The 144,179-nt window shown below is 41.0% G+C and overlaps 1 protein-coding gene and 1 non-coding gene across 3 annotated transcripts; both read right to left on the bottom strand.

The window, feature by feature from the left end:
* Positions 1-43,153: 43,153 nt before the first annotated feature.
* Positions 43,154-43,259, bottom strand: LOC118710131. The gene has a single exon (XR_004985313.1). It is a non-coding gene; the product is annotated as a U6 spliceosomal RNA (small nuclear RNA).
* A 35,305-nt stretch (positions 43,260-78,564) lies between these two features.
* On the bottom strand, positions 78,565-123,616 carry KDR (kinase insert domain receptor). Of its 2 annotated transcripts, XM_036416051.2 has the most exons (30): positions 123,278-123,616; positions 119,147-119,240; positions 116,770-116,966; positions 113,786-113,916; positions 113,380-113,548; positions 112,639-112,778; positions 111,830-112,010; positions 109,214-109,328; positions 108,956-109,119; positions 107,531-107,687; positions 106,487-106,610; positions 105,865-105,973; positions 104,871-105,191; positions 102,593-102,739; positions 102,103-102,234; positions 99,223-99,329; positions 98,678-98,813; positions 98,202-98,306; positions 96,304-96,417; positions 95,671-95,759; positions 94,907-95,060; positions 92,924-93,021; positions 90,545-90,667; positions 90,276-90,387; positions 89,923-90,022; positions 89,392-89,497; positions 87,907-88,058; positions 82,552-82,651; positions 81,963-82,048; positions 78,565-80,295 (listed from the first exon to the last, which is right to left on the bottom strand). In XM_036416051.2, the coding sequence occupies exons 1-30, from the start codon at positions 123,342-123,344 to the stop codon at positions 80,073-80,075; spliced, it is 4,053 nt and encodes a 1,350-aa protein (XP_036271944.1). In that variant the 5' UTR covers positions 123,345-123,616; the 3' UTR covers positions 78,565-80,072. The 2 variants fall into 2 exon arrangements, with proteins under 2 accessions (XP_036271944.1, XP_036271935.1); XM_036416042.2 differs by lacking the exon at positions 81,963-82,048 and having other exon boundaries at positions 80,111-80,295; positions 123,278-123,475.
* Between the last annotated feature and the right edge of the window lie 20,563 nt (positions 123,617-144,179).

Here is a 144,179-nt window from a genome sequence, read left to right as displayed (position 1 = left end):
AGTCATCCAAGCTCTCTGTTCCTCAGCTCCCTCGCCCATACAATGGGTATAACAACATCAACTTCAAGATGTAAAGTGCACATGCTTCAGAGCCGCACTGCCTGGCTTCAAGTCCTGGTGTTTCTGCTCACTGTGTGACTTCAGGCCAGTGGCTTAACCTCTCCGTGCCCCAAACAGTACTGACCTTGCAGGGCTGTTTTGAAGGTCATATGATTCAATATATATAAAACACTTAACACTGGCATCACACATGAATTTGTCATCATTACTACTGCTTAAGTGCCTTGCACATGGTAAACACACAGTAAATGTTAGCTTTATTGTTGACTATAAAACATCATGAACAATTTACTTAGTGTTTTTCTACCTGCTTCCTTTTCTATTAAGCAGAGTCATTTGAGATTGTCACTTTTGTTGTCAAAATACCTGAATGCAGCAATTTCTTGGTTTAATCTAACATACACCAATGCTTGTCACCAGGTCCCTTTAAGGGTTATTGGCAAGAGCCTAGAGCTAAGGGAGGAAATAGAGTTTCTGCCCATGTTCCTGCCACTGAGCCCAGGAGTCCCTTTCCCACCTGCGATGACAGGTCCCTTGAGTGGTTTTAGTCCCTCCTCCCTCCTGGGCTAGACCCAGGGAAGTGGGGGCAGATAAAGACTGGATCATTGGTGCCAATTAGAGCCAGATCAGGAAAACAAAATCCATTCCATGTGGTGCCATTCAGAGAATTTATTTTAAAAAATGAGCTACAGCTGAAACCGGTTTGGCTCAGTGGTAGAGCATCGGTCTGCGGACTGAAAGGTCCCAGGTTCGATTCCGGTCAGGGGCATGTACAACAGTTGCGGGCACATCCCCGGTAGTGGGTGTGCAAGAGGCAGCTGGTCGATGTTTCTCTCTCATCAACGTTTCTAGCTCTCTATCTCTCTCCCTTCCTCTCTGTAAAAAAAATCAATAAAATATAGTTTTAAAAAATAAAATAAAAAATGAGCTATAGCCGAAACCGGTTTGGCTCAGTGGATAGAGCGTCGGCCTGTGGACTGGAAGGTCCCAGGTTCGATTCCGGTCAAGGGCATGCACCTTGGTTGCAGGCACATCCCCAGTAGAGGGTGTGCAGGAGGCAACTGTCATCGATGTTTCTAGCTCTCTATCTCTCTATCCCTCTCTCTCCCTCTATGTGAAAAATCAATAAAACATTTAAAAAGTAAGTAAGTAAATAAATAAATAAATAAATAAATAAATAACGAGCTACAAAGGGGATACTGAAGCTACCCAGAGATTAGCCACAGTAGGAAGTAGCTTCAGTCTGGACTGTGAGAGTGAGAAAGGGCAGAGGGGGCATCGCCAGAGCCAGGGCCCCCAGCAGGAGGAGAGACCCTGTGGGCTGCCCAGCCACTCCCAGGGCTGCCCTTCACCCTGCACAGAGAGGAAAGAAGACATCTCCCTCCTTTCTGTGTTCCTGTCCCCTGCCAGTGCCTGCCAGTGGCTAAAGCTAATGGCACTGCAGTCAGCAAAGGGGCCTAGGCATGTAGTCTCAGAGACTGGCTCCTTGTATACAGAGCAGAGCAGGAGGAAAGAGAAGAACCAATTTGAGAGCTCAGAGGCAAGTGCCTTCCTAGAGAAGTGGGAGCTGGGAGCAAAGGAGAGGGGGAAGAATGAGAGGTGGCTGCTGGGCCCCTGAATCTCCAGAATCCAGTGGAGGTGGGATCCTGGCCCTGGTGCATTAGCAAGGCCCCTCCAGATGAAAACAGAGGGACCAATTGTCTATCTTTGGTGGCTTCATGAGCTGGAGAAGGGTGCCAGCAACTGGGTAGGTAGCTCTGGGGACCTTCAGGGTGACTCATAATCTTCTGGTGGAAAGGTTAAAGGGCCTGCACTGCACATTCTCTCCTAGCACCGGGTCCAGAGGCCGGGCAGGCAGACTTCAGGAAAAGACTTCTTATTTTAGATGTTATTTCCTCCAAGATCATGAAAACAGGACAGCAGAATGCAACCTGGTAGCCTGAGCTGAATCCTGGAACATGAAAGGGCATTAGGGGCGCACTGGATGCAATATTGTGATTTATAAGAATATATATATATATATATATATATATATATATATATATATATATATATACATATACATATACACACACACACACACACACACACACAAATTAGAGACCCGGTGCACAAAGTTTGTGCAGTGGAGGGGGGGGTCCCTTGCTCGGTCTTTGCCCTCTCACAGTCTGGGATCAGGGGATGTCTGCCTCCAGGGGGATTGGGCCTAAGCCAGCAGTCAGACATCACTCTCACAGTCTGGGGCTCTCACATTTCGGGACATCTTGCTCCTTACCTTCCGCCTAAAGCAGAGTCAGGAGAGGCTCCTGCCACCACCATTACACTCACCAGCCATGAGCCTGGCCTCTGGTCGTGTGGAGTTCCCCATGTGAGAGCCACCCCCCCCCCCCAAATGTGGGAGCCCAGTTACTATCAGGAGGCAGCTCCTGCATTGAACATCTGCCCCCTGGTGGTCAATGCATGTCATAGCGAGTGGTCATTCTGCTGGTAGTTCTGACAGGTGTTCCAATGTTCAGTCTATTTGCATATTAGACTTTTATTATATACTAGAGGCCCAGTGCATGAAATTTGTGCTGGTGGAAGGGGTTCCCTCAGCCCAGCCTGCACCCTCTCCAATTTGGGATCCCTCTCACAATCCAGGACTGCTGTCTCCCAACCACTCACCCTCCTGTCTACCAGATTGCCCTTAACCACTTCTGTCTGCCAGCCTGATAGCCCCCTAACCACTCCCATGCCAGCCTGATAGACACCTAACTGCTCCCCTGCTGGCCTGATCACCCCTAACTGCCCTCCCTTGCAGGCCCAGTCACCCCCAACTTCCCTCCCCTGCCAGCCTGGTTGCCCTTAACTGTCCTCCCTTGCAGGCCCAGTCACCCCCAACTTCCCTTCCCTGCAGGCCTTGTCCCTCCCAACTGTCCTCCCCAACAGGCCTAGTCCTCCTCACAACTGCCCTCCCCTGCTGGCCTGATCACCCACAACTGCCCTCCTCTGCTGACCTTCTTGTGGCAGCCATCTAGTGTGATGGAGTGATGGTCAACTTGCATATTACCTCTTTATTATATAGGATTATATAGAATACACACACACACATATTTGATCACTCAGATAACTAAAATATATTTGTCAGATATATTTGGTTTCCATCCACAGTACCTGGTTTACAGTTTCCAATCCCCTTGGAAGTTCCTGATGAGAGTAACAAAGGTGTCTCTTATATGTTAATAATTGGCTTTTGGACCCCACCCAAGGGTGGGGGCTGGTTGTTAACCTTGTGCTTAAGGAAGGAACTTCCATCTCCCCTCCTACCCCCTAGGGAGGGGAGAGGGGCTTGCGGTTGACTTAATCACCAAAGGCAAATAATTTAGTGAATCCTGACCATGTAAAAAAGTCTCCACAAAATTCATAAAGAACAACTCTCCAGTCATTTTTGGAGAGCCTCCCTATTGGGGAACCAAAATGCTTCCTCCTAACATGATCTCACTCATCTAGAGGAAATGGTGAACAACATAGACTGATGAACAAGAACAGACCCAGAGATAAGGAGCCATGGGTCAGACTATTGGACCTCAAAGGGAGGGTGGGGATAAAAGGGAGAGATCAACCAAAGGACTTGTGTGCATACATATCAGCCTAACCAGTGGTCAAGGACAATAGGGGGGTGGGGTCATAATTGAGGGGTGGGGGTGGGGAATTGGAATGGGGGGGTTGAGGAAAAATATGTGATACCTTAATCAATAAAGAAATTAATTTAAAAAAAATAAAAATAATAATTTTTAAAAAATGCTTCCTCCTGCCACCATGCCAGCCCTAAGCTACAGGAGGTCAGAGACACCTTTGTTTGGGTCTTCCTTATGTATCTCTTTATCTAGCTGTTGATTTTATTAATCTTCTTTAATAAGTTGGTAATCTAGGGGGTCAGCAGGTTTTCCTGCATTCTGTGAACCATTCTAGCAAACTAATCAAACCCAAGGAAGGGATCTGAGGACTTGTGATCTATAGGTCAGAAGCACAGGTAACAGCCTGGGCTTGCAACTAGCATCTGAGGTTGAGGTGGTCTGATGGGGCTGAGCCCTTTATCTGTAGAAATCTGATTCTCCCACAGATTATCCCAGATCGATAGCATCTGCATTGAGTTGGATATTGAGATACCCTGCTGGTGTCTGAGAATTGCTTGTTGGTGTGGAAAGCCTCCCCCCGCCATGCACACATGTGTGTGCACACACACATACATGCACACACACACATGCACACACCAGTTGGATTGGGTGAGGGAACCCCTTTCACTGGGTAATGCCTTTACTTAGCCAACAGCACTGTACCAGTGCTAATGTCTTCGTTTTGACCAATGTACTATGGATATGTTAGCTGTTCACATTAGCAGAAGCTCGCGAGGGGCCTGTGGGAGTGCTCTGTGTTATTTTCTCTTCTCTAAATCTAAATTTATTTCAAAATAAAATATGTTAAGTTGCCTTCTCCAGAGGGGCTTCTTTCCTGAGCTCCAGCGGGGTTGCTCTGTCACTGTCAACTTAGCAAAGAGAAGGGGACCCCTTTCCAGACCCCGTAACACCAGCGAGCCCATCCAGGAGAGTGTCAGAAAGACCACGTCCAGGAAGACTCTGTGGACGTATCACTGCTGGTGAAAAATATGAATTCATTAACAGCAGCCTACTTACAAAGAAAATGAAGAACTCTTATGTGACTCTCATCCATTATGCACCCTTTGGCGGAGGCAATAATGGGTGATGTTAAAATTTAATGGGCAAAGTAAGTGCATGCGCTTAAGCAGTTCTTAATGTAAGGACAGTCGTGCTACTGCTCACAGACACTTCGTTTATCTGTAAATGAACTGACCTTACGTAGGCTCCTGTTGCTTTAAGTACCTTTTAGAAAAAGCAGAGTATAACTAGATACAAGCTCACATACTCTCTGCGATCAAGGGCACAGGCTCGGGACATTTTCTGGGCCTCTCGGAAATCGGCTTTTGAGAGAGTGGTCTTTGCCCTTCTTCTCAGCCTGGCTGCACTCTGCTCAGGTTGGATAAGGTAGACCGGAAAGCTTGGTGGCTGCAAATCATGGCAAAGAATGTCACCCCTTTCTGCAGAACCTACAATTCTGCAAAATTGTAGGGATTTCGGGGATGGGAACCCTTCATGCTTACCCTCCAATCTCCCAGAGGGAGACAAAAGTGAAGAATAGCTTCTCTTTACTATATTCCCCCAAATAAGTTTGGCCGTGACCTTCCCCTTACAATGGCTGACTGTTTAGGACCTAACCCTGGCCAGTATCTCCTGGAACTGGGGAGTCTTAGACCAAAAAGTACCTCTTTGGGCAGTTGAATGGGCATGAAGAGGCTTCTCCCATCAGGAGACTATCTCCAAGGGGTGTGTAACCTCTGGGGCAGAAAAAGATCTCCGTCAGGACTTCCCACTGGGCTCCTAGGCCAAGATATAAATACATTCTTAAGTGAGACAGTGGCCCCTCCGTAAGGTTGACCTCTAAGCTCCAAAAGCATATTCCTTGAGATGCATTATGGGTGCTATAGATCCATCCCAACTTGAATTCCTTTGAACTTCATGTATTATATATTTTTAACACAATAGTGGCGGGGGATTTGGAATGCAAAATCCACCAGTGGTGGTTTCAGAGCTCCATCTATCTACATCCCAAGGAAGCAGCAGGGGCAGGGGTGGGAGGCGGGGAGTGAGGGCTGCCCGAAGGACGAGGTTCTTGGCTAAGCTCACTCCAAACCACAGCTGCACATTGGTCTTCCGGAGGGTCCCCAGAAAACCACCCTTCTGTCTCTATTCAAAGACCCCGTGCATCGGTGATTTCCCAACTCACACCTCCCTGCTGCTTGCTTAGGTGCTTAGACTGTGCTGAGAGGTCACTAGTCCTGCTCTTCTCTTTAGGGATTTAACAAGAATGGAGCAAGGGAGGTCGAGAGGTGGGGTCACTCTCTGGAGTTGCATCAAGGCATTATGAATGTTCAAAACTCTGAGCATTTTGTTCACATAAACGTTTGCTGATTGCCTACTAAATGCCAAGTATAAAATAAATATTGGGAGACAAAGATGGAGAAGACCTGGTTCATGCCTTCCAGGAGCTCCCAGGCTAGCTGGGGGGACAGACAACTGTGAATGCTCCAATAAAGTGTGCCCTGTGCCCTGAGAGGGACTCACCTGTTGTTCTTGGTGCCAACGTAAGGCTAAGAAGGGAAGTGAAATGAGCTGGGATCTTGAAGGGTAAGAAGTGGAGGGTGGAGGGTGGAGGGAGGCATGGCTGAGGCAAACAGAGCTAGATGAAGGCCTGCAGAGTGAGAGCTGCTCGCACGCTCAGCGGTGGTGCTGTCTGGCAGAGCAAGACCCCAGAGTACCAGCCTTTGGGGGTAATGTCCATGGTGGCCACCTATCAATAGGCCCTGTGTCTTGTGTTCAGGTCGTAAGAGAGCTGACCAACACCCTGGAGGATTTGGGAGCAAAAATGCCCATAGTGAGTTGTTATTGATGTTCTTATTTGTATTAAGCACTTGTTCGTATGCCAAACAGTCCTCTATGCATGCTATGCACGGTAAGCCTCATTTAATCCTTACAACTATCGTATGACTTGGTGCTGTGTATATGCACCCCCCTTTATAAATGAGGAACAAGCTTAACAATTTAATGAGTGTTATCAAATTTGTATAGCAAACAAATCACAGGGCCACGTTTTGAGCCCAGGTGAATATGACTTCAAATCTTATGTTCTCAACTCCGGAAGAGGAACTGGGAGACACAGTGTAGCATTTATGAGTGTGTATGTGCGTGTGTGTGTGTGTGTGTGTGTGTGTTAGATGTGTTTCAATTTTATAACTCAAATCTTATTTTGTATACTCCAGGACTCCTGCTAATGAGAATTAGGTAATTTTACCCAAGATCACACATGGGATTAATTACTTGAAGTTTAGATAGGAGCATCTCTGCTAAAAAGCAAGAGGATTAAATTTTTTAATTTAGGTAAGTGATTTAGGAATTCATCCCAGATCAGCAGTGGGGCTAGGAAGGAGAGCTGGGCATTTCTTAAAGGAGTCCTGCCCTCTGCCAGAATCCCCCATTCCTACTCCTCTCCTAGTTTCGTGCTCTGGTCCTCAATACAAATGAACAAATGCCAATTTTTAAACAGTTGGAGCTGATTAGGACTCTGTTCAGATAAAAACATCTTATAAAGTTACTAGACAGAGCAAGGAATCAGATTTTGAAAGGCAAACATTATCAGAGTTTCTTCATTCACCTTTGTATTAGAGGTTTTGCTTTAAAATCAGGATTTTTTTCTTATCCTGCCAAGATCTTACATAAAATTGTTAGTTTTGTTAAATTCAGCTATTTGAAGATAGGATGTTTTACTGAGCATAAAAGAAAGCTGAGAGTTACAAGGGGAAAAAAATAGCCTTATTCTTTAATCTTATTTAGAAAATCTTTCAAATTCATTCATTTCATTCAACACATTTTGATCAAGCAGCCCCTGGGCTAGATTGTGGGTATAACATAAAGCATGAGACGGAATGATTGCCCTTGAGGAACATGCACCCTATTTAGTGAGAAACAGGGGAGTAGCCAGTTACAATCCACAGTGATAATATCTATGAAATGTGTGAAGTCTTTAAAAATGCAAAGAAGGAGTGATCATCAGTAGAAAATGGGATTGAAGAAAAATCATAGAAGGCTTCTTGGAAGTGGTGAAAGCTGAGACTTGAAGAATCAAGCTTTAAAAACATTAAACTCACATTTTCAAATCAATCCTCATTTAAAACCAATAAAAACCAAATTTTGTGCTCTGGCACTCACCTAGACAATAAAAGCATAAACAACACTGGTGACTGAAAACCCAGATCATGGGCAAACTCAATTTCAAAGCAAAGATCAAAATGAACAATCAACACAGCAGAATACCCAACAAAACAAACTCATATTAGCAGACAAGAAAAAGCTCAAACTTAGCTCTCTTCTAGTATAGGAGTAACTTCAAAGTCAAACGCTAGGTGGCGATCTTAGCACAGTTTGCTATCTTTGACCGCTGGGAACCAACCAGCCAATGAAAGTTCACTCTCCAGGAAAAGCAAAATGAAACAAAACTCTGAGTACAACTACCATGATATTGAATTTATAGGAAGAAAAATATATTTCACAGTATCATTTTCCTGCCATGAAAAATCAATTTATTTTTGTTAACAGCAAATATTTTCTTATAGTTACTCCTTCCTTACAAAAGTGAGGTAGAACATAAGAGGTAGACTCTCTGGGCCTTTCAGCCAAGCTGTTCTGTACAGTTACCCTCGATCCGTGGTCAGAAAACTGCCCCTTGAATGTGGCTCTTCCACAAAATACCAGGACCTGGGCGAATCTATTTTGAAGAAGTAGTGTTAGAAAAAGTTTAAGTTTAAAAAATTTGACTCTCAAAAGAAATTTTAATTATTGTACTGTTGATATTTGGCTCTATTGACTAATGAGTTTGCCGACCACTGCCCTAGATGATTCAAGGGTTTCTTGGTAACCTTGACCCATCACTCAACTTCATAGTTTCCCAGGAGAAGTTTGCAACTGGGTAGAAGTTGTTAGAAAAACTCTAACACCCAAATCACCAAGGCTGGGCCTTAATACAGAATGCTTACCTCGCCTTCCACTAAGGAGAAAAGGCTATGGTAGAGGATTAGCAGATACTATGCAAAGCATGTTAAGCTCCTTGAATTAAAGGAATTATGAGAATACTTGTTATTAGCAATAATTTTCAAAGATGACAAAAGATAAGGGAAACCTAACTTAATAAAGCCATTCTCATAAAATAGAAAGAATTGATATTGAATTTGAAATAGCAACAAGAACAGACAAAGAAAAGGAAAGGATCGCAACTGAAAAGTATTTTAGGTAAACTATAGTGGAGAGGCGTGTAGATCTCATTAATTGTATGGGGGAAAAAATGGGGCAAATGTTTAAGGCTATAAACTAGAAGCCAGCTATAATACAGGATTTACTCCTGATAATATTTTTAGGCAAGAGGATCAATTATATCTATTTTCCAAACATCAGTCTGAGAACCAATGCTGATTCAGGACGATTTCTACTGCTCTGTGACAAAAAAAAAGTGGGAAGAAGGACCCAACAAAAGATTTTTCAAACAGCTAAAAAGTTGAAGAATTTACTTTTATTCTTAGATCAGATCTTGCCTACTTTTCTGAAAAGCCTTTCTTCTATGAAGTGGTCACTAGGGAACCGTTTATGTTACTTTGTTCTGTTTTGCTGTTAGTTCTAACTCTAAGTTGGCACCGTGATGCAGGTCCTGAAACATATTTTTGGAAGTGTTCATGGTCTGAGAGATCCAGAAGTCTGAGAACTGCTGTGTCAACAACCACTTAAAAGAGAAACAGGCAGCTAGGTGTTATTCACTTATTTATTCAACAAATGCTTATTCACTTATTTATTCCCTCCCATGGGGCAGGCACTGTATTGGGCTGCTGGCCAGCCCTGAGCAAGGCTCACATGACTCCACCTAGGACATCCTTGGTGCCACCTTACAGGGATGGAGGAGGTGGTAAAAATGGAGGGCATGTTATATTAAGGACGATGACATAGTAGTCTTGTAATTGCACATGGGATCGTTTAAAATATCTTATGAAAAATTTAGCCTTACATTTATTTCTTTTTTAAAATATATTTTTATTGATTTCAGGGAGGAATGGAGAGGGAGAGAGAGAGAGATAGAAATATCAATGATGAGAGAGAATCATTGATTGGCTGCCTCTTGCACACCCCCTACTGGGAGTCGAGCCAGCAAACTGGACATGTGCCCTTGACAAGAATCGAACCTGGGACCCTTCAGTCCGCAGGCTGATGCTCTATCCACTGAGCCAAACCAGCTAGGGCTAGCCTTACATTTCTTAAAAGCCAGATGTGGGATGACCAGTATGTTTCTCTGCTATAAGAGCTGAGTAAGTGAATATCATTACTATTGAGTTGCTTTAAAACCATGTATCCATCTCCCTTCCAATAGTTGCCAGGCTCTGTGTCCAGGGCACTGGGCCCACTCTCTATACAGTATGCCATAACTCCAATCCCTCTACAGACAGAGCCCCTAAGGGCCACATAATGAATACCTGTACCTACCCTGAAAGGTAGACTCGGAAGGTCTAGGCATGGGCAAGGTATTTCTCACCCACTAGGGATGGAGGAAAAGTCCGCTTACAGGTTTCATAGTTGCCCTTTCCAATGTGTGTAGGTCCCTGAAGGGTAGATGGTCAGTGGTCACCTTGCTTCCCAGTGTGACATTTTGAGATTCTGGGGATCACTGGGTTACATTTGGAGCTACAATCTAGGCCTCCAGTCCTCGATGGTCAAATCAACTGGAGGATTTTGGACAGGGAAGATTGATAAAAAAAAAAACCTGACAGAACGAGCGCTGGTTTCCATGGCAACCGACTGAGCACTTCCTGGTCTTTAAAGACCGAAAACGTGAATAATCAAAATAAATTATTACATGATTGCTCAACCTAGAATATGGAGACTGGAGTTAAGAAAAATTGTGACGCCTCTGCCTCTGGAGGAAATGTGATAAATGGAGAGACGCATGGAGAAAGGGAGGTTTGGGCGTAATATCCAGGCATGGGTTTGCTATAGAAAACACAAAACATAGAGATGGGTGGTAAGTATGCGCACCTGGAGAATTGTTCTATTGTCTTCTTTACAAGATTTTCATGTCCTTTAGGGAAGCGTTTCAGTACATGTGCAACCTTATTAATTCTTTTACTGCGACTTAGTTCTAACTATGCACCTCTGTGCCTTCCTCTGCATTTTAAAGTCACTTTGAATTATTGGTTCCACAACATACTCTTCTACCGTTTGGCCAAATTGGCCAATTTGGGTCCCATTGAACGCAGCCTGAATAGAGTGCCCTCACTGCTGCACAGCATCCTCAGGCTTGTTCTAGAGGTTTGTCTCCCTCCTCCCCGCCTCCCTTCACACCTTTGTCGGGTCCCATGGGTCAACTCTGTACCCATCGATGTTCCCAGCTGTGCAGGAGCCGCGCTGCTTCTAGCATCTGACCTGGTCAACAGGGTTCTCAGACTGTACCTCTGGCCTGATCTCCATGCTCTCCTGGCTGGATGCTTCCCTGAACAGATCTACCCCAAACACCTCCCTTTCCACTATTTTTTCCACAAGCCACTTCCTAGAGGCCAGCCTTCGATGGTGGGCTCTCTTTCAGGACCAGCCTCACCAGACATGAACTGACCCAGCAGGAGGTCCTGGATAAGTCACTATCCACTCCGATTCCTTCCTGCCTGCCTTCCTCCTTCTCTTTAGTAAATTTGATGTTAGACTTCAGATAGAAAGCCTTCGTTCATCATGCACCATCGCCACCGTTCAATGTGGGGCTCCTTTCAGGTAGGTATGCACATGCTCTCATATTTCTTATAAAACAAATATTGGTGTCTTGTATTCAGGTGTTTTCAATGTACACACATTGCATTGCACCTCATATCTCATTCTCTCTCTCACGTTTTCACTCAGCATTCCACTTTTGAGGTCTCTCCATGTTGCCATGCATATATTGTCTTGTTTAAGCACTTTATAGTACTCCCTCATGTATATCCTCAAATACTTCTCCATCCTCCAGTAAGGGCTTCCGGATTGCCTTCGCCTCCCTTTAAAACAATGCCCATCTTCATATATATCTCCATATGAACCTATCCACACTCTCTCTGAGCAGGCACCCAGATATCCTACCCACAGCAAACCTCTGGATTCCCCAGCAAGATGGCTGAATCATAGGATATACCTATTTTTAATTTGACCCAATTGAGATTATATAACCTCCATCAGTGCATCCAGCATGATTGTGCCAGTCCACCATCTCTCCAGGAGGCCTGAGGATCTTTACAGCCCTACTCTGCACAGCAGTCAGCATGAGCTCCAGCTTTGTAATTTGTGCTAATCTGGTGTGTGTGAAGCCATCATTCTTGTTATAATTTGCAAATTTGGTAAACCTCTCATAGGCTTGGTGTTACAATAGTTTATGTTTCTTCGTGTGACGTGTTCTTTTCCTTTGGTTGTATTTCTGTTGGAATCCCTTTCCCCGGCCCCCATTCATTCTCTGTTGCTTTTATCCATGATTATTTTCATTGAATAGAAAACTTTTTTGTGATGTTATCAGATCCATCTATTTACAAAAATACTCTCCTAAATATTGTTTATTAACTTTGTGTCTTTAACCACCCCCTATACGTAGGTCTTCATCCAGCTGGAGTCCACTCACCTGTGCCATGTTAGGCAGGAATACAGTCTTCTCTCTGAGCCCCAGTGTGTTTCTCTGTTCTGTTTGTTCTTGCATCAGAACTGTGCTGACTTTATGACTATGACTTGGTGGTAGAGCAAGTCCCCAACCCCCACCCTCTCCTCTCTTTTTCACAGTCGACTTGACTTGGTTACTCATGGATCATTAAACTTCCTTATCAAATTTACAGAAAACTGTTGAGCTTCTAAAAAGACAATCTACTGCAATTTCATTGAGATTGCAGGAATTTGTAGTTCCTTTGCAAAGAACTGACATCCTTTATTGCATTGTCATTCCATCCAAGAACTTGGAGTCACTCTTCATTTATTCATATCTTATTTATACCCCTTAATAAAGTTTTGTATTTTTCCCCTGAAATAGTAAGTAGTCAGCTCTAAATCAAATTGTTTCAATTATTTTGCTATATAATACTTTTAAATTTCTGTAAGTCTAGTCCTTCCTATCTTCTTTTTTTCTCTTCAGAATGTTCTTAGCTATTCTTTAAAAAATAAAAAAGAAGTTTATTTAGTCATAGATAACCTCCACCCAAAAAAGTTCATTAAGTTTACAGCTTGATGAATACTCATAGGATGAATATTACCTACACAGTACACCAAATAAATTATTAATTTTTTAAATAAATTAGTCCTTAAATACTTCATAGTTTTTATTGTGAAGAGTCTTCTATTTTTTATAACTCTATTTAGCAAATAGTTGTTACTGATGTAGAGAAATGCTACTGATGTTTACAACTTGTATCTGGCAACCTTGCTAAACACATTTGTTCTACCAACTGGTTGATTATTCTATTGTTTCTGTATAGATGATCTTGTCCATGGCAAATAACAACCATTTATTTTCCCTTTAAATACTTTTGCCTATTTTATTTTTCTTTTTACAATGCAGTTGTCCAGGACCACCTATTTAAGTTAAACTGTGGCAGTGGTAGTGAGAATCCTGTCTTGTACCTAATCTTAGATGGAATTTTTCCAGAAATTCTCCTTCAAACATAACGTCTGCTGCAAGTATTTGGCATATGACCTTTATAAAATGAGGATATTTCCTTCGAGATTGGGTTTTCTAGGAGTTTATGTTTTTTCATTATAAATAGTTATTAAATTTTATCAAGTGCTTTCTTTCTCTGGCTCTCTTACAACAACAATGCACCTTTTCTCTTTTAGTCTATTTATGTGGAGAGCTATTTGATTTTCTGATGTTGAATCGTCTTTGCTTTTTTGGAGGTAGACCTTTCTTAATGGTGTGTTATCATGGTCATAATAATGGTGATGATGATCATGATGATTGATAAAGTTAGACTGGCCTTGCTAATATTTTTTAAGATTTAATTTTTTAGAGCAGTGTTAGATTTACAGCAAAACTGAGCAGAAAATACAGTTTTCATATATGCCTTTCCTCCATACAGGCATAGCCTCTCTCATTATCAATAACCCCAACCAGAGTGATACATTTGTTACAACTGATGAGCCTGCCCTGACACATCATTATTACCCCAAATCCATAGTTTACATTATTGTTCTCTCTTGGTGTTGTGCATTCTATTAGTTTGGATAGATGTACAATGGCATGTGTCCATCATTACCATATCTACAGGATATTTTCAATGTCCTAAAAATCCTCTGTGCTCCTCCCATTCATCCTGTCCACACCCAACTACTGATTTTTTTCTGTCTTCTTAGTTTTGCCTTTTCTAGAGTTTAAATTATATAGTATGTAGCCTTCTCAGATTGCCTTCTTTCACTTAGTAATATGCATTAGGGCTCTTTCATGTCTTTTTATGACTTAACAGCTCATTTCTCGTTAGTGCTAAATTATGTTCCATTGTCTTGATGCACTAGTTTATTTACCCAATTATCTGTTGAAGGACATTTGGGATATTTCCAAGGTTCATTAATTATGAATCAAAGTTCTGTAAACATTCATGTGCAATGCAGGCTTTGTGTGGACATTAGTTTTCAGCACCTTTGTGTAGATAGATACCAGAGGGAGAGATTCCTGGATTGCTTAGTGAGAGCCTGCTTAGTTTTGTAACAAACTTCCGAGCTGCCTTTCACAGTAGCTGTACCATTTCACATTCTCCCCAGCGTGTATGAGCATTCCGATTGCTCCACATCCTCCTCAGCATTTGGTGGTGTCCGTGTTCTGGGCTTTGGCCATTTAAATAGATGTGCAGTGAAAATATCTTTTTTTAACATAGGAAATACCACTGCTCCCCTACTAGAAGTCTTCTCCTGCTTTCCCCTTACAGTTTAGTTCAAACTTCTTACCGTAGCCTATTAATAAAGTGGCCATATAGTTTATCTACCCAAACCAGGGACTTGAGAGACAAAAAGAGGCTTTAAGAATAATGGTCCCAGAAAAAAAAAAAGGACAATGTCACTTCCTAACCCTTCCCCTGCTGTCTTAGCTCCAGCCACACAGGCCACATTGCTCTTTTTAATAGTTCCTGCATCAAGGCCTTTGCACTAGCCCTGTATATATTAAATGTCTGGTTTGGTCCGGCATTGTATCTGGGGATACAAATAAGAACACAAAGTTCCTGCTTTCATGGAGTTCACATTCTAAAAAACTCTCCCCCGGATTCTCACATGGCTCACCCATCATCATTCAGATAATGTTTCAAATGCCACCTCCTTGCAAAGGACTTCCCTGAATATCCCACCTCCAGTAGCCTTCTCTCACCACCCATCAGTCTCCATCCCCTAACCGTGACGTACTATTCTTCATGAGGGCCTGAAATCGTATTGGCCAATTGTTTGTTTTCATAACATCCGTCTCTTCCTTAGAATGGAAGCTTCAAGAAGGCAAGGATTTGCTTGCCTTCATCACTGCTATATCCCCCGCTCCCAGACACTGCCTGAACCATAATTTGTTTAATAAAGAAATAATGAACAGTTCACTGTGGACATTGGATTTACATGGATTAAATTTGGGAAATTTAACTACGTTTTTCAAGAGCATTAATAACCATGAATTCCCTAGAGGTATCTAAAGATAGTGCCAGTGTCATAACTATTTCTCTTAAAAAATATTTTCTCACACATTTAGTAAATTTATTAATATATATTAAGGTTCCTTCATGTCTTTTGTATCAACACTAAAAATTGGACTGCTCGAGAAGAGGTAGAATCCACAGATAGTTCAGACTTCCTGGGCATCACTAAAACCCAGACTGAAAATACTTGTATGAGAGAATTGATGAGTCTTTTCTTGGGGTCTTCCATGGCATATTTATCCACCGGTCTTCTCGATAATATGCTGCACTTTTAAAACTCTGATGTAGGCACTTGAAAGGGAGCCTTTCCTTTCCTGGATGGCCTTAGTGCTTAAGTCTGGGCTGCAAAGTCTCCTGATCAGTGTTTACACCTGTGGCCAAAGTCCAACTGGCTTGAGTTTTTTAGGCGATGGTCTATGTGCTTCAGAAAGCTCTCTGTAAATAAGCATGTGAGTGAGAACGAGCTATAATTATGAAATAATGAAAACAATTTTTCTGCAGAACTTATGGCTATCATTCTCATGAAGATTGCTTGGCTAGTCAATTGTTTTTCCTTCAGTCTGCCAAGTTTCTCAGAAATTTAATTAAAAATGGCTTTGATGGTGTGTATCCAAGGGAAACCAATTCCTGGCTTTAACTAAGGGAGAAATGAGTAGTTAAAGCAGGTTGCTATGATGGACCAGGAGAACACAAGAAGGGTTTTGGGACATTGAACTGGCTTGCATGTCAAATCCAGCGGATGGCTTAGAGAATTCGGTGAGAAAGATGTTCCTCTGGAGCAGAGAATGTCATGGGAACATTTGATTCAACATTACGTTCTGAGAGGTGCGTGTCAAGTACTCCTTGGAAAGCAATTCCGTGGACCCCTACAATCATCCTGCTTTACACATCTTGTGATCTCTGTTTCAATGATAATAATAACTTCTTAGAATCAATTTTATTCATACATTTCAATCCTTTTCCACCTGATTTTCTATGCTGTTCTTAGTATTATTCCCTGGGAGTGCAATTATGTTTTGGTGGAATGAATGCAGCTTGTGTTCAAATTCAACTTGAACAGGTTACAATTTTCAATTAGCTGCATGAACTTTCGGCTTAAAGACACCTACTTTATCTGTGGTTCAATTTGTTGCACCATAAAATGAAGATAGTAATATCTACCTCTTGGTCACTCTGAGGAAAGAATATGATCATATGGGGGAGTATTTCCTGTGTAATTTGGTATGATCAAGACAGAGACCACAGAGAAACAAGTAAGGAGCAAAGTGTAAGCCCCCCTTCCTGGAAAAACAAAACCTTTAGCAGTAAAGATAAATAATATTTTAATGTAATATTTTTAAAGTCAAACTTAGTGCAAAGAAATATATGATTAACAAACTATAAAATATATAATATTGTATGTCAAGTGTAACTAAAAAAAGAAAATAATGTTGACCTGTGTACAAGAATGTAAGAATGATAATCATTCATTTGGTAAAGCCATGAAGGACCAACATTTGACCCACAGGGTTAAGACTGTTCTTTGTTTTCTTCCCCTCCCCCCCATTTTTTTAAATTAAGTATGATATGTGTATATATCTTACCATTGCCCACCCCCTTCCCCACTCCCATACTTGCCCTCACCTCCCAGTGTTTTGCATCCATTGGTTATGCTTATATGCATGCATACAAGTCCTTCGGTTGATCTCTTATCCCCCCCACCTCTTCCTGCTGTAATTTGACAGTCTGTTTGGTGCTTTACTGTTCTTTGTTTTCAACAAATGGTCTTAGAGTCCAGTTTCCATCTCCTTTGGCTTCCCCACTGTCTGGTCAGCTGGAATCTGCTCTCAACTTGCTGTTTGCTTGAACTCTTGCTTTCTCTTCCTTGAGTTACAGAGTTGCCTTTCAGATCATTCCTTTGTTCTGCCAGTTTCTCTGTTGTCCTGCAAGGGGCACTCCGGGTCTTTGAAAAATCTCTTGTGTTCAAGATTTGGTGCCAAGTTGCTTAACCTTTGTTTTCCTGAGCTTGGACTCCTCCAACAAACAAGACCTTTCTCTGAGGATCTCAAGGTGACATAGTGCTGTCAAAAGAAGTACCTCTTTTAGTGTACACTATCCTGTGATTTGCTCACTCAGACTGTATCACTGGTCCTGCCAGGTGACAAACTAGGTGTACAACCTGCAGTTATATGCAAACAAAAAGGCAACCAATGTTTTTTGTTGTTGTTGTTGTTGTTGTTGTTTAATATATTTTATTGATTTTCTACAGAGAGGAAGGGAGAGGGATAGAGAGTTAGAAACATCGATGAGAGAGAGTCATCGATCAGTTGCCTCTTGCACACCCCCTAATGGGGATGTGCCCGCAACCAAGGTACATGCCCTTGACCGGAATCAAACCTGGGACTTTTCAGTCCGCAGGCAGACACTCTATCCACTGAACCAAACCGGTTTCGGCAAGGCAACCAATGTTTAACTATGGATTAAACGAAGCAAGTTTAAAAGTCTAGGAATTGTGAGTAGGGAGAACCTACTCACATTCTCTCCTCTTGTGAGAGCAAGGGGTATTTAATGATTTACTGTCACCATCATCAGATCCATATTTCAGATTCAGTAATAACTGTTCTTTACTGTTTATTCATTATGTACTAATTGCTGTGCTGACATTATCTCATTAACTATTTAAAACATTCCTTTGGGGTAGGGATTATTAGCCAGTTTGTGGATGAGGAAACACCCGTAGGCTATTCCAGTTTTCAATAGGAGATTCACTCATTTATTCACTCAACAAATATTTATACAGTTCCTGTAGTGATTGAGGCTCTGTGTTAATATCTTTGGAGGCTAACATAGACTCTGGCTGTATTAAAAAGAAAGGGATTCATAAAAAGATATTGACCAGTTCACAGAATCTTGGGGACGTGTGGCTATATGAACAGGGACAAAGCCTAAGGTCACATCACAGACCCAGTAGGGTGAGGAAATGGTCACCACTGACCCTACTGTCATGGGCATTGAAGGATGCCATCAGCACCACCACCACTGCTACAGAGGGACTTGGTCATTACTTCTCCATTCAGGGCCTTATTTGAAGTATCTACTTGGAAGAATATAAGTCACATGAACACATCCTAACTATAAGGAAAGCTGGGCCATGAGTGTCTGGGAACTTCTACAGTAGGAAGTGGGTAGGGTTTCCAACAAGGACTCAAGTCTCAAAATATAGAAAGGGACTTCAGATGTTGGTACATCCAAAAGCATGACCAGTGGCCACACCATTGAGTCCTTGACCTTCAGGCCCTTACAAACTAATAGGAAAGAATATGCATATAAATGACCATGATCTATAAGGTTTGTCATCCAAATGATGTGGACAAAAACTGCTTCATGCGGGAAAAAGCAGGAAATCAATTCTGGCTGGAGATGACAGGACAGATTCAAAGAAGGTATTGCATTTCTGCTGAGTCTTGCAGAGTGGTACAATTTGGAGAGAGAACAGTGATGAGTGGGTCAATTCAAAGAATGAGGTATCCATGCAAAAAGTCCAAGGTGTGTTGGTAATGAGGAGTCCTCATTGTACTAAGTAGAGGGCTAGAACAGGAAGTCTAATGCAGTGATCTAGACATGAGATGAGAAATCCTTCGTCTAGCCATGCTGAAGGAAGAGAAGGAATAGACTCAGGAGTAATTATGGAAGGAGGATCAGTTGAGCTTATTTCTCCTTTGAGCTCTTAACCTGGTTATAATTCCTTATTTGTGTCTATGATGATTTGAGTAACATCTTTATCCTCTATCCTACAAATGCCCCATGAAGCAGGGTCCATGTCTGCGATTCCTCCCCATCAAGGGCCTCCTTGGAACCAAATGCCCAAAAGTTGCTCAGTAGATATTTATTAAGGGGGAATATATGTTGATAAACAGACTGATATATAATTAAATGGAGAAAAGGAAATGGAGATTTAAAAAGATGAATCAGAGGTTTTAGTTATATACCTAGAATTCTTATAGACATGTTGAATTTGAGGTCCGAAAGAGACATCTTGGGCAAAATTTCTCAACCAGGTTTTGGAGACAAAGGGAGACATGATTTGTAGCCTAACAGAATGAGGCAGCTAAGTCTGTTCTGTATCAATGGGCAATGGCTAACACATCTCAGGCATGCATGGCAATGATGACGTATTACACATGCAGTGCAGAAAATTTGCAGTGGGGAAAGCAACACTTGAATAATTTCACTTTTTTCTGTGCCACTGTTCAGACATTCCCATTCTGGTACAAATATTCTGGATATTTCTGTGTAGTCTGAGTGGAGAGGCATATTCCATCTGACCAGTTCCATCCGGCTGCCTGTCCTCCCACATGTGCCATGTGAAACAGTAAGAGTGAACATCCAATTGGGCTGGGAGAAAAAGGGGGATGTCTATCAAAGATACAGCCCCAAGTCTCCCCGCCTCCAATGCACCCCGTGTCCTTAAGGAGGTCCCTCCACCAAGCTATCTGTGAAAGTGTGCCTTGGTCTTTTGCCATAATTCATATCAAGAGCTGATGAATTTTTCCCATGAGCTTCTTGGTGTGTGTGTTTGTTTTTCAGTCTGAGGTCCAGTGACCCCAGCAGGCTTTGGAGGCTAATAGGAGCGCAGGACTTAAGGAGGCTTTCCACCGAACTCCCCTGGTATCAGCAGTGGTGTACTAGGGAACATTTTATAACTTAAGCTGCTTTAGCCAGAAAAGAAAGCAGAACTGTTGCTTCCTTACAGTTAACTGTTTCTCTACCAATAATGGTAAAATTAAATGATGTGTGTCTGCTGTCTTCCCCAGATTCACTTAGGAAGAACAACTGAATCTGGGTTGGAGGAACCTCAGAAGAAACCAAATTATCCTGGCTAGTAAATAGGAGACATGTTTGAAAAGGGAAAACCAGTAGGTAGTGGCTTTGAGCTTACCAGCAGCCTTTATTTTTTACAACATACACATGCCTTTTGTTGGACAATCACACCACCCTGGTCTCATGCCAGGCTACCAGGGTGCCATGAGCCAGCAGAGTCAGTCTCTCTCTCTCTCTCTCTGTCTCTCTCTCTGTCTCTCTCTCTCTCTCTTTCTCCCTCTCCCATGTGACGATACAAGGAGTAGATGGTTGTCTGCAAACCAAAAAATAAGGTCCTTACCAGACACTGCAGACACTGGATCTGTGTCTTGGTCTTGGACTTCTCAGCCTTCTCAGAACTATGAGAAATGAGTATCTGTTGTTTAAGCCACAACGTCTATGGTGTTCTGTTATAGCAGACCAAACTCAGTAAGAAAACAAGCTACTTTTGTATGACAATTACCTATGTATTTACATGTGTCCCTCATTGAGCTAAGGACCCAGGGGGCAAAGATATATATAAATGTTCCCAAAACACCTTTGGAATCATTTATTTTATTTTATTTTTAAATATATTTTATTGATTTTGTACAGAGAGGAAGAGAGAGAGATAGAGAGTTAGAAACATCGATGAGAGAGAGTCATCGATCAGCTGCCTCTTGCACACCCCCTACTGGGGATATACCCGCAACCAAGGTACATGCCCTTGACCGGAATCGAACCTGGGACCTTTCAGTCCCCAAGCCGACGCTCTATCCATTGAGCCAAACTAGTTTCAGCTGGAATTATTTATTGAAATAGCTCCCCTAGAACAGATGGGCATGATGGAAAACTTCTGTTCAGAGAGATTCTGCAACCTACTCAGGGTTTCACTTCATGAATAGCTGCTTTAGCCAGAAAATAGGTAACTTCATGCAATGTATCTTCATTTGCCGAAGTTTTTTCATGAGACATCTCCTTCAGAACTAAAAGCAAAGTACTTTGTTTCTTGAGGAAAAGGTAATTTTTCTCTTAGTGGGCAATAATAACACTTGTATAACTGATCACATTACCTTTTTTGCTTTGGCCACCAGGAAGCTCTGAGGGAAATTTACTGCTGAGTCATTATAATTATGTAAGATTTTTTTCTTGTTGTTTGCTCTTTTTCACTTGGAGTTTACTCTAGTTTATATCTCTCTGGCCCTGTTATTCAATTTTAAATTTATGTTGTGATATGCATTCCTAATTGCTTATTGAACAAGATGTGGGATACTGATAAGCCAATGCTGACTTATCATATAATTCCTTCAAGCATGGATGCATGAAATAACAGTGCTAAGTGTCTAGAACAAGGGGCAATTTGCGTGGCTCTTATAACATGGAAAGCTTTGTTTCCTGAAACATAATTCCTGCTTTGGTGATGGTACTGATGGTGAAAGTTTTTTGCTGAACTTCTGACTAGCAATAAATTATTTAACCTCCACAGGTTGTCTTCCAATATGTGATTAGCAAGCTCATCGCTCAACTCCATTTGGATTAATGAGTCAATGTTTGCAGGAATTTTGAGTATAAAACATTCTGGGTCATGCCTTCTTAGTTACAATGCTGTTCTTATCTTTTTAAAAATATTTTGAGAGAGAGAGAGAGAGGAAGAGAGAGGGAGTGGGAGAGGGAGAGAGAAACATTGATGCAAGAGGGAACCATCAGTAGCTGCCTCCAGCATGGTCTTTACCAGGGATTGTGCCCTTACTGGGAATTGAACCAGCAACCTCAGTGGACGGGTCGATGTCTAACCAACTGAGCCACTCTAGCCAAGGCATGGTTATTATATTTGTGACAGATAAGTGAGTATAAAGTCCTTCTGTGTTATGAAACCATTTCCCTTAGGAGTCTGCTGATATTACCAGAAAAATAGGTGAGCCAGCTACTGGCAAAAAGGAACCCAACCTAGACATTAGAATATGACTCAGAGACACCAAATACAGGACATAGAAAGAGGTTGGGGGCAAGAATCTAGGACTTGCAAGGGACCATTAAGAAGATTTCCAAGAGAGATTACGGAAACATCTGCAAGGTCAGGGCAGGAAGTCCAGAGAGGGAAGTGCCTTCCTTGGGACTCCTGTGAGAGCGCTGAGATATTATATGACCCAGGGCCAGGGAGGCCGATTAAAGACCAAGGAGTGAACTCCAAGAAGGACCAAGAGTCCATCCACTGAAGTCCAAGTCCTTCAGCCACACAGGGGAGTGGACCAACCTCGGGGCTTTGGGACCCGCCCCGGGTGAACTGCTTAGCTAGGCCAAGGTGGAGCTCACAAAGAGTTGCATAACAACAAAGAATCTGTGTTTGGGAAACCTCTAGACTGCCTTTGCTTCTGTTCCAGCCCCGGCTTTGCCAATCTCGGCCCTGCAAGGGGCTAATCCAAGGACAAAGCAAACAGGATTGATTGCTGAGTTACAATCAAATAGTTGTGAAACTTTGCAATTTGGCGCTTGGAAAACACGAGGCCTACAAAACCTCAGCTGAATGACAGATAATTGGCCAGAAAAATAGATCCAGGAGGGGCCTGGATGGCTTTGGATATGAAAGGAATGTCTCCCTGCAGCTCCAAGGGGGTGTGGCGAGGCAGGACAGGGATGGGGGCTGGACTACTGGGGACTCACGTCCAGCCCTGCCAGCTTGGCAAGAAGCCTGCTGCTTCCCCGGGTTGGTGCCCAGCACACAGCCACCCCTTCCTCAGGGCTGCTCACCCCGTCCAGGGTTCCCCAGGAGAGAGCTCACCTCCAGCCTGGCCAGGCGGAATCCCCGCATCTGAGACCCTCCCACCTCACATCAGCCCAGCATGGCTCAGCCTGTCAGAGGGCCCAGCCTCCTCCGCGTTTGCTTTAAATAATGGGAAAACAGTTGCTCTCTGGAAATACAAGGCTGCATCCAAATTTTAAAAAGAAAAATAAGAGAGGCAAGCATTCAAACAAAACTCTTGGAATCGGGCTCCTGTGTTAACATACCGAATAAAGGAAAACAGGAAAACAATTGCAATAGTAAAAATAGATGACTTCCTGCGTGTGAAGTGTGCACTGACCTTGTTGATTGGAGCGCGGTCAGTGTTTGCTGGCCTGCCACCTCCTGCCTGCAAGCCCGTGCGTACCTCAGGGACAGTTCTCAGGGCCCCGCCACCTCTAGCTTCTATTTTAAAAGCTTTGTTTATAAATGTGTCTGTTGGCACCGAAAACCTCTTCTCCTGGATCTCAGTGCCTGTCAGAGATTGATTCCTCATCTTTGGTTTCATTCCTACGCATCTGAGGAGAACTTGCTGAACGTTGGGGACACCCTGGAACAGAGATGGTACCTGCGCATAGCACCGCACACCTTGCTGAGGTCACACTGCCAACACAGGGGGAAGAATGGAGAAAACAATGCCTCATCCTGCTGAGAGAACATTCATCTGCTCAATTAATGAGCACTTACACAAGCCAGGCACCACCCTAGGCTCTGGTGAGCTTATATTCCTGGTTGATAAAAGGCAATAAGCATAACAAATAAGTAAATGACAGAGTCCATTATAACACAGGTGAATAGAGAAGCAGAAAGCAGGGTAAGGGGGATTGGGCAGATGGGGGGGGGGGGTATTAAATAAGGTAGAGCGGACCTTGATAAGGAAGTGATAGATAAGCAAAGACTCAATGTGAGGCAAGTAGTCAAGCAGATACCTCTAGAAAGTGTCCAGGCTGACCAGCAGCCAGAGCAAAGGTCCTGGGCCAGAGCCCTTATGATTAGCCATAAACGACTCGGCATCCCTCTCTTTCACTGTCGGAGGCGTCTCCTGGGCAGCAGAGGGGATGACATTCAAGCAGCAGAAACAGTGATGAGGATGCTTCCAACAGGGGCAGTTCTTTGGAACTGGGATGAGCTGGGTGAAAAGGAGAGGTAAAAGGTTAAAAAAAGAAAGAAAGAAAAAAAGGAGCACATTCCAGGATTCCACTCCCTGAGTGGAGAGTAAGAGCTGGAATCTAAAGGGCACGCCCAAAACAAACCAGCAGGAGAGCAGGAGCCGTGACCTCGTGTTTTCGTTCCCCGCACAGTTATGAGCATGGCTCGGTGCCTTCTGAGGCACTCGGGGAATTTGGCCTGGGATCACAGAATTTTAGGACTGGATTGTTCCTTCCTGGCCATGCTTGTTCCCTCCTAATCCCCTTCCCTGTGTCGCCTTGGTCACTGGAATTCTCTTAACCATTTTCTGTTCCGGGCCACTCTTGTAGATTAGCCAAGGGATAATCTACGCCTCTCAAGTCTAACCCCTCTTCTCTCCAACAAGGCAGGTTAATCTACTGTGATCCAAGGTCCTGGGGGGAACTCATACCTCTGCTTAAAGAGGCAGAGCAGTGGCCATGGCCTGGGAACTCAGGTATTTATCAAAATGCATTTGATTTTCTCTCAGAGCTCTTCGGGTTCCAGGATGAGAGAGAGAGAGAGAGAGAGAGAGAGAGAGAGAGAGAGAGAGAGAGAGAGAGAAAGAGAGTGGGGGGAAGGGAGGAAGGGAGAGAGGGAGAGGAAGCTAGAAGCATTTGTGTTTCAAACCATCCTAGCTACCCATTGTTCCTGAGAGAAAGACAACACCCTAACCGTGTCCTGCCTCTGTGGTGTGTATTTCCGGAGTCCTCCTCCTCATTAACTGAGCACCTTGGCATTTCTCAGAGGGGCCCTGCTTTCTCCTGCCTCCAGGTATCTGGACCTGCTCTCCTGGAAGGCTATTCCAGCTCCCTCTTCACCTAGCGAAAGCCTGCTCCTCTTTCAAGTCCCAGCTTAGCCAGTCCTTCCTCAGGAAAGGGTTTCCTCACCCTTAACCTAGATCGTGCCACTGTCCTTCCAGAACTTACATGGCACCTGGCACAGAGTGAGGACTCCATAAATATCACTGCTTTACAAATGCATCTGACGGGTGAATGAATGAACTTTGCACAGAAAGAAAAGCTAAGGCCCATGTGAATTTTGTTTTAAATTGCAGACCAGGATATCAAAAGTTCCTTCCACAAAGAGAAGGGGAAGAGAACCAAAGACAATGAATTCTTTAAGGTCTGACGCACTATTCAGGCCAGGCCAACCAGGTCAGTTTCCAGAGAAAGCCTCGGGATCTGTCCTAGGGCGTCTGTCCTCTGGCTGAGTGTGGAAAGTAACATTGTTAGCCCTTTTAGCTAAGACTGAAAACCAGCTGGGTCCCTCCACCTCCTACTTCCTACCCCCTACCGTTCAGGGTAGAGGCAGTAATGCAAGAGACCAAGGGACAAGAATCATCCAGGAAAACTAAGCACACCCAGCTGGGAGGAGCAAAGAAACTAAATTACAGCAACATAATTTCAACCTTTTGCTGACTTAATCCACTGCTGGTGACCTTGGGCCAGTCACTTAACTTTCTGAATCATACTTTTGTGTGTGTGTGTGTGTGTCCAAAAATAAATAAATAAATAAAAACTGGGGACATTGAAAGAGAAAAAGGTATTAGCCAAGTTTATGTATGACCAAAGAAGGTTCCACACAATAGTAGTATTATTAATGATCACCGATGCTCTCCCCAGCTGTTCCCCAGTAAGATTTTATTAGTCCCACTGATGTTTCCTGATTCGTTTCCATCCAGGAAGCTTTGAAATAATGGTTAGCAGAGGGGACACATTGCAAAAATAAAAAATTCTCACTCTTTTAACTTTTCCATCCACTTTAATCCCACTGCCCATCCTTCCTCTCCCCAGCTTCATCTGGACCCCTGCCATTCCTGTGATCAGTCGTGCGCTGGGGAGAACCTTCCTCGCGGCAGGGGTGGGAGGGCTGGGGCAGGGGATATCTGGCCCGGCATGCCTGCTGAGTGTGATGTCCTTTTGTGGTGCCCTCAGAAACAGAAGTGAGGAAACAGGCCATCATTTATCATGTGGCTTTGTAATGGATGCTGATAATGCAAAACAGCCAGGCTGCTCTGGAGGTCGCGCTGATGAAGTATCGGGTCCGCTGTCGGGAGCCAAGCCAGAGAGGAAGGTTCCCTGCGTGGCATGCCCTTCTGCTAGGGGTCTCCCTGTGGTGACAACTGTCCACTTGTGAAGAGAGCCTGCCATTGGCCCTCTCCTCTGGAAGGCACACAACCTCCTGCCTTATGTAGGTTGGCAGTTTGGAGCCTCTAGGGGGAGCTGAAGATCTGTCCCCATTCCAGCCACTTGCTCCTTCCTCCCCAAGTCCTTTCCAAGCCAGGTACAAGAGGGTGGAGCTCTTGGTGTGATGGTGTCTGCTGGCCTTGAGCCAACCACTATGGCAGAGGAAATGGTTGGCCACACTTAGGCCATCTGCCCACTCTTGGTTGGGGTGAGACAACCTCAGCCATACTCACAGCACAATAAAACATGCTTCCAGAAGTGAAGGAAAGCAAAGTGTGCTGGGCATACAAAATGGAATGTTATGTCCTATTTCTCTACATTCCCATGCTTTGCCCAAAGGAAGCATCGATCACTATGCATTTATTGGCAAGAAAACACCTGGATCCACAAATGAACACTTGATGAAATCTATGGCAAGGTAGAGCTCCATGCAGGCCCTTTTTTAAAAAGGGACCTTTCCCCCATGAGGAATCCACCTAAGAAGATGCCAAGCCAAGAGAATGACGTTGCTGAACTAATGATTAGTCCAGCCTCAGACTCACTTAGCCACACTCTCCTTCTGACCTTGGCTGCTCTTCTCTAAGTCACAATGGCCTCCGTGTTTTTACATCTTGGGCTCATTTCTCAGACCTCATCTGACTTGTCCTATTAGCAGCATTTGACCCAGTTGATAGCATTCTTCTCCTTGAAACCCTTTCTTTCCTTGGCCTTTAGAATATCACACTCACTTTGTTTTCTTCCTACCTCACTGGCCACGCCTTCTTGAATTCTTTTGCTGGTTCTCCTCATCCCTGCAATCTCTGAATGTTCAGTGATCAGTACTTGACATTCTTTGCTGTCTAGCTTACTCCAGTTTATGGCTTTAATCCATCCATGTGCTGTGGTTCCAACTTGTTTGTGTCGAGCATTTGCTAAACCCCAGATCTTATGTTTCTACTTGAATATTTAATAGACACCTCCAAACGATCCCTTCTAAAACTGAACGCTTGATAGCTCTTCTTCCACTACTACCAAAAAAGGAAGTTCCCTCAGTGATCCAGTCACTCCAGCAGAAATCCATAATTTCGTTCTTGAGTACTGTCTCTTATACTCCACATCTTATCCATCAGAAAATTCTATAGGCTCTTTATTTAAAAAATATTTAAAATTGAATACCATCTCCATTGCTACCCTCTACTCTTAACAGGTCTCAACATGCTGGCCTCACTAACCCAAGTAAGTCATTAGCCAGATCATGTAACTCTGCTCCAAAACCACAGTGGCTTCCAAGGAAAAGGTAAGACGTTATGATTTATGCAGGCCTATGTAATCTGCCCTTTACTTACCCCACTCACTTTATCTCCTATAATCACACCTTTGTTCCCTCTACTCCAGTCACCAGAACTCCTTCTTCAGATATTCCAGACATGCTTCCACCTTAGGGTCTTTGCACTTGCGCTTCCCTTTTAGTGGAAAGCTCTTCCTCCAAATATTCGCAGGGTTCCCTCTTCAGCTTCTTTAAGTATTGACTCAAAAGTCACCTTCTTAGAGAGGTTTACGCTGGAAACCCAACATCACTCACTGTTCTTGTTCCCCTTCCCTTTTTATTTTATTAAAAGAATCTATCCTTTTAAAGAGAATTTATTATTATTATTATTATTTTTACTTATGTCTGTTAAGGTCTCTTGATGGAAGATTCTTACTAAGAATTCTTACTAAGATTCTTAAAAGATTGTCAAGAAAATCCTATCTAATAAAAGGGTAATATGCAAATTAACCATCACTCCATCACAAAGATGGCGGCTCCCATAGCCACAAGATGGCAGTGCCCAGTCCTCTCAACCCCGCCAGAATCCCCCAGTCCCAGGGTGGTGGGGGGAAGGCGGTGGTGGGCTGCTGAGAGCGAGCAGCATGAGCGGCCTGGCAGATGCTTGCTTCTTTGCCCTGGCAATGAGGCACGCATTCTGTGCCCCACTGCAGATGGGCCTCTGGGCAGTGAGCTCAGAGAGGCCAGGCCCTGCAGAGAGCTACTGGTGCACGGATTTGTGTGCAGGGCTACTAGTTAGTTCATAAATGTAAGAATATCTATAATTCATTCTTTTTTTAAATTGAGGTATAATTAATATTTAACATTTTAATATGTTTAGGCGTACAACATAATTTTGTAATATTTTTTCTTACATTTCCCCAGCTTGTTTCACAATATTGTAGTAAAATAATTAAGCAAGCATCTACAACACAGAGTCTATAACCTAAATGCATTGATTCAAATTCAGGTTCTTCCTCTAACTGTTTGTATGACCTTGAGCAAGTAATGTAACCTCTCCATGCCTCAGTTTTGTGTTTTTTTTCCTCTGTGAAATAAGGACAATGATCTTATCTTATAGGTTTTTCTGAGAATTCAATGCATTAATGTGTAAAACACTTGGAAGTGTTTCTCCTGTATTTGCTATTACTATTGTGGTCGTGGCAGTGGTTAGCAATCCATTTCCAGGTCACTTGATTTTGGGAGGTAAAACTTAACATTTGGATTTCTTTCCAGTTCCTTAAAACATATACCTTAATTTTATTAATTAATGAGTATATCATATTTTCTTTTCTTCTATCTTTGAAGGTACAAGTGAATTAAACTCATTTTAGGGAATTTGTGGTACTATAAATAATTTCTTTAACTTTTTTCCTGCACAACCACAATATACAACCACAATGCAAGTGTAATATTGAGCTGAGTGGAATTCAACTTGCACTGAATTGACCCCATGTGAGGAATAGAAAGATGAAGACAAGGTCCTTCCCAGAATCACTACTTATATAAGATCAACATATGCACGATTAACTTCTCAATATCTGCTATGTGCTCTATGATTCTTTTATTTATAGCTTGAGATTTCAGTTTTCCTCCATCTCCCAATCATCTCTTTTTTTCTATAATTTTGAATCCAGGATGCATTATTTCATTTGAAACCATTTCTTGTTTGAATGTGGGAACACATGATATTAGTTGTTGACTACTACTGATTACTTAATGAAATTGTTTTTGAAACCCTGCCTATTAACCTTTTATCTTGAGGCCTATGCATAGTTTCTGTATTCATTAAACGATTAACTCACTACCAGAGTTATTTATGAGTTCTTGCCTCAGTCTGAACCTGCTTGGCCTAGTCAACAGACCTGGGAGATTCCAGAATGATTTCCTCAGTCTTCTCCAGAGACACTTCACTGGCTGTCCCATTTGTCTCCCCTCTCCTCGTCTTCCCCACATGTTCTTCTCCCACCTCACTTGATTCCCTTCTCCAAGAGTTGCAATTGTAGCTGGTCCTTGATCATTTGACTTTGCAGTTGCTTTTATAGATGTTTAATCAGGTGTGCAGGTCAAGAGAAGAAAAATAAAGGGTGGGTGTTTTTAAATATTTATTCAGAAAACAAATTCAGCAATATTGAGTTCGGCCTCCTATCCTTCCCCAGGGGCATTGGCATCAACATCCTCTGGTCCTACATCTTAATACCCATGAAATTAATTGTTTTCTTCATGCCTAGAAGTGTCCTCACCCTCTACTCTGGATAAACAGACTCAGAAGTGGTTTATATACTAGGTTGTTTTCCTTCTGAAAGATGATCCTTAAAGTAACTTCAAAAACAAACGGCAACTCTAGAGATTTAAAAATAAAAGGAGGCAATGATTATGTTAAAAAGCCCTTCAGTAAGCTAAAGTGCTATTCACAAAAATCATAAAATAATCTTCCACCATTTACTAATATTAAAGTATTTGGACTAGTAGGAGTTATAAGGAAAGATGTCGATGAGGGTAGTTCCTTGGATCATTTTTCTAAAAGCAATTAAGATAAAGCAAAGTATCTGTAGTCTGATATGGGCCACTTTGGGATATAAAGCCCAGGATATTTAACTCTTGAAAAGGACACAAAGATATGAGAAGTGTCTCAATGGCTCCTTTCCCTGAAAAATCAACAAGACTGGCCAAGAGGGTCCTTCCATGTTGTTTTTTAAATTCACCAATACATAAGCTTTACCTTTAGGTGTATTTGTAGTTCAAGGTCAGGGATTGTGGGTCAGCTTTCCAAAATGTTCTCAAGGTCTTTGGTCCCAGGCCAACAATGATAAAAGGAAGGATCTACACACTTTAAGAATCTGGCTTGGATAAACTAGTTGACAAATTCTAAGAAGCACTAAAACTCATCTCAGGAAGTTTGGAAAACTACCTTTCCCGTTAGGGCCATAACCAAGCTATGACCACATAATTTTTGGTGGATGGAGCCTGATTTTTATCAGATATTTGAATACCCCAATAAAATGGCTACATCATTTAGAAAAGATTAAAGGAATTCACATGATTCTCCAGGCCAAGGACTACCAGTGGTATATGAAGTTCCATCAATAACCACAATAAGTAAATAAAATAGGAATTTGAGATCACAAACCTTAAAGAGATGGATGAGCAAGAGGAGACCTTCATGGGCAGGAAGAGAAACAGAAGTAATAATGATCTCCTTCCATGCTGCTCTGAAAAACAAAGTTGTGTCAAACAAGATTGAGCTATCAGAAGATTTGGCTGCATTGTCCAAGGACTAGATACAAAGGAGGAAAATCATCTGTTTTGTGGAAAAATTGCTTTCTGGGATTTCATCAAAGTGAAAAAGCCCATCACATGCATACCTGAAAGGAAGCTTTAACCAACATTCATTGAAAAGAGGGTCAGGTTTTTGGACCTCAGTGAGGGGTACTGAAACCTTTGTCAGAAGGTGGCACAAAGCTGCTTTTTTTCATGGGGGAAAATATCTTTGGGTGAGATTCTGACATTAAAGCACAAAAGTACTCATCAATTAAAATAAAGAAAGAAGGAAAACTTTTTATAATTATAAAATTATATTTTTAGAATTCCTTTTTTAACCCTTTCAATAGCATGCAAGGTTACAAAAAAGGAAACAGAAGGTCAGAGAAGCAAAACAGTTTTATCAATTTCACCTAGCTAGTAAGTTTCTGCCCGGGGTGCAGATCTAGAATGGAGAGTGTCCAGAGTCCCTCCTACTTCCACAACATGCTACCTCTATTTGGGACAATGATATCTGTGTGGATTAAACAGGGAAAAGTCCAAGATAATGCTTTAAAGAGGCAAGCATGAGGCCTTTGTCCTATCTGTGGCTTCTTTAAGATGCAAAGTGTATATTGCATTAAGTTATCACATTAGTTGCAATGCAAAGTCCTAAGTTTGACATATAAGGCCCTCCATGATTCTCCCCCACTCATTTTCCCACCACATTGTCCTATTTATACTTCGACTAACTCTAAAACAGCATGGAGAGATGATGTACACTGGGGTTCGGGATATAGACAGTGAATAATAGAGTTATATTTTCCCAAAATAAGAGAGCTAGATCCCAAACTAGATTGTGCATACATGATATACCAAAGAAGAGGCAAAAGATGGCTTGCTATTTGAAAGGAGTAACAATTTGAGTGGAGGAGAATATAGAACTTTATCAACTCTTTTAATCACATTTGTTTTCCTGTGTTCCATGTTCCAACGAGTGAAAGAGTAATCAAAGCAAACAGCTTAGGAATGAAAATAGCTTTATTGGGAATGTGTGGACTGAATGTAACCTGTATGAGAGGCATGACTGAGCGAATGCCAGTGGACACCTGAAATAAGACTGATGGTTTGATAAAGAATCAACGGAGACTTGGAAAAAGATGAAAATGATTAACCCTGAAAGACAAAAACAGCTTACTGCAGAATTGGGGAGAAATTTCTATTAACTGAAAAGTGAATGGAAGTATACTGAAAAAACAAAACAAAACAAAATGGTAGTCTTCCTGTGCTTTTCCTCATGAAACAGAGCCGCCCTAGCAACCTGAGAGAAAGTAGCAATACACATAGATTCCGTTCTCTTGCTCAGAGACACAGACTTTAAGTAGAACTTAATATGTGGGTGGCTATCTTTTGAGATGGAGAGAGAACTGTTCCTTATCTCACCTCACCTCCAAGTTTCTAATCTATTTAGTGACTATTAACCTTCCTAAAACAACATTATGATGATGATGATGATGATGATGATGATGAGTGGGGTGATATATCGATAGTAAATGCATTCTTATGTGTGTGTATAGTAAATGCATTCTTATAAGGACAGTTCTTTATAAATAGAGTAATGAGTAGAATGATAAAGATGTGAGTCCAACGTAAGAATTATGGTCCTTTAAATAATAATAATAAGAAGAAGAGTAAGGAAGAAAAACATTTTTTTACAGCACTTTGTATGCTAGTCATGAATCCAAGTACTCTTTATGCATTAATTATTGTTTAGAACAACCTTGCATGAATTAGAATAACAAGAGCTACATATTGGTAAAGACAAAATTACTCAACAATTTATATAGTTAACACAATACGAGTTTATTTCTTTCTCATGCAAAGTTTGATTTAGATAAGCAGAGACTCTTCTCCGTCTTGTAACTCATGGATTCAGGCACCCTCCATCTTATGATACCACCCTAAAGCACTGTGGTAGAGGACAGGGATGCAGAAGGCAAACCAGTTACTAACTGCATTAGCCTTGCCTCCCAGTCATCTGGTCACATGGCCCCAGTAACAGCAAGGAAGGCTGGGAAATGTCGAGGAGCTCATGGGTATCCCAGTGAACACTGTCTCTTTCAGTGCTCATGAGGAAGGCCATACATAATCTCTATGATTTCTACAGATGATAAGAAACTGACATAAAGCAAAAATATCTTACCCAAATCCACATGTTAGTAAGTGGTATATATGCTATATTGACCAGATGAAACTATACCCAAAGTAATAGAAACACCAAAGATTTTATGAATGGTTCCTACCAGAGAAACAAACTGTGGGTGGAGATAGAAGATCCTCTCTTAAGACCCCATGAGTACCAGCTGGACACTGGAAAGTAGGCAGTAAAATGTGCAATGACATTCTGTAGATCTGAGAAGGGACTTGACTAGCAGGCCAGTGGTCAGCAAAAACAATTGAGGGAAATTCCCACATCCTGCAAACATGACATCTAGATATATCTCTCTTACTGAGGATAAATAGCATTAAAAAATCAACTTGAGACATATGCGGCAAGTATTGAAAATCCAAGGTAAAGGGAATAAGATATTGACAATACAGAGTCTATGTTCAGGAGCAGAGGTGGACAAACCTTTTTGTTTGGTCCAGATGGTAAACACTGAAGGCTTTGCAGACTATACTGCTTCTGTTGCAACTACCCAACTCTGCAGAAAGGCACCAAAGAAGCCACAGACAAGACGAAGATGACAGGGAGTGGCTGTGTCCCAATAAAATTATATTTACAAAGACAGACTGCTGTCCAGACTTGACCACATGGGCTGCAGTTTGCCAACTCCTGCTTTAAAGAGAAGAAAATTAGGAAATATAAATGATTAATAAACATTTGTTGAAGAATATTCAATTTGGTAGGAATCCAAGAATTATACATCTAAACAGTGAAGTGATTATTTATCAACAAACTGACAAATATTTTTAAAAGATTTATTGTTAGAAGAGTTTCAGTGGAATGATTTTATATTTCTGATAAGAATGTTAATAGCTTGAATATAACAGCTTGAGAGTACTATCTTGTAGAAAATTACATATATGAAATACATGTGCATATTATGTTAAGTGAAATAAGTCAGGCAGAGAAAGACAAATACTGTATGATATCACTTATAAAAAGCCAACTCACAGAAACAGAGAGTAGAATGGTGGTTACCCAGGGCTAGGGGTGGGAAGGGAGATGGAGGATCTGTTGGTCAACGAATATAAATTTCCAGTTATAAGATGAATAAGTTCTGGAGATTGGATGTGCATCATAGAGACTATAGATAATAGTGCTATATTATATACTTGAAAGTTGCTAAGAGAGTAGAACTTAAATATTTTTATCCCAAGAAAAGGTAATTATGTGAGGTGATGAATGTATTAACTAACCTTATCGTGGTAATCCCTTATTTAGCAATATATAGGGTATCAGATCCTTGTATTATACACCTTAACTTACACAATATTATATGACAATTACATCTCAATGAAGCTGGAAAAATATATACATGCCTATATATATGCCAATTCTATAAATGTATTTAAAACTGTATAAACTCTCATAATTAGGAAAAATGTAATACAAAAGGAGACTCATGGGCTTTGAATCAGACCTAATTTTAATTCTTTGCTATACACTAGCTGGTAATCTTGGCCAAATTACTTCATACATCTGACCCTAAATTTTCTCATTTAAAACAATAATAGATATAATCATATCTACTTCACATAATTTTTAGAGGATTAAATGAGTTCATGTGTTCATAAAGCATCTATTTCTAGTGTATATTAGGTTCTCAATAAGTATTGGTTTCACTTTGAAAAAGGGATTCAAATTTGAGATTGCACAGAAAAGGCAGAGAGTCTGAAAAACTGGGAAACAATCATTATAAAAGCTTTGAAAGTTGAAGAGAGGGACAACAGAGTTTTTTTTTGCACGTGGTGTTGGGGATGGTGGTTAGGGAGAAGAGGTGAGTGGGAGAAGAGAGAGAAGAGATAGAGTGAGAGTGGAGTGGGTGGAGAGACAGAGAGAAAGAAGAAGGGAGATTGACTCTGCTTGTTTTAGATATTTTTGTGACTGGTGGATTATGGAAGTTTTTTAGTCAGGATTCAAGTGGCTATAAAATAGGTTGTCTAGGGTTGAAAGAACTGGGATGGAGGAAGAAAGTACTATGGTTCCTTTTCTGAACACAGGGGGAAACCTTCTCTTAGAGGGAAACCAGCAAAGAGGCCCTCAGGAATTAGGGTCCTGGGCCAAAATGAGAGTTTAAGAACATGAAGCTCAGCCAGCAAGTGCTTGTGCCTGATGAGCAGGTGGGCCTTACGAGGAAGGTCATGGGTCACATCCCAGTCCCTACCTGTGTGAGTTTGTTCCCCGAGTTTTGCACTGCAGCAAAGCTCATTGACAAAGTACAAGGGATGCAGAAAAACATTTAGAGAGGTGATGGAGGAGACAGGAAGAGGAGATGAAAGGATTTGGCTCTCACAGTGGGGTCTTCAAGGCAGAATTATCTGCATCCCAGTGCAGGCCACCAAGCAATCTTCCTTAGATGACATAGCCTCTCACAAGACACCAAAGAGGCACCAATAGCAGTTGCACAAACAGTTCCTCAAATATCTCTCATTCTCACCTCCAAGGACAGCACAAAGAGTGCTTTGCAAAATTTCCCTTCTCTTGTTTCTTCCTAGCATTTTCAGCATCATCCTACATTCCATATTTCTGCTCTTTTGGCTGACTCATTGTTTACATCTTTATTTCACAGCATTGGTGCCCCTTTCTTTGACCTTTCGGGAGGGTCAACTATAGCTTCTAGAATTTTACACTGAAATCTAAGTGACACTCACTGCTCTGCAATGGCATTGTCTGTGTGCCTGTCTGACTCACTCACTAAATTGTGGTGAGCTGTTTGAGAACATAGATGCTATCTCATGGCCATTGTTGTCTAGCTCCTAGAACAGTATCCAGCACAGTATCCAGCTGGGCTCTTCTTATGGTAATTTTTCGGCATGTCTCCTTCACTACCACACTCCACACAGTTCCCTTGGTGCTTTAGGACCCAACTTCTGACACACAGGACAGAGTGATCTCATGACTCATGGCGTGGAAAGCAAAGAGGAGCTGCAAATAGCGAAGACATGGTACACAGCGGGGACTGATGGATTCAGCTGTGGCCACAGACGGCCACGACTGCAAAGCAATTGCATAATTTCCACTTGTCTCATCGGCACGTGCCCCCTTGGTTTCACATTCCTGACGATAGTGGAAATGTTTGGCCAAACTACTGGGCAAACATGAGTGTGGGAAATCAGCCTACTAATCTCCAACTTGACTTGATCTCTCTGTAATTTTAAACCTAATTCTATAGTCTGTGCTTGGCAATGAGTCAGTAAATCATTCTCAGTAGAACTGAGGCCATGATACCCTTGTCAGTAAGGCAATCAGAACTGCAACCACTGTTTATGGAGCACGTCCGTCCTCTAAGCCTTGTCCCAGGTGAAGTGCTTTACATGCATTATTTCACTTCATCCTCACAGCAGACCTCTGAGATGAACGTTGTTGGGAACATTCTTGCCCCAACATTGAAAACGAAGAAAGTAATGGAGTTTGAGTAACTTGCCCAAAGTCACACATTTAAAAAGTGTTATAAAAAGGATTTGAAACAAGTCTTTCTGCCCTGTCCAAAGGGTACTGCCAAGAATCGTGGATATAAGAGACTCACTAGAAATCACTCAACAGAAGTTTAGTTTGGCAAGACCCTGATCTCAAACTATATATTCCATTATGATGGAAAGTGACTTATCTGAGAGACCAGGGGTTGGGTTGGACTCCAGATAATTATGCCGCCTTTAAGAGACTTAGGTTGTAGTGGTAGCAATCACAGACCTTTCAAAAGCATGTTGGAAGTTGACCCCAATTAACACCACTGAGCATACTCCGTTTAGCTCTAATATCAAGTAACTGCTACAACAACCTTAAAGCTCCTGGCTCTGTTTTCCAGGGTCATTGATGACAGCTTTGTTTTCAGAACAAACAACTAGAGTGGGATAAGGATTCCCAGGGGATATTTAGTCTCAGTGTCTATGACCCACATTGTAATCCCTAGAAATAAACACAGTCCACTTGCCAAAAGGTCTGCCCATCATGTTGGCGCAGACAAAGGTACTAGTAAACCCAAGTAGGTATAATGAATAAAATGAAGAACATGGCTGAATAGAGGAAAACCTCACACCATTAACAAGGCAGCAAGACAGATCTACTTTTCTAAGGGTTTAAGGAGTGCCTGGGGTAACTGGATTAACTCACACATCGATTCAAATCTTTGGTAGAAGAAAAGCTTATAGCTTACTTTTGACCCAGCATGGAAACTTGTTGGGCAGTAGAGAGATGGGGTCTGATAAAATTGGATTAGAGCTCTTGATATAAGGATTTGAGCAATCTGAGAGGAAAATGCAATTGTAAGTAACTATAGCAGTCGAGTCTCTCCCCTGTGCAGTGTTTCGATTCCAGAGATCATGAACTGGAAAAGCAAACCATCACTGATCTGTTCCCTCCAGTCAGTGAGCACTACAACAGCTTTGGCTCCTCATAACTAGAAATAATAAATCCTCTTTTTAGACTAGTTTGAGCTGCTACTTTCTTCATTTTAGAATTAAAAAAAAAAAATGATTGGCTCCTGAAAGGTAAGCTTCAAGAAGAAAGACTGTTCCATCTTCTCTTGTTATTGATAATTCTACCTTTATCTCACCATCCATTTAGGTCAGTAGCCACCTTCCCTTGTTTGACCCCAAAGCTATACATGAGCTGGTTTCAATGAGCTCTTCCCAACATTCTCATTATCCCTATCATTGGACTTACTGTACTATGTTATAATTGTTTATGTGTCCTCACATATGAGAACTTAAGCTTTTTAGTCTTACTCATTTTTTTATGTCAGTGTTTAGCACAGTGTCTTACACATGGCAAGTTTTAAGAAAGGTATCTTGAATGAATTCACAAATGGATGAATGGATGGGTGAGTACCCACAGGTCCTCTGAAGATGCTCTAGGAAGATACATCTGGATGACCTCTTAGAACATTCCAGCTCCTTCTGTGAACTCCAGACGAATCACTTAGCACTGTTAGGTTCACTTTTTTTATTTATAAAATGAAAGCAATGCTGTGCATTTCCTTAGGTTGTTGTGAGGCCAAAAATAAGTATTTCATGCCTGGTGCCTCTCCATGAGCCAGACACTGTTCCTTTTTCACTCTCTCTACATTCAGTCTGTCTTCTACTAGAAGACGTTGGCCAGGATTGCACTGGGGCAGCAGCCATGCTGTCTGTAATATGGTAAGATGATAACTTGCCCCCAGTAGCTCAGTTGTTGGAGTCTGATGTGTTCAGAGGATTTTTTCCTGGGGCTGGGGGAGGGGGAAGGACTATATCAGTTCCTCAGTTCAGTTTACCTTACAATATAAATTTTGTATATGAGAGTATTTAAGAACAGGGCCCAAACTTTCACTTCCCACAATTTGAAGAAAAAGTACTACAAGAACCTCCCCAGCTCAGAAAATCTAAAAATTCTTAATAAAATATGTTAAAATGCTTATCTGAGCTGTCAGGAAAATAAAGGAAATCCTAAGAGGCTAAAAATTACAACAAAGCACAAGTTTTCAGAGGTAACCTTTCTGAAGTAATGGGTCCTATTAATTATTGCTGGTGATGAAGAGTCATCATTTTAATGGGCATCAAGCAGGGGTTAGCATACAATACCTAGGGCCTGAAAAAGGTGAGGACAGAAAAAGATCCCTAAAAAGGCCAGGACCTAGGAGTTGGCATTTTTAATGCAAGAGTAAACCAAAAGAATAAAATGTATCCCAGAAAGGAAAATAGTAAAAAACAAAAACAAAAACAAACAAAAAATAAAAAACATATATCTTATCTCAACCTCTCAACCATGGTTCTAGGTAGAGTCTACCTTGAAAATGCCTATTCATCAGAGGTCCTCATGAGAATTTAGAGCCAAAATCCTAGAATTTATACAACCTATGTGGTCCCAAAATGCCTACCTTTAGAATTTAATTTAAAGTGACCCATTATTAACAATGCCTTCCTAAATAAATATAAATTAAACTAAGGCCTCAAATGGTTTCCTTGGGTATTTATAAACTCACTAAAATATAAAAATGTAAAGCAGAAGAGGAAACAAGACATTTATTGGAGAATAAATAGAAATAACAAACAAAAAATATAAAGCTAAAAAAAAAATGGTTGATATTGGAATTAGTAATTATAAAATACTAGAGGCCTGGTGCATGAAATTCATGCATTGGGGGGGGAACCCCTCAGCCCAGCCTGTACCCTCTCGCAATCCAGGACTGCTGGCTCCTATCTGCTCACCTCCCTGCCTGCCTGATGCCCCTAACTGCTTCCCTGTCTGCAGGCCTGATTGCCCCCTAACTACTCTCCCCTGCCAGCCTGATTGCCCCTAACTGCCTCTGCCTTGGCCCCTGCCATTGTGGCTTTGTCTGGAAGACATCTGGTCTAATTAGCATATTATTACCCTTTTATTAGTATAGATAAAATAAATTAGTTTGATATACTTAAAAAATAGAATATCTGAAGTATAATAAGGAACCAGAAACTATGAAATATGATCAGGTGGATTTGAAAAAAAAATAAAACTTCCAAGTAAAAGATACATAACAAATGAGAATAAAGACCTAGAGAATTGATATGGCATTAGATACAATGGAAGAGAGAATTAGTGAACTGGAAGAAAAAAGTTAAAATTTTTTGGACTTGTTCACTTAAAAAAACACACCCACAAATAAAAAGTAATTTATTATGTAATATGTTATGCCTATAATGGAATATATAAATTATATATTATCCACTGACTATCTGAAGAATCCAATACTAACAATGTAACTGAAACTAGCTGTGTCCTCCTCCCATTCTTCTGCTTTCCTTTCAAACATAACTACTTTCCTAAATTTTGTGTTTATCATATCCTTGCTTTCTAAAAATAGTTAACCGCAGTGTAGGTATAACCAAATAATATTTGTTCAGCTTTGCTTTTGTTTGTGCTAATATTTATAGTGCTTTTACTAACTCTTATACATTTCACCTAGTGCACATGTGCAAGAATTTATCTAGAGTACACACACCTAGGAGTGGAACTGTTGGGCCATAGAAATGTAATCTTTACCTGAGCTAGACACTGCCAAGTTGTTTTTCAAAGAAAGTGTACTATTGTCCAGACCTAACAGTAATGTATCAGATTGGTTTCTACATTCTCAACATCTATCATTGTCAAACTTCATAACTTTTTTGTCCATTTAGTTCAGGGTTGGGGGTGGGGGTGATGGGAGCCTTTTTTCTGCTAAGGACCTTTTGGATATTTATAACATCATTCTCAGGCCATACAAAATTATCAACTCAAAAATTAGCCTGCTATATTTGGTCAAACATCTAATCAACTCAGCCCTAATGCCTTGGCAGCACCAGACCAAATGATTTAGAGGGCCTTGTACTGCCTATGGGCTACATATTACCCACCCCTGATTTAGTGTGTGTAAAATGTTCTCATTATGGCTTTCATTTGCATTTTCCTGATCACTGACCAAGTTGAGAATCTTTTAATATCTTGAATAGTCATCCATATTTTTTTTCATGAATTACCTTATCATGTCTTTTGTACATTTTTAAACAGGTTGTATGCATTATTTATATATATTCTGTATTCTGGTCCTTTGACTTATATGGAGTCAAGATTTTCTCCCAGTTTGTGGCTGCTATTTTACTCTCTGTCATATTTTCAGTAAGCATAAGTTATTAATTTTAATGAAGTAAATTTTATTTCCTTTTTGATTTTGTGTGTGTGTGTGTGTGTGTGTGTGTGTGTGTGTGTGGTATCTTTCAGTCACATAGAGAAAGTAATTCATTGTAAAAGGAAAAACTTTAAAGTTTTAGAAGAAAATACAGAATATCTTTATGACTTTTGGGTAAGGAAAGATTTCTTAAACAAGGCCCAAAAAGAGTTTATCATAAAGTGTTGCTATGTTCACAAACTTTTTAAAAGATTTTAAAGATAAGTTCAGGAGCATAAGCTGAGCTATTGTTTTCATAATTTTTCCTGGAGAAATAAAGTTCTGTGCTGCTGAAGATGTGGTACCAGAACAAAGGGCTGCCTGCACAGCCTTGCGACTGCCTGTGTCCTATTCTCATCCTTCTCACCCCTGTGGCCACCACCTTCCCAGAAGGGAGGCCCAGGGACCCATAGCAGTTTCTTCACCTTTGGTTGTTCTTTGTTATTGGCACTGATTGGGGGGTCTGTTTCCGCTAATCTTAACTGTAGCAAAATGCTCCAGGATGTCTATTCTTCTGGCTACATATGGAATTTCCTGGACTTCAGTTGATTGCTTGGGATGGGGGCTGATTAGATGCAGCTATTTCTAGGCATCCTTGCCTTTTCTTTCCTGAAAAACCATTGTGTTAGCAACATATTTTTAGGTGGGGCTGAAATATTCACATACATTTTCTTCTCTTTTTTCACCATACGATTTCAGATCCTGTTTTCTTCCAGAAAAAAACATTAGCATCAAATGCTACTTTCACAGTCCTATTCTTTGTAATACAATTTATGTAATCCTATAACTATTCTGTTATCACTTTTTAGCATTTTGAGGCCATTTTTCCCCCGTGTGATTTCATGAGACTTCCCTCACACTCCCCATCACCCTCCCCTTTCCCATGTGTCTATTTATGGATCATTATTCCCTTCTCCATCAACATCTCAGCATAGCTGAATGCTCCAGGGAGACGGGGCTGGTAGGAGGCTCTGCCATGATAAATGGGTTTCTTTTCACTCTTCCGTAATGGGCTGGCTTCCACTCAGAGGAGCTAATTTCTTTGTAGCTACTTGGATAACCTAAGTAGATTAGGTTACCAGTATTGCTGCTTATCTCATTCTAGAATCAATTAGCCAATTCACATGATTACTACCTATAAATCTGGGGAATCTATTACATGGAAGCCCAACTAATTGATTAGTAGGTATTTCCTGAAATGAGTCATTTACAAAACTCTGCCTTCGTTCCTAGCCTATTTCTGAGACAATTATACGCTAGCGAGTCTCTCATTTGTTGACTGTTTGATGGTAGCAGTTTATTCCTGGGGTAATGGCTGAATCACACCCCAGTTTCTCGGGGGTTCTGGCCACTGGTTCTCTCTCATTTCTTTGTCCTGTGTTGCTTTCTGAAGACCTCTGAGATAGATGCCCAATTTGTGACATAGCTGATCCTGAGTTTCCAGCTGTATGTTGATTTTGATGGCACTGAAATGTCATGGCCTTTTTTATCCTGGAAGAAAACGGTAAACAGAATCTGCTTCCTTCTTTCTGCCTTGCCTTCCCACGTCCAACTGACCATGTCAGAGGAAAAGGCCAAAAGAGACGCGTAGGTGGGGGATATACAGAGTGCCCTGCCTCTCCACCCAAGACCCGTATGCTGATGGGACGCACCAAAATATAGTGGCAAATCTCCAGCTGAGTGTCTCTTGGAGGCCAGAATCCCCATTTTTCCAATCAGATAAGAACAAGGTATTTATAATTTTGTATGTGCCAGGCACTAAATTACAGACTGTGCCTTAAAATCTGAATGGGACAGGAAGTCAGATAATAACTGCTGTTATACACTGAGCACTTTCTATGAACAAGGTGATTTGTACTAAGATTTTTACCTATAGTATCTTATTTAATCTTATAACCATCATGTGTCCTGGGTGTTATCACCTACATGAGATAACCATGGTCGAGAGAGGTTGGATACATTTCCTCGGTCATTTAACTAATAAGGGAAGAAATTACATTCAAACATAGACTCAGCTAACTCAATAGGGTGCTTTTAATCATCCACCATTCTGCCTCCCTCATCTATATATATAAAAGGCTGATATGCAAAATGTCTGCACTGACCAACAGGGGTGACACAGAACAAAGGAAGGCCCCGGCCAGCAGCTGGCAGCTAGAAGGCCCCTGATCATCCCTGATCACTGGCCAAGTCTAGGGCCCCTACCATGCATGGAATTTTGTGCACCAGGCAAAAAAATAAATTATAGGGCAGAATTACATGGTACTAACTAAAAGGAGGTCAGAAAGATATGAGTTCACGGAGGGCTGGAGTAGTTATGGGCTACAGAGTAGAAGGAGGGGAATCCATGGAGAATACCTAACCCCATGCTCCTCAAACATTATTTTTTAAAACTTGTGGTAAAAAACACATGATAATTTTTAAAATATGGAATGCTTCATGAGTTTGTTATCTTGCATAGGAGCCATGCTAATCTTCTCTGAATCATTCCAATTTTAGTATATGAGATCACTGCACAAGAGATCACTCTCAAACTTTTTAACTTACATGAAGTGTATTTTACATCATGACCCAGTATTAGTAAACACACACATATATAACTGAAACAAATTTTTATTTTGTAATACTTGCCCTATTCCCTGCAGAGCACTCTATTTTTCTACAATACTACGCTTTATGTCTGTTTTTAAAATAATTCTAGTCATAGCCTGCTAAATAGACTTTCTGACCTACTATACTGATCTAGAAACCTCGACAGATGGGGAAACCGAGGCCCAGAGATGTGTTGAGTCCCTAGCCCAGTGTCTTGAAAACAGTCATCCTAAGTGTCTTTGCTTTATCTCCTATGTGACCCAGCACACCCATGTGACACCTCAGTGCAGAGCTGGGATAGAATCCAGATTTCCTGACTCCCAATCCAGGCTTTTTCAGTCAAGGGAAGTTTGTCAAAGAGGAGGGACTCTCCCACGGCAGTTTCTTCAATGGTGTGGGTAAAAGTGGGAGGAAACAGTGAAGTTATGGGAGACTCACACCACACCCAGTGGGCCTTGTTCAAGGTCACAAGGTCACAAATCTGTCTCATTCCAAAGCTACCCTCTTTCTCTGGTTGTCTAGCCTGGTTGCTCAGTCAAATCACCTGAGAGCTCTCCAACAATACTAATGCCCAGCCAAACTCAGATCGACGATGTAATCCAATTATTTATGGATGGGGTGTTTTCTTAAAGCTGCCCAGTTGGTTTTAGTATGGAACTATCACCTCGAGATAGTGTAGAAAGTGTCCTTTAACACCACTCTGCTTACCCTTCAAGCCCCAGAAAAAATGCCCCCTTCCCAATCTCATGAAGCCCTGACTCAAATCACAGCCAAAAGGAACTGCCTTTCCATTATTGTATTCATCCAGCACTCAGATCCTTTCACCCTGTGTTTGACTTCCTGCTTCATGCCTTACTCATCATTGTATCCAAGCATGCAATAAAATTTACAGAATGCCCTCTGTTCAAATGGCTCTTGTTCCCCATACTACCCAGACCTCTGAAATCTACTGTGATTCACTTACAACTCCTAATGAGGATGATGAAAATTCTCCATAGGATCAATGTTACTATCAGACAAGAGGGAAACTCACTCTAGGGCAGTGGTTCTCAACCTTTCTAATGCTGTGACCCTTTAATACAGTTCCTCACATTGTGGTGACCCCCAACCAGAGAATTATTTTTGTTGCTACTTCATAACTGTAATTTTGCTACTGTTATGGATCGTAATTTAAATATCTGCATTTTCCCATGGTCTTTGGTGACCCTGCAAGCGGTTCTCAACCATATGGTTGAGGGTCACCACAACATGAGGAACTGTATTAAAGGGTCGCAGCATTAGAAAGGTTGAGAACCACTGCTCTAGGGGTGGCAGAATCCAAACAGCAATAAGACTGCAGTACCCCTTCTGGTGTGGCTGGGCTTCCTCTCCAATCTTTCCTTTCCAGTCATCTTCTCTGAGTTTTCAGATTTCTGACAAGGTAGTGTGGCCCAGTGTTCAGTACCCTAGACAGGAAATGGGGAAGACACCCTTCCTGTCCTGATCATGCCGTCTGCCTGTCGTGCAATTGGGCCTCCCTTCTTTGTTTTGTGAGCTAGGAATGACAACATTCCTAACTCAACTGTCACCCTCTGCTCCGTTTCCTCCTGAAGATTATATAAGAACTCTTGTATATGAAAACAAACTTTGTTCAGGTCCTTGAGCTTTTCTGAGGACAGCTTTGTATAAATATAAGATACCTTTTGTTTTTGTTTGTAGCCCCGGGGATTTGCGGAAAGAAGCTGAGAGCCAGTGATGCTCGTTTTTTATGGGCAGAAAATAGCTGCTGGAAAAACAACCCGATGTGTAGAGCACAATGTTCTGATGGAGCCGGCAGAATTATCTTTCCCAGGCAGCCAGGAACACAAAACACCTGGTGCACACGTTTCCTGCCCCTTCACATATTTTGAAAGAAAGAGACCTTTACCCTGACCTGTCAAGCAATGATCTTCATGAACTTCTGTCCACAGACTGTGGCTGTTATCTTTGCTTGCTGCTGTGGATTTAAGTGGTAAACACAGCTGATTCTCACTCATGGGGCGTCTTCTCCAGATATCCCTCGGGCCTTATCAGATCCACACATGCATCTCTTCTTCCTTAAAATGCAACCATTGAACGTGCTAACAGTCAGGGTCTTCCTGGCACATTTGTTCAACACTGTGTTTGGTGCCATTGAGAAGACAGGGATCTTGATGAGTTGATCCTGACCCTGTAATTGCTCTAAATCTTCGAGGGAGAGAAAACAAAATAAATTCACCGAGAACATTTAGAGAATAATGCAAATCTACTCATAATAAGATTCACTTCCTACCTTAAAGGCTCAAAAGAATTGAAAGGCTCAAGAGTGCTTAAAGAAGGAAATTGATTCCATTTCACTGTGGCAATGGCACATCTTGAGGAAAGATTTTGATAACTGGCAAAGAGCTTGTCCTTAAATTCATGAAAACACCATAGAAAAATCTGCAAAACACAGAAAAACATTCTGGAGGAAAATAAAAGTTAATAGAGAGAAGTAATCTATTACTCAACTTTTCATAGCGTATAAGGAGGCGTAATAATGTTGATTTAACTAAATGTTGACCTAACTAATACATTTTGAGATAACTGTATTCCGAGGAAAAGTGGAAAGAAGGGAAAGGATGCATATGAGGTCAAAGTACAGGAATGCAAAAGAAAGCTAAAGCTTCACATTTCATGCGGGGAAGACAAAATATGATGACTAACTCTGGAAAAAAAAAATCAAGGAGGATCAATATCAGCATTATTTAGAGACACGAATAAGTACCAACTAGCTAAAGAGATGAACGTGATTGCTCTCTCTGATAAACAGGAAATGATGGAGAGCTCTGATGCTTTGAGTAATAAAGCTGATGAAAATATTAAACTCTGAACTATGTGTGTGTATACAATGTCAGTGGAACAGAAGAAGAAGAAGAAGAAGAAGAAGAAGAAGAAGAAGAAGAAGAAGAAGAAGAAGAAGAAGAAGAAGAAGAAATAAGGAAAGCAAAAAGGTAGAAACCAGTGTGGGAAAGCTTCATGGAGGAAGAGGAAGACACAACACAGGGGGAAGGTATTCCATAATATTGATGAACTGAACAAGGAAAACGTGAAATGGCCCTTGAAGAACAAAAGCATTGAGCAGGTGGAGGAAGGAGCAAATAGCTATTGCTGGGAAAACCAGATACCACCGTAGTTTAAGTCCTGGCTTTGAAGTAACACAGATTGAGCTAGGTATGCCCCTCCTAGGCTGTGTGATTCTGAGCAATTTAAACAACCTCTCTAAGCTTTACTTTCCTCTTATAGAATAAGTACTAACAATACCTTCAACATAAATTTGGTGGAGAAGTAACTAAATAAGCACAAATTGGCAAACTCTTAGCACAATGCCAGGAATATAGTAGCTCTTCAATGCTTATTTATTGTTATTATTGTTGTGAATATAATTATTACCATTATTGAAGACACGCAGGGATTAGTCTATATTTGGGGAAAATACATTCTCTCTATAATAAAATAATCAAAAACTTGATATTGAGCATTATTTATGTAAACCTGAGTAGAAAGAAGCTGCCCACTATAGCATTATTGTTTTCCTCAAGCTGGGGTTTCTTGCCTCTTCCCTTTCTTACAGTCTTTCCCAGCCCCACTACTTCATATTCCCCTGTGCCACAGTGAGCCCCCAATCCTCCCTCTCTCCCCCATCCTCCTGCTGCCCCCTCTACTCCCCAGAATGAGTGACAACTTGGTGAATCATAAGAGATGGATCTGTGATGAGGCCTGGGGACAGAGATTCTCTCGGATGTTTCCCAATCCTACCCAGTCATGTATAAACAGCTAATGACCTCTAACACAAGGAGCACCCAGCAGCAGAATTCTGTGTTCCTTTATAATCAGATTTTTAGTATTGATAGTAAGAGTTTAGGAATACTTTATTTTCCTTCTGGTGGAGACATGGATTCACCATAGAGGCCATAGCTAAGCCATGGTGTCACAAGTCAATAGGGCTGTCATACACATACCACTGGGTAGTTGGAGCACTGCACACAAACGCCTTAGGTAGGCATTTGCTTATCAAGTTATGAGATCCCACTCCCCTCCATAATCCACCCTATGGATGACAGTCCTGCTCTCACTGAAATGTACTTAGCCACATTCTTAGCTTCAGAGGGCTCTCTTGACTTCAAATTACCTGTAGGATGAAACTCAAGATCCTAGCCTGGTGGATAAAGCTTTTTCACATCCATCCCTGCCTTTTCCTCCTCATCTCCAACCATAATAAACTTCTCCCCAGTCCCCACAAACACCGTGCCCTTTGAGGACATGGTCCTTTCATCCAAATACATTTCCTAGCCTTCTTTACTTGGTAAACTCTTGCTCATCCTACTCAAACCACCTCCAGTGTCATTTCCGAAGTAAAAACTATCTCCAGCCTTTGGAATCTACAATCCTTTGTTCTAGGATGTTTTGGCCCCAAAACACTAGCACATAGTCTATGCTTAAGAAATATTTCTTAAATGAACAAATAATTTTTTACTTCATAATAGCATTTATTATGATGGCCTATTTACTTATTAGTTTCCTCCTCAGACTGAGCTTCTCAAAAGGGTAAAGTCAAGGGAGATTGTGTCTTTTAAACCTGTATTCTGAGATCTTAGCACAGTGAGTCATATAGTAGGCTTTACGGCAAAATTTGACAAATGGATGAATTTCCAATATATATTTTGGAAAAATGATTTTTTTTTTCTCATTGTGCATTATTTCTTACATGATTCAACTGCCCTTCTCTGTTAATGTTGGGTTGGGAGGAAGGGGAGTGAAGAGAACAGGGGTGTTTTGTTAGCTTCCCTCTCTAGAATATAAAGTAGGGTGCTATCTTAACTGAGAGTCCCTTGGAATCGGAGGCTGGGATGGGGAGTCCTATGCAAGTGCTCACAGGGAGACCTTGTCAGGAAGTGAGGGCAGCAAGACAGGACATGGGAGAAGCAAAGCCAGCATATGGGCTAAACTGCACCCAGGCCTTAGCCCAATCCCATAGAAAGTTCTGGGACATGATAGCCTCACAGAATTGTCCCATTTGGAGGCAAAGGAACAGGTTTTTATACTCCTGTATTGGTATCATATTGCAAACCACATACAGAAGTAGAGGCATTTCTGAGTAGAGCTGCTCTGGTGGCCAACAGAGGCCTTAGTCGCCAATACTCACAGCAGCTGAGTAAGGAGATAACAGACTAGTAAAGGATCTGAGTAGCTCAGCAAAAGCCCCTACCACACCCTTAAACACAAGGATGATAGAAAGTGTTTACTCCTAGAAGGATTATCCAAGACTTTACTTAAAACCTATCTACTCCTGTTTGGTCAACAAGTCTAATCAACATGGCTATCTGGGCTGGTTTCTCACTCCTTAACAGACTCTTAAAGGTAAGCACATCACTTAAGCAAAAAAGAAACAGGGACTCCAAAAAGCAGAGCATTCTGGAACCTTGTAGTGTAGATCCCTAGAGGGCAGGAAGTTAAAGAAAAGTCTAGAAAAATTGAGATTTGCAATAAGAAAAAGGTTAAATAAGCTATGTCTGGCAGTTTATCTTTAAGAACACAAGATAATATGCAACATAATTTTAAAAGATTTCATTCAAAATTTGGAAGCTTAAGCTATGCGAACAACTACATAGACATCTTATTTTTGCAGAATATCTGCTTCCCTGCCAGCCCTCAGTAAGTGAAGTGTTATTGAACTACACCTTGCAGAACATCTGACCTCGGGAGCCTGTTGAAATTTCTTGGACAGTAGCATAACTTCAGACCTGTTTAAACATTCTGACATTTCTGATGCTATCACATGCAGTGTTTCCCAAACTTTTGACATATATGTACCTCTTCTATAATTTTCATAAAGCTGAGTACCCCTCGTACTCATGAGAATGTAGAATTAGGTGCAGCTAAGCAGGGTGCAGTGCATATCCCCACCAAACACCGGTGCAATGTGTACCCCCATCAAACTCTTCCTATACCCCTGGGGGTACGTGTACCACACTTTGGGAAACACTGACATACAGCATACACACTGTCTGGCATAGAGAGAGCTTTAGCCTGGCATCAGACATATGGAGTTCAAGCCCTCTACTATCATTAACATCTGGTAGCCCTAAGCAAAGCCATTTATCTTCTGTGAGTCTCAATGTCTTCATCTGTAAAGGGGTCATAATCATATTTATCACATTATTAATAATATTTATTAGAGTATAAGACATATTATACCAACATAATATGCTATTATAGTAACAATATCATTGTCATTATGATGATGTTTCATCAGCTCGCTGTGAGGAGCAAATGAGATAATGTTTGTGAAGTGGCTTTGTAAAGGTCAAAAATTAATTAAAATGAAGGTAGTGTATTTGGCAAAGCAACTACCCTTACATATCTTTCTTCTTTCCGGTGAACATTTTGACAGTTTCCCTACGCCCATAACACTGGTGAGATACACATGGATGCCATTTCCTATGGGTTTACTCTGCCCCGGCTCCCCACCATCTGGCCTCCGCGCTGCCCTCCCGCACGCCGCCTGCACCATTCTCTGCTCCTGTTTCAGATGGCTGCCTTTGGAGTCTGGGCTTCTCAGGAAGGACATTGCACAATCAGAAACCCTGATCGGCCGAGGCCGTAACTTTTTTTTTTTTTCTTTTTTCCTGGAGTTCTTTCAGGAATGTGTCACAGGAGGTGGGAGAGATGGCCCATGGAACAGAGAGTACTAGGCACCAGCAACCCGGTAATAAAATGTCCGAGCATTCCTCCTCAGAATCTGATGAGGACATCAATCTTCATCTCAGTCAAAGGGCCAGGGGTCCACAGCACTGAGACTGACGGAGCCGCTTCAAAAAGCTGGAGGAACAATGACCAAAATACAGGCCGTAGAGCTAGAGGGGTGTTTTCTAGAACTCGATGAAGTCTATTTTCAACAAGTGGTGAATTTGCCAATAGCAATTATCTCTCAGCGTGAGCCAGCCTCAAGCTATGGGCTGTCAGAGGCAGCTTGCTCTGAGTGAAGAGCTAGTTGACTCTTCGTGGCTTTTCCAGTGCCATCCTCAGTGATGTGATCTCGGTAGCTTATAATCTGGCCAGGATGGCAGTATTTGCATCATGAAATTTGACAGGTGCCACAAATAGGGATTTTTTTTTCCCCACCAAAGAACCAGCCTACCTGCACTGCCAAGTTTGTATCCAAATGTCAACAAGATGAGTGGAATCCTAAAATAGCTTTCAGAAGAACAGTTGCTCTTGAATTTCCATGTAAACCACTGGGGAAAAGGGGAGATATATATATATATATATATATATATATATATATATATATATATATATATATATATATATCTTTTTTTTTTTTAACCCATGCTTTCCTATTCCAAATTCACCTTCCTCATGTAGCTTCTCCTTTCCTTTAGCCTGAATGCCTTAAAGGGCGCTACCACTGAGAAAAACCTGCATCATTGTTATATCCTTGGCATTGTCAACTTGATTGTTATTTTTTTCTGTTTTTCTTTTTTCCCCATGAGTGTTTCCCAGGCTCTGCCAGCACAGAGGATGCCTAAAGAAAGTAATTTTCCTGTGAGGAGTATACTCTCAGAGCTTGAGTATCCTGGGGAAAAGTAGCGGCAAGATGCTGCTCTCTGATTGGAGGAGTTTTGCCAGACAAATTAGATTCAGCTGAAAGTGGCCACCCTTAGTAAGAGAACATGAATTTCTTCTTCCTTTGCACACCAATCTGTAAGGTTAATGAAAAATAAAGGAAAATAAAAATGCAAACATGCGCAATTTTTACTTCCCTGGGCATTTTTAAATTCTTTTTCTAGTGATGTAATTCCTCCTACATTTATTAGTTAAAATTATTTTCTATATATTTTTAACTTAACTTATTTTCTTTTCATCATCATTTATCCCCTCTATGCCCTCTTCCACACCCATCTCTGCCCCACAATCACTACCACAGACCTTTATTTTACTAATATCTGTGGCTATAGCTGACAGATTTCATGACTCTTCATTGGGGGAAAAAAAAAATCTCCCAAACAAATTTTATTCACATTCCCTATCTTCAGTCTGGATTAAAAACAGAAAACTTCAAACTAGCAATGTCTGTCTCTTGGAAGAAATCTTATTAAACAAACAAACAAACAAACAAACAAAACACACAGGGAAAACCCCAGTTCCTGAAATATGGTAGATGCTTTTTGGAGGCCACTGGGAGCTTGTCTAAATCATCCTGATGAAATGGAATACATGCTAGTGTTGGAACATGGGCACCTAGTTTCTTGCTACACTTTTTCCCTGAAAATAAGACAGTGTCTTATATTAATTTTTGCTCCCAAAGATGCGCTAGGTCTTATTTTCAGGGGATGTCTTATTTTTCCATGAAGAAGAATACGGTACACATTTATTGTTAAATGAAAATAAAGGAAATTTATTACCTGTATACGGGACAGTAGTACGGTAGTTGTCAACACAAACCAGACAAACTGTGAATCCTACAGTATCAAGAATTTACTCATTAATGCAATGACAATCATGTCATCATCCTCTGGAACATCATCATAACAATCCAATCCTGAATTTCCTGGTGAATTTCTTGTGACTCCATTTCTTTCAGAATCAGTGAACCAAATCTCTCATGTTTAGCCTAGGGGGGCCTTATTTTCGGGGGATGCCTTATATTTCACTCAGAAGGAAACCTGTAAGTAGGTCTTATTTTCGGAGGATGTCTTATTTTCAGGGAAACACGGTAGTAATGATCTTCATCTGAAGGAAGGATGCTAGCCTAGGCACCATTCAATGCTACTTATGGAATCTGAGGTCTCAGGATCAAGTAGCCTTAGACCCTTCCACTCCATACCTTCCTGGAATCTCCCACATATACAATCTCTTGTCACTGGATGATGAGAGAATGATGGGCTCACTGGGGTGAAAAGCCACTTCACTGATGAAGTCAGCATAGCCAGGCAGCTCATATAAAATCTTCCTGCGTGTGATATCCTTCACATACACAAACCTGCTATGTTGCTTCCATCAGATGACCAAGGCCATCTCAGAAGATTTTTTTCAAAGTTTTGCATATTTCTCGAAGTATCATTTACATTATCACCCCAAAATTGGAATACTTATAAATCTAGCAGAATGTATACAAAATCTATATAAGAAAAACTATAAAATTCTGATGAACAAAATCAAAGAAAAACTAAATGTATATGTCATATTCATGGATAGGAAGCCTCTATGTAGTTAAGATATGGGTTCTTTCCAACTTGATCTATAGAGTCAATGCAATACCAATCAAAATCCCAGCAAGTTATTTTATATATATTGACAAACTAATAATAAAGTTTACATGGTGAGGCAGAAGCCCCAGAAGAGCCAACACAGTATTAAAGGCGAACACAGTTGGAGGACTGATACTACCCTTTAAGACTTCCTATAAAGCAACAGCAATCAAAACAGTATGATACTGACAAAAGAATAGACAAATAGAACAATGGGACAGAATATAGAATCCAGAAATAGACCCCAATAAATACAGTAAACTAATCTTTAACAAAGGAGCAAAGCAATATAATGAATCATATATAGTGTCTTCAATAACTGGTGCAGGAAAAACAAGACATCCATAGGCAAAAAAAAAAATTAACTTAGTCACAGATCCCACACACTTCACAAAAATTAACTCCAATTGGATTACAGACCTGGATGTAAAATGCAAAACTATAGAACTCCTATATGACATAGGAGAAAACCAAATGGCCTAGGAAATAGCAATGGCTTTTTAGGTACAAAACCAAAGGCAAAATTCACAAAAGAAATTGATAAGTTGGACTTTATTACCATTAAAAACTTCTGCATTGTGAAGGACAATGCCAAGAGAATGAGAAGATAAGTCACAGACTGGGAGATTATATTTGCAAAAAAAAACCCACATCTGATAAAAGACTGTTATCCAAAATATATGAAAAACTCTTAAAACTTAACAGTAAGAAAACAAACAACCTGATTTAAAAATGGGCCAAAGACTTTAATAGACTTCTCACCAAAGAATATATACAGATGGCAAATAAGCATATAAAAGCATGCTTCACATTATATGTTATCATAGAAATGCAAATTAGCATGTCAATGATATTCCATTACACACTTATTAGAATAGCCAAAATTTAGAACACTGTCAACACTGGCCTTTAACAGAAAAAGTTTACCAACCCACAACTCTGATGCATTTATTTAAGAAGTGTAAAACGGCACATCTATTTTGGAAAACAGTTTGGCACTATCTTATAAAGTTAAAAATATACTTATCTTTGACCCAGCATTTCCATTCCTAGGTGTTTACCCAAAAGAAATAAAAACATGCATTCACTAGAGGCTTGTACAGAATGCTCACAGTGGCTTTATTAATACTATCCAAAAACTGGACACAGTCCAGATGTTCATCAATCAGAAAATGAGATAAATAAACTGTCATATTCATAAAATGATACTGCTCAGTAATATAAAAGTATGAACATATTGGTACATACACCAATATGACTGAACCTTAAAATATTATGCTAAGAATAAAAAGACTAACACAAAGAGTATACACTGTAGGACTCCATTTATATAAAATTCTAGAATAGGAAAAACTAATATTGTGGGGGAAAATACGAACCATTGTGGACTTTGGTGGGAGAGGGTTAGCAGAGTTTGACTGGGAAGGGCATAAACTAATTTCCTCATCCTGATGGTGCTGTCCAATATCCTGAAAGAGGTTTGGGTTACACAGGTTCATGAATTGTCAAAATCAGCAAATATGTACTTCAGATGTATTAAAATTTACTTTTCATTTGTATATTTTTACATCAAAAGAAAAATCTGCAAATATTGAACTCTACTTGAAGTTATTCAGCTGAGATATAGATATAGATATAGATACATAATAAAGCAAATATAGTTCTGTGTTAATAGAAGACTCTAGGTGGAGGGTGTACTGGTGTTTGCTGTCAATGTCTCTCAACTATCTTGTAGTTTCAGTTTTTTCATAGTAAAATTCTGGAAATTTTTTAAAGCCAAAAACTTATTAAAAGAGGAGAAAGGGGCAGGCCAATAGGGAGTGAGTAATTAGGGAGTTGCTCCTTCTTTTCTGTGAATCTTGCTTTATAGACAGAAGAAAATGCTTCTGTGAAAACCAACTATTTCATTCCCAGCAGAACAGAATTTTACAGGATATCTATATTAAGTGGCTTTCAAATCCTTCCAGAATAGATCGGAAATGTCCAGGTTCCTGAAGTTGGAGGAGATTTCCTTGCCTGAATTTGCCATGGCCTGTTCGTGGCTGGTGGCCCATTTGGGATGGAGGTAGGGAATACCAAATGCAGCAAACATTTGCTTCCAAAAACACTTTGACTGAGAAGTCTATTGAGACAATAAGATCTACCAATGGACATTTCAAAGGATCTTGTTAGTCTAGTATAGCCAAAAGAATGTTTCCTAATGGCCCTAAAAAGGACACAAGTGGGAAAAATTCCCCTGTACCATGGAAGTAGGAACATACTTTTCTTGCTCACCATTTTATTTCCAGTGCAGTGTCTAGCACAAAGTAAAACCCAGTTAAATATTTGGTGAACAAACAAATAAATGAAGTAAGATCCTTCCAATTGGAAATCTTAGGGTAACTTTCAAGATAAATGATCCATACATTTCAACTGCCCTCTCTACTCAACACCAGTGGAAACAACTTCCCAGCAAGGTCTTGATTAAATGTATAATTTGATATCTTTGTCTATGTGGTTACTATGTTTTCTCAGCAAGAGAACAACCAAAACAATAATTGATACTGCTACTACCATTTATTGAGCAAATACTATAAAGCTAGGGATGATGTTAAGCGCCTTACTATTGATTGCCAATCTTTGCAATATCCTGAATGGTAAGAATGAGATGAGAAAAATCAGTGCTTAGCTGAGATAATTTACCAAAGTATATACTGCTAGTAAGACCCAAAGCATTCAAATATAAGCTGCCTGACTCCAAAACTTATTAACTATAATGCCTAGCACAGCAGAAGGTAAAATTGTTCTATGCAACACAGCACAAAAATAAATTTAGAAAGGCTAGAATCTAATTAGTTTGCTTTCCCTCGTGTGCATATATGGAGAATTTACTGTTGGCAAGCACTTACTGTAGACCATGGTGTGTGTATGTGTGTGTGTGTGTGTGTGTGTGTGTGTGTCTGTGTGTGTGTGTCTGTGTGTGTGCAGTGCCTGCCTAAATAATTAAAAGGAGGAAGGAAACACATCCTCTCTGGCCTCTGGCCTCTCTCTTCCTCACCCTTCCTCACTCTGGCAAATACAAGCTTGTCCAGCCAGAAAAGTCCACCTACCTCTAGTAGAAATAGTTGCCCCAGCATAACTAGTTGTTGATGTTTTTTTGTTTTAATATCTGTTCTCAGGAAAGGACCACTCCTGGGGTTTGCAGTTTCTCCAAGTCCTTTATGGCCACTACAGAGCCCTGTTTCTCTCCCCTCCAAAGGTCTGTCTGAACACTGGGCATGTATAAATGTCCCTGCCCTCTCATGGCCATCCATGAGCAAGCACAAGGGTAGTACCCATGTGGGACATAGGAGCCATAGACCTGAGGAAGAAGCCCATCCAGCAGATAATCAGGAAATACCTAAAATGTGTCTTTCATGCCATCCACCACTCACAATCGGTATTCACCTTTTATGTTGAAAACTTCTCTACCCAGCTGGCATCAAAAAGACCATCCAACCTAAGAGGGAAGGTGTAATGTGGGGAGGTAGAGGAGTGAGAGATCAACCAAACGACTTGTATGCATCCATATAAGCATAATCCATGGACACAGACAGTAGAGGGGTGAGGGCATGTGCTGGAGGAGGGGGACAACTGGAGAGAGGTAAGTGGGGAAAAAGGAGACCCATATAATACTTTAAACAATAAAGAATTAAATAAAAATAAATAAATAAATAAATAAATAAATAAATAAATAAGAAATGATAATATACTGATATATTGACCTGAATTAGAACAAGTGATTGAATTCTAGGCCATAGTCCAAACATTACAAGTAGACTCTCATGCTCATACAGGTTCAATATTATAAATTACAGTTCTATCCCTGGAAACATATCATCCTATCTAATAAAAGAGTTATAGGCAAATTGACCATACCTCCGCTATATCCATAAGCCACACCCACCAGCCAATCAGGAGCAAGTATGCAAATTAACCCAACCAAGATGGCTGCAGCCATGGAGAGAGCAGGAGGCTTGGGTTTCCCCAGCAATAAAGGAAGCCAAGCTTCCCATACACCCTGGCCAGCCGTGGACTTCACTCAAGGCTACAAAGTTTCAATTATAAAAGATTAATAAATCCCAGATACCAGGACCTCTGCTTGGGTCGTCAGGGGGCATGGCTGGCCTGCAAACCACCACAGGCCCCTTGACCAGGCCACCCCATGCCCCAAGGGAGCCCCCACCCTTCAGGGCAAACCGGCTGGCCCCCACCTGTGTATCAGGCCTCTATCCTATCTAATAATCCTATTTATAAAAGAATAATATGCAAATTGAGAATCATTCCAACACATAAGATGGCTGCCCCATGTAGTCAAAGATGACTTGCCCCCACGTGGACACAAGATGGCTGCCACAAGATGACCATCAGGGGAGGGACCAGATCTGCAAGGGAGGGCAGTTGTGGGTTATCAGGCCAGCAGGGGAGGGCAGTTGGGAGTGACCAGGCCTGCAAAGGAGGGCAGTTGTGGGGGCAAGCAAGCCTGCAGGGGAAGGCAGTTAAGGGTGACCAGGCTGGCAGAGGAAGGAAGTTGGGGGTTACTGGGCCTGCAGGAAGGGCAGTTGGGGGGGACCCAGGCCTGCAGGGGAGGGAAGTTAGGGGCAATTGGGCTGTCAGGGGAGCAGTTAGGTATCAATCAGGCTAGCAGGCAGAAGCAGCTAGGGGCAATCAGGAAGGCAGACAGGTGAGCAGTTGGGAACGAGCAGTCCTGGATTATGAGAAGAATGTCCAACTGCCCGTTTAGGCCCAATCTTACTGGAATCAGGCCTAAAAACGCAGTTGGACATCCCTCAAGGGGTTTCAGATTGGAGAGAGTGCAGGCTGGGCTGAAGGACATTCCCCTACCCTTGTGTATGAATTTTGTGCACTGGGCCTCTAGTTAGATATAAAAATTGATCAAAATATAAAATTAAATTCTTATATATTTACTTTTGATAGGAAATATATCATAATCCACAAAATATATAGTTAAAATAATAATTACAAAGTTAATGTTTATTTTAATATTCAAATCCCAAGAGATTCACTTCTGAGAACAATAACATAATTCAAGAAGTTGAATACAGTCAGCCTCCCAGAAGATCCCAGATGACACTCCCCAATCACATATGTTCCTCTGCTTCTTCATTAGAGGTAATCACTATTTAATCCTTAGTGATAAAGAGTTCTGGTCCTTGTGATATATATATATATATAATTTATCTTTTTACATGTATATCTCAAAACAATATAAATTGGGTTTGCCTATATTTGAACTTAATATAAATAAACTTCAACTATAATAATTCTAACCATGGGTATCCTTTTGTCACTTGCATCTGTCTTTTAACAAAATAATTTGCTCAAGTAGTTCTTTAAAACACTGATTTGAGCTATTTTATAAAGTTCACCTTTATCAATATTTCTTCATATATTAGAATATATGGACTGAACAATTGACATTAATATAAAATAATATTGATTATAAACTGTAGTTTAAAATTTAAAAAAATTTTAATTAAAAATAATTTCTGCCAAAACCGGTTTGGCTCAGTGCATAGAGTGTCGGCTTGCGGACTGAAAAATCCCGGGTTCGATTCTGGTCAAGGGCATGTACCTTGGTTGCGGGCACATCCCCAGTAGGGGGTGTGCAAGAGGCAGCTGGTAGATGTTTCTCTCTCGTAGACGTTTCTAGCTCTCTATCCCTCTCAATTCCTCTCTGTGTAAAATCAATAAAATATATTAAATAATAATAATAATAATAATTTCTATTTTGCTTGAGAGGAAGCTAAAAATAGTGATTAATATTTTACTTTGCTCAGAACAGGTAGATTTTTTTATATAGTATTATTTTCAAGTATCCTTTAATACAAAAAGTACTTTTGTTTTCTAATTTTAAAAGTAATAATATCATGTAGGCATTGTATAACTAAGCTTATATAAAAATGTAATTTTTCATTGCTTTAATACCTGATAAGTCTTTATATTTGTAAAACTAAGTTGTACAAGAAGATTTAAACTACATTTTGAAAGTTCTATTATCCCCCAAAAAGATTTTGTTATTAGAAATTGAGTATTCATGATGCCAAGGCTGTAACATTTTATGAGGTAAAAGTTGAACTTTTAGAAGTCACCTGCTACAGTCTGGAATGAGAGTCCTAACACCTCAACTCACTGTGTAAACCTGAGAAAGTCACTTTAACTCTCTGGATGTTAGTTTTCTACATCTGAAAAATAAAAGTTAGCTGATCTCTAAGAACCCTTCCAGTAATGTGTTTCTAAAGCATTCAGATTGTTTCCAAAGTTTATTATTTACAAAGGGTGCTGCAGTAACATCTTTGCAAGGATAGCCTTTTTTTACTTTTGTTTAATTTAGATTAATTCCTTAGTATAAATTCCCAGGAACAGGATTAATAAGCATAAATATTTTAAGGCTTTCAATAAAACTGACCAAATACATTCTGAAAGTGGCTTTTCTATAGTGTTGTACCACTCATATCAATTGATAAATTGGCAATAGTTTTTAAATCTTTAAAATTGATCTTAACTTCAAGTCTTGTATTCCATTTCTATAAATAAGCCTCCAAATAAAGAGGATGACATAATGATGTTTATCAGATTACTAATTATAATAAAGAAGAAAACTTGAAAAAGAAACACATTTCAAACAACAGGGGCTATTCATTATGGTACAGAATATTATATAAACATCAAAAGTCAGAATTTAGAAAAGTATTTAATAACATAGGGAAATGCTCACAGTATATTTTTAGTGAAAAATCAGATCTTCAAAACACCATGCGTATTATAATCCTATTATACATTTACATATGCATGGACATATATATGTAAAGTATATGTACATATACATACATATATATATATTACCAATATTAATATTTGGCTGCTAACTATATATTAGTATGGAATATATATATATGTATATATATATATATATATATATATATATATATATAGTATGTGTAGGTATTCTAAATACATATATATGTATGTATATATAAGAAAATAAAATTATATTACTTTCTACATGATAACATTATTAATATTTGGTTTTAACAATATATGTATACTATATACATATATATTTAGAATATATATTTACTTATTACTTTTTCCCTGATAACATAGTTATTATTATATATTATATATATATAATTTTTTTCATGCAAGTATATTTATGAAATTACTGTTAGCAAAGAAGCTGTTAAAACTAGTATCTACTTAATATATATAATACCTAGAATAAATATATATATATATATATATATATATATATATATATATATATCTCCTATCTAATAAAGAGGTAATATGCAAATTGTCCATCACTCCAATACACAAGATGGCTGCCCCCATGTAGACACAAGATGGCCTGCAGGGGAGGGCAGTTGGGAGGAACCAGGCTGCAGAGGAGGGCAGTTGGGGATGACTGAGCTGGCAGGGGAGGGCAGTTGGGGGTGACCAGGCCTGCAGGGAAGGACAGTTGGGGGGGACCCAGGCCTACAGGAGAGGGCAATTGGGGGGGGGGGGAGACCAGGCCTGCAGGGGAGGGAAGCTGAGGGGGACCAGGCCTGCAAGTGAGGGTAGTTGGGGGTGGGAGGGAACAGGCCTGCAGGGGAGGGCAGTAAGGGGTGACTGGGCCAGCAGGGAAGGGCAGTTGGGGACAATTGAGCCTTCAGGTGAGTGCAGTTGGGGATGACCAGGCCTGCAGGTGAGGGCAGTTAGGGGCAATCAGGTTGGCAGGGGAGCAGTTAGAGTAGACATTGATCAGGCTGGCAGGCAGAAGCAATTAGGAGCAATCAGGCAGGCAGGCAGGCAAACGGTTGGGAGCCAGCAGTCCTGGATTGGGCTGTCGGACATTCCTTGAGGGGTCCCAGATTAGAGAGGGTGCAGGCTGGGCTGAGGGACACCACACCCTCTCCCCCATGCACGAATTTCATGAACCAGGCCTCTAGTGTATATATTTAAAGCCAAATAATATTATTATTGGTTGAAAGTAATGAGTGATTTTAATTTCCTGCATTTAAACATTTTTGCATAAAGAACATATATACTTTTGTGATATGAAAAGAAAAGCAGTGAAAAGTAAACCAAATGTGTCACTACAGGTCACCTCATCACTCACAGTGACTGATCCTCTGGTGAGCATTTGAGTTGCCTGCCTCACCCATACTTCATTTCCTTCCTGTCAAACCTTGGTTTCTTCAAAAACACAATCATGTGCTTTGTGGCAAAGCCATGAGTTGGGCCATCCTACCCGCATTTCCAAGGGGGCTCCTAGTTGATCTAGGGATTATCCCATTCTCCCCTCCAGTGACTGATTCAGAAATGGGCCAGCTCTGAGCACTGAGCCATCAGGTGAAGTCTGGGGTGTGGGCTTCCGATGATCAGTTGCTTGCTATTGAGAGGTCTGGCCTTTTCTTTCTTACACCAGTCATCACATCTGCACCAGCTGAGGTGTCTTGCTTCCTGCATAAAATACCCAAACTCTCCTGAGGTTGGAAAAGCAGAGAGATGGAAACTACCTGGGTGCCCAGTGGTGTCACAGAGCTGCTGAAGCCCACTCTCTCTGTCCACTTCCTGTTGTGTGAGGTTATTAACCTTCCTACTGTTTAAACCAGTGGCTCTTAACTTTCACTGTGTATCAAGTTTCTAAGAAGATTTAAGAAACTGACCCCCCTGCTATTTTAAGGTAAAGTCACGATCTTTAGGAACATACCCATCTGAAAGTACTTTGGTTGATAGAGACATGTTTGTGACCATTCCCATTGCTGTTTTCCTTAAACCTTCCAGGCAGGCATTTGCTTGGGGGCTTTCTCACAGAGGTTCCTCTTGAGATGGAAGCTCACCATTAGTGAGAGCTGTTTCTTGGGAACCTAACAAAACCCACCCAAAGCCTGTTTCATGTGACTCTGCATATTCATAATACGTTAAGGATCGAGGGTGTGGATGAACCTGCTCAATCATTTCATAAAAAGTATTTTTTTAATGTTTTCAAAAAGTATTTTGTGAATACTTTAACATGACAGCTTAGTGAAGTAACTGTTGAATTCAGGTATGACTGCCAAGTGAATACAGTGTTTGAATATCTTGTCTTTGGTTGGTAGATTGTGGAAAGTACAGGGCTCTAGAATCTCCAATATATTCCATTTTTATAAATTGCCAGCGAGCTTTAAAAAGTTTGGTTCGTGCAAGTATATTTGCAAAATCACCCTTAGCAAGGAGGCCGTTATAAACAGTACCTGCTTACAAGAGTTCCACAAGCTCTCGGAAATGAAATCTGCCACAGCATCAATCCTCAACACAGACTTCCCAAGCAGCAGGTCTGAGCAGTGGATGGGTACATTAGGGGAGGGGGCTTGACACAGGAATCTCATGGGATAGAAGGTGGAAAAAAATCAGAAAGACCCCAAAGAATGACAGCTTTCACACTGGCCCTCCACTCTATCTAACCAGGTGTTGGAAGCAAACTAGTCCGAGGAGGCCCAACTCTGCACCCTTCATGGCGCTGGCTGTACAATGAACACAAGCTGCTGGCTGCCAATAAAATAGAAGAAGCCAGGCCCGCGGGATGGCAGGATCACTGTGGGAACCGGTCAGGCCCACCCCACTCCTGATGGTCTCTGTGCCATTAAACAGCAAGTGAGTTAATAATTGCAGTGGTTTATCTCAGCACTTCCTGCTGCTTTTAGCCCTTAACGCCAACGTGATGTTCACCGGCTCCTGCCGGTCCGCGAGGGGGGAAGCTTTATCAGGAAATGTAAAGATCGCCTTGTGATTATTATTTTGTTTTAGGGCAAGGCTGCCCTAAGTGCCCCCACACAGCTGCTGGTGGGACGTTATCTCCTGGGGACTCCGGAAGTGAGTATGGCAGCCTTTAGATTTCTGTCCATGCCTACCCCACTCCACCCACACACACTTTTTTTTTTTTAATGTCATACTGAGCTGTCTTCAATCACGCAAAATGGCTGTTGATAAGGTATGGAGTAAGCTGTGTTTTTGTCTCAGCATAGCCTGCCTGACCTGGTCAAGCTTGATTCCAGTCCCACCTGGCCCTTGCTGGCCACAAAGCCACTTCCTTTCCTGTCATCCTAAGCCTATTGCACAAACGCTGTCACCCGGTGGACTGAATGCTCATGAGAGCCACACTGTTCCCTTCAACACTGAAGTGCAGGGCCCCAGGCAGATTGTGGGAAAAGAACCCCAGCAGGTTGCCGAAGTCAGCAGTAACCTGGGACTAACTTTTAATTACGTAAGTGCCTGGTGGGAGCATCTCTTACCATTTAAGAAAAGTCATTAAAGCTTCCACAGAGAGTGATTCGGTCTCTAGAAAGTTCCCATCACAAGTCAGTGGATCAAAGATCCAACTGGCATCTGAAAGAGAGCAGTTACATCACTAAGCAGGCTGATTGGAAGATGCACAGAGGAGACGAGAACAGAAATGGGAATAGTAATTTCCACAAAAGTAGTATGCCAGCACCCTTAAGCATCTTATCCTGGGGTGGTGGGGGAGCACACTAACTCCAGAGAGCCTGATTATTGTAATGCTAGCTGGCCAATTCTAAGGAAAGAGACTCTAGATTTTGCTTAAAAAAACAACAACAAATTTTAATCCAGGAGCGCATATGATAGTATATCTTCTCAAATTAGTGTTTTGTATTTCTTCGGATAAATACTCAGAAGTGGAATTGCTGGGTCATAAGATAGTCCTGTTTTTAATTTTTTGAGAAATCTCCATCCTGTTTTCCATAGTGGCTGCACCAATTTGCAATCTTACCAACAATGTGCCAGGGTTCCCTTTTCTCCACATCCTTAGCAATACTTGTTGGTTAATTTATTTTATTTTCTTAATCCTGACCTGAGGATATTTTTCCATTGATTTTTAAGGAGAGTGAAAGAGAGAAGGAAAGACAGAGAGAGGCTTGTGATGCCGGCAGTGGCAGCAGCAGAGGTGTGATGGGGGCATCACCTTCCCCTGATCGCGAGGTAGCCTCCCATCCTTAAAGGGTTCCCAGACTGTGCAAGGGGCAGGCCAGGCTGAGGGAACCCCCTCCAGTGCATGAATTTTCATGCACCAGGCCTCTAGTGCATATATATAAATATGAGAGAGAGAGAGAGAGGACCAGGTGCATGAAATTCGTGCATGGGGGTGGGGTGTCCCTCAGCCCAGCCTGCACTCTCTTCAATCTGGGACCCCTCTGGGGATGTCCAACTGCCCATTTAAATGGACAGTGGGACATCCTTCTCATAATCCAAAACTGCTGGCTCCCAACTGCTCGCCTGCCTGCCTTCCTGATTGTCCCTAACTGCTTCTGCCTTTCAGCCTGAACACACCCTAACCACTCCCCTGTCAGCCTGATTGGTGCCTAATTGCTCCCCTGACAGCCTGTTTGCCCCTAACTGACCTCCCTTGTATGCCTGTACACCCATAACTGCCCTACCCTGCAGGCCTGGTCATCTATAACTGCCTTTCCCTGCAGGCCTGGTCCCTCCCAACTGCTCTACCCTGTAAGCCTGGGTTCCCCCCAACTGCCATTTTCTGCAGGCTCAGTTGCCCTCAACTTCCCTCTTCTGCTGGCCTGATCACCCCTAACTACCCTCCCCTGCAGGCTTGATCACCCACAACTGCCCTCCCTTGTAGGCCTGGTCCCTCCCCACTGCCTTCGCCTGCTGGCCATCTTGTGGCACCCATCTTGTGTCCATATGGGGACAGTCATCTTTGACCACATGGGAGCAGCCATCTTGTATGTTTGAGTGACAATTTGCATATTATTCTTTTACTGATAGGATTAAATAGAATAGAGGCCTGTTGCATGGGTGGGGGCCAGCTGGTTTGCCCTGAAAAATGTCCCGGATCAGGGAGTTCCCTTGGGGTGTGGGGTGACCTGGATGAGGGGCCTGTGGTGGTTTGCAGGCTGGCCACATCCCCTGGTAACCCAAGCAAAGGCCCTGGTATCTGGGATTTATTTATCTTCTATAATTGAAACTTTGTAGCCTTGAGTGGAGGCCAAGGCAGGCCAGGGCTGCCAAAGCTTGGCTTCCTCCATCACTAGGGACAACTCAAGCTCTCTCCAGCTTCGTGGCTCCCACCATTTTTGTTGGGATTTATTTATCTTCTAGAGTTGAAACTTTGTACCCTTGAGAGAAGGCCTGGGCCCGCCACGGCAGATGGAAAGCTTGGCTTCCTCCACTTCCAAGGAAACCCAAGCCTCCTGCTCTCTCTGTGGCCACAACCATCTCGGTTGGGTTAATTAGCATACTCACTCCTGATTGGCTGGTGAGCGTGGCTTGTGAGTGTAGCAGAGGTACAGTCAATTTGCATATTATTCTTTTATTAGATAGGATGTATATTACTCAGCCATAGAAAGAATAAAATCTTGCCATTTGTGACAACATAGATGGATCTAGAGGGTATTATGCTAAGTGAAAGAAGTCAGATAGAGGAAGACAAGTATTATATAATTTCATTTATATGTGGAATCTAAAGAACAAAATAAATGAACAACCAAAACAGAAACAGACTCATAAGTACATAGAGCAAATTGATGGTTGCCAGATGAGAAGGTGGTTGAGGAGCTGAGTGAAAAAGTTGAAGGGATTAAGAAGCACAAATTGGGCCCTGGCTGGTGTGCCTTAGTTGGTTGAGCATCCTCCATGCACTGAAAGGTCACCAGTCAACCTACTGATGCTTTGCTCTCTCTCTCCCTCTCCCTTCCTCTCTAATGTCAATAAAAACATACTTTTTAATGAAGTACAAATTGGTAATTAAAAAATAATCATGAAGATTTACAGTACAGCATAGGGGATATAATCAGTAATATTGTAATAACTATGTATGGTGCCCAATAGGTACTAAACTTATTGGGGATCATTTCATAAATTATATAAATGTCTAACCATTCTGTGGCACATTTTAATTGCAGCAGTTTCCCCAACATCCCACCCCAGCTGTTGGCTTTTTGCCTGAAAAGTCCTGTCTCTATAAAATTTGAAGATACTCAAAGGCATGATCACAAATGCTGTTCAACAATTGCTTTGTTCTTTCACCATCTACGTAAAAAAAGTTCCCAAACAACATGAAGTCAGCTATGACAGAGAAGCCCAAATGAATTTCTGAAGATCAGGCTCAACCAACATATTCATCTAATACACTTTACTTTTGGTTGATCTTTGGAGTTAGGAATGGAAAATTTCTCCACAAGACTTATGGAGAGATGTTTCTAATGAGCCCTAAAGTATTTGTTATGAGTTTAAACTCTTGAATTAGCTTCCGAGATTAAAATCTGGATCCACTACTCATGAACTGTGTAATTTTGTACAAATAAAGTAATCTGTCTAAACTCTAGTCTAGTTACAGTTTTCTCATCTGTAAACTGGTGATAATAGTAATAACTAGCTCATAGACATACATTATGAGACATACATTAGATAATAGATATATAACTGTAGTACTCTGACAAGCGAAGAGGAAGCTCTCAATAATTATCGATTATTCATGTTGCTGTTATTATTTATATGAAATCAATGGAAGGGATATGGAGATGCCACTGGTGCATAAGGTGAGGGCCGTTTAGTAGTGACTTGGCCAGAAATGAGACTTAGAGTCTCCTTCCTTCTGACAGACTCAGCTTCCATGCCTTGCCAGGCATTCACTTGGCAGTTTTGAAGGGCCACTTGGCCTTCACCAACATCACTGGTCAGCTTACTCCAGTGCCAAACCCTGTGTTAGCAGAGACCACCAAGTGAGCTGGTTGCCATATTGAGTCTTCAAAGCCTTCCTCAGAGACCACTCTGCTGCTCCCTCCTTTATATGAGGGAAACAAAAGGCCCACGGGCCTTTGGTCATTTATGGCTATGGCTTCCCCCAAAGGTCCTTCTTCCTGTGGAGCCCAGGGGTTGCTGAAACTACCATAAGCTCAGCCTCTTGGTCCATCGTCATGGCCCTGCTAATGATTTGGCAGGAAAAGATACCTGCCCTCAGTTCCTCTGGGCCAAATTCACAGTAATTTATGGGCTGGCAGAGCACCCCTTCCTCACGACTTAATATGTTTAGCAGCTAATTACATCTATGTAGGGATTACACTTTACATTGTGCAGCTTTACGGAAACAGAATCGGGCTTCCTCAGATCCCCTTAAACAGCCCCTTATCTCTTGAGAGGGAGATCCTTATCAGGCCATATGTTAGAGGGCCTGTGCTGTTTCCAGATGACCCCAGGAAAGTCTGGGACCTAATCAGTCTGCAGGCTGAAGCAAGCTCCAACCTGATCCAGCCAAGAGGCCAAAGCCAAGGAGGGTTCCCTGCCTTCCATCCTCCATAAACCTGCCAAAGGCTGAGTCTGCACAGGACAACCCACGTCATCTCCTCCTCCCAGGTGACCAGGACTTCCTGTGTTGACCTCCACGCAGAGTGGAGTTTGAGTAAGCAAATCCCAGGGCATTATGGGGCGCCTTATCCCAAGTCAAAGGGAAGTTTTTTTGCCCTTTCCAGGGGAGCTGGAAAAGGACTCTTTCGGTAGTTACACTTGGCTAGCTACAGCCTCCGACTCTGGAGGAAACAAGTAAATGCTATGGCTTCCTTTTGCTCCCATGGCAAAGTAGGCCCCAGCAGGAGAAACAATTTGCCTCACACACATTTTTCTCAAAGCCGGGGAGATTCCCAGCCTCAGCAGACACTAAACACACTCTTTCCCCTGGGTTCTAACAATTCAGTTAAAGACTTTGTCTTAAGGAACTCCTGGGGGAAGGAAAGTGGGGGGAGAGAGTGCAGAGAACAGGAAATGTCTCCTGGTATGAGAAGCTCAGGAGCCAGAGGGCCCTGCTGTAGCTTTGCAGCCTGTGACTCACGGAGGAACTTCCCAGCTTAAGCCAGCCTGGACTCCAGCTCCTTGGTCCCTGTGTCTCAGAGCCTCTTCCTGTCTCCATTCTGCCCAGACCCCTGAACAAAGCAGAGGTCTGGAGTCCACGGCAAAGACTGAATTGTTGTGTATACATTTGGGCATCATCTGTGGAAGCAGCTATTTTGAAAAAAAAAAAAAAAAAGTAATTTCCCTGCCCTCAGGAGAACTTGGTGAGTATTTAGAACTATTTGAGACTGAAACCTTGGTTATCACCTCTTGAAAAAGAAAAGTAAACATAGTACATTTCTTCCAATTGATTCATAATAATAATAATAGGTAAAGCATTTGTTGAGTGCACTGTCCCAGGCATTGTACTAAGCAATTTACATCCATTAAAGTAATCCTTAAACAACCTTATGTATGTGGAAACTGAGGCTCAGAGCGGTCAAGTCAGTTGCACATGATCACACAGCTCCAAACATGGATCCAGATTTGGGTATGTCTTACTCTAGAGCCTACTTCTCCATCTCTAACATGCTGGGATGAAAGGGAACTTGGAGACCACCTGGTCCAACTGGTGCTCTGTTTCCTTAGCTCCTTTCAACTTCTTAACTCCTCTCCTGCAACCTTCTAGAATACTCTCTGCTTACTCTAGGGAAGGAGGAATCCATGTGTCACAAAGAAAAGAGAACCTGATTCAGAATCAGATGATCCAGGGTCTGCCACTCTCATAGTTTCTATCTATTGACCTAATTTTCCCTTTGGGAAGACGAAAGAGAACAGTAATTTCATGCAAGCCTCTTCATTTATTAAAAGAGAACCTTGGCAGAGGCCTTAAATCTTCTCTAGCCTATCCCGGTTTCCTAGCCATTCTTTCTTTAAGACCATCTGGTCACCGTCCTCCTGGTATGCTGCAGTTTGTCAAGTTCTCTCTTAAATATGGCTACAAGAATGGAGTGACAGAATTCAAGTGGGTCTGACCAACTCGGAGACAGTGGGACATATTCCTTCCCCCTGATCTCCACATGTTTACATTGTTACAAAGCTTAAAATTGCCCTCACCGCTTTGGAAAACATCAGCATACTCTGAAAAACATAGTTCAACAAAAGCCTCTGAGTTTTTGAGCTCTTGCTAGTGCATAGGAGAGCAGGCTAAAATGCCAAAAATCAGTTTGCTGAGAGCCAGTTGGGTGACATTCTATTTGCCAAGTGGCCAATTTTATTGTTGCATTCCAGAAATAGAGTGCCTACTATTGTCAGGCACTGTCCTAGGCCCTGGAAATTAAGGGGTGAACAAAATAGACAAAAATTCCTGTCTTGAAGGAGCTAGCATTCTTAGTATAATGGAATTGCTCCAAGACACTTTTGAGTTTATTCTTTTGAATGTAATTTTAATAATGCCTCAAATGGCAAATAAGCCTTAATTTTACATTTCTAGCAATTGGTAAGAAGAAAAAAAAATCAGCGTTTCATATTGATGTGATTGGTGTGGAATTTCCATGTTAATGGCAAAATGCTGAAATTTATAAATTTGAATGAATCATTCATTCACAATGATTAAAGATATTCATGAGAAATTTAAATCTTTTGAAAAATGAACATTCCATAAAATTCTGCTTGGAAGACAGATGGAGAATCAGTTCATTATAATTACATAGAAAATGTCAATACAAATTGTTGTAAAGTTTATAAATAATTTTTAACAATTTGGGTTTATTGATGAATTTAATTTGATGTTATTCATTGGGCAAACTGATCATTTGACAAACTGACTTTTGGCAAATTGGTCATTTTCTAATTGATTTTGGCAAACTGATATTTGTTAGTTGAAAGCCATTGCTAAAGCCATGGTGCCCTATCCCAAAATTTGTGCAGAGAAATCAAATTAATTTGAGTCAAACTTTGAATCCTGATCAGTGAGCTCTTTCTCTTTTTTATTAAGGGATAGTTGACATACAACATTATATGGGTTTCAGGTGTACAACATTTATGTACCTTGAAAAGTGATTACCATGATAATCTATTAACCATCTGTTGCTGTACAAAGTTGTTACAATACTATTGACTATATTCCCTGTGCTATACATTCCAACCCTGTGACTTATTTACTTTATAACTGCAAGTTTGTACATTCTCTCATCCTCCATCCTCTCTGGCCACCATCAGTTCATACTCTGTATCTATGAGTCAGTTTCTATTTTGTTTTGTTCGATTGTTTTGTTTTCTAGATTTCACATAGAAGTGAAATAATACAGTATGTATCCTTCTCTGTCTGACTTATTTCACTTAACATAATAACCTCTAGGTTCATTCATACTGTTCCAAATGGCAAGAGTTTATTCTTTTTTGTGGCTGAGTAATATTCTTTAATGTGTGTGTGAGTGTGTGTGTGTGTGTGTGTGTGTGTGTGTGTTTGTGTGTATCACTTTTTCCTTTAAGTCTTTATTGTTTAAAGTATTACATATGTCTCCCTTTACCCCATTGACCCCTCCCCAGCCACCCCTACCCCCCAGCACATGCCTTCACCCCCATAATGTCTGTGTCCATTGGTTAAGCTTATATGCATGCGTATAGTCCTTTGGTTGATCTCTTTCCTACCCCCGCCCCTGCCTTCCCTCTGAAGTTTGTCTGTCTGTTCGATGCTTCTATCTCTGGATCTATTTTTGTTAATCAGTTTATGTTGCTCATTATAATCCAAAAATGAGTGATATTTATCTTTCTCAGAATGGCTTTTTTCGCTTAGCATAATGCTCTCCAGGTCCATCCATGCTGTTGCAAATTGTAAGTTTTTTCTTTTGTACAGCAGCTTAGTATTCCATTGTGTATATGTACCACTATTTTTTAATCCACTCATCTGCTGATGGGCACTTAGGCTGTTTTCAAATTTTAGCTATTATAAATTGTTATGCTATGAAAATAGGGGTGCATATGTCTTTTATGATTGGTGTTTCTGATTTCTTGAGATATATTCCTAGAAGTGGGATTACTGGGTCAAGTAGGAGTTCCATTTTTAATTTTTTGAGGAAACTCCATACTGTTTTCCACACTGGCTGCACCAGTCTGCATTCCCACCAACAGTGCACAAGGGTTCCTGTTTCTCCACATCCTCTCCAGCACTTGTTGTTTGTTGATTTGCTGATGATAGCCATTCTGACAGGTATGAGATGGCACCTCAGCATTATTTTGATTTGCATCTCTTGTCTGATTAGTGATTTTGAATATGTTTTCTATCTTTTGGAATTTGGAGAGACTTTGCCTGAAAAAATCTTTTTCCATCCCTTCACTTTCAGTCTGTGTGAGTCCCTTGTACTGAAGTGGATCTCCTGTAGATAGCATATATATGTGTCATGTTTTCTTTTCCATTCAGCCATTCTATAACTTTTGATTGTAGCATTTCGTCCATTTACGTTTAAAGTTATTATTGATAGATACTTGTTTGTATCCATTTTTATTCTTTATGCTTGTGTTCCTTTTTCCCTTTCTATTTCTTCTTTTTACAATAGTCACTTTAACATTTCTTTCATTGCTTGGTAGTGATAAACTCCCTTAGTTGTTTTTTGCTTTGTTTTGTTGGTTTTTTGTTTTGTTTTGTTTTGTTGTCTGTGAAGCTCCTAATTTTCCCTTCAATTTTGAATGATAGCCTTTCTGGAGAGAGTATTCTTAGATTCAGTTCCTTGCTTTGCATCATTTTGAATACTTCATTCCATTCCCTTCTGGCCTGATGTATTTCTATTGAGAAATCATTTTATAATCTAATAGGATATCCTTTGTTGGAAACTCTCTGTCTCTCTCTTGCAGCCTTTAAGATTCTCTGTTTGTCATTAACATTTGCCATTGTAATTATGAGGTGTCTTGTTGTAGATTTTTGGGGGTTCACTTTATTTTGGACTCTATGCTTGTGTGACTTTTTTCCCCCCACCTCAGAGATTTCTCTCATTATTTCTTCAAATAGGTTTTTTAATCCTTGATCCTCTTCTTGTCTTTCTGGCACCCCTATTTTATGTATGTTACTTTGTTTCATGTTGTCCTAAAGCTCCCTTATGCTCTCCTTATGCTTCTAATTTTTTGTCTCTAATTGCTGTTCAGATTGGGTTTATTTTTCTGCCTTATCTTCTAACTCACTAATTCTGTCCGCAGCTTCTTCTGGTCTACTTTTAAAACCTTCCATTGTTTTTTTATTATTATTATTTTTTATTATAGCTATATCATTTTTTATTTCCTCTTGATTCTTACATAAGTTATTGATTTTTCTCATCCATCCAGTTTATGAACTATTTAACCCTTACCTTGAATTATTTTTCTGACCAAAATGCATGCCTCCATTTCATTTAGTTCTTTTTCTGGCAATTCCTCCTTTTCTTTCCTTGAGGGCATTGTTTCTTTGTCCCCCCCATTTTTGCCAGCTCTTTCTGGCCCGTGGCACCCTGCTTGAGGTTTGAGAGGTTTAAGATTTTACTAGGGAAATAGATCAGAATTTATTAGCCCAGAGGTTTGGTCTGCCTTGACTCTCATGCCTTTATTGTCTCTGCTTTGAGTTGTATCTTTTTCTCCCACAGATTTGGTCTCTCAGTTGTCTGCTTCAAATTCTCGGGGTGGTGAGAGCACATGCACAGTTCCTCTGATGTGTGACTCCCTTTGATTATCCAGAGCCCTCTGGCATGCAATTTGCTGTGCAAACCCAGTACTCATGACAGGGTGGCACTCTAAGTCTCTCTGGCAGTGCAGTTGCAGCATGGTCCTGTGGCCCCTAGCTGGGCACACTAGCTTGCTCCAGGTCACCCTGCAGGACTGTCCCAGGGGCCTGGGTGAGTGGGTGTGGGTTACTCTGTTCACACCATGAGAGCTCCCCTATGGCAGTGAGTGAAGTGTGCTGGTTTGCTCTGGGTCGCCCCTCCTGGCCAGGGTAAATTGGGCATGGGTTGCTCCATGTCACCCCAACAGGGCTGTCCAACAGGCCAGAGTGGAGTGGACACCAGCTGCTCTGGGTCACATAGTCTGAACTGTCCCAGAGTGGGGACTGCTCTGGGTTATTCCAGGTTGCCATGGCAGTAGGTCCCAGGGTTTGTGGTGGAGCAGGTGCCAAGTGGCTCCTGATCAGGCTAGCAGCACAGTTCTGGGGTCCAGGGTGGGGTGGGGTATAGGTTCCCCCCTGGCTTGAACTCACTGTGGGGTCTTGGATCTGGATTCTTGTATGCTGGGTCTCAGAGGGCTGGTGCAGGACCTCACTCTGGCAGCACATCCTCCCTGCAGATATCTGGGCTATATCACATTTTTTTTAATCTAGTTATTTATCTATGGGCACAGGTTGCTCAGCTATTGTGAATATGCTGCAATGAGCATAGGGGTGCATATATATTTTCAAATTATTGTTTTTGTTGTCTACAGCTGGATACCCAGAAGTGAGATTGGTGGGTCATCTGTAGTTTTATTTTTAGTTTTTTGGAGAAACTCCATACTATTTTCCATGGTGGCTGCACCAATTTGCGATCCCAGCAGCAATGTACATGTAGGCTCTTTTTGAATCTGGACTGTATCACACCATATTCTTCCCAGTCACATGCCATCCAGCACTTTGTTTGTCATGCTAAGAGAATCCTTACACAAGTCTTTAAACTTAATGAACTAGGGAGAGCAGTAAGTTTTGGCTTGAACTAAGCAGTCTTCATATATTATCTCCATTGTAATGAGATAATATGTGAATAGTGCATAGCTCAATGCCTGGCATATGGTAGATGATCATTAGTTCTCTGCCCTTTAAGCTGCTCAGTTATCAATGATTACAGAGCTACTTGCAATGTCTATCACCATGAAATATAGAAACATAATGAAAGTTCAATTCCTAATATATATTTATCGAAAAATTCTATTATGTTGTGATTAAGCCTGTGCTAATATATGTCACCCAAAATTAATACTCTTTGACACATTTTTAAAGTGAAAATTATTAACAAATTTTGTAAGATATGTCTCAGAGATGGCTTCTGGCATGCCATCCTCTTGTCTTGCTACTCACTAAAGAAGCAATAAGCTGTTCTCCAGTACAAAAGACCACAAGAATAAAAGCTGGGCAGAACACAAGTTCACTGATGAGTACGGGGATAAGAGAGGAATGAGGATCTTTTTCTCTCCTCAAGGCAATTTGCCAACCATATCAGACAGGGGAGCGGGGGGAGAAGCAAAGCAATATATCATGATTTATCCATGATGATTGAACTAAAAGAAAATTCATTTCTATTGATTTTAAATACAGTCTACCTAAAAGATTCTCAAGGTGGTTTACATAGGCTCACACATTGATTTGTGAAAAGGATGTGTTGAAGAATTGTTGCACGGCACATGATAACATTTTAAAATGACCAAGGAGAAGTCATTATGTAAACCAATCCCTACTAAAGACTTCCTTGTAAAACTAATGGCAGTGATGGCATTTATTCTTTCTGTGCTTTGGATTTTCAGCCACTGAAAAAGTTTAAAATGTAGATTAGTAAGTCAAGGATGACACTATGTTATTTACGATAAAACCAAAGATTCCCTCTGTATTGCCATACGTGTGCCAGCATGGAATTCTTCTGGAGCACTACCAGAAACTCATCTTGCTTTACATCTTGCTTTGCCACATAAGGCAAGCCAGACAAAGAGAAGCTGGTTTCCTCAACCTTCTGTGAGATGGCTTCTTACTTACATCCTGACTCTAAAGTCAGATTAAGTGCTGGCATGGTAGAATCTATGTATTACAATATCTAGAAGGGTTGTTGAACTCAGGTCTTTTTTGAAAAATGACTGAATAAAGAATGAGTCAATAATGAGCACTTTGCTCAATCACTGACGGTAGATGATAAGAATATATAGAGATAAGATTGGCGTTTCTCTTCTCCATGAAATATTGAAACATAATGAAAGTTAAATTTATAATATATATTTATCGAAAAACTCTATTATGTTGTGATTAAGCCTGTGCTAATATAGGACACCCAAAATTAATACCCTTTGACGCCTTTTTAAAGTGAAAATTATTAAAAATTCTTTAAGATCTGACGCAGAGATGGTTCTGGCATGCCATCCTCTTGTCTTGCTACTCAGCTAAAGAAGCAATAAGCTGTCCTCCAGATAATATTCTGAAATAAGATTGGCGTTTCTCTTCTCCGGAGTTCGGTTGCTAACCCTTAACCCATGCAGCTAAGGAAATAGTTTTGACCACTGCCTGCGAAGGTGCCTGGCACATAGCAAATGCCTAACAAACACTTGTGAAAACCATCAATGAGGATCCTTTTATGTATCCTACTCTGGCTTGGTGTGCTGTGCTGCCTACATCTTGTTTAGGATGCCTATTAGTTAACTGAGTTAATATTAGTAAGTTTTTCAAAAGAGTATTTGGCACATTGCATTTTGTAAGTAGAATCAAATAACAACAAACAAACAAAATATTACTCATTTACAGTTTACTAATAAAGGCTGAGTCTTTGACACTTGGTTCTATGGAAAGCCTGGCTTTTCCCAATATGCGCTGCAGGATACTGTCTGCTAATTTTCTTGTTAACCTGGGGATGAATGTGGGATATTTTTGGTTACTCTATATCCAGCTTGAATTCTCTACTTTGCATCTGGATTTTCATTTCCATTTATGTTCTCTCTGTGGCAATGAGTGGAATGTTTCCGATCCCCTTTGTCAGGATAAGTCATTTCAGCTTACAGAGATCACCTGCACCGCACAGCACCAGGCTCCCATTAAACCTCCCCTCGGAGCAGCAGTGCAGAGGGCTCTTGGGGAGTAATTCCACACCCATATCCTGTGAGCTTCGCAGGGGCCCAGAGTCCAGCAATGAGAGTACATTCAATACTAAAGAACTCAACCCACTTTCCTGAATTTATCCCCCCAAAATGTTGCTTTCTGGAAAATGGACAGCACAAGCAGAGCAGAATATGGGTCAAAACTAGAGCAAAGTCTGGTTTTCTTATTCCCTGCCATTTTCCTTTTGCAGCGTATCTAAAAGCTGGGAGTGTCAAACAATGAAGGTAATAGGGCTCGCTGTCACAGCTACTGGTAAGTACACTCACTGAGCATAGGTTCTAAAGTACCTGGACTAATTGATGGGTGGGGCTAAATTAAACAACTAAACCATATATTTCCATTCTTTCATTTTTAAACAAACAAAATGTGTGACGCTCCTGAATTTAATGCTGCTGCACAGGTGTCTAGCAGTTATATAACGGCCTGTGTTGTATTGTGAAGAACGGTACAATTAGAGGTCTTCTCACTAACCTTCACTTGATATCAATCACAGTTTACTGTAACCCTTGTCTTATCAGTGGTCTTCCTTTTTCTTAGGAAACTTTTTTCCTAACTCAGCATCCTTATCTCTGAGCCAGACCCTCTGCTGGGCTGGTGTGTCCTATGACTTTCCCTCCAGTATGTCAGACCAATTTGGCTGTTAAATTTCTTTTTGGGTTGCTCTTCCCAGATTCCTCTACTTCTCTTCATTCAAAATAAAGTAAATTATTCACCTAAGATCATTCTGTAACCCCTCCTTCCCCCAAAAGACAGAGGGCTTAAAATGGCTTTCCCAAAGACTGCCTAGATTTTCACTTATGTCTAAACCTTGACAGGGAAGAGATTCATGTAGCAAATGCAATTTTGTAAGAAGAGATGAGAACCTCACCTTGAGCTCTACTCACTACACACCCAGGAGGGCATGGCCATGGCTTCTACTGTCATTAAGGGAGAAGGGCATGCAGATGTGGAGAGATGTATGGAAACCACCGTCTCCATACATCTCTTTAAAATATAATAGAAAGACTTTAGCTTTCAGGCTTTACCTGCATTTTACCATCTTGGTGAAACATTTCTGAGGAAGAGGCAGGAAGAAAGACAAGCTAAAGGAGACAGGGAAATTGGGTTTCGTTAACTACAAAATTGTGGCTTTGAGATTTTTACTTTTCTTCTTTCACTGAAGAGGACAAAGAAATGTGCATTAAGAGGAAAGCTTAGTCAAGAATAATGGACTTAAATCTCCTACAATTCTCATCTTCTTTGTTGATATGGTTGAGGAGAAGGGGTGCTGGAGGTAGAGGTGGGGGTGGGGGTTGTGGAGGATTAAAACAGTGAAAAGAGAGAAACAGAAGGTGAGGGAAGAGGAGTTTAAGAGGAGAGAAAGAACAGAGTAAGTAAAGGGAGAGAGGAGAGAAAACAGGAGCCAAGGGGAGACAGTCCTGGCCTCATCTAAAACACAATTAAAGCTTTGAAAATAGAACCATACAGAAAATTCTTAAGAAAGCCACAAAGTTCTCTTAATACTTGGGGTGAATGAGGAGAAGTGGAGCTAAGAACAAGGGGTGTGGAAGACAGAAGAGAGAGGAAGGAGAGGTCCAAACCTCACCTCCTAATCATTCTGCCTGAGGTGCTGGAAGTACTTCTTTATAACGTGTGAAATTTTAACTGAATCCAATTTCTTGGCATTGGAAACTGTGCCAGGGGCTGCTCATGAGAAACAAAATCTTTTTCCTAAAATGAAGAAAATTCTGTTTTTCTCTGTGGCCTCCTCTATCTTGAATAACCTAGACTCTTCTCTTATTCATTTATTGGATGGCACTGTGATAACACAAAAGAAGAGGCCAGGCTTGACCTACCAGTTTTACAACATCTTTCTGAAGACCACAATCCACTAATCCCAGACAATGGCCCAACCTGCAAGTGTTGTGCCCAGGAACCACACATCCATAGCCACCCCCTTCACCATAAAGTTGTGCAGAATGTCTCAGGGAGATGATAGGGTTGAAAAGTGCTACAATGTATATTTTCCCAACCCTGGGAGGTTGGAAGGGAAAGAGGTATCTATAATAAAAGTGTAATATGCTAATTAGACTGGACAGCCGAACGACCTTCCAGACATCATTCTAGATATCTTTCTGGATGAAGCTGCAGCAGCGGAGGCTGAGGCAGAGGTGGTTAGAGGCAATCAGGCAGGCAGGTGAGTGGTTAGGGATCAGACTGACAGGCAGTAGTTGGAGGCGTTCAGGCAGTCCTGGATTTATGAGTGGGATGTCTGATTGATAGTTTAGGCCTGATCCCACAGGGATTGGGATCAGGTCAAAACCAGCAGTCATACATTTCCCGAGGGATCCCAGGTTGTGAGACAGTGCAGGCCGGGCTAAGGGACCCCCCCCCCCCCAACCCCATGTACAAATTTCATGTACTGGGCCTTTAGTATTAATAAATGGTGCTGCCATTATTGACAACTGCTTTAAGAAAATAAAGCTAGACCCCTATCTCACTCCATATACAAAAATAAATCCTAAAAGATTTAAATGTAAAGAAAAAAAATGAAAATTTAGAATGTGGGGTTATTTTAGAATTGTGAAGACCTTCTTCAATAAGATTAAAAAACCTAGAAGCCATTTAAAAAAGATAGGCATATTTGACTAAACATTCCAACATCTTGTATAAAAATATCAGCAAGAATAGGGACACTTATTGGTGTCAATGACTGGTTAGATAATTCCATTTACTGACTTCAGGCAAAATTAACCATTGGAAATGACATCATTGGATCTGATTTCCTGATACTAAGTCTAGAGTAAAATATAATAGAACACTATCCATATACTCCATGCTTCCCTGTCTGGTCACCTATCTCTGGGTCTCTCACCCTCTAATTTTCATGTTTGGCCACAAATACTGTTAGGGAACTCAGCACATATATCTCCCAGTCCATATTTTCAGACTCCCAAAATTGTTTGGGATACAATGAGAATGCATGTGTGCAGGAGTTATTAGTGTTCTGAAGAAGGTGGGGGAGGAGGGGAATCAGGAGCAAGTCTACCTCAAGCCAGAAGTATGTGCCCTCAAAATAGTTAGGATAATATTATCACATTGTATATGTTTACTAAGAATACATTTATTGGTTTATAAAGTATATAAACATTTTATGAAAATATCCTTTATAAGAATAAGGAAAGAAGTAAAAATGAAAGAAAAAAAAAACACATAAAAATTTTGTCTGATTCCCCCTCCTTCATTTCTGAAGTGAGAGAAATGATAGATACAGTCAACCTTGCAAACAGATTCCTTCAAGTTTTTCGGTGTGTTTTTTTTTTATATATATATATAAAATGACATCAATTGCTGAAAGCATTATGACCTTTGTTATGCTACATACACTGATACAAAATGTGAATAGTACAAAGTTCACTATATATACCGTTTTAATATATTACATTTGTTTCTACATAAACAGACTATAAATATATGTGCCATAGCATGGTTTAGTCATGGTTCCCAGCATCTCACACTATGGTACCAAACGAAAAATACATTTTGTTGGGTTTTTTTTTGTTTTTTTTTAAAGGAAACAACAAAAGAAGAAACCAGTAGAGATAGCTTTACATGTTAAAAGTCTAAACAATACAATAGGTGTTGTTATAACTTTGGCTATACAATAATTTTGAGGTCTGACTAATAATTACTCAGAGAGTAAACAAATCAGCATTGACTAGGGTGTAGAGGCCAAATGACTGACACACTGACTGGTCGGGGTGAACGGGAGGGGGATGGCACAGGAGGCAAGAGGAACAGAACGGTAAACTCCTTTCTGAGGCCTTGACACCACAGCTTGACACGGAACCTGCTGCATTCAGGCTCACGTCGGGACAGATATGCGGGTATTCATCCACAAGAAATCCGAAGCTGGTTTGTGCAGTCAGGATTCTTCAGCGCGACAGGGGGCCTCTTCTGAGTGTCCTTTCTTTGTGGTGTGTCTGAACAAAGGATCAGCCTGGGAGACAAGGAGCCAGAGCTGCATCATTTCCTTCCTGGGGCTCGGCCAAGAGACACGTAAGAGTCCGGAAGGAACTCTCATTAGGAGGCGGAAACAGCACAAGGAACTCTCATTTAGCCCAACCGGGACGATCACGCAACCTTCTAAAACCAGCAAGTTCGTCCGAAGCCTTTACATTCCCTTGCAGACCCGCTGCTCACCTCCCCCAGAGCCAAACACAATGCATTTGCAGGCTCCAATAGGCTCTCCAAGCAAGCCGACATCTCCCTTTCTATCAGTCCAAACCCCACAGGTAAGTCTTGGCTCAGGACCTACATCCTAAACAAAGCTTCTCAGATGGCCTCGACCCAAACGGTCTGTCCCTCAAAACAGTTAGGGACATTCAACACCAAAATCTTCAAAAACCAAACGCACTTCCACTGCCTGGATCAGCTCCTGTTTTACAGAGGTGTCAGCGCCCCAGGTATGGCTACTTCTTGGAGGACGAAGCCATTTCTTGAATTTCTCCTGTTATAACCTGTGGGGAGACCCTCAACAGGGAGCATCATACGTGCTTTTTAAATGAATGAAAAGGAGAACAGGGTCAACACTGGGAGAAGACACAACACATTCTTGGGTCACAGGCATCTTGTCAGGAAATGCCGAGGGGCTGGCTCCCTGCAGTCTGAGGTCCTTTTTTTGTTTAGAAAAAAAAAAAAAAAATGAAAATCAAATGTGGCTACTTCCTGGTGGTGGAAAGAACAACACTTGAAAATCTGAGCAGCACCTCACATGTGATTTCCGGGGGGGGGGTGGGGGGGGGGCGGGGGGGGTGTGGTTGGGCACCTCCTTTTAAACAGGAGGAGTACTCAGTGCGGTCCCAGAGTCGTGCTGGAGAGCCTGGGCTGCACTGCCAGCCTGCAGTCCCATCTCCATCAGCTTTAAAAGTTCTGCCTCCTCGCTGGAGTACACGGTGGTGTCCGTGTCATCTGAGTGATACCCAGACTGGTAGCCACTGGTCTGGTTGGAGCCTTCAGATGCCACGGATTCCTTGCTTTTGCTGGGCATCAGTCCACTGTGGGAAAAAATGGCAACTGCATAAGTTGGCAGAGAGAAGGCAGTCCTTTGGCTTCTTACCCAAACCCCATTACCAGCACGATGTAGGCTGTAATCTCCTGGAGACACCAGCCCCTATCTCTCCCACTTGTTAATCAGCCTATCAGACATTGTCTGTTTTCAGTACTAGCATGAATTTGTCCTTGCAGAAAAGCCCTCTTATTCAGGTCCGAATCTTTCAAGCCTGCGATGAGATGAAAGGCAGTTCTCCTGACTTATGCAAAGGCTCCGACCAATGGAGCATTTTTATGGGCTTGCGGAGTGACAGGTTTGTATACAGTGATAGGAGCCAAAGGGACTCCTTCGTGATATAAAAGGAAAGTGGGATGTTCTGAAAGTCCACTTGTGCTTTCCCCACATTGCCAACTAGGGGGTTACAAGGCATGTGTATGGTGTCAATAGGGTTCTTGAGCAGCATTAAACTTTAATAACTTGGTGTGTGTGCGGGTGTGTGCGGGTGCGCACGCGCAATCAAACCAGACATGTCAGAAACTGCTTTTTTACTCATCAAAATCACATTCTTTGGAAGGACTGAGGACCTGGATCACTCAGCAGCAAGAAGAGAATGTTTTTCAATGGTGTGGAACCATGACAGATGATAATTATGTTAAAGCTGAGACGTGTAGGTTGTATTGACCTAAAACGTCAAGATTTACATTTCTCAAGGCATTCTAAGATATGGATTTTCCCCCTCCATAAGTGCTTTACCAAGTTATTCATGTTAAAAGTTGCAAAATGGATTTTATTAACTTTGTGCTAATATATGGCTTAAAAGTTTTTTCAAATCACTAGAAATGCAATTTTTTCTTTCAATCCAACCTCAATAAAATAAATTTAGTGTCTCAAGCAACGGCATGGTAACTGGCACATAGTCATTGTTGAATAAATATATTTTGAATCAGTGAATAAAACATGATTGGCTCTCACAATTTCTTACCTTGGCCTTAAGGCAAACAAAACTGCACATTTTAATGTGTGTGGTTTTTTCAACATGAACATCACTCAATAACCCAGGGGTGTTCTCATTTTATACAACAGATTATAAGTAGATAAAAATCTTCTCTATCCTTTTTTAGAACGAACCCACTAGCAAATAAATAACTACTCTGCAGTCTATTATTCTTTTAAATTCAGATTTTCATTTATTTGTTAGGCACATCTATTTAAAACAACTATAAGTTCCTAGGGAACTACATGGAAAAATGGATATTCAAAACTAAGGTTAATATTTTTCCTGCAATTATGTAGGCAAACTCAGCCAATAATATTTAAGTATTTTAAACAAATTGATATTATCTTATTTATATGTCCCACTTCTTAAGAACAGATGCAACATTTATATACAGGTTTGAAAATTCTTCAGATTCTACAAACATTTTAATAATGGCCTCTTTGTTATTTAGCCAGTACCAGACAAATCTTCTAAAAATCCTCTGATTTATTTCAAATTCTTTTTCAGACTCACCACTTGTTTTATTTGTTTAAATAAATATTATTAGGGTTGATGCAAATTTGCCCAACCAACAAAGACACAAAACACAAAAACTCTGCACTTACATCGAAAGTTCTGAGCTCCTGCCTACAACTCCTACTGAAATCTGTCATTTCTATGTGGCTGAACCTTACCTAAAAGATGGAGCTAATTTGTTTCTGTCTTCCAAGGTTTTCAGCTCTTCTGATGCAAGAACCATACCACTGTCCGTCTGGTTGTCCTTTTAAAAAGACAATGAGATGGCACAGTTGATTGAGTGTGTACACTGACCTACTACTTAATTAAACCGATTTCTTAACCCATTTATCAGACAACATGCCCCAATGTTCTACAGAGGGAGGTAAAAGTGTCAGAGCCAGAAACTCTGCAAGCTGAAAGAAGGAGCAACTGCATCCTAGAAGTAGACCCAGGCGGGGAAAAGGAGAAAAATTTAGGAAGAAGAAGCTGAGGGGCCCATTTCCATCCCTCTTTTTCAGTGATACTATTTACATTTGAGGGTAACTAGACATGAAGGTAGAATATCTTGAACCTTGAACCAGGAGCTTTACTTATAGAAAAAGCCAAGGGGCCTAAGTTTCATTTCAGTAGTGACTCCATGACACAGACCCTCAAGGAAAGCCTTATCATGAGTCTCCAAGACTCTCATGCTTAGGCTAATATTTATTTAGCTAATGTTTCGTCCTTTGTATTATTTCTAAGACTATTTTTAAAAGATGTACTTACATCTGGGATTACTTTTACTACTGGTTCTTGCAATGGGATGTCTTCAAATGTTTTTACACTCACAGGCCGGCTCTTTCGCTTACTGTTCTGCAGATACTGACTGCAAAAGAACAAATATTTATATTTTAGTGGTGGTATATTTGGCTGCAGATACCATAAGTGATACTTGAGTTCATTATCTTTCAACCACAAGTTTAACAGTGACCTTCAAAACATCCTTTGGAAAAGAAAAACAAAGCAACATCTTTTTCTGCTAGCGCACATTGAAGGCTTAATTTCCTGTGAAAGTCCATTTAAAAGTATAATCTAACTGAAGGGCCTGGATGGGCCCCTGTTCCTTTGAATCATACTTTTGAGGTCCGGGCTGGACTAAAGACAATAGCAGCAAATTAAGTGATCAACTGCCTTCTGCTTGGCTTCCTCATTGCATGCAACTGCTCCACTGAGTTCTCGCCGTATCACGGAGTGTTTCACAGCTTCCTGGCCATGTCCTAGAAAAATGTTTCTAGATAATGTCTACAGAGCAAACGTCCAATGGAAGATGAGAAAGGGAAACACCTTCAGACATCACTATGGGATGCAGAACCCAGCAGGAGCTGAAGATAATCACCTCTGTCTACATATAATAGCAGCTTCGTGTGTAGACAGAGGCAGGCCGAGTCTCACTGAGCCCTATTTCCAGAGTTGCTGGTCTTAGGAAAGGGCAATGGTTCAGAGTCCCGAGATATTTTGTCTATTTCAAAGTCTACACAAACTTGGGAAAGTTGTGAATATTTCTATGCCTCTGTTGCTTCATCTTTAATATGTATTGGCCATTGCTTTCCCTCCATCAATCAGAAAGATGAATAAGGAGGATGAATGAGGTGGTAAATAATGGTACATGGTAAGTGTTCTTAGAAAGAATGATGTTTCTGTCAACCAAAGATTCTTTTCCTCCCTTGTATTCAAAAGACTGGGACTTGTTGGACAACATCTCCTGTGTCCGAGGGGTGCTCCTTCCCTGCCTTGTGACTTTGGGTGAGTCTGAGCCATCTGATAAAAACCACTGACAGCCCGAGTGGAGAATAGAAGAGTCCTTTTTGCAGGGAGGGACACCAAATCCACTCTTCACTCTTTTCCCAGTGAACTTTCCACCATAGGCAACCTTCTGGACATACTAACTTGCGTTTCCTTTATATTTTCTGTGAGTGAGTGGAGTGAGGACTCATTTGGGCCAAAGGAAGAGACTTGAAACAGAGTCTCCCTCTCCTGCCCAGAGGCTGGTTCTTCCTCCCACAGAGAGGAGCCAATGAAGTTCACAGTGACATCCTCACTCAGGAAAGTCCACAAGAAACAAGACGTGATATACATGGAGACAGAAAAAGCTCCCTTCTCCTAAGTTCAGACCCTAAAAGTGACAGTTGCTAAAAACTATGGGAAGCATAATCAACCACTCAGTCATTCAACTCATTCAAGAATGCCTTCAGGTGCCAGGCACTGTGCTAAATGCTCCTCCACCACTGTCACATGGCATCTTCACAACGGCACCTCTCTCTAGGGATGAGGAGGGTAAGACCAGAGCCAGTGAGAACAAGGAGGGGACACTTCCACTTATCTGGGGGAAAGAAGAGAAGCCTGCCTAAAGAGAGGTGATGCTTACAGGATTTGGAGAAGTGGACAGATTCAAGAGATAGTCAGGATATAGAATCAACTAAAATTGGTGACCTTGGGCAATAATGCAGCTTCCTTAGAAAGGGCAGCTCCTTGACTTCTAAGCCCAGTAACTCCAAAGGTTGATGGCCCTTCACAGTTAAAAAGTCATTTTCATGGATATTGCTGCATTTGCTCCTCCCAAAACTACAAAATAGGTTGTATGAGAGAGAGAGACAGAGAGAGAGAGAGAGAGAGAGAGAGAGAGAGAGAGAGAGAGAGAGAGAGAGAGAGAGAGTTATTTCCCATGTGGAGATGAGGCAGCTGGAGGAAATGGCTAGAATTGGGATTCACACTTTGGTATTAGACACTAAAGCCCATGCAGATGTTGTTTGTTGTTGTTGTTTTTGTTGTTGGCTTTGTTTTGTTCTGTTTTGTTTTACCCTGCTCTATGTTCACTCCCTTGGAAAAGTATCAGGAAGGAAAAAGAAGACGAGAGCAGTGCACATGGATTGTTCAAGCTTTTATTAAGCACCTAGTATGTGCACAGCACAGCTCTCTCCCATGTGTGGCCAGACTGTGTGATGAGACTTGGTGGGGAGAAAGGGTCTGTGGGGTATAAGATAGACAAAAGATGGGGGGAAAAGACAGTTGCTTCGAGCTATCTAAAATCAGCCAAATTCAGAAACCTCTAGCTAGCAGACTGTCCCAAGCATCAATCTTCAAGGAACATTTAGTCATCACCAGCAATTAACCAAAATGAAGAAGATGCTGTGTGTGCCAAAACCTTTTTCTGTGAGAGAACTGAAAAGAAATCTTTGATAAGCTGCTTGGAGTGGGACGTGAAACTACCAGGGGAAATGATGGAGCAACCGCAGATGGTCCCCAAACCGCCTTCAAAGAAAGATGAGTGCAATTAATATGTGTTTTCTTGCAAGAAGCATGCAAACTCGGGGCCAGGGCTGATCCGCAGGGGAAACGAGAGACAAAGCCAAGTCTAGACACCGGTGGTCCTTCCTCCCCTCCCCTCCTCCCCTCCCCCCCTCCCCCGCACACCTCTTAGCCTCTCTCTAAATAAATGCTGAACACATATTTTTAACCAGGCGGCAAATCATGAGGTTGGCTCCCACAGCGATGCCTCTGTCCAGCTCTATTTATAAAGCAATGGAATTGAAAAGTAGAGGGAGGAAGCAAGTGAGAGAGACTCCTCAGCTTTTCTACTTGACTGGAAATTTGGGAGAGGAGGAAGCAAGTCCGCGGAGAGGTACCCCAATCTCGGCTCTCTCTCCCCAGGGAGGCAGAACCACAATATGAAGCGTGCCGTGTGCAGATGCCTCCATTCTGCCTTCCTTTGAACCCAGATGATTAAAATGTGACCGTGGAGTCTTATGTTTGTAAAAGGAGGAAAGGTGGGGGCGGTTGGGAGGGCATGCGGACAAAAGATTCCAATTTCCATTTTATTTTTCAAATTATGGCTGGATAAAAGAGAAACTGAACTGGAAAGACCAATTCAAAAAATCACAGGCAGAAAATAGAAGCCAGGCCTGTGCTTGGAGTGTGATGTCACATTTGTCCACGCTTCTGGGGATAAATGTTAGCAGCCCCGTCTCAGATCCTGCGCTGTGTTTGGCACTTCCATTACACAGGGATGACTTCATCCACTCTCAGCACCATATGCAAAGTGCCCACGCGAGCCAAGATGCTGCTGACTTGGTCCTCACCCCCCCTGGTCACAGAAAACCTAAGCCACAGACTTCAGGATCAAATGGCTTTCTGATCCATGAGAAGGCAGTAGTGTTGTGGGGATAATTACCACACCAGGAGGCCAGCTGAACTTGAACTAGGACTTTTTTTTTTTTTTTTTTTTTAAACTCAGGAGTGGAGCTGTAGGCATTCATTCCATTGCTCCTTCTCCCTGAGAGCCCCTCTTTGGTGAGGGAGAAAGCGGCACTGAGTTCGATATCAGAGAAACTGGATTCATCCAGAGGATGTGATTTTAAGCAGCTCCCAAAAGAAGTATAAGTTCTGGAGTGCTTCCTAAGTGCCAGTGTATTCCCTTGGAAATACCGTTATATCGGTAATTCTCAAAACAATAATTTTCGAACACCAGGGATCTGGCCTCTGTCACAGTGAAGATCTGCCCCAGGGCATACAGCTGCTAAGGGGCTGATCTGGGTGTCCAAGCCACTCCTATCTGGTTCTTGAATCACAATATTGTATTCCCCCCAGGTAATCCCTCTGAGCCTCACATTCAATATCTGGTCAAGGGCATGTACCTTGGTTGCGGGCACATCCCCAGTAGGAGGTGTGCAGGAGGCAGCTGATCGATGATTCTCTCTCATCGATGTTTCTAACTCTCCATCCCTCTCTCTCTGCAAAAAATCAATAATATATATATATATATATATATATATATATATATATATATATGTATATAAAAGGAAACAGCCCTAACTGGTTTGGATCAGTGGATAGAACCTCGGCCTGTGGACTCAAGGGTCCCAGGCTCGATTCCGGTCAAGGGCATGTACCTTGGTTGCGGCCACATACCCAGTAGGGGGTGTGCAGAAGGCAGCTGATCTGATCAATATTTCTCTCTCATTGATGTTTCTTATTCTCTATCCCTCTCCCTTCCTTTCTGTAAAAAATCAATTATATATATATATATATTTTTTTTTTTTTTTAAGGTAACAGTTTCTTCCTTGCCCAATGCTAAGTTGTCATGTGTGCAAAATCGGGTAACATAAGGAAAAGCTGTTTGAAAAATTCCAAGAGTTCTTGACAAAATGGAATGGCAGCTCACTTGTTGGCCTCCAATCACTCTGAGCTTTCCTCTCTCTCAACAGTTTCCACTGCCCAATGAGATGCCATGGCACAGACTGTCCAGGTGCCTCCTCGTCTTCTATGTGGCAACCTGGCCAAGGGCTTCGAGGCCTGTGTCCGCCCCTGGAGCCACAGCACAGCACCGGGGCAACTTGGGCCCATGCCGTCAGGGGGTCCAGTTGTAGGAGGAAAACACCCAAAGTGGTGCGAGAAGAAACAAAGCCAAGGGAAGTAGTCCTGGGCTTAGTAAAAGGCAATTTTCATGTCAGACTGGAGAAAACCGTATCAGCTTTTTCCTCACGCACAGGTGCTGGGAGACAGAAAAAAGAAAGCTGCCTTCGGAGCCCCTTTACAGATCAGGGTAGGACTGCAGTGCACGTGTTTTAAATAAGCCCAGAAGTCTCGTTATACAAATACAACCCTGAAAAAAAATCAGACTTGGGAGGGGTTTCTGAAGACGTGCTGTCCAGTCTAATTCAGGGCACATCCTCCTGGCACACGACATCCTAGCCCCAGAGGCATAAGCGTGTTTTCGTATATGCACAGAACTCCTCCTTCCTGAATCTTTCCTGAGCCATTTAATTCACGTTAATAAAAGAGTACATGGGGATAATTTAAATACAGATGTCTTTGTAAAATTGGTCTCTTTTCCTGGTGATTAACAAACTGTGGCATCCCAGCTATTTGCAGCTGCAGGGCTTCCCATTCTGAAAGGAAGAGCTGCGGCAGCAATGTGGGCTACAGATGGGCAGAAGCACACCTACCCGGGTCCTCTTCAAGGAGCACTTCTCTTTCTATTAGCCTCAGGGCTATGGTGTAATGTGGAATGTCTTCCTTCCACCCCCTCCCCAAGGTGACCTTGAAGCAACCCCCTCCCCCATACACAGGCCATATATATAGTACCTGATTCCTGCTGTGTTGTCATAATGGAATTTGGGGTCGCAGGCTTCCTCTTCCTCCATACAGGAAACAGGTGAGGTGGGCAGAGAGAGTCCAGAATCCTCTTCCATGCTCAAAGTCTCCGATATCGGAAGGACAATGTAGTCTTTGCCATCCTGAAACAATAAACACAGAGTGCTATTGTTATGGCTGCAATCCTCCAAGGGCCTTTTCATGAAAAAAAACACACACACACACACACACACACACACACAAAAACAAAGGCCAGGGAGCTTCTCGGTGATGGGGTATGTTGCCTTCACGTAGGAAATGTAAACCTTTAAGAGAACATTAAAAACTCCTTGTCAAAACAAAAGGGCACTTGGAAGGGATGTGTGCACGAAAGTGTATGCAAGGAGCTCACGAATAAGCAGAGGGTGAGGGGACACAGAGCACTGTGGCCACCAGGAAGACCAAGCAGGCTGTGGGCACCAATGTAGCAACAGAGCATGCGGGGCCTCGCAGAGCTGAGAAATCATTTGTTCACAAAGCCCTACCCACACTGGCCAGGACCTTTAAAGGGCATGTTGTCCAATTTTAGCCTCTACATTCCAAGGCAATGGAAAAACTGATCGCGGTCTAGAAAAAAAGCAATAAATGTGCGGGGAAACAGGTCTTCTAAAAACAAAGGTCACTCCATTTCTCATTATTTCATCAAAAGGAAGACATAAAGGGCAAGATGATACCTTTAAATGGTTGGAAGGGTTATGATAAAAACAGATTTGATCCATCGTGTTCCCCCACTACCCTCCCTACCTCCTGTTCAAAAGAAAAGTAGGAGGAAATTGACTTCCATTCACTGTAGTGAGAGGTATTGACTAGAGATTAACTTTCTAGTGGTAAAGGCTACAAGTCTAAAAATCCTCCTATGGAAGTTATGGGGGCCTCGGATTTTTACTGGGGAAAAATAAAGCCATGTGTTTTTGCCCGCAGAATATATTAAAAATTCCTTGAAATTCCATCCATTGTTGATATTCTTTATATCAACTTTACAAATTTGTTGTTGTTGTTGTTGTTGTTACTTTAGAAGAGTATATGAAGGCTTAGAAAGATGCATTGGTAGAAATAAGAGTGGTCTGCTGAATTAGGACTAGCAGTTAAAAAGAATATAGCTTCGTATTCAGTGGCTGAGAATATAGCATAGTGGCCATGATAAGGTCTAGGCTTGTGATCGGCAAACTCATTAGTCAACAGAGCCAAATATCAACAGTACAACGATTGAAATTTCTTTTGAGAGCCAAATTTTTTAAACTTAAACTTCTTCTAACACCAAATCTTCAACATAGACTCGCCCAGACCGTGGTATTTTGTGGAAGAACCACCCTCAAGGGGCCAAAGAGCCGCATGAGGCTCACGAGCCGCGGTTTGCCGACCATGGGTCTAGGCTGTAGAGAAGTCCGGGACACTAAAGTGCTCTTTACAGAAGTTCATTGGATGGCGGTCACAAACCTGCTGAGCATTAGCCTGTAACAGATTTCCCAAATGTTCCACCAGCTCTGAAAACGTGGGTCTCTGATTGGGCTCCCCGTGCCAGCAGTCAAGCATGGTCTGGTACCTAGAGAAGCAAAACACGGATGTCATTAACTGCCTCTTCCTCCTGATCTGATGCTGAAAACAAGCACTTGAATGAGCAAACAGTTACAAAAAGTCTACCAAGAGCCAAGATGCTCAGTAGGGATACAGAAGACACTTGGCGCTCCCTATACTTGGAGCATCACGTGTACAGAAAGGAAAATTACAGATCAAGATATAATTAAAAAAAAAAAAACAAAAAAAAAACCTAATAGAATAGTATAGATACCATGCTGTTGTTTCAAGAAGAAGAGATAGCTTTGTGCTTGAGATTTCCAAGGAAGGACTACAAGAAAGAAGTAGGACACAAACTGGGCCAGGAAGGAGATGCAGATAATGGCAGGTCTTCTAGGCAGGGAGAATTTGTGAGCAGAGAAAGAGAAGCAGAGGATACTTTTAAAGTCTTACATTTCTGGTGTGGTATAATCAGGTGCCCTCATTCTAGTGCCTTCTTTCAATCGCCTACAAAATTCCTCATCAATCTTCACTCCAGGATATGGAGAAGCACCTGGAATAAAACAGGAATGGGATTTGATTTGTTACTTGATTTTCTCAGGCAGAAAGCCTTGAACCTGCTACTTGAACATACTGATCACCAATATATTTTTCCTTTCTTTTTTAAAAGAGATTTTACAACACAAAGCTTGCGAGTCAGTTTCACCCAATAAAGGTTGAATACAAGACATGGAAAGGTGATTGCAGGCCACTGATTTATCATTTTATTTGGAGTCTGGATGGAAGGACCAAGAGAAGTGACTTACCTAAGGAAAATATCTCCCAGAGCAAGACACCAAAAGACCACACGTCACTCTGAATCGTGTACACTCTGTCAAAAATGGTTTCCGGAGCCATCCATTTCAAAGGGAGGCGTGCCTAAAGCAAGCAGAAGACAAGGAATCAGATTCCAACTTAGCAAGTGTCTTAAAAGGAAAAACACTTCCTTTCCTCCTGAACACAGGTCCTGAAGTTTGCAAAGAGGAGTTTGAATTCTGCAAAAGAAGAGGTCACTGGGTTCATCTTTGAAACTTACGTCTCCTTTTCGGACATAATCAGGGTCTTTGTAAATATCCCGGGCCAGGCCAAAGTCACAGATTTTAACCACATTCTTCTCCGACAAGAGGATATTCCGTGCCGCCAGGTCCCTGTGGATACACTGCAAAAAGAATGGGGTGTGCTTCAGGTCTCAGCACAGCTGATCTTTTCTACATCTGTTGTGACCTCATGCTTTTAAAAAAAACACACCAAGAAAAACCAACCAAACAAGCAAACAAAAAAAAACAACCCACATCAGAAAACCAACTGATTAACAAGCACCGGATTAATATCTTTTATCAACACTTCAGGGGAAAAGTCTGAGGTTCCTTAAGACGCACATCTGCTTATTCCATAAACAGCCCCAGACCCTGGAGTTAAATAATTAAGTTACAGTGTGATGAGGGAGTCATAAATAGACTTCTCTTGGACACAATTAAGAATGTGTTTCTGGTCACATCCACACATCCCCTTTGCCCGGCTCCATATACAGCTGAAGCATGTTATTCTAAGGGACGCCCAGACTGGGGTTTATTTTGAATGAATGCACGGAAACCAGAAACAAGGGGCTCTCGCTGGTTCGGTGCCTTTGTTGGTTTCCCCCATTCCATAGGTAACTGAAGCTGGACTGGCGCTGATAAACAGTTCCCAGTGGGGCTCATCCTGTTTTCAAAGTGTAGGGTTATCATAAAGGTCTACAGACGCAACGTCAGCTTCTCACTAGTCAGGTTGATTCTCTGGTGCACCAACTCTCCTTGGCTTTCCTTTCCTTCTTTTTCCTCTCCCGTTTCTCCCACCTCTATATCCTCCAACTTCATCTAACTTCCTACTACTGAGAAGCTTGAGCTCCACCTGGTCGATTTATGAGAGAATCAGAGTCAAGGGGAACATTTTTAAGTGAATAAAAGGCTTAGCTGCGAATTCTTAGGCCAGTGCAGAAGTGTTATTGGCCAACCTGCGCCTCAGACCTCACACCAGTGTAGTACTTCCCTCAGAATGAGGCATGTTTAAAAGCACATCATCTAGCATGACTGAGCAACAGGAGATTCCAAAAAACAGACAGCCCTGCCTACTTTCTTTCGCACCTAAGAGCGTCCTTTTTTAGCCCAACCACCAAGTGATGTCCAATAAATCACTGGGGAGATGCAAGGGAAGCTAAGGGATCTCCCTCCTCCCCATTCCCTGCCCAGTCCCTGAAAGGAGCCCTGACTAAATGGCAGGCTCTGGCCCTAAAAAAGTAATTTTTAAAAAACCAGAAGGGCAAAGGTCCTTCGTCTTTGGGAAAACCATGTAAGACCCTCTTCTCTTTCTTCCCTGTGGGAGGGAAGACAAGAGCTCCCCGTAGATATATCTGAGATCCTAAAGCTCTGGAAGCTCTCAGGACCTTTAAATTTCAGAAAAATCAGTGGATTGGGAAGAGTACTCTAATTTAGAAAAAACAAAAAGCAAATAAACAAACCAAAATCCCCCAAATTTAGTCTTTCTTCTCCCAGGAGGCTGCTGTAGCAAATGGATTTTGCCAACCAACAATTTTTCTTGACACTTAATTTGAACTTTTTTTTTTGTTTAATGTCAAACCAGCCATTGTACCTTTTTTCCAGAGAGGTGACTTCAGCCAACCTTGCTCCCTCCCTGGTGTTTACAACTTTTGGAATATTTGTAACTTGTCACGTCCCCACCTCCGCCTTTGTTTGGCCTACTTTTCTAATTTTAGCTCTTTTAATCTCCCTCATCTGAAGCCTGTCCTTCCTGGTTTCTAATTATACTACTAACAAATACTTTTTTGATGGATGGTGATGAATGTAAAATTAATTAAAAATAAACATATCTTCAAGGCTCAGACCCTCACCTCTTCCAGGTCATTGCTCAAATGCATATAAAGCCTTCGTTGGCCACTTTGTTTAAAATTGATGTACACAAACATAAGAGCATGTGCACACAAATATGCCACTCCTGCACACTCTATAAGCTTCCCACTTATTCTTCCCCATAGCACTTACTCCCATCTGACTTACTATGTATTTTACCTGGTGATATTTACTGTTTGCTCCACCCGTGAGAATGCAAACTCCATGAAGCTAGGAGGTTTTGCCTACTTGTTCAGAGTATCCTTAGTGCTTAGAAGACTGCTTGCACTTTGGAGATGCTCAATAATCAGAGGCTCAAAAATCACATAAATTAATTTTGTAAAATCTCTATATGCCCTTAAAAAAGGGGCGGGGGCTGGGGGAAGGCCCTCAGCAATAGAGTCTCTTAATTGTCCCAGGAGTAGTAAATGAATTACAGTCCCAAACAGACAGCAATGCCTGGCACTGGAGGTCTTAGTTCCAAATCTATGAACTGAAGAGACACTCTGTTACCCCTTGAGCTGTCTTACCTTCCGAGATGCCAAAAACTCCATGCCCTTAGCCACTTGGAAACTGTAACAGATGAGGTGCTCCAAGGTCAGGAAGTTCTTGTACAGATCTTCAGAAACTGTCAGGAGGTGCAGGAGACAGAGATCAGTATTTCCACCAGAAGCTATTTGTTTATAAGTCTGTTAGAGTAATCTTCATCTTATAACTTGGGAGTTAAATTTCGGGAAATACAAGAAGAAAGAAATTGCCTCTTTCTTCTGTAAATTTGCTGAATGCCAGTATTATTAGCCCTCATCATACCCCTTAGCAAAAATAGTTTTTCCATTTCAGCCAAATTGAACCAGCAAATACAGGAGACAGAATAAAGGTGAAATTGGCACAGATAACAGGGTGAAAGAGGACTTTTTCAAGTGTACTGTTCTAAACTGTTGTGTGTGTTTTTTTTCATGTACCCAGAGGGGTAAACAATAGTTTCATATCAAGAACTCTAAAAATAAAACAACAATATTCAGGGTCACTGCATCTTTTCTCTCCAGGCTTTGTCCTGGGACAAAGAACAAAGGTCAAATTATAATCTACAACGGATAACTAAAAATACCAGAAATATATTGACTTCTCTCACTTTCAATATGAGAAAGTGCTGTAAACACAATAAACCTGGCCTAAAAGGATGCTTTCTTCCTTCAAGGATAGGAACGTGAAGACAAAGGACAAATTTACGTAAATTGGTGGTATTTACATCCGTGCAGCTGGTACAAATAAACCCTAAGACATTAATGGGTGTTTCAACATCTCTTAACTTTCATCAGATAAGATAAGACATGGCTATTTTCCTGGAGACAATTACCAAAGTAAATGCAAAATCAACTGTAATAACCTTGTAAGTATTAAAAGGGCTTGAAACCATTTTCTCAATGACTTTTTACCCTTAGACCTAGAGAGCCATCTATGAATGGTTAGTGAAAATCCTTCATTTTCCAAATGAAGAAATGGAGGGAAAATCCTATACTCTTTCTACTCCAGTTTACTACCTCAATGCCTTGGGTTTCCATCTCACTGGCTACCATGTTGTGAGAGAGAAGGATAGGGCAGAGATGGCTCCGCTCAGGGTGGGTCCAGTTATGTGAGGTCTGGACAACCTTCCCATACTCTTCTAGACCACCTTCCAGCCTCACACTGCCTGCTAGGCTTCTAAGGGAAAGAAGTTGGATTTCAGTACTACCTATGGCCACAGGTCAAGGGAAATGGTGAGTGTCTCCCACTATTTCATGACTAGGTTATTTAGAGCTCATGCCTCAGGAGAAGGCAGATGTCAGGAAGCCCTATCTCTACATCCATGGAGCTCCCTCTGCTCCTTCTGAGGGAAGAAGATATATGGTGTATCCTGGAGTCAGAAGAAGTCCCGGAAGTGCAGCTGGGAACACAGCACCACTCAGAAAGAGCCCTACGATATCCTAGGAAGCAGAATTGAATAAAGATATATTTACCAAGAGTTTTCTGAGGAAGACTGGATGAAAGGAAGACTTGATAAGTCAGGTAGGGTGGCGTAGAAACAACAGATGGCCCTTACACTGCCTTGGAGAAGGTTAGGTAAAACTAGCGGAACCTCTGCTGTGCTGGTGAAGTCATCAGTGTGGGGCTGAACTGCTTTGGGCAACAGGGAGGCTCCTCAGCCACAAGAGAGCCTTCTTTGCCCTTCCAGAACAAAGCTCTGAGTCTCTCCTGCCAATATTTGAAGGGCAATGGTTTGACAGTTGCCCACTGCTTAGCTCTCCTGGGGACTGAGATTTCTCAGGCTAGCCAGGCTTTGTCTTACAGCCTCGCCTGCTGCTTATTTAGGCTCCCACACTTCACCTTTGGGAGACTAACTGGAGCCAGTCTAGAAATTCAAACATTGGGTTAGTATTGGACTTTTCCCTTGGCAGAATTTCTCGCCACACCCTGTCACCTTGCCTGTTCTTACAAGAGCATGAGTGAAGGGTGGAGAAAGCAATGGCTGGTACCTTCCTCCTCCTCCACATCACTGAGGGACTTCTCCTCAACAAATCCAGAGCTGGCTGAGCTCTGGCTGCTGGTGATACTGTCCAAGCGGCGTTTAGGATCCATGGTTATTTCCCCAACGTATTCTTTCCCTGGACGGTATCGTGTCCCTTTGGTCTGTAAAAAACAACAACAACACACCCACATGAACAAACTCCTTGACTACAAAAGGGATCTCTAAAATGTAGTAAGCCTTGGAAACAATTTTAACTGATATTAAAAAGCAGACCAGAATGACATCAATGTCAAGATTATGAAGTTTCCAGGCTAAAATTTTAGACAAGTGTTCTATAGAATAGATTTTCATCCACAAAGTCTAGCTCTTTCTTTTTAGCTCACAGAGCTAAAAGCCTCATTTCAAGTTTCAATCAGACACACTTCTAATATTAGAGTGCTCTTTATAGAGGGATTTCCACTCACTAGGGTCAAATAGGGGAGAGAGAGAGAGAGACTAATCCAGAGCTGTCCCTATCTGTAATTACGCCCACTTTCTCCCTTCCTCAGGCCCCATCTATAAAGGGTCAGTAGATTAAAGTCACAAAAATAAAACATGAGAAGATCACAGCCCCCAGAAGATAAAAGAGGAGGTTATAACCCCCAAGAGGTAATTCAAGAAGATTCCTCACAAGTTTTTCACAGAATTTTAACCAAAAAAATTGAATCTGTACCACTCTGAATTTTCCTCCATTTTACACTGTAGCCAGAGTTGAGTTATGAAATGACATACCTTGTAGGGGACAAATTCATTTCTCTTGCTCCTTAAGTAAGTTGATAGGTTCCCAAACTTGCAGAATTCCACAATCACCATGAGTGGGCCTGTAAATAGCACAGAATGTCAAGAAAGGAAAATGTTTTTCACTCATGTTTCTCACTAAGTGTTTAGCATATTTTTTGAATCAGAAAATATCACAGAAATGCTGCAACCTTTCACTGGGGATGGGATCATAGGAATCAGCTGGTCACAATCCACTTATATTGTAGCTTTGCTTTTTCCAAAAGGCAATTCCACAAGACTGACAAAAATAAAAAGATAAAAACCCACCCACTTGCTTTTCTATACAATCACCTAAGATGACTTCATTTTAGGGGAAATTACCGTTAAGGTCCTTTGTTTTTAATTTTGGGGGGAAGTTTCTTTTTCTGATCTGAACACCAATTGCACAAGTAGCAAACTGCATTATAGTTATGTGACATTTTTTCATTCGTAGGAAGATCCAGAATTATTTATAGTGCCCACTTAACCTCCATAAAATATATTTATATGGAAATCAAGGCCATGAGAGTTGAGTGGTTCCCTCAAAGACCAGCAGAGATGCATATGCCCAAATTGGGCAAACCAGAACCGTCCACAGATACTCACCTCCTGGCTTGGTACAGGCGCCTAGAAGATTGACCACATTGAGATGATGGCCAATATGAATGAGGATCTTGAGTTCAGACATGAGGGCTCGGTGTTCACTGTGTGTTGCTCCTTCTACAAATACAGGGGGAAGAGGGAAATCATAAGTGTGGGCACTACCGTGGGAAGATTAAGAAGCTCTGCAACTTTCCCTCCAGCAATGATACAACTGTAGCCCTATTTGCAAACTAGTGCATTCCCCTGGAAGTCAAGTATAAATTATATTTTCTAATTCCAAATCAAATTCTTCCTTGACATTGAAACTGGGTCTCTGAACTATTGGACTTTGAAATTGGGACTCAAACGTTTTTTGTTTGTTTGTTTGTTTGTTTGTTATTATATGTTTATTTCTAGTCTTCAGTTGCAAGATTTTTTAAAGAAAAGAAATGGGGGAAAATTGTTATAGAGTAAAGAACCATTGAACAGACTACATCAAACTATGGCAGGAAAGCAGGGGAGGTTGGGGAGTGAGGGCTGTAAGAGAACAACTGAAGGACTTATATGCATGCATATGCATATGAACATAGCCAATGGATATAAGACACTGGGGGTGGGGGTGAAGGCAGGTGAAGGCATAAGCTGGGGAGAGGTCAAGGGGGGAAAAGGGATTCATATGTACTACTATTTGTAATGCTTCAAACAATAAATAAATAAAAAATAAATAAATAAAATATTTTTTAAAAATTCTTCCTTTAAGTGCACTCAGAATGTTTGATATTTAAAGGAACCCATTGTGAACTCTTTTACAAAGTGGAGAATACATCTGCAAATGGAATTGTGCCCAGATTTTCTTGTTTTGTAAAATTGGGTTTTCATATACCAGTTTTACTATGCTTCTTGGGGCCTGATTATTTCGTGCTTCCTCGTAAGGAAGCAATACCATGGATTAAATATCCTCATGTGTTCAGGGCTATGCTGAAGTTCCCGCCAATCTGTGCTGAGCAGGAAACTTAACAAGGGCCAGCTGGCAAGGCCAGTTGGCACACAAGGCTGATGAGGCTAGGACTGTAAGTTTGATCCAGCACCAACCAGTACACTTCCCTGTAATTCACAGACATGGTCCACACTGCAGGTCCTGATAAGCCACCTCAAAATCACATATCCCTTTGGCCACAAGAGAGAATAGGCAAAAGGAAAGAGAGATGGCTCGGACATGCCATCAAGACCTATTGACAGAGGGTAGGTAGATTATCTTCATCAATAAAAGCACATCACAACTGGAGCAAAGGGTTTTATATGCATCCCCTCCCCAAATTAAAATGGCAAGACCAGAAGTCCATTACTATTAGGAGTAACAATTGTTCACAAAGCTTTTAACTTTTTATATATCACCCATAATCCTTTTATCCTAGCACACCATCCCTATTTTTTATATTATCTTTTATATGCAGAATATTTAACATATTCCAATTCTAGGGAGCTTGCTGTTTTTGCACTCTACTATTTTTATTTATTATATCAAATTTATTTTCATGTTCTGATGGCCTATAATTACCTTACTAATGCATCATAATAAAGCAAGAAACAATTTTTATGTAGCCAAGGTGTTTTTCCCCCCATAGCCAGGCCACTCACGCAGTACAGTTGTGCAAGCTGTGTCTTGCACAAGGACTCGCAGGTAAGGTGGGGAGGGGGGTTGCTGAAACTCATCCCTCATTTTCCCTCCCTGACCATGTACCCTGGCATGAAACTAGAACAGAGGAACTTTATTTCCAAATTTCACAAAGGTAAATAAGTTGACTGCATGCTTGGCTAGTGGGTCCACCTAACCAGAGAGCCACTGATACAGGCCTTTCCACCATGTGTAAAGACCAAATCAAACAAATAGAGGGTTACATCACCGTATAATTTTGTTTTACCTTTCAACATTTTGACGGCCACTGTCTTGCACGTCGCTGTCTTGTCAATTCCAAAGGCATCTGCTTCAATCACTTGGCCAAAGGCACCACGTCCAAGAGGCTTACCTATAGTCAGCAGTGACAGCAACAACAAAACAGATCTGGGCTATTACACCACCAAAGGGATATGCAGAGATTCCTAACTAGGCACAGGGACCATGCATTCCAGTTTAGCATGAACAGTCCACTTTACTCCCTTGTCCTGGTTTTATAATTCGGTATTTATCCCTTTCACTCTCCAAATATCCTGCTTTGGATGATTATAAAGAACCCTACTTCTAAGTCACTAAAAGGGTAATTATTCAAATTCAAGCAATGAAATGAATATTTCTGAATTAGAATCCAACATTTGCAAAGACTAGATTTGTTAGCATCCTAAAGAAAGACGAGATGGCTTAATAAATCCAGTATTAAATTAATATATCTTGAAAGCATACCTAGTTTCAGCCGGTCTCTGGGGAATTCCCATTTGCTGGCATCATAAGGCAGGCGTTCACAGTGTTCATCCAAGGGGAGTTCGTCTGGATCCATGACGATGGACAAGTAGCCTGTCTTCAGTTCCCCTCCATTGGCCTGGAAAGCATTACTCCTGTCAGTCACATACACTCTTGTTTGGCTGTTGTTTTGTGTACTTGTTATTGCTTTAATAGAAGTCTCATTTTTAAATAAAACTCACAGGGTTTGAGAGTTTTATATTATAATCCTGTTTCCAGTGTCCTCTCAACTCCCAAATGAGCTCAGAATTAAGTTATTAAATTTTAATTACACTAGACAGTCCAAGCCCTTTTCTCCTCTAGTGGTTTCCATCAATTAAAGCCCAGTGGTTCAGCCAAAAGAAAGTGGGCAAGATGCTATTGTATTGAAATATACTGTGCCCATTGAGCCACTAACAATGGGAAGAAGCAACTCCGAGAGCCCTAGTCAGCTTTCATTAATCACGAAAACCAACATGCATGGGATGGAAGAGAAATTATTTTGTTACCCTCTTAACAGTCCGTAGAACAATGACAAGAAGTAGCCAGAAGAACATGGCAATCACTGCAGTGCCCACTAGAATAATGACTTCCAAGTTGGTCTTTTCCTGAGCACCTGGAAAGGCACAATTGAATGAGCATCAACAGCTGGAAACTCATACCTTTTGATATAAGATGGCAAAGCTCAACTCTTAAGCAAGATCTCAAGCTTACCAACACAGAAAAATCCTGAATAAAAAGTCACACACCTCTAACTTGGATGGAGTTTATACTACTATTAATGGGTAATTTAAAGTTTGTAAAGCTTTGCTCATGAAAACTTTCAACAATAAAATTCTGAAATAATTAAGGGTAGAAATAGCAATGTCTCCAAAGACAACCATAGAAAGTGTTTGAAAGAAGACTTTGATGGAAAAAAGACCATGTTTTATAGAGAAGAAAAGTACTTCTAATGGGGAAAAGTAAATGTCTGGTTTTACTCTGATAATCTATATTTTGATCTGTATAGTTTTGAGAAAGAATAACAATGAACAAACAAAATAGAAATAAATTCATAGAGAACATTTTAATGTTTGCCAGATGGGAGGAGATTGGTGAAAATGGGCAAAAAGGGGGAAAAGATTAAGACATACAAATAGTCAATTATAAAAACAGTCACAGGATGTAAAGTACGGCCTTGGGAATATAGTCAATAATGTTGTAATAACTAGGAATGGTGTCACTTTATAAGTTATATCAATGTCTAATCACTGTGCTGTATATCTGAAACTAACACAATATTGTATGAAAACTGTAATTAAATATATATATATATATATATATATATATATATATATATATATATATATATAAAACTCTCAGGAAATGAAAGAGAAGAGAAAAAGCTAGAGGTCGACAAGGAAAGCTGCAGAAGCTCATCGCTCTGCTCCAGAGGACAGCTCGCAGTGGGAGAAATTGAGCCCAAAGGATGCTTTCTGCTAAGAGTGATTAGCAGAAAGGTGATAAGGAAGCAATTATCACTTTGAGCCCCAGTGGATGAGGGCAGCTTGCATCAAACCAGCCACAAGCTGTGAGTGGCCCATGGCAGCCCCGAGGAGGCAGAAAGACAAGTAATTAATTAGTTAGCAAAATAGGAGTTAATAGTTGAAAGGCAAGCACCAAGGATGTTTGGAAGTAGATTGTGTTTCCCTGGTGGATGTATTCAAGTAATTCTCTATTTATACTTGGAGATTTAAAGCTCATTACACATGGTAAAAAGTTCAAAGATTCAATTGTCAATATAGGTTTGTGTATTAATCCTATCTAATAAAAGAGTAATATGCAGATTGACCATCACTCCAGCTCACAAGATGGCTGCCCCATGTGGTCAAAGATCCTGCCCCCATGTGGACACAAGGTGGCCACCATAAGATGGCCAGCAGGGGAGGGCAATTGGGAGGGACCAGGCCTGTGAGGGAGGGAAGTTGGGGGTGACCAAGCCGGCAAAGGAGGGAAATTGGGGGCAAACAGGCTGGCAGGAGAGCAGTTAGACATCAATCAGATTGGCAGGCAGAAGCCATTAGGGTCAATCAGGAAGGCGAGCAATTGGGAGCCAGCAGTCCTGGATTGTGAGAGGGAAGTTGGACATCCCTTGAGGGGTCCCAGATTGGAGAGTGTGCAAGCTGGGCTCAGGGACACCCCCCACCCTTTGCATGAATTTCGTGCACCAGTCCTCTAGTATTGCCATAATAACATTTGAGAACTTAGCAGGAAAATTAAACATTTATCTCTTCCTTTCTTAGTATTTTCCTTGGGAGAGAAGTAAATCTAGTCCCTGTGCCAATGTTACCTACTTAGCTATTGGTAACCAGACACAACCAACTAACCGAGGTGAGGCAGAGCAAAGGATAGACATGGACGTCTCCATTAGAATTTCCCCCAACATGAAGCACTTAGGAAGTGACAAAACCACCATCTCACTTGAAATCTTTATTTCATGCACTTGAAATCCTTACTTGCAAGTGCAATTTAAGAAATGATAATAAGCCTAGATATTTGAAAACAAGTCATGGTTTTGAGAAGCAATACTTGGCAACAGAGATTTAATAGATTAAAGGGACTACAATTTGGACTTTGAGAGACAAGTTAGGATGAGTTCATAAAAATCCATCAGTTCCTCCACCTGTCACCACCCTTTTTTCTTCCCCTTCATACCATTCCTTTGCCCACATAATATGCTTTTATCATCCCTCTGATGGGTTATTAACAAAGAGAGAGAGAGAGAGAGAGAGAGAGAGAGAGAGAGAGAGAGAGAGAGAGAAATATACTCCTAAAGATAAAATAGTCTGTCACAAACTACCTTTCCCATCTGAGAAAATGCCTGATTTTACATCATTCCTGCATACACAGACAAGTTTCCTTTCAAGTTCAGATAAGAACCCAAATTTTTCATTTCAGCAAAGCAATGGTCTATTGTTCACGAATGAATCTTAATTGTTTTTAGTCCGTGAAAACCACGAACATAATTGTGACTATTTGGATAGCATTTATTTCCATGACTCAGCAGTAATTCTAATGATTTCCCCAATAAATATAAAAGTATAATTCCATAACAATTTCACTGAACCATTCAAATAAAATAAAATAAAAAAGAATCGGGGAAAGGTAGATATTCTGCCTGCTTGGCTAAGAATTTTTCCACCATGAGAACTGCAGGGACAGAAATGTGATGCACACCAAATGAAAATAACAGTAATTATGTGTCTGATTAAAATAATATATACTTATAATAGAACATTTACGGAGTACAAAGAATATTTAAAAATAAACTATAATCTTCCCACCCAAAGTGTATAAGACATAAACTAATTTTTAAAAACCATCTGACGTGTCTATGAAGTCCCACTGACCTTCTATGATGAAAAACGCCTCCACCTTAGCACATCCAAGAACATTGCATGCCTGGCAGGTGTATAAGCCCTCATCCTCCTTCCTCACCCTTCGGATAGTTAGGTTCCGGTTCCCATCTTTCAGTACGATCCCTAAGAGAAAAAGAACATTTTGGCTTTTATTTATGACGTGGCCTAGTGTAGTTTTTCAGGGGGAAAAAAATTTTGTTTTTAAAATATAAATGCTGCCCTTTATCTTGGCTATTATCTAGCTCCAAAGAGTCCTTACAATCAACTGCTGACTCATCACACCTGGCTTCTAGGAGAATTCAAAAACTCTCTGAATACTGGGATTTCGAGTCTATGAAATGAGTCAGACCAGGGACACTTAGATAGTTGTTGTTGTTGTTGTTTTACCTCAAACAAATTTAAAAAAATAATAATATGGATTTTGGACAACATCTTCAGGAAAATTCTGCAGTATAAAGAGAGACAGACATGTTCTATTCACCTGAGTCTTCCACAAGCGTCTCATTATCTTTAAACCAGGAAACCTGTGGAGGGGGATTCCCAGACACTGGGCAGGAAACTTCGATGGTTTCACCAATACTTGTGGTCTGATTCTCCAGGGTTGCTGTCATCATGGGCACCATGCGCTCTTTGCACACAGAAAGAAAATAGAACGTTTAGGTATTAACTTTTGAAATGGTTTGAGTATCAGTAAACTGTTATACCATTTAAACTTAGTAAACAGTAGTACACTGTTGATTCACTAAGCTGAAAACACACAGAAGGTGATACCAGTACCGCTGGTCACTGAGTAAAGTGAAATGAATCAATAAATCAGGACGGTTCAGACAGGTTACTGCATTTCTTTGAACATTCATATTACTGATTCAAGCTGGTAACCACTTCACAGGATAAAGGTTGTTGCCTTTATGGATTTTTCCTCTAATCAGACATGGATTCCCTCCCAGAAAAGTTCTAGCTGGTGACACCCTAAAATTCTGCCATGCTTCTCTTGGAAATTGCAAAGCTTCAGAATAATTCAGCAAACAAAGAGTGCTTTATATCTGTATGGTACAACCCCTTTATACTATTTCTGTTGTTTACTCTCAGTCCAATGATGGGCAGGACAGGAGTATTAGCTATATTTTACAGCTGAAATAACTGCGATTCCGGGGGGTTAAACAACTTGCCCAAGTCTTTATAATTAAGTAAAAAGGTGAACTAATAGAATCTGGTGTACCTAAAAGTCTGGTCCAATGCTATTTCCACTAAAACACAAACAAAACATCAATACCCTAAGTAAATTCAGACCTAAAGAAAAGTAAGCCCCTGGGTATTTGTTTGCATGTACAGAAAAATACTTTAGATCTACCCTTTTCCTATAAATCACCAAAGATCTATGGAAATACCTTATTCAAACCAACTAAATATCGAAAGGAATCTTGCTGGAAGAATCTATTTCAAGACTTAGCAAAATGAGATTACCTCAACAGTGAACTACGCTGGGGTTTAAGCCAATTTCCTGATCTCTAGTCAATTTCTAAGAATACAAACAGCATGGGAGTCCTTAGGAAAGCAAACCAGCTCATTGTGAGCACGTATTTCCTGGGCGTGGCAAGGCCAGGAACCCCTTTGCCCATGGCTTTCTGAATTCTTCCAGTAGCTTAAAACCAGTCCAATTACCAAGGTGAACAGAAAATTTGGTGTGCGATGTGTTTTGAAGAGCCCTGGGATGATTTCATCAAAAAAACAAAAAAACAAAAAAAACAACAACATCTCTTTTTTGACACCTAAGACTTAACACTAGCGAAACACCTCCTAATGTCTGTGGAAAGATACCTCTTAAAATATGCCAAGGCCTCTGAAGATATTATTCCTCTAAAACTTGGTATAGATTAGTTTACATGGGAAGTTGTTGCTCTTTCTAACAATTAAAAACACACAACAACAAAAACCAGAACACATGCATCTTAGAATCTGGGAAGGGACACTAAGGGGAGGAGAAAATGGAGGGAGATGACATGAAAAGAAACTCACCAAGTTTGCCTGATCTCCCCAGAGACCGAGCCTTGGCTGCACAGATTTTGTGCAAGGCCTAAGGTGAGATGAGATTTAGAGAGTAGCTTCATGGAGAATTCACAAAGCTATCTGCTCACCAAAATATCAGACCTTGAACTACTCGCAACCACAAGGATGACACAGACGTATAGGCATTGAGTCCAGCACCACTCTCACAGGCTCTCAGAGATCTGTTTATGTAGCAGATATCTTACTGAGAGCCTAGCATGTACCATAATGTGCAATGATTACAGCATAGTGAGGAGTAAAACAGAAAACAATTCCTGTCCTCACAGACAGAGCCCTCACTGTATATGACTGCCTGGTGGTTGTCTTGTGTTCTCATCCTGTCCACCTGCTCATCACTGTGAACTTCTGGCACCCTCCTAGCTCATACTAGAGATTTCATAAATCTGTGCCTACTTAAATAAATGAGTGCCCAAGAATATGGCAGAAGTTTCCCTGGTTCAGGCTAATCCTTTGCAGATACTAGTGAGTTATTCTGCCTTCTGGGTTGAAAAGAACCAAGCTATTTTCTCCTTTTAATTCATCACTTCACCATTATTAGTTCTTTTGGCCTCAAAAACTTTCTGTTAAATAAGGTAAGAATGCACTAGTTGGCTTTATAAGTTCCTAGAGGGCAGGAGTCTTCACTCAGCTTCTCAAATCACTACATTTAAGGCATTTCTACGGCCTCCAGAAGAGCAGAGTTGCCTCCCTACCTAGGATTGTGAGCTGCCTGACCACACAATGCCTTTTCTTGGTCTTCCTGTCCTGAGCAAAGCAGACGTAGTCTCCTTGGTCCTGCAAGGATGCGTTCTGGAACTCCATGATCAAAATGTCATTTGTGCTATTAGAGAACATGGTGGCATTCATTTTCCAACGGGCGTCCAAGTGCTTGCAAACAGGTGTGGGTAGGGCCTGTGGGCCAAGTTTGTACCAGGTGAGGTTCTCAAATGTGCTTCTGTCTGTGCTGCACCACAGAGACACGCTCTCCTGCTCGGTTGGCTGGGTATCAGGCTGCAGAGTGATTACAGGACCCTCTGAAATGTAAAACCCATGGTTAGAAGATAATGATTCAATGGGGAGTCCCCTTACGCAGTTCCTATTGCCTTCAGACTTGCTATCAAGAGAAGTGAAGCTCTAGCAATGCCACACAACATAATATAAGGAGACAGCCAAAATGGACCATTCAGGTCCAAAATAATATTATTTTATAGAAATATGTTATTTGGAAATGTAAATACCTTTTTACAAATATTTATCAAATACCAACTACAGCTTGGCCATAAAATTAAGATGAAGAGACAAAATCAGCAGCATGTAGAGGCCACTGTTCCTATGTCATTACAATGGCCTCCAGAAAACCCAACCTTGTCAACACGTCAGCAGCAACCCCACTAGCATTGGTTGAACCCCAATAAGCCGAGCACTGTGCTAGACTCTGATGATGGAGACATAAATACGATGCAGGACTTGTGATTATGAGCCTGTGTGAAACCATGATCTCTCCAGTGACGTCGGATATACCTACTTCACAGGAGCCCAGGAGCACCTGAGCAGTTTCAATTTATAAACCAAAGCATCAATTATCAGTCCAAGTCCTCTTCCTAAACACCATGCCTCTCCCAGGAATAGCAAGCGCTACAGAATAAGGGACAGCTTAGCACCCACTTGGCCAGAGATCTAGCCCACCCCTTGGAGAGCAGCACTTACTGGTCACGTGAAAGGAGATGACCCTCTCTCCTTTGCCAGCTTTGTTGACCGCTTCACATTTGTACAAAGCTGACACATTTGCCGACTGGATGACAAGGGTACTTACAGTCTGTGAAAAAAAACAAATCCCAGGCCATAAACAATGGAAGCTCTGTTTATGCACATGTATTCAGACTGAAAAATGAAGCCACCCCATAACCACTGAGACCTGCCTACTGCATTCATTCTACTACACTGACCACTCGCAAATGCATGCAAGCTTAGCTCACACTGTGCACAAAATGGGCATTGGGAACCTTGTGCTTTAATATACATATTTTCTCATTTTCATACTTGTAAAACCAGAATCACCTTATAACAGATGCTTAGATTTAATGGCATTTGTGTTTTATCTTACTCTAAGCTATGAATAAGTCAGTAGTGCTTCTAAAAGCCAATGGTGTTTCCAAACTGATTTAATATGCTAGTGTTTTATCATTTGATTTATTTGATTATAATTCTCCAATATCCTCACATATTATTATACCCTGCTTCCATGCCAGCCTTCCATAAAAGAAAGGGAGAGAGGGAGGGAGGGAGAGAGGGAGGGAGGGATTTGCAAATTAAAGAACGTCAAACTCACCTTGTTTTTTCCTTCAATTTGGGCAAACTGGTTTTTGTTTACTTCAATTTTATTTCCTCCCTGGAAATCCTCCACGTTTCTCCACTCTTTACAGGTGTATGGATTCGTCATTAAGGCAGCTTGACTGTAAGAGAGATAGCAGATCATATAATGATAAAATTTTTCTTTAATGCACGTCAATAGTAAGGAAAGGAGTCAGACTTGGGTTATTATGTTCTTAGAAATAACTTCCAATGTAGCCTGCCTGGTTACAAGGCTTGGTGCCGATTAAAAATAGGCCTCAGCCATGAGGGAAGAGGTTCCAGGTAAATCCATTCAGGATACAGGAGGGAAGCAGCTATTCTGGGAACAAACCTCCATTCATAAATTGGATCGACAAGACAATTCAAGTTAATTTAGTTCAAAGGAAACTAAGAAACCACTGGGCTTCTCAGAGTAATCTCTGTGGGACTATGGCCTTTGTGTAGGAAATGGTCAGCATCTGAGGCAGAATCTAGTAGTGGCCATCTCAAAAACAACAACAGGAAGTGAACTGCTGAGGGTGGTGTAGGTGGCTGTTGTGGTGGGGTTTTTTTGTGTTTTTTTTTTTTCTCCTAAGGATGTCTGGACTTGTGTTAGAACCTGATAAGCTGGGCCTGAGCCTCTGGGGCCGGCTGCAGCGAGGTCTCATGCTCCCTGACTCTAACAGCACTTCCTTGAGATGAACCTTCTCCCAGATAAGGAGAGACGTGGTATTCACCGGTTAATTGGAATAAGGAGAAAAACCAAAGACTTGCAATTAGCAAAGGGAGCCAAGAACCTGCCTCTGGAGAGTTGTCCAGCAGAACTGACCTGTGGAGAAACAGCTAGCTAATCCCCAGGCAGGCTACCCACAGCAAGACTGCTAAAACCCAAGACAGAGGAAGATGGATGGAGACTAAGAGCACCACCAGAGGGACGGATGGCTTTCTTATTAGAGACAGCCTTGGGCTGGAGTCTGTGGGAGCTGGGCTATAAGAAATGCCAGAGGGCGGGAAGAAAGAGGGCGGGCGTGGCTCTACCCACCTGGGGTTGAAGGTGCAGTCCTTCTCCAGCTGCCAGTACCAGAGGATGTGACTCGGGGGAGGAACTGCATAGACGGTGCAAGTCAGCGTTTGGGTAGTGCCATATTTGTAAGAATCCATGGGGGAGATCAAAGATTTCTCACCAATCTGGGGTGGGACTGGAGATAAGAAAAACCACTTTTGAATTCTCAATGGGCATTAGGGTATGAGAAGTCCACGCTTTCGGCAACAAAAGTATACATTTTTTTCAAAGCAGGTGATTTTGCCCCCATTTCGTTTTTCAAAGAATATCTAGATTTGGGCACCGGAGACATGAATTCTAGTGATAGTACTACAACTACTACTCCTGTTACCAATAATAATAATAATACTTCTTTTTCATATTGAGTTTATATAATAGGGTAAATGCTAGAGCAAGTCATATGTTAAGCGACTTCATGAATTAATGAGACGGGATTATCCACTGTCCATTTTTACATCTTTTTTTTTTTTCTTTTCTTATTTATTTCCTTCTCTCTTACTTATCAGCTTTCCAACTTCTCTCCACTCCCCAATCTCCTACTCCCATGTAGCTTCTAAGGAACTTTCTGGGAACTGTAACCTCCCTAAAGCTGACATCCCTGCAAAGAAATAGAGCCAACCTCAACAGACACACGGGGAGGTGTCAGGATATATGGGGAAGCACCTTACTGCCATGGGAGAAGATCCTGAAGTGTTAATATGCCCGCCAGTAGGGAGAACTAAGATTCTAAGTCTCTCCCCTCAAAGAATGGCAATATATATTTGCATATTAAAGGCCCTGAGAAGTCCTGCAATAAAGTTTTATATCAGCTTAGCATCTCCCACCCTTACTTTACCATGACACCCCTTTCCCCCCAACACAGAGCATTTATTTACATATTTCAGTTTGTAAAAACAAAGTTCAAACCATCCTTAAATAAAACACTTTATATCTTCCCTTTCTAGCCTCAGAGTCAGATCCTGGACTCTTGTTTTTAAAGATTTTGAAAAGCTCCCACCAGGCATCACCGGAACATCAACTTCAATGTCAAACTGAATGCTTCCCACAAAACTCAGGAAGAGTCTTACACGTTGGCAATGTCAGGTGCACAGTTCCATGAGACAGGTGCAAAAGTGATGCAGCTTAGGTCTGTCAACTGTCCCCGCAGGCATTTTCAGCCTTTAGCCATTGAGGATACCATCTACTTTCTCCTTACATCTGACCACCACGCCGTTCATTTGCAAACATGTCCAGAGCACACTCTCCTATACCTCATTTCAATGCAGTATACTGCTCTGGACTATTTTTATACAGAGGAGCCCCCTCATGATGTGCGTGAAGCAGCAGGTGACAAAGGACTAGGAAAACCTAACCGTACACTTCATAATAAATTCTGGGCGGAAAAGGAAAGCTGGACGGACTCACCATTCACAACCAGAGACACCATGTGGCTCTGTTTCTCCTTTGAAATGGGATTGGTAAGGATAACCGTGTAATTTCCTGTGTCCTTTTCACTCACTTCCATAATCGTCAATACATGCCCCACTTTAATTGTGTGATTGGACTCAATGGGTCTTCCATTTTTAAACCTATTTGCGGGGGAGGGGAGGGATAAACAGGGTTATACAATCTCAGATTTACTTTCACGTGGAACAATGCTTTGTGTTTATTTCCAAGCGTTACCATTTTATTTCTGGCGGCGGGTAACCAAGGTACTTCACAGGGATTCGGACCCGGTCTCCCACCGAGACTTCCACCAGAGACTCCATGCCACTACCAAAAGCGACAAAAGGTTTTTCTGAAAGAAAGAGAATTATTCTCACAAATGTCAACTTATTGTAAGAGGTCGTTTGGTTTATTGTTTCATTTCAAGTGAAGGCCCCGGGCGTCTAAGTTCAGAGACCGCCCATACTATCCCGCTGTAGTCACATCCCAGCCCCGCCCACACTTCCAAGTTCTGCCTTTGATTTTCTCTCCCCAAATGTACTCCGCAAGCCTACCAATTGCTCAAATCTCAATTCAAGCAATGTTTCCTCTGAAGCTTTCTCTAAGTTCCCCAAACACCTGAGTGTTCCTTCTTCTCTATGCCCATCACACTGTATACATACCCCACCCCATGCCCCAGGACTGTCCTCAGACCTCTTCTCTTTATCAATACCTTCCTTTAGTCTCTGGCATAAAGTGCCATTTACATCCTCCTAAATGTTTGTCTCTTGCCCTGACTTTTCTGGGTTTATACATCTAGTATACTAGAGGCCCAGAGCAGGAAATTTGTGCAAGGGGGGGAGGGAGGTGTCCATCAGCCCAGCTTACACCCTCTCTAATATGGGACCCCTCGAGGGATGTCCAACTGCTCTTTAAAAAGATAATAATCCTATAAAAATGGGCAGTCAGACATCCCTCCACAATTCAGGACTGCTGGCTCCCAACAGCTTACCTGCCTGCCTGCTTGATTGCCCCTAACAGCTTCTGCCTGCCAGCCTGATCAATGTCTAACTGCCCCCCCTGCCAGCCTGATTGCCCCTAACTTCCTCTCCTGCAGGCCTGTTTGCCCCCAACTACCCTCCCCTGCTGGCAAGGTCACCCCTAACTGCCATCCCTTGCCAGTCTGGTTGCCCCTACCTGCTGTCCCTTACCAGCCTGGTCACCCCTAACTGTCATCCCCTGCAGGCCTGGTTGCCTCCAACTGCTCTCCCCTATCGGCCTGGTTGCCCCCAACTGCCCTCCCGTGCAGGCCTGGTTCCCCCCAACTGCCTTCCCCTACAGGTCTGGTCCCCCCCCTAAATGCCCTTCCCCCAACTGCCCTCGCCTGCAGGCCTGGGTTCCCCCTCAACTGTCTTCACCTACAGGCCTGCCCCCCTCAACTGTCCTCCCCTGCAGGCCTGGTCTCTCCCAACTGCCCTCCTCTGCAGGCCTGGTCCCCCCCAACTGCCCTCCCCTGTAGGCCTACCCCTCCCAACTGCCCTCCCCTGCAGATCTGGTCCCTCCCAACTTCCTTCCCCTGCAGGCCTGGTTGTTCCCAACTGTCATCCCTTGAAGGCCTGATCCCCCCAACTTCCCTTCCCTGCTGGCCATTTTGTGGCAGCCATCTTGTGTCCACATGGGGGCGGCCATCTTTGACCACATTGGGACAGCCATATCCTATCTAATAAAAGAATAATATGCAAATTGACTGTTGGAGTGACAGTCAATTTGCATATTACTCTTTTATTAGATAGGATATCTCCTTTTGGATGTTTAATGAGCATCTTCAAATGAACACACCCAATCCTGTTTCTCCTAATCTTACTTCTCTATCAATGTTCCCTATTTCAGGAAGTAAAAATCACCATTCACTCAGTTGTTCATGATAAAAACTTTAAGGTCAGCTTCCATTCTTTTTCTCTTGTGCCCCCATAGCCAAAGAATTAATAGGCAGATCCTGTTGGCTCTAACTTCAAAAATATACCCAAAATCAGATCACTTCTCACTACTTTGACCTCTGCCACTTTTGTTTAAGCCACTTACCATCTGTTACTGGATTTTTGTGATTAGCCTCCTAACTGGACTCCCTACTTCTACCCTTGCTTCCTTAAAGTATTCCATGAAAAAAAAAAAAAGATAATAATCCTATAAAAACATAAGCCAGAACATGTCTTTCTCCCAGCTTAAAACCCTGCTATGCATTCCCATATTATAAAACCCCAAATCCTTACCAAGACTCATAATTTGGGTGCCACATAAATTATCATCTAAACTGAGGCATTTATGTGAGTGAAAGAGAAATTAAGTTATTTGCTCAAAGCCCCACAGAAAGTAATTCAATCCAGATTTTTTCCAACTGCAAAGCCCATGCTTACTCAAGTGGGACTCTCAGCCTTGCAATAAAACAAAAATCTAAGAACTATCTTAGATAAAAACATTCTGCATGTTATAGTAATAATAGCACTACCAATACCTACAACAAGTACTATTTAGTGAGCTTTAATGATCTATTGGCTCATCTCATCATTAAAGTTGGGATTTTGAATCCAAGCTATGCTCTTGGCCTCTAGGTCATGAGGCCTCCTTAGCAAGAGTTCAGAAATCTATAATAATAAAAGCATCATATGCTAATTAGACCGACAAAGCTGGGGCTGCGAGGGTGCTGAGTGCCAGAGGGAAGCTGGTGCCAGCAGCCGGGGAAAGGAAGGACTATTCTTGCACAAATTTTGTGCATCAGGCCTCTATTTTGATCTCTTCTGAATGGCTGAACTGAATCTATTTAAATTATGTCACATTCCAAAGCACAGCACAATTCCAAAAAAGATCTCAGCTTACCATGGACCCTGACGAATGTGCTGTTCCTCTTGGTCATCAGCCCACTGGAAGCCTCGCAGGTGTACCACCCTTGGTCACTCCGGGTTACACTATCGATAGTCAAGATGCTCAAGAATTTCTTCATGTCAATCCCAGACTGGGTGTTTGGGTCCCCCCGGTTCACAAGTTTCTTATGCTGATGCTGAAAAACAGTTTACGAAGTCCAGGATAATAGAACCCAGAAGATCCTAGATACCCAGAACAAGTCTTGGCTCTTGGTGAATACTACTTAATGTTGATAATAGAGTTTTCAGAGCTTTTAACATATGTAGACAACAAATATATTTGGTTTCGGGAGAAATAAATGAAACCAAGTGAAACAGGATTTTTAAAACGTGGCATAGTGGGAATGAGATGAGTATGAACTGCAGGAACTGGCAAATGGGATCACTGTTTCAGGAGAAATGTGTCTTGTGCCACCTCTTGAAGAGAGAAATTCTCTTAAAGGGAAAATAGATCAAAGACTTTGCAGAACAGAGAAATCAAACAACCTGTGAAGATGGAATCACTCAGAGAAAACTAATCTTCAGAGCCTGGTTGTAGCTTTAGAGTAGGACAGAGAATTCTTGGCATTGCATCTTCTTTTCCACTAATGTTGTCTGTTCTGCAATTCCCTTAAAGTGTGTGTGTGTGTGTGTGTGTGTGTGTGTGTGTGTGTGAAGATATTTACATTTTATCTGGCTAGCGAGGTCCCTATCTCTCTCAAGCAAACACTATTGGGGCTGATTAGCAAAGTATTTAGAGAGCTGGTTTTAAATGGTTAGTGTTACCTTCAAAGAAGGGTATTCCCAGTTGAAGTCAATCCCCACATTTAGTTCAGTCCTTGCCGTACAATTTAAAACAAGCTTCTCTCCAACAGACAGTTCGACTTTGTGAGCAGGGCTCAGAACGACATCATAAATCTTTGACCCTGCAGCAAGTAAATTGAAAAAACAGAGAGTGAGAGGGAAAACAAATCTATGAGTTGGCACAAGCTTTCCCCCAAATGATGCAACATTAACATGGGTCACATCATCTTTCCCTGAGGGTTTCACCAATTTTGGGGAGCTCTCAGACAAATGGCCTGTAGAGATTTACAAAGCAAACCCTCGGGGACCTCAAAGATGTTGGAGCCCAGTGGAGAGAGAAGTAGTAAAATCTCTGAGTAGTCAACAGCCAATGGGGCCAGCTTTAGTAAATTGCTGAACTTTCCATAAAATAGGTATAATTAAAACAATCGATGCCAAGCAATGCTCTGAACATTAAATTTTCCATAAAATATGCTTCAGTTAATAGTATTCTTTTTCATCCTTGGTCTTGGCAAGAAAAGAGAAAACCTTGATTGCACATGGGTTTATTTGATTTTTTTTTTTTTAAGAGTAGATATAATGAGTTGCCCAATGCTGTGTCTTGGGTTAATATATTTTTCAAATCCCTGTCTTTCACTCTATACCTAAACCTCCAAGATCCTAATGCAGGGAGCCAATCTTTATGTGTGATAATAATGATATTGAAAGGAACTGTTCTCTTACCTACAATCACAACTATGTACATAATAGACTGGTAAGTTTCATCATTAATTTTTGCTTCACAGAAGACCATGCCTGCATAGAAGATCATGTAGCTGGGAATAGTAAAGCCTTTCTTGCTGTCCCAGGAAATTCTGTTACCATCAGGAAAAAACCTCTTTTCTGGATATCTCTGGGTAGAAACAGAAATATCAAATATTTAATCAAGTGCTATCCAAAAGCAAAATCATGTAAAATGATGACTAAAAAATTGACATTTTAAGGATACAAATTGGTTTTCTTTATTGTCATTTTGACCCTTCCTATAAGATCTTTAAATATCATTCTTGATGTTATATTATAAACAAGCTACCCATCTTAGTAGTTTAAAATTAAGACAGCAGAAGAGAAGACTGAAGATGTAACTTACTGCACAAAGTGACACATTGAGGTCTGAAACGGACCCAAGACATGGAATCACCACACTTTTGTTTTTGTTCTCCAGGATGTACACAACTCCATGCTGGTCGCTAACAGAAGCAATAAATGGAGACCTGTAATCTAAAAAAAAATTTCTGTTTACTGAGTGGAATTTACTGGAAAAGTTGGTTATCTTTCAGGTTCTGAGAAGTGAAAGGTTGGAATTGATATTTCACACTAGGGAAAGGAATCCACAGGTCAATCTGCTGGTACATATCTGGCTCCAAGGGTATCCTGCAAGAAGGGTGTGTGTGTGTGTGTGTGTGTGTATGTGTGTGTGTATGAGAGAGAGATTTTGTGTGAAAAATCTGAAAGAAAAATCACAGAATGGAATTGACTCCTTCACAAGGATCATCAATAAGTATAATATATTTTACAGGTTCCACATTTAAGTAGAATGATCATTATATTTTTTTTCAAAAGGAATGAGTATACTTTATTTTCATATGCATTTTCATATACACATATCCATTTTTCATATATATTACATTTTTCATATATAAAATTTAAAGTAAATTTAAACTTTTATTGATGATAAAAAAAATTCATGCATTCTTTCTTTGGGTGAATAATGTAAATGCCATGAAAATAAATTAATAAGGCAAAGGCCCCAAAGGAACTTTAAAATAAGCAAGAAATAACTAACCTTTTTGAATGGTTTTATATGGGTATTTTAAAATTGTGAAGACTCAGTGTGAGATTCCTTATAAAATTATGTTTAATAGTCATTGTGTCTAGTTTAATATTCTGAGGTCATTAATATATCTTCAATGACAAAAACTTGAAAAGCCACCATGGCAAAGAGTGAGAAGAAAACTAGAGATATTTTAATGCCGTTCGAACATCGTTCATACAATGTTCATACGCTGGTGGGAAACTCCTCCATTCCCCAGAGATAGAGTTAATGTGGAGTGAAGTCATGCCTGAATCCTCACAAAGATAATCGTTCTAGTTGCCATGCCCCACACACCTGACTTAGCATGCTCAGAGCTCTTCAAAATGGTTGGTCCAAGGGAAGGAAGAGTTCATTAAACCAAAGGGGACAAAGGCAACTAATTCTCTCAACAGCAGAAATCTGATTTCCTTCCCAGCTGGAAAGCACAGAAAGCCAGCCAATCCAGCCCACCACATGCCATAGCCATTATCTTGCCAAGCCAGGGCCCACTTCCTGGCTCCATCCATTGCTGGAGAGAATGGGGTCAGAAGACTAGGGAAGCAAGGTGGAGACCAGTGGGGACATTAAAGGGCTGTCTGGTATTTTCTTTCCCATTGTTAAGTTTCATGACCACATTCTGGAACAGCTTACCTCTTCAACAGGAAGCCGAATTTGATGGTATACAAAAGATGAGCAATATACAAATAAACAGTGCTGGGACTTGCTACTTCTTAATATTGCCTACCACTCGTCCATATGGTAGGAATTGTTATAGAGCTTGCTTACAGAAGCCTTTGGAAACTAAATTAACCCCTTGACGTAAGACTAAAGCTATTCGGTAAATCAATTCTATTTCAGTATCCCATGAAAAAGGAAATAAACAAAAGAAACCCAAACAACCACCCATCCTCTCAAAATAAAATATTTACTGAAACTCATGAAATGAGTTTTCACATGTCTCCAGGTTTCCTGACTCCAGGGAGAAGGAAATAAGGAGATATTATGGGAGAGGTTCATCTTGTAGTCTATTTCCAGACAGGCTGAAAGCAGGAAATCCTCGCAATCTTCTGAGAAAGCCTGGTCTCCCAAGACTGCTGGATCAAAAGGAGCCAGAAATTCTCAGAGATCTGAGCTTTGTCTCTTTCACATTCTGCAGAGAGGAGGCACAGAATTCCACCTTGGGTCATGCTTAACCTGGACAAAAAAATAATACTCAAATACCATACCATCCAGGAGCGACGTGTTATTTTGATATGTTCTCCGCTTTTCCATTGCACTGACTAAACTGCTTTATCAAAAGGCAAGTGGATATATTCCAAACATGTTTTTCAAGCTGACAAAATTCTCATGCTATAAAAGATACTTCTGGAAAAAAAGTCGAAGCCATCTACCTCAAATCCTCTGGGATTTAAGGGATATATTGTACAAGAGTATAAATAAAATGTCTACAAAAGTCATCTACACTGAAAAAAAAATTAGTACATCCAAGCAAAATATTATACAATATTTATATTCTTCCAAATTATATGATAAGTATCTCATTAGTTAAGTCAGGTTTTCACAGGGCAATTCAGGTAGTAGAAGCATTTTGAAATACAAAGAAAGAATTCATATTATAAATACTGGATACATGTAACATTGTATTTTAGCCTGCATGGGTGTTAACTGACCTCAGTGGTGTCAATCTAGAATGATGTAGCATATCATCCACCATCTCAGACCACACAAAGGAGAGAAACACTGTCCTCAAAGGCCCTTTGAGGCGGCATCTCCGTTTGCACCAAAGTATGAGAGTAATTCACAATAAAAGTTTAAGAGGGAAAAGTTCCTGTGAACAAAAGAGCACCAGATTCTTTGGCTGTTTCCCTGTGCATTCTTGGGGAAATCTCTTACTGCGGTAGATAACCTATCTCTCCACAGAAACCGTTCCATAATTCACACTGAATCTTCCTTTTCAAGTATTTTCTGGGTGTGTGTTTTCCTCAAACATCAGAAGGCTTTGTATAAATCCCCATAGCCAATTGTGAACACAGATTTCCCTTAGAAACAAAGATCAGAACGAAACTAATTGGCGAAAGAGATGTAACAGAGCCCAAGCTCCAGAACAAATCAATGAGTCCTGCGCTCAGAGGAAGCCTTGAGAGGGAAGAATTTGTATATTCCTGTTGGCCAGGAGCCTGTAGGGCGAGCCTTTTGTTGTACTCTGATTCTTTGCTGAGCCTATTGTGTTTTATAGCTGGCAAATGAACGTGGGAAATGAATTCCTTTTAACCACATACCTTGAACGTAGACATAAACACTCGAGGCCACACCAGTGTCCTGGTAGAAGCACTTGTAGTCTCCAGTGTCATTTCCGATCACTTTGGGGATTGTGAGCATCTTACAGAAAAAGCCGTCACTGCAGTCAGTCACCTCCACTCTTTTCTCAGAGCTGCTCTGATTGTTGGGCCAGAGCCAGTCCAAGTCCCTCTGTCCCCTGAAAAATTAATTCCAGGAAAGTATTAAGATGAACCGCCACATGATGAGGCTGTTTCTAAATAAAGACAAACCAATAGAAGTTTCGGTTCTCAAACTTACATAGGCTTCTCAACAGAGTCACACAGACTTCTACCGACAAAGACAGGTTATTTCAACAAATGACAAAAAAAAGCCATGGACTCAGCTTCAGAAATCACTTATAGGGATTCCTGGTTTTTTAGAAATTAATTTACACATTCATTCATTCAATAAATATTTATCGTGTGTGTGCTATGCGATCAACTGGAGATACAGCCGTGAAAAAATCAGAGAAAAATCAATGCAATTATGGAATCTCAGTCTTGTTGGAGGAGACAGGCAATAAAAAAGTAAATAAACCTCAATGTAGTAGACATTTTTAAAAAGTTAAAATGTATTCTTTACACAGTGGTGATAAGTACTATGAACAAAATAATAGATGACACAAAGAAAAGAGTGAAGACTTCTGGAGGGAGGAGTGTTGATGAAGTGGGCTATATGAATATCAGAAGGAACAGTATTCTAGGCAGAGAGCACAAATGGAAAGGCCTTGGAGTAGGTACATATCTGAAGTGTGAAAGGAATAACAAGGAAGCCAGAGTGGCCAGAGAAGGGTGAGCAAGCAGGAGAATAACAAGTGAGGTTATGGAGGAATCAACTGTCTAAGAGCCTCACAGGACCTTTAAGGAGTACATTACGACTTAGACTAATTTTTTAAAAACATGTTTTTATTGATGTCAGAGAAAGGAAGGGAGAGGGAGAAGGAGCAAGAAACATCAATGATGAGAGAGAATCATTGATCAGCTGCCTCCTGCACGCTCCCTAAAGGAGATGGAGTCCAAAACCCGGGCATGTGCCCTGACCAGGAGTCAAACTGTGACCTCCTTCCTGGCTCATAGGTCAACACTCAACCACTGAAACACAGCAGCAGGGAAAAACATAGATGACTTGTATCACAGCATTTTTCCACAGAGTTCCAAGGAGGAGAGTCAATGTCAAGAAGATGGTTACACACTGATCCTTGTTTCAAAGAACTTGAAATTTCATGAAGTTGCAGTTACCTTCATGGAACTTCATAGCTTTCTCAGAACATAAGAAATGTTTATTCGGAGTTTTTAAAAGGAGTATGAAATTTTTGAGGATTTTAAGTATTCTTTGTTGCTGAGGGTAAGAGGCAAATCTAGTGAGAAATGTGTATGGAAATAGCAAAGCTAGAGAAACAGCAGCCGTTAGTATAATTTCCCCCCCAGGTATCAGCGACCTACCCTTGATAACGGACTAGGTATCCTTTACACTCTGCAGTTTAAAATAGATCTGTGTCACTGTGCTGAACACTGGGCAATCGGCAATCATAAACAGTAGCAATAAGCTGCCCAAAGTTGTTGGTGGACCGACAGCACTCTTCCCAGAGGGCAACATTGCTGCTACCCGTCATTCTGCCAAAACACACTGGTCTTGACAAGCATCTGCATAATCACTACACTGAACCCCAGGGTCTTCTCCTTCTCCTCCTGGGTGAGTGGCTGAAAGGCAAAAATTAAAGGCCCCTCTTCTTGTTATAGAGGCCTGTCTTCCTAGTTAACAAAAACCAGTATTAGCACGGCTTCTTGCTAGCAAGTGAGAAGAGAGGCATTCCAGAATATTGAGCCAGAGTATGAAGTTCGTTATCTATGCAGAGCAGGCATTCAGTAATATTAACAGCTGAATATTAAATCGTAAATACCGTCAGAATTTTATCATGGCATAAAATTCTTAAAAAGAGCCAAACAGATGCCCAAGAGCCACTCACAAGCTGTGTTTATAAATATGGCCCAAAACTTCTTCCACCCTATCCCTTTAAGGGTATGACGTCAACTTCATTTATTCACTCAATATTTATTGAATGTCTACTATATAATGCCTGGTTCTACACTGGTTATTGGTGGGAAATGTGTTGGCAGAGGGCAATAGAAAAAAGAATGCAAGCAAAATCATGCAGAATTTTTGGGAGAAAACCTTTCTCACTTTTTTCATTATTATATCATTTCTTAAAAACCTCACTACTTATAAACAATTACTATACATCTCTGACAACTATGCTGTATGGAAATTATTTTTTGCTCAATAATGAATTATTTAATACAGGAAATACGTAACTACATATCTAAAGTCAATCCTTACCTGCAGGTAATCTGAAGAGTTGTATTAGCCATAATTGTAAGGATGTCTTTTTGTACGCTGAGTCTAGGTGGGTCACTTGAAACACCAGGCAAACCTAGAAACAAATTAAATTAATGAATGCAGTTGCCACTGAGTCAATCCCAATAGGAAACACCTTCCATAAACAATGCATACTTCCATAACTTTAAAAGACCTCTTCAGCAATTCATTAAACTGTGAATTTACTTTTCACCATTCCCAGTAAAAGTTCACAAGCTGTGTCATAACAGGAAGAATGGGCAGATGGTCATAAACCAACACAACAGTTCTGCAATTCATGGAGCTAGGGTGGAGTTCCTGTTTTCCTGCATTGCCAACTTCAAGGTCTTACAAAAGGATATGGGGCATTGAAACCCAATGAACCTTCATCTGATGATCTCACTCCCTGAGGAAAAGACCCACTGACATTTCTTGTAAAACATAGGATGCACACATTTGACTAAATTGCTGATTAACAAATACTACTTAGAAAGATTTCTATATAGTTCATCTGTACCCTGAAGGGAGTAGGGATATCCATGACCTTGTCTCATTTTCCTTTATCAGTTTTCTGATAACTGACCTGCCAAAGTTGAAAGACTACATTAAAACCAGTTGAGAGAAACTGAGGAAAATGTCGCATAATATAATATACCTATTAATATATTTTTCCTCAGAGAACAGGACTAGAAAAGGTGTAATGCTAATGAATTGCAATTGGGGAATCGCAACTTAACAACCAAGGCTCTGAGTTCCTCCTGAAACCGAGTTTGGAACACAAGCAATCTGACTTTACTTAAAAATACCATAGGATATATCCCTCACCCTGGGTTAGGTTACTCCCCAGCAAAAAAACTGAGTTCTCTGTCAACCAAATGCAAACAGCTATCAGGTTTTGAAAGAGCATCAGAAAACAACAATTAACCATGATGATATGGTCTTAACCAATATCCAGATCTTCAAAACACCCCCTTAACAAGAGATGAATGCTTGATAAGCACCCAAGCTTACTATGATTGTTAACTCACATCAACTAAGTACAAATGACCCTCTAGGCCTAAACTGGCACTGACCTCGTTGGGCAAATAAGGGGGTATTAGCAAATAAGAGAGAGTATGAGCAAACAGAGTATGAGCAAATATTCAGTGCAAATATCCAATGCATTGAATCTATGGATCCCAATGTGAATAGCTGCAGGCAAAATGAGCAACACATGTTCTCACACACTCACCCAAATGTGCAAAATGGGTTGCTGACATAACTACTAGATTTGTTGACAAGTAACATACTTAAAAAATAGTTTTAAAAAGCTTTAAAAACATGAAAATCAATTTATATCAGCAACAAGTCTTATAAACTAATTGGCACTGGTACCAACTTGTGTTTCAGGCAATGCTTCTTGGACTTTAGGTTGCGTTAGAATGACCCTGGACCTACAAATCTGCATTTTATTTTATCTTTAAAATATATTTTATTGAATTTTTACAGTGAGGAAGAGAGAGGGATAGAGAATTAGAAACATCGATAAGAGAGAATCATCGATCAGCTGCCTCTTACCCACCCCCTACTGGGGATGTGCCCACAACCAAGGTACATGCCCTTGACCTGAATAGAATCCGGGACCTTTCAGTCCGCAGGTTAACGCTCTATCCACTGAGCCAAACCGGTTTCGGCCAAATCTGCATTTTAACAAGCACACCAGGTAACTCCATCCTACAATACATGGTCTATGGGCCACTCTTGGACAACTGTTGGTTTTGGGTGTTCGGTTAATTAGCACAGCACTTTACAATATGAAAGACAAACAATAAAGCAACATGTTTAAAAGCAACAGAAAAGCCTTTTAATAATGGAGTCCCACTTTGTCTAAGAAAAGGAAAAGGAAAACAATTTATTTGGATAAATAAACACTAGGTTGAAAAACATATCAAAAACAGCAACTTAATTAATGTACACAATGATCCAAATGGGAAGGAACCCATTATTTAAGTGCATGCATGTGAGAGAGAAAAAAAAAAATGGTAGAGAAGACTAAGTTCTGCCGAGACCGGTTTGGCTCAATGGATAGAGCGTCGGCTTGGGGACTGAGAGGTCCCTGGTTTGATTCTGGTCAAGGGCATGTACCTTGGTTGCGGGCATATCCCTAGTGGGGGGTGTGCAGGAGGCAGCTGATAGATGACTCTCTCTCATCGATGTTTCTAACTCTCTATCTTTCTCTCTTCCTCTCTGTATAAAATCAATAAAATATATTAAAAAAATAGTAAATTCTTTAAAAAGAGAGAGAGAGAGAGAGAGAGAGAGAGAGAGAGAGAGAGAGAGACTAAGTTCTGCTCACCCACCACCGAAATGAGAGATTCTTTAAGATCTTCATTAATTATTGCAACAGGTTATCTCGCACTCTAGATGCACTTCCCTATGTTAAAAACACTTTTTAAAGTATTTTTCCTGGGAAGCCAACACAACACTATCCTTTCCCAGGGACACATCATCAACAACAAAAAGCATGCAACCAGGCTATCAGTAATGGTAACTTTCAACTCATATCTGCAGACTAGCACTCGATTTTCTTCTCTATTAAGCTCCATTCATTTTCATTGGAAGTTTGAGTTCTACTCTTCAGACAGTTCCAAAGAAATAACTATAAGAAGTACATATGCTTCTGCTCAATAAAAAGCCCTTCTATGTTCAAAATCCCATAACCAAAATTGATTAATTTGTGCACTGTTACCCTTCCAAAGACCGGAAGGAAAAACAACAGCGCCTCTGTCTCTAGAATCTGATGGCACCAATTATAGTCCAATCCAATTAAGTAAGTCACACACTCTGAAAGGGCAACCTCATCATTACAGTCAGGGCAGCCCGGTTACCAGTTGACTACTGCTACACTATGAAACACCCCAGGCTTAAAAGGAACTCACTTCTTTGTGAGACACAGAACAACCACATGTCCCAGACCTTCATTCTCTCCCAATAAAGGGGGAGAGGGAGGGCTTGTCATGGACAAATGGGTGTCCATGGTGGAGCTGGCGCTGGATGAACCAAATCATTTTTTTTTAATCAGTAACTGTAGACAGATGATCTTGTTACTTTATATCTTTTTTTAAAAGACCCGAGTCACATATATATATATATATATATATATATATATATATATATATATGGAATTTTTTTTCCTGAATTATTTTATATCCTCCCCCCTTCCCTTTCTCCACCCTGTCCCCTTTCTCACCCTCCAAAGAGTGCAAATCTGGAAATCAGCAAACGGTGGCTACAGAAAACAGATAGGGGCAACGGGTGGGGAGAAAAAGAAAGAAAAAAAAGGCAAGGGGATTTATTGCATCAAGAGTATATGTGTTCCTAATCTCGAAGGGGCTAAATATTTGGTGGCAGGAGAGGCGTGCTTCGTCCAGGTACCAAGTCCCCTGGGGTAAGTTTTCAGAACGTGAGCTTCTGACCATGCGCTTACCGCAAGGACCAAAGCGCTTTGAAAGATGTGGAATGGTTTTTCATAGGAAGGTCTGTTCCTTGGAGACACTTTGGGAAGCTGTCAAAGTCCCGAGTCCAAGCCCCAACTTTCCCCCTTCTCCCTTCTCTCTGCGAGGAAAACGGAGTCCTGCACCAAGACGGGGGGAAATGTCCCCCGCGCCCCTCTTCCAGCCTCCGGACCCCATCTCAAACAGTGAGTGTGTGAGTCCCAGCCCAAAGGGAAGAGCAGCCCCGGCCACCGCTGGACTCTCAGAGGCAGAGCTGAGCGCAGGGTGCTCCCTCCAAGGCTCCCTTCCCGGCGCCAGAACCAGGATGGTGCGGGCGGGGACCTCCTTCCACCGCCTTCCCCGCCCGCCTACGGGAGCATCTCCTGCCGGCCACCCCCATCCCCGCCTCCCGAGAGCCCGGCGGTGGCCCCGCCACGGCCCCTGTCCGAGACCAGAGTCCTGGGCAAGGACCCGGGCTCTGGAGACCACCAACTTGCTGGGGAATCTTGGGCCAGTCCCTTTCAACTCTTCAGCTCTGACATCCCAGGGAGGTCTGGCCCGGGGATCCTCTCCGCATCCCCATCTCCCCGCCCGCCCCCGGCCTCTCCGCCTCCTTCCTCCCGGGGAGCGGGCTCCTTACCCACAAAGGCAGCCCGGGTCTCCACGCAGAGCCACAGCGCGACGGCCAGCAGCGCCTTGCGCTCCATCCCGCACCCGGGTGCGGCGGGCCGTGCCCAGAGCCCAGAGCCGGGGCGCCGGTCCTGTCTCCCCGGCCCGCCCCGCAGACAAGCGGCGGAGGTGGGACCGCGCTGCAGCGCAGGACCGCGGGGTGCGCGGGGCGAGGAGGGCGCCCGGCTCCGGCCTCCGCTGCGGGACCGCCTGCGGGCGCTGGGAGCAGAGGGAGCAGAGGAGGTGCCGGCTGCAGGGCAACTCCGGACTTTGTAGAGGAAACCCAGCCACACACCGCCCGCTCGCCAGGGTCCCGGGACCTAGTGCCGGGGGAGAGCCGGTGCAGAAACTCTAGAGCGCGGGGCGGGGCGGGGCCGTGCGGGGCGGGGCCGGGGGCAGGGCTCTCCCCTACCTCCCCCCCACCCCCCTGTTGTCCGCCCCGCCCCTCAGCCCGGTACCCCGCCTGGATCCTGGGCTCCTAACGCCGTAACATCTCCAGATCTCTCACTTGGCCCGGAACCCCGCCTGGCCCGAGTCCCCCCGACGTCTCAGATGCAACAGCCCTGTTTCTGCCAGAAATAAAATGCAGCCGCTAACAGGTTCTGAGCCTCTGAAGGTTCATTCATTCGGTTGCTGGCCCTCCGAGATGCCCGGAGCAGTGCTGGGAGCTCAGCGAGGGACCCTGAGCCCCGAGGGTGCGCCCCCAAGTTTGGGAAGGTCTTACGTGACACGCGAGCCTCAGGGGCAGGAGTCAGGTTTGGGATCAGCTGCCGGTTAAAGCAACTGGGGAGAGACGGGCACTCAGCTGGAAAGCAGGATCGCCAACTGGCCAGGGCTCCAGGGATCGGAAACTGGCCTTGACTCCAGCCGGCATGGCGTGCTGCTTGGCCAGCACAGCTGTAGTTTAAAAATCGGAATCTGGAAGAGTCCCAATATGCCCTTCCCCAGTTCTCCAAAGTATCTGGTATGGTATTTTCTCTTCTACCTGGCAGCTTCGAGTGTTTTTAAGTTACCTGTCAAGCCCCCAAACGCATTTAAATTTGAGACGCAAGCCCGCCCCCCCTCCCCTCCATCTGTCTTTCACCAAAAACCTACCCCAGGCCTCCAGGGAGCTGGAGGTACCCAGAGCTCTGGCATACCCACCGCGGGAGTGAGGGTCCCCCCACCGGCCAGTGGGGCTCTCGGTGTTCCCCACAGGGGCCCCTAGCCTGACTCCTCTTGGGCCTTAGGCCAGGCCCCTTTACAGAGCACACCTTTCAGCCCAGGTACCCCTAGGCTGAGAGGACCGAGGCCCAACAACCTGCTTCCTGGAGAAGCAGTGAAGCGGAAGCTCTCAGACCCTGGGCACCCAGAACACTGCACCAAACCTCACAACTCTCTCCACATGTGTGGACTCTTTGTGGAGCCTGGGAGGAGAACTCTGATTCCTTTCTGGGCACATTTATTTCTTCTTTTCCCTCCACTTCTCCCCACAGGGAGGGCATGGCATCAGGTATCTCCTAACTTCATTCACTGGGGATCTTCCAGATTCCTGTCTCCTACTTCTCAGGTGCTTTTCAATGACAACTTAAAGGGCCATCCTTGAGGACGGTGAAGAGAAAAAATTAATTCTACATTTAGAAGTAATTCCTTCTGAAATGCAAACCCTTCCTCCTGAAATGCACCATTAATGTAAACTGCTGTTTTTGTTATAGTATTTTAAAGAGTTTTTTGTACTTACTCTTTTGCCAGGTTAACAATTGAAATACCTTTTTAAAAATATATTTTTATTGATTTCAGAGAAGGGAGAGAGAGATAGAAACATCAGTGATGAGAGGGAATCATTGATTGGCTATCTCCTGGAGGGCCCCAGGCATGTGACTTTGACTGGAATTGAACCCCGGACTCTTTAGTCCAAAGGCCAACATTCTATTCACTGAGCCAAATTGGCTAGTGCCGTGGTCGGCAAACTGTGGCTCCTGAGCCACATGCAGCCTTTTGGCTTCTTGAGTGTGGCTCTTCCACAAAATACCACGGCCTGGGCAAGTCTGTTAGAAAAAAGTTTAAAAAGTTCGGCTCTCAAAAGAAATTTCAATCATTGTACTGTTGATTTTTGGCTCTATTGACTAATGAGTTTGCCAACCACTAAGCTAGGGCAACGATTGAAATACTTTAACTCTGAAATATAATGCATGCATTTGGCTTAAAAATATTTTAATGTGAAATGGTTTAGAATGAAAAGCCCTTCCTTCGGCAGAGGTAAGCATTTCTGCCTTTCTTTTGTTTCCCAAGCAAACCCTATGCACGTGGGAGTATAGTTATATCATCCTCCTCCATCCAAAAAGAGTAGCCTGGGTATTAATGCTGTTTGAGTGTTGGCTTTTTCACTTTAAAATATAACTTGGAGATCATTCTATATCCACCCTTGGGGCTCCATCTTGTTCTTTTTAATAGTGGCATTGTGTCCCATCCTATACATGGACTAATATTGGACCAGGAGTTGTTTGTTAGGGGCAGGGGTATTCCTAAAGAAACTCCTCACTTCCTGCTAGTAAACTTAGCAAGGAAAACAGGATGGGCTCTGGCAAAGTTGGATAAGGGGGAGGAGATGAAACATGAGTTGCAGAAGGCGATTTTTTCCCATCTCTATCTCCAAACAGTTCTTCTCTCTCAGCCTTATTTACAATGCATGACACTTCCTTTTCCACATCTCACTTAAGAAGATAGTGTCTCCTCTGAATGCAAACCAGAACCTGCAGGCCCTGGTAATAGCCCCCTTTAGAAGTCTTGGGAGGAAATGATGCGCCTTTGATGGCCACAAGACCAGAATTTGGCAGGGTCTCAATGAAATCAGTCTACCACATTCCCTCCCGCACAGCACTCAGAAATGCCTTGCAAAAAAAGTATGCTATTTACTGTTTTTAAATGTCTATCCCAGGTGCAGCACCCTTCCATTATCGGGCACCACTGCAAAGGAGTGATCATATGAGTTAATTGGTCACTACAGGTACGACAACTGCCTATCAAAGTGCCCATAAATGGAATTCAGACTCATTTGTGGCGAAACAACAAAGAATGGTGCTAGGTTCACAGACTCTGGGGCCACACTGTCTGGGTTTGACTCTCAGATTTACCCCTTACTATGCATGTGGTCTTGAGCAACTTATTAGTTAAGTATCTTTTTTTTTCTTAATGATAATAGATAGTATCTTTTTGTAGGGTTTTGCAACAATTAAATGACATAAGGCACTTAGACTAGGACCTAACATCTGGTAAGCACAGATGCCCAGCACATATGAAGCACCCCATATACAGTAGGAAGTATTTTTCAAAAGTTAGTTAGGCATTATCTTACGGGGTCTCCATCATGCTGCCATGATCTAAACTGCAAAGAAGGCTCATTCATTCAATGGTCTTTGAGCACCTCCTATTTGCTAGGCACTAGGACTAATGTTACTACGGTGAAAACAAGGAGTGCATAAATGAGCAGTCTTCACAGTCAAATTTAACTTCATCACAACTGCTGTATCTCCAGCTACTTTTTTTGGGTTTTATGCACACAATATACATTGTTTGTATCACCAAGCAAACTGCATAAACTACACTCAGTGTAATCTGGTTCTATCACCAGTATTTGGAACGTCATATCTTAAAAAGTATGAAGATGAGCAAAAGGTTAATAATTGTGGGAGGTGAATGATGGGTACCTAGGATTCATTCTGCTATCCTCTCTACATGCTTTTCCATGATAAAAAATTCTGGGTTTTAAGAAAGCCTAATCAAAGTGCTTCCACTGACTTTTCCATTGTCAGGGTCTTGGCGTTACCTCTACAAAATGGTCAAAGCAGAGAGGCAGATGGATGGAGACTTGCACTTTTGACTTTGTATATTTCTAAAACGTTTTGTCAAAGCAAGGAAGTATTACTTTCACAAATAGAAAGTCCAACTCAATATCAACTCTGTCTTCTAGTAGCTGTTATAGTTTCCGATAGTGTCATTTGTTGATTTCATTTTTGCATGACACTTTCCGCTTGCTCGTGTTTATTCACTCAATTTGTTTCCAGTGTTTACCAGAAGCTGTGACTACCTTGCCAGAGGTGGACTGGATTTCATCGCTGGTGTGTACTCATGACTCTCATGCGTTAAGAGATTATGAGCATACCCTTTCTCCCTCGTTATCCTACTTCCTTACACACCCACGTTTGTTTTACTCTCTGAAGGACATATTTTTAACTTAAAATGTACAGTATTGGTATGTTCAAGGTAAAGAAGGCTAGGTCAGACTTGCCTTTGATGCATCTATCAGAATTCGGTTTCATTTTTTTTTTTTTAATCCTCATCTGAGGATATTTTCCCATTGACTTCAGGGAGAGTGGAAAGACAGAGAGAAATATCAATGTGAGAGAGGAAAGACAGAAAGAAATATCAATGTGAGGGGAATATATCAATTGGTTCCTCCTGCACGACCCCCAACCAGGGCCCAGGCCAGGGAGGAGCCTGCAAAGCGGTATGTATCCTTGACCAGAATCGAACCCAGGACTCTGTGGTCCGCAGGCCAATGCTCTATCCACTGAGCCAAACTGGCTAAAGCTTTGGTTTTTATTCTTAAAGTCTTACATTCTAATAAATATAACCGCCCCCCCCCCAAAAAAAAAGTAAATAAAAATAAAGCAAACTCGCCATCCTTTTTGTGAAACAGATGAGACGGAACTTCACTACTTCTATTTGCAAAGGAAAAATCTCCATTACTATAGATATGTATGCCTTTATGCCCTCCCAAGCTCTCCCATATAATAGTTTCTTGTTATATCTTACAGACGGATAAACAGAACAAGTTTTAAATGTGGGAAGCATGCAGGAAATTGAAATCATTAACTGGAAATCCACACAGCACCAGAAAAGAATGTTAGAATATAATGAAAGTAGCCATCACTCATTGAGCAGCACTGTTCTGAATGCTTCACTCTTCCCTCCTTCATTCTATGGCATCCCATGACGGTAAAAGAGAGTAAGGACAAGAAATTATTCTTAATTTAAATAAATGTTCCTTTGCCTTCCTAAAAGTCTGGCAAAAAAAAAAAAAAAAGTTGTTTTATCTGTTTTAAAACAATGTATACTAGTAGTTTTCTGACCATTAGTTAATGACATGATACTAATCAAGACACTCTTTGATTTTTAAAATAAGAAGTAGATTGAATGTGCCAGATACTTTCCTTTGGGTTAGTACTTTATTTCAATGTTCACAGTGACTCCATGAGGAAGATAGTTATTCTCATGAGGAGTGGGTGGGACAAGAGATTTAGAAAGTAGAGGAATCTGGATTTAACAGCAGAGAGGTGCAAAACATCCAAGACAAACCCTTCCAGCACATCCAGTTTCTTGCTGAGAACTGGTCTCTTTCAAGGGATGAGGCTGAGTGAATTGAGGCCACTGGCTCCCTCAGCCTCCCCGTGATAATCACTTTCATTTTCCTGTGTGGATAGAGGGCCAAGTCACTTAGGAGAATCTCTCCTCTCCAGGACAAATGTAGGTCATTCAATCTCCCTTCCCCCATCCCAAGAATCCAACTCAAGTGGACCCTCACCTTCTATCCAACCCCCAAACCACTGATCTTAAAGCTGTGGCTTTAATATATCAATACATAATCACTTGTGCATTGAGAGGATTTCTTTTCTGCCATGAATTCTTTTTCTCCTTTATTCTCCTGAAAAACTCGTATGCATTCTTCAATAATTAGTTCAATGCCCTTCCCAAGTGATATATTTTAGTTTTTATTCAGCTATTTTCTCCAATTGATACTCTTTAAGAAGAAATAGACAAATCTTACCTGAGTGGACAGTTGGGTTTAGAAGATGATTGTTCAGCTATAGTAAGAGTGGTGAAATGCATGCTGATGCTACTTATTTACTCTATAGACTTATCATGATATATCTAATTAAATAGACCTATTGTCAAATATACTGTAGGGATAAAAATATATGTGCTATCTATGCATCATATACTTGACATAATCATTTTCAAATTGACATTTAAATAGTAGTCATACATTAAATAAATACAATATATCCATAACTGTACTAAATTTATACTTGCTACTAGAAAAATTAATAGGGGCTATTTTGTTATTCAAAGAACTGGGAAATTACTTTCCTTTTCCTATATACACAAAACACTTGTATGATATGATAGATGATAGGCAATAATATAGTCATATGTTTGTATAAATGATTTTCCCTCAAAAAGTAGTAATTAGGTCAAAATTATTTTGTGTTCTCAGTGCCTAACACAATCTCTGTGCATACTCACCTCTCAATACTTTGATGAATTTCAAATACTTTTTGTCATTTTTCTTTCTTCTGCTCTTTCCTTCTTCTTCACTCTCCCCCATTCCCCACCCCAAATCACATATCTCTTGGGTATCCATCACAATTATCTTTACAGAGAGCAACTTGTTGGAATAAATAGAACTACACAACAGCAATATAGACACTAATAGATTGGAGAAGTTCTTAATATATTAAGCAGTGGTGATGGGGATTTTGTTTTTTATTTTGAGTAATGAAGAAAAAAGAAAAAGACCATTTATATGATTTGCATGTACTATATAATAAATGTGTTACTTGAATGAACTTCACATCTGTGCCTTTTGTAGATTGTAACCATTTTCTAATGAATTAATACCATCTCCCCTCTTAAAAGCTTATCAAATTTTTCCAGAACCAAATAATGAAAAAAGAAAAGTGCTCTTTTTTCCAAGCAAGTCATTACAAGTGGCTCATCCCTCACAGAAGCATATGTATACACTTCCATCCTAGTTGTATTAGTTTGCAATGTTGTCCACATTTTTCCAGATTAAAGGTAGTGTTTCCTAGTAATATTACTTCACCGGCATTGCTAGTCAATGACAATGGAAAACTTTTATGTCTTTTGTATATAAATTTAGTCTCCAGAGTTTTCAAAACATTGGTGAGTAGACCCCTGAGGCACAAATAAAAATTCTCCCTGGGAGTGTCTCTGAACGTTCATTTCTAATACTTCACTACCTTGGTGCACATAATAAAGCCAAATGAAACAACTCACTACAGAACACCTCACACAGAGAGAAATTTATAAATAAAATAAAAAATACAACTTCAGACCTAACGGACAATCATCTAAAAATTGGTCAGGCTGGTTATAGGCAGATGAAAAGCCAGAAGGGAGTCATTTCATGCATTTGACCACATAATATAAATAGAAGTTCCAGATGTAGAGAAAATGAGTGCAGTTACAAAGCAACACATAGAAAATATTAAACAATAAAATTGGTCTTTGGATTGTATACACAAAACATATTTCCTTATCCTTGCTTCTCCCTAAAGCTACTTAGTTGTCTGTTATTTTCCTTTCTTTTATCAGAAAGTTTCTTGAAAGAGAAGTCATCCCTCACCTTTTATCCAAAAGTACAATAACTTCTTCTCAGTCTTGACCTGCCCAGGATCTCCATAACATCCATCTCATTGTCCAACCCCCCTTGAAATTTGGTCTGCTTGACAGTACAACCTATCTATCCAGAGAATGCACATCAGTGGCTCAACCCTAAACATAGGACATCTCTAAACCCATTCTTGGTCATCATCCCTTGTCCTCTTCCATGAGTTTCTCAAGGATCTTATTCTCCTTTGTGTCTTCAACTATCTTTTTTTTTTTTTACATTTTTTTATTAAATTATCTGTATACATATTTTTTAATATATTTTTGAGTTTTTACAGAGAGGAAGAGAGAAGGATAAAGAGTTAGAAATATTGATGAGAGAGAAACATCGATCAGCTGCCTCTTGCACATCCTCCACTGGGGATGTGCCCACAACCAACGTACATGCCCTCAACTAGAATCAAACCTGGGACCTTTCAGTCTGCAGGCCGATGCTCTATCCAGTTTCGGCCTCAACTATCTTCTTTGTTAGCATAACTTGAAAAATTGTGCTTTCAGTTTCTGATTTCCTACCTTAGCTCCAGACTCTAATCTCCAGCCCTTCCTGGACATCTCCATATGTAAATTCCACCAATCTCTTAAGTTCATAGTGTCCAAAACTGAACTCGGTCTCTTCCTTCCTACAGACTCCATCAGCTTTCTCAAGCAGAGTCCTGCTAGATATTTGTGCTCCATATTTTGTGGTGTTATTCCCCTGCCTTTCCCCTTCTTTTCAAATCCAATCTTGTGTACATTATTTACATCTGTCATATCCATTCTGTATTTTCATTTACTAGTCTGCCCTGATTCATGACCATGTTGCCTTTGTCCTAGAATATTCCAATCCACCCATCACTCTGCTGCCAAAGTTATCTTTCTGAAACACAAGGTTCATATATTTTTTATCTTTGACAGTTGGCATTTGCACACAGCATAAAGCCCCAAATCCTAAGGCTGGTGTTCAAAGTCTTTATTCTTTGCCCATTTCCTGTCTTTCCAGCTTACCTTCCAGTATGCCATTGACATACTCAATATTCCAGCCATATAGGGTCCACTGTCCACTTACAGAAAATACTTTATACTCTCTTGTCTCAGACTTATGCTCATTGTGTTCTTCTTATTCAGGATGTACTTTGTTCCACTATCTGCCTTTAGGAGGCTGGCCTTCCTTTAAAACGAGCCCCCAAGATGTATCTTCCCTCCCTATCACTGCTGCTCTGCCCATCTGAATTACTCTTTCACCAATAAATAGTTAGGATTCCTTGGGTTTTAAGCAACAGAAAAACCAACTCAAGTTGGCTTAAATGTGTAAGATCATGCTGCTATAAGTTATGAGCTGGCTTCAGCTAGTTTTGTCAGAGTCTCATGGTGTCATCCTGCTGTTTTTCTCTGTGATTTTCTTAATTCGGCCCTCAGGTTCTCCTCATACTACAAAACAAATGGCTGTATATCCTCATATCACACTTTCCTCAAAAGGAGAAAATTCTTCACCAGGAGCTCTTGAGGAATAATGAGGAAGATTCTTTGTCTTCAGCACGCATTTTTCGGCTCATTTTCTCATTCCTACATCAATTACCAGGGGGCAGTGTCTTAGTCTGGTCAAGCTGCTATAATAAGATACTACAGACTGGTGACTGATCATCAACAGAAATGTATTTATCACACTTCTGGAGCTTAGAAGCCTGAGATCAGGGTGCCAGCATGGTCAGGTTAGGGCCCTCTTCTGCAGACTTATGTATCCTCACATGTGGGGTCTCTTTTATTAAAAGCACTAACCCCATTCATGAGGCCTTTTGCCCTCATGACCTACTCCTTTTCCAAAGGCTCCACCTACCAAGACCATCACCTTTGATTTCAACATATGAATTTGGTGGGGACACAAACATTAAGACCATGTATCAGGTAGGAATGATGCCAATAGGTTAAGACCAATCAGAGTCCACTTCTGAAACTAAGAGTATGGTCAATAACATTAAAACCCATCATTATAATGAGGAAGGTACTATTGCTCAAAGAAAAATCTGAAGGTTTTTGTAGAAAACAAAGGAAACCAGATGTTACAGAGACAACCAACCGATGACCTCTATATTCCTCACACTCCAACAACCCATTATCCAATATTTGTTGTGGTATATATGATAACCTGCTTTACGTCAGATTTATTGGATACATATGTCTCTCTTCCTCATTATATTATGAAATAGAGAGCAGGTTTAGTATAGTTTTCATAATTGTTTTTTCTAAACTTCCAGTTAATTGAAGACAAATTTGTGGGGGGGGGGAGGGGAGATTATTATTATTATTCCTCTGACATACTTCCCCTTCATCCACTGGTATTACCATAACAATAACTAACATTTATTGAATTACCATGTGTCCAACGCTGTTGTAAGCATTTATAATACATGTGCTGAGTCCCTTAATCCTCACTACCAACCTATAAAGTAGATACTATTATTATCCTCACATTTAATAGATGTAGAATCTAAGGCTCAGAGAGTTCAAGTCACTTGGCTAATACCCTGTAGCTTGTATGGGGTGGAGCCAGAATTTGAGCCAAAGCTGAATGAATCCAAAGCTACATTCTAGATCAGACTCATATGCTGGTTCATCTCTCAATAAAATGCACTTCTGCTGAAACTCGTTTGGCTCAGTGGATAGAACGTCAGCCTGTGGACTGAAAGGTCCCAGGTTTGATTCTGGTCAAGGGTATGTACCTTGGTTGTGGGCACACCCCTGGTAGGGGGTGTATAAGAGGCAGCTGATCGATGATTCTCTGTCATCGATGTTTCTAACTCTCTATCCCTCCTGTAAAAAATAAAATATATTTAAAAATAATAATAATAAAAATAAAATGCACTTCCTGGTAAAAACAGTCTCTAAAAAGCTACTTCTTGTCTTTCAGCCCTCTCATTCAGAGCATCACTCAATCTTGCCAGTTCTTCCTAACATCTGTTCTTTCTAGTTTGCTCTTATACTAAATCAACCATCCAAGTTCTGACCATCTCTTGGCTAGACTTCTAGAATCATATGTTTGAGAATTAGCCCATCTCATATCTTCAGCCAAAACTATCCTTCTAATCCCAGTACTCTTCTTCCTGACCTGATCTCCAGTGTCAAATATGTTTAATGTCTTTCAGCTCATAATCATAAGAGAATAAAACCATGAGAAACAAATGTTGGGTCGTATTCGGAGTTGTTCCTGGCACTAATTCTTACGGAACAGTGTGTCAATTGACTCCTTGATGCTGTTCTTCCTGAGATGGAACTCCTTGAACTGTGGAGGCTCTCAAGAGATTATACAAACCAGTCGCATGTCTTCAGTCAACAGTCACTAGCCACTAAAGACAGATTTTGATTATTTGCATCTTGAAAAAGTATTAAAAAGATTCTCCACAACCACACTTGGCAACATAGAATTTCTTCTAACATATGACTGTGACAGTCTTTCCAAAGTGTCAATACTATAAGGTTTTGCCCCACACTCTGTGCCCAGAAACCTACTTCAATGCCAGAGAGTTTCTCCTTAAGCACAAGTGGCAAATTGCTGAGCAATCCCTATTCATTCAGCAAATTATTTATTTTCTTTTTAATAGCAAGGTGATTATGACATGTCTATGAAAGGGGAGAATGGAAGGTATCTGTAATCCTATAATAATAAAATATATTAAAAAATAATACAGTAAAATACAGTTCTTATGTGAAAAAAATATTATCCATGAACTGGATGTACTTTTCTTGTTTTCATTAGAATTTATTAGACATTTATTTTAAATTAGACATTTAAATTTTTTTTTTATTATTTATTAGAGAATTTATTAATTTCAAACCAGTAGTTCTCAATTCTGGCTACACATTAGAATCTCCTGAGTCTGAGGAGTTTTGAAAAACTACTGGCACCATCCTACATCAATTAAATCTGAATCTCTGGGAGGAAAACCTGACCAATGAATATTGTGTGTGTGTGTGTGTGTGTGTGTGTGTGTGTGTGTGTATGTGTGTGTTTGTGTGTGTTCTAATATGATTTTAATCACATTAAACTCTTGTTAAACTCTCATGCATGAGAATAAAAAAGATCTTTCCAAAACTTGGAAATAAAAACATGCATTATAGCTCCAGGACTATTTTATCCATTGTGTACTGTAGTCACTGTGAGCTTTCTAATGAATACTAAAAATATGTGGGAAATTTTAAAAGTATAATTCATAAGAACAACATAATTGATTTTTAGGAAACTCAAAATTATTAAAAATAGTTAAATAATATTCAACCAAAAATATTAATATGAGATGTAAGTGCATATTAATATGAGATGTAAGTGCATATTAATAAACTTGCCATGATTCAGGGTGAACCTTGCAAAAGAGCACCTACAATATGAAAAAGTCTTATAGCCAGAAGAGGGTAGAGGGGAAGGGGGGAAGGCAGGTTGAAGAGGATAATGCAGGGATAAATAGAGATAGAAGGAGTCTTGAGCTTGGGTGGTGAACACACAATACACTATACAGATGCTGCATCGTAGAATTGTACCCCTGAAACTTATATAATTTTATTAACCAATGTCACCCTGATAAATTCAATTAAATTTCCAAAAATAAATAAAATATAAAGGTCTTATAGCATCCTCGAGTATTTCAAATTACATTTCAGTATTTATAGTATGAAATGTTCCTATCTACTGCTGAAGATAGGTCAGGGAAATAGAAGAATCTGAAGTCAACAGTTTGGTAACAACAATTCATTTTGAGAAAAAGATTTACAGCTTCCCAGGTCTTAACCTCAAAGAGAAGATAAGCTTTTATGTTTATTAAAGCAATTCTCCCTCCCCCCAACCCCCCCCCCTTTTTTTTTTTTTAAGTTATGCTTTTTGTTAAATGCAATTCTGAATGAAAAAACTGCTTGGGGAGGTTGAGTGGGAGGAAGACACCAAAATTGAGTTTCAAGAAAGTTGAAGCATTTAAATCAGCTTCTCTGATCTAGAAACACTGCTGAAATCAATGTAGTATATGATGTTGTCTATTCCTAGCTCGCAAAGTGAAAAGCCAAATTCCAATGAATTGGAGTAACACGAAGAGCTGGCTTTTATATGCAGTTACAAGAATTATTCACGGTCTAAAACGAGGACCCCAGAACTACAACCATCCTTAAAATTACTTATGAGCCTGTGTTTCTAAAAGTTTAAAAGTAGCCTCAGGTGTGTGCTTATGTACAGGAAATAGACTAAAAACATACACATCAGAATGTAACAGTGTTTATTCCTTAGTGAGAAAAATATGGCTGACTTAAATTTTCTGCAAGAGTCAATACTTTTTATACATGTATGCAGAGAAGAAAATTCTTGAAGGACACACATGAAACTTAAAAAAATCATTATCCCTGAGGATCAGGATTGGGATAGGAGGGTAGCATTTTGTTTATTACTCTATACTCATGTTTTTGAGTATTTTTATTGCAAGTTTGTATTTTAAATATTAATAAACACGTGACACTACATTTTTAATTTTTAGAAAGCTTTTAAAGGCCATCCTCAATACCTCATTTGCCTATGTGGGTAAAAGAAGATGAGCAGCAGTGCTTGGCCTTCTCTCTCCTGCTAGAGAGCCTGGAGTAGTTCTCTTGGAATATTTCCCGCTTCCTCACGTATTTCACGGAAGTGCCAAAACAGAGGAGTCATAAATTTTCAATAATTCATTTTAAAAAGCTAAAACGTACTATGCTCCTGCTGTACAAAACCTTTTCTCTTCAAAACAATTCTATGAGGCTCATAAAATGTAAGCATCTTTGACAGCCCAGACCGCTAAGAAATGGAGGAGCCAGGATAAAAATCTAAATTTTCTTGCTTCACAAATCAATGTCCTAAAGTGGAAAGAAATTAATATTGTGAAGCAATCAGGAATATTGAACAATAGCTGAATACCAATCTAAGATGGCAATAGTTATGCTGACAAAATTCTTTTTTTTTATTGATTGATTTTAGGGAGAGACAGAGAAAAGGAGAAAGAGAAAAACATAGATTTGTTGTTCCACTAATCTATGCATTCATTGGTTGCTTCTTGTAAGTGCCCTGACCAGGGAGTGAGCCTACAACCTTGGTGTATTGGGTTGTATATTTCAACCAACTGAGCTACTTAGCCAGGACTGGCATAATTCTCTTAAAAACTTTGCAGTTCCCCTACAACTCTTCTTGATATTCACTGTCAGTCAAAATCCTCATCCACAAATTTCTTTGAGATAAGTGTTTTTTTTACCTTGGGCTTCTGCTGAGACTGATGGAAAATAATAGCCTTGAAGTTGCTTAGGAGTCAAATTGTTTGACTAAATAAGCTCTGAGACAACATCTTAGATCTCTCTGCTAAGCTGTCTGCCTCCAGTGCTCAATATTTTCCCTTATAACCATATTCAAATTTCATGAATATTCTCTTCTTTATATAATTTCTCTTATACATACATATTTTAATGGCTTACTGTGGAAAAGTTTTGATCCATATTTGGAGTTTGGTCCATATTTTTTTTAATTTTACATTGATTGACTGATTGTATTTTTTATTGATGCCTTTTCTTTTCTTCAGCATAGGTGTTTTCTTCATAATTAGATCTTTAATAGTTATTCCCATGACTTACAAGGGGAAATCCTTCAAAATATATAGGGAGTTTACATTAGCTTACATAGATAGGTACTATTACATATACTGTTCTTTAAATTAGATTCCTATGGAATAAAATCTGTGGTATTTAGTTTTAAATGGAGTGCCCTAATGGCATTTTTCTTTTTCCAGACTTCCACATTTGTTTGAAAGGAAAGCACAGTAATAGAGAGGTGGGAACTTTGGTAGCCATAGCAAAGATATTAGTAATAGTACTAAGACAGTAGTAGTGATATATGGCTTAATGCTACATACTGTGATTTTCCTAATACGTTCACTCTTCTCAATAACTCTTCCTAAGAGAAGCATACAATTATTATACCCATTTTACAGATAAAGCAACTGAGGCACAAAGAAATTTAGTAATTTTCCCGAAGAGACACGGCTTTTGCACTAAATCCCATCTAATGGCCTCCTTGAGTAAAATCAATACACAAATATAACAAAATTCTTTTAGGAAGGAGATATAAATAATATTCAATTTTTGTGTAGATTTACATAGTTCTTCAAAGCCCAAAATATTTTTAAGGAGCTTAAAAAATTGCAGTAAGATGATTAAAAACAGAAGGAAATAAAAAATTCTTTCTTCTACGCCTGTTACAATAAATTTAATAGCTGTTCTTCTGAACTGGTCAAATTTTAAATAAAAAATGTTCTTTCAGTGATTGGGATTCTTAAAGAGGTCAATAGGCTTCAGTGGAGTGGAGCGTGCACCAGGTACACACACAGACACAGACACGTACACACGTACACTCCCTCATTCAATTTCATGTATAAACAAACATTACCTATTCCCTGGAGAATTACTTTTCGCTATCTTTAAGCCAAACTGGTTTCGCTTGGCAGACTGCAACCCCTACAGGTGGCACCTATTCTCAGTGAAGTGTTTCCTTTTCCCAGAACTCAGACATTGGCACCACACACCTCCTCACCATTTCTGACATCTGTTTCTCCTTAGGTGCCAGCTAAGCCACCTGACCTGTGAAAGGAAACAAAACAAAGGTTCATGGTCATTGTCTACCAAGATGTCTTGTTTTGGTCCACTCAGACCCTGGAAACACAGAATGAGAAACTCAAATTGGATGCCAAGTATTAGTCTACCTTAAGAAGGGGTAATGGAAAAAATATTTCCCTTATTCATCTGTTGCTGTTGAGTAGAAGATAAGGTAGGACTCTAGAATCTAGAGAAATCAACTCATGAAGTAACGAAGTATTCGTTACCATTTCTGAAGCATTGCATATTGCTGCAGAGGTGCTACAAAAGACAGAGAGGTCTAAAGCTTGCCATGAAATTCACAGCTCAGAATAGGTACATTAGAAAATAAATCGGTAAGGCTAAATACACAGCATGTCCAATTTATCAGACAGGCAATAAGTATTATAGGCATTTTTTTAAAATATCTATCGATATATATATTTTAATTGATTTTTTTACAGAGAGGAAGGGAGAGGAATAGAGAGTTAGAAATCAATGAGAGAGAAACATCGATCAGCTGCCTCCTTCACACTCCCTACTAGGGATGTGCCTGCAACCAAGGTGCATGCTCTTGACTGGAATCGAACCTGGGACCCTTCAGTCTGAAGCCGATGCTCTATCCACTGAGCTAAACCGGTTAGAGCTATAGGCATTCTTTAGAAGGAGCAAAACCCAGGGCTGGACTGATAGAAAAACCTTAGTGGTATTGAGACTTAAAGAAGGAAATAGTAACTTAATCTGTGGCAAATGAAATAACTTTCCTTTAAATAGTATACCAGGATGAAAATTACCAAATCACATCTCTCATAAGAACTGAACTTCATGATAAATTTGAGAAAATTCTTGTCCATATTTCCTAAAGATATTTCTTTTATTCTTCTCTTCTTTTCCTATAGTCAGCTTTCAATTATCTGTAGCAGTTGAGAATAGAGAACAAAGAGAATAAATATAGGGAGATGTCATACCCTTATTTTTGCCTTCAGGCTCTGTTTTCAGTTTTCAAAACTTTTACTAGAGTTGTAACAAACACCAAAATACAGTGATTTAAATATATATATCACAGGTCTACAAAGGTGCCTATCACAATGATATTCATTGCAATATTATATGATTAAAAAGGATTTAAAATAGAAACAACCTTAATATCTACTAATAGAGAAAAGTTAAATTTATGGAAAAGGGCAAACTGCCAAGGAGGTATCTCTCGTGTGATCCCATTTAGTTAAAAAAAAAAAAAAAAAAAAAAAAAAAAAAAAAAAAAAAAAGGACATCTGTACCTAATAAATCCACCTCATGCACAAACCAATGCCAAGAGGCAATGTTAGAAAGTGTAAGAATGTTAATGTTTGTGAGATTGGCAACTGACTTTTATTTTTTATCTTATTATTTTCTGTGCTGGTAGAGATGTAAAAAAACACACAAAAACACATATTACATTTATATTTTTAAAGTTAATTTTATTAATATATTTATATGTGTGTGCATATTTAGATATCCTGCTTTACAGAAAAAAAAATGACCTAGAGACATCCACTCAACGTGAGAAAGAATAGTAACAAAAAAAGCCATAAAAATCAAACTTTAGGATGAAGAATGGTCATTACATGCAAAAGATGGATGAATATTTTGACTTTTGGGTTTTGGTGCAAATAAATAGCCCAAAGACTCAGAAGCTTGGATTTTAAAGCTGATATTACACAAGGCTCATGGAAATGATTATAAGTTGTGGTAGGTTAAAAGGTTTATGCAGTGGAGAACATGTTGATATGATGCTCTGTTGGCTGATGACATTCTGTGACAGAATGAGCAAGATTGAGGAGTTTGAGATGTCCAAGTGGCCTTTCTTCCCTTTGCCTGCTGGAGCCCAAAGCAGAATAGCCAGATGGCCATGAACTCTGTGTTTGGGACCTGAAGATAAGTAGGAGAGGCTCCGCACGTTCTGCTGATGCTACAGTTCAGGGAAAGTTAGTTGACGCAGCCCTTTGCCTTCCGCTTGGCTTGAGTGAAATCAGGAAAAGTGGGTTAGACTCAGTACTTTCTCTTCTCTCCTCAGGGTCCACATGTTTCCTGACCCTTGACCTTTTTTTCTGTCACCTGCCCGTGGGCTTAGCTGACAATGACTTCCTGCTCATCTCTGTGTCCTGCACCCATCGCTGTGCTTCATCATCCTGCCCAGGTCTTTTTCTTCTTCAGATGATTTGTTTCATGTCCACCATGGTCTGACCACACCATTGCTTACCCATACTGGCAAGCTGATTTTCTTGTTTGAGGTAAATGGAAACTTTTAAAATGGAGAGCTGGAGTGAGTCTCTATAAAAACCACTACCTGCCCTAGCCAGGCTATTCCCTGGCCCAGCCCGGATGGACCCTGGTTGGGGAATGTGCAGGAGACAACCAATCCATGTGTTTCTCTCATATGGATATTTCTCTCTGTATTTCCCTCTCTCTTCCATTCTCTCTAAAAAATCAATGGGAAAATATCCTCAGGTGAGGATTAGAAAAACAAAAACAGAACCCAACTAGCTAACTGATATAGTTAAACATAACCCCACGGAAATTAGTTTGATCTCCGTAATTTTTAAGGAGAGACAGTGGCCATATCGTTAAGGCTGATGATTGAAACATCTGTTCAACACTGGTTGCTCAGTCCTCTCTTCCCTTTTAGATGAAGACATACAAATGTGGGGAGCTCCATACACAGGAATGGGTTAGCACCTTGTATCCATCTGTCTGGTTACATCCTACAGGAAGCAACCATGTGTTGTAATTGACACAATCCCAAATCTTAATACAGTGGAATAGACACTGAACCAGAAGTCAGAAAATCTGATTTCAGTACTAATTCTGCCACTGACATAATTGGGGTGAATCAGAGATGTATACTCAGGCACTGACACAAATGTTCTGGAATGAAGCAAACCCCCTCGCACTGGAAAATAATCAGAACCAATTACATCCCTTGTCAATTGTGCTACTCTCTGAAAAAACTTAGCATGTTTTCAAAAATTATATGTCAAAGACATAAATGAAAAACTGGGTTTAATTTTCTTCATGATGAACTGAGAACCTTAGTGTCACAGAAGAGATAGAAGAGAGAGATGATAGATAGATAGATAGATAGATAGATAGATAGATAGATAGATAGATAGATGATACATAGATATGATAGGTGGGTAATGGATAGAAGAATTGGGTGAATAGATGGATAGCTAGATAGAGTTGAGGTTCTGAGCATGGTCTCTAGAGTCGGACAACTTTGGTTCAGATTACAGCATAATAACTTCCTAGCTGTGCTCCACCTATTTGTGACTCAGTTAACTTATTGGCAAAATTAAAATATTAACAATAAATCCTGTAATAGACAGAAGCGCTCCAGCCATGAAGACAGAAGAGACACAATTCAGAGATGGAAGATGCTGATGACGCCTGAGCATACGAGCAGACAGCAGCTGCGGGTTGCTGAAGGATGCCCAGGACCAAACCAGAGACGGGCTGACTTGAATTACCACCATTTGTCCACCAACCAGATCTGAAATATCATGGCTGGCAGGTACACATAAGGAACTGTCTGGCATTGAAATTGGGACTCAAAAGAACTGTTGGCCCAGAAAGGAACTCACTACAGACTGATTCATTTGCCTCTCAGCATAACCATTATGGCTTGTTGCAGTTTAGGTTCTTACAAGAGTATTTCTCTCACACATCTAGAGGAAATAATGAACAACATAAACAAACCCAGAGAAAGAGAAGCAGCGATCAGACTCTCAAACCTCAGAGGGAAAGTAAGGGAGGATGAGGGTAAGGGGAAGAGATCAACCAAAGGACTTGAGTGCATACATATGGGCCTAGCCAGTGGCCATGGACAACGGGGGTTAGGGGTGGGGATATCTAGGGAGGGGTTTGAGATGGGAATGGGGGAATAAGGACAATTATGTGAGACCATAAATAATAAAATTAAAAAATTAAAATTAAAAAATAAATAAAATATTAACAATAATAACTGAATAAGATGGTTGTCAGAATTAAGTAAGATTATTCATGTAAAGCTTTTAGCATAGTGCCAGATATATAGAAAGTATTCCATAAATGTTAATAATTATCACTGTTATCACTTGGGAAATAGTATATATTGTATATTACTGTTTCACTATCACTCTGATCACTAATCCTCCCTCCCTCTCTCTCTTTCACACACACACACACACACACACACACACACACACACACAGTGTTATTGCTTCCAAAGTGAGTTGTACAAAATATATTGTTTTGATTATACAAAATATATTGTTTTTGAGACTTGATTTTTTTGAGACTTGATTTCTTTTCCCCATGTGTGACTATTTCTGTAAGACAGATCCCTATCTTGTTGAGTCATAAGGTATGTACATTGAAATGTCTTCTATATACTGCCAAATCATCCCTTAAAACAATATTATCAATTTCTATTCCCATCAACAATTTATAAGCTTATCTGGTTTTCTATACTTTACCAACACTGAATATTGTTAATATATTTTAAAAGCTGTCAATTTTATAAGCACACTATGTTATTTTTCAAAATCACTTCCAAATCCCTGATTAGTCTTGAGCTTGAACAAGAGTTGTATAAACCTTTACTCTGTTTTACTTTTCCTGCCAAATATTTATCTGAAAATGTTGCCAGTAAGTGTGAACAAGGCACTATACCATGCCCAGCTAGTCAGGTGATCACTATTTTGGATACTTATTTTTTCATGTTAACACAGGAAATTTTGGAGAAGAGAGTAATTTTCTATTATAGTTGTTACATCTTATTCTCATTATTTTTTGTTTGTTTTTTGTTCTTTCTATCATTTGACTTGGAAATCCAAAACTCTAAATTGGTACTATTCTAATAATACTCTCTTATGAACAATTTGTACAGTAACATACATGGTGGTTAAAAAAAAAAAAATCTAATTAAACCTAAATGCTCCTATGATAGCAAATTTCCTTTAAAATCCTAACTTTAGTACTCACTGCTAATGGGAATATGGGGGTTGGGGGGAAAGGTATTCTCAATCAATACTAGTAGAAATCTATGTGCTGTGATCCTTAGAGAAAGCAATCTATTAAAACACCTATTCAAATCGGATGTATGCATACCCCTTTGCCCAGATTTCCACTCCTTGGAATGTAATGATAGAAATTATAGCACTAGTATAAGAGGTTATATGTACTAGGTCAGTGTGCAAACTCCAGATGTGAACATGAATCTTTTGGGGGGCGGGGTCTTGTTAAAATGCAGATTCTTATTCAGTGGGCCAGGGAGTATTCATATCTATGACGCTCTAGTCTAGATGATGCCAGTGCTGTTGGCCATGGACCACATCTGAGTAGCAAAGATGTTTATTGTAGTGGGGTCCATTAAAAAGAAAATTAGCCAAAGGACCTACATGCATAGCCCATGGATAATAGTGAAGGCCTGGGTGGGGCAGGAGCAAGGTGGAGAAGGAGGATAATGGAGGATGTCTATAATACCCTCAATAATAAAAATAAATGTTAAAATAATCTTTCAAAAGTTTTAATTAAATTAAAAACCCAGAAATAATGAACACTCATCAATAGCTTAATAAATAATAAAATATCCAAATCATTGAGAATTATACAGGCATTTCAAATAATGAAATTAAGGTATTCTGGTTGATTTAGAGGGAATTCCACAAGAAACATGCAGAATATAGTATAACATGATCCCATTTTTGTAAAATAATGACAAAAATTCCTTTTGTGTGTGTGTGTGTGTGTGTGTGTGAAAATATTATCATAGAGAAAATATGAGAGAATAGGTTTTAAGTTGT

Source organism: Pipistrellus kuhlii, unplaced genomic scaffold, assembly GCF_014108245.1.
Source record: "Pipistrellus kuhlii isolate mPipKuh1 unplaced genomic scaffold, mPipKuh1.p scaffold_m20_p_1, whole genome shotgun sequence".
Classification (NCBI taxonomy): Eukaryota; Metazoa; Chordata; class Mammalia; order Chiroptera; family Vespertilionidae; genus Pipistrellus; species Pipistrellus kuhlii.
The sequence above is the reverse complement of the archived record's forward strand: the minus strand, read 5'-3'. Positions and strand labels throughout refer to the sequence as shown.

Bases quoted from the DNA above. Each gene is read 5' to 3' on its own strand.
- KDR (XM_036416051.2), bottom strand. From the start codon at position 123,344: ATGGAGCGCAAGGCGCTGCTGGCCGTCGCGCTGTGGCTCTGCGTGGAG. The intron at 109,329-111,829 runs GTAAGCTGAGAT...TCTTTCTTTCAG, and splicing joins CACATTCGTCAGGGTCCATG to AAAAACCTTTTGTCGCTTTT. The intron at 102,740-104,870 runs GTAGGGAGGCAA...CTGTGTGCAAAG, and splicing joins CAGGCAGCTCACAATCCTAG to AGCGCATGGTGCCCATGATG.